The sequence below is a fragment of the Motacilla alba genome, chromosome 1A, assembly GCF_015832195.1.
Source record: "Motacilla alba alba isolate MOTALB_02 chromosome 1A, Motacilla_alba_V1.0_pri, whole genome shotgun sequence".
Classification (NCBI taxonomy): Eukaryota; Metazoa; Chordata; class Aves; order Passeriformes; family Motacillidae; genus Motacilla; species Motacilla alba.
In genome coordinates, this window is record NC_052031.1 from 42709576 (window position 1) to 42853754 (window position 144179).

At 39.2% G+C, this 144179-nt stretch overlaps 1 protein-coding gene and 2 long non-coding RNA genes across 4 annotated transcripts; 2 read left to right on the top strand and 1 right to left on the bottom strand.

Annotated features, from left to right (window-relative positions):
- Positions 1–9599: 9599 nt before the first annotated feature.
- DCN (decorin) lies at positions 9600–48474 on the bottom strand. Of its 2 annotated transcripts, XM_038154441.1 has the most exons (9): positions 48321–48474; positions 47857–47902; positions 43995–44230; positions 28539–28651; positions 18632–18845; positions 18326–18439; positions 17053–17146; positions 12196–12334; positions 10921–11115 (listed from the first exon to the last, which is right to left on the bottom strand). In XM_038154441.1, exons 3-9 carry the CDS (start codon positions 44200–44202, stop codon positions 10921–10923), a joined length of 1077 nt encoding a protein of 358 aa, XP_038010369.1. In that variant the 5' UTR covers positions 44203–44230; positions 47857–47902; positions 48321–48474. The 2 variants fall into 2 exon arrangements, with proteins under 2 accessions (XP_038010370.1, XP_038010369.1); XM_038154442.1 differs by lacking the exon at positions 47857–47902 and having other exon boundaries at positions 9600–11115; positions 48321–48450.
- LOC119708267 lies at positions 48475–57650 on the top strand. The gene is made up of 3 exons (XR_005259014.1): positions 48475–48547; positions 53282–53466; positions 54820–57650. It is a non-coding gene; the product is annotated as an uncharacterized LOC119708267 (long non-coding RNA).
- A 35870-nt stretch (positions 57651–93520) lies between these two features.
- Positions 93521–124631, top strand: LOC119708343. Its single transcript, XR_005259057.1, has 4 exons — positions 93521–93641; positions 112949–113073; positions 123228–123322; positions 124425–124631. It is a non-coding gene; the product is annotated as an uncharacterized LOC119708343 (long non-coding RNA).
- Positions 124632–144179: the final 19548 nt, after the last annotated feature.

Consider the following 144179-nt stretch of genomic DNA (forward strand, 5'->3'; position numbering starts at 1 on the left):
AAATTGTGCCCTTGGAGCTCCAGTCCAGGAAATAAACAGTCTCCTAAGTAACAGCCTCACTTTGTGTAAACTGTCTGAATAGTATTCCCCAACAATTTTCTCCACAGTCTTCTCTTAGCTGTGTATTCAGCAGAATATCTGCAATGAAATGTCACAAAAATAGAGCCAATCAAAATGGGATGTACAAGACTGGAAGCAGTCATGACCCACAGGTATTTTCCATTTGCTTACCAACTCTAAAAATCACAATAGTAAAAAAGCTAAAATAAGCAATTCTCTGAAAGGTCAAATAAAAACTTACAAGGCAGTTCTCTGATGCCATTAGACCATCACCTGAGGCCTCACTGATCAGTTTTCTTTTTTTCGGTCCAGCAAAGCTTTTCATATATAACCGTATCAGTTTTATACATTGGAAAGGAGAGAAACTGTTTGAGACAGTGTCATTTTGTGTCACAGGTGTTCATAAACTTGTTTTGAATGGACACAAACGTGCTTAAGGTCTAAGTTGATCTCCATCCAACTCAAGAATGGCCCAGCTGCACTTTTTCCCTCATCCTGCAATATTTTAAGGAGAATACAGCATTTCCCTATTAATCTAGTTCACCTCCCATAGATTTCAGACTTTTACTTAGACTAACTCTTTTTTCTTCATCTTGTATTTTTTTTTTGGACTTCAGCAAGCACCTAGTTATTGTATTTGGATAATTCAGCATCTGTATATTTTAATAAATGTGTGTCTGTTTGTTAAATTGTAAACTGAATTGGACCAAAAACTGGAATCAACGTCTGGCCCTTTAGCTTCCCAGTAGACATTTTAATGCTTCCATAATATTTTAATTTTTTATATATATAATATGCAAATACATAAATACATTATGCTACGAAACAGAACAGCATTTTGAAAGATGCTGCATATTTGGAATAGTGATAGAAAGCTAACTCAGAGGGAATGCCTTCCTTCTCTCTTCTCTACTGGGTTGCAATGGCTTCTGGGTTGTGGAAAGTAAAGTACTGCAGTCAAACACTGTAACTCTTCCCAAGTCTCAGTCAGATTAGAATGCCATATTATCAGCTGTTCAAAGATATAAAAAACCCAGAGATAAACTGCCATGAAGGATTGCAGAAAGCATTACAGATGACTAAGAGAAAGTAAGGAAAGCATTCAGGTAACAGGCAGGTTGACAGCATTTTCAATATTTCTGTAGATAAATGAAAAATATTAACACTACAAAACCAATTTTTATAAGTTGTATAAAAGGAAAATTATGACTTCTCTCTTTTTTAGGCTTTACCTACACTAGTAAATCACATAATGTCCCTGACAATGGCAAGTTATACAGTATTAGTGTATCAGAGTGGGTTTTTTCATGATTCCAACCTGAACTAAACAATTCCTAGCCAGAGTTTGGGACTTATCACTCTCAACAGAGAGCTTAAATTAAGCCACTGTGTTTCATGAGGCAAGAAAGCCTTACAACAGAGATGAGACTAAGTCATGTTCCAGGCTTTCAAAATGGCATGATTTCACTTAATAACATAAATGTAGCTTTAGACTACTTTAGACTAAAATATTATAGCCTAAGCCATCAATAGGAAAGTAAACATTCAGGTCCTAAGGTTTGCTGATATGCCCTGATCCACAATTTGAATTTTATTAGATTATAATTTAATGATTTCCATCATTTTCTCAGTGTGTGTTTGCATGTGTGTACTTGTATTTATATACACTTTTGCCTTACACTGAGGTTCTGAAGAAGATACTATGGACTATTTTTAATTTTCATAGGAGAAACAAATATGCTTGAGAAACAAGATCTGATTCCAAGATTTAGCAGAGGAATAATATTTAAGTGGAAAAGCTGGTTTCACATAGAACTGCTGACACAAACTTAGCTACAGCAGTACTGGTGAGCAACACTATAATTTAGATTTTCTTACCTCATAGACAGCATCTAGATAGACACAGGTTATATGACTGAGTAGTCATTGACACATATCACACCACAGTTGTGGTATGGCAAACCCATTGCTCCTATTCAATTTCATGAAAATAGAATGAGACCTAGGATCACATATTTATAATAACTTCATTCATAAAGGGAAGGGTTTTACACTGTGTTTTACCAGTTAAATCTTTGCCTTTATTATGGACCTTTTTACACAATAATAATTTAATAACCCTGAGAACCATCAGATATGTGTTGTCTCGGCATGGTTATTTTACCAGGGGGCCTACATGAGGGCTGCTCTTTCAAGCAAGTAGGAAATAGATGTGCAGGTGATGGCCCTCAACATTTCTATTCAAAGCTTGTTGAAAGGAAGAAGCTGTTTGCTTTACCAATTAGCAGAAAATCCTTCTGAAAGCCACTGCTAATGACTTGTCACATACATCAAAACATTTTTAGAGAAGCACCTTCCAAGGATTTGGAGAACAGGGTTTAGGTTCCTAATTAACTCAGATGATGTAGATTTTACTCCAGCCTCATCAACATTCTCCAGCCACAATGCCTCCACCTATTGTCCACCAGCTGTATTCCAGCTGAATCCCAGTCCTAGCTCTGTTCTAGGCATGCTGTTCCTAGTTTTGTATCTGGCATTATATTATTGAGTTGCAATCTGAGCTTGATCTTAAGCCTGCCCTCTCAGTAGGCGCCTGTTGCTGGATGGCTGCCCACCATGGTTACAGTCACCCAAACAGCTTTGCTGAGCTTCATGGGGTGCTGTGGCCCTGTTACCTCAATCCTGAGACTGCTGCCCTGCCTTGTGTGACTTCTGGCTCCCAGCTTGCCTTCTCCTGCACAGCTGCTCTCTCCTGCTGAAACCCAGCTGTAAGCTCAGGGAAAATATAGAGTTTAAATGTAGCTCTTGGACAATGAGTGGTAGAAATCTAGGTAGACAGAGGCTGTGGAAGAGATAGTCATGGCAGCAAGAGCCCACTGGTGTATTCAGGGCCCTGATATTGTATTTGGAATCACAGAATGGTTTGGTTTAGAGGGGACCTTTAGAGATCATGTAGTCCAAACTCCTTCCATGAGGCCAGTTTGCCCAAAACCCAATCCCACCTGGCCTTGAATGTTGCCAGTGAGGAGACAGCCACAGGTTCTCTGAGCAATCTGTTCCAATGTTTCACCGGCTTTAATTTAAAGAAAATCTTTTTCATGTCCAACCTAATTCTACCATCTTTCAGCTTAAAATCATTGCACATTATCCTGTCACTACAGGCCGTGGTAAAAAGCCTCTGTCTTTCTTATAAGCCTTCTTTATATAGTGAACGGCTGCAGTAATATCACTCCTTAGTCTTTTTTTCCCCCAGAACAATTCCAACTCTCTCAGAGTTTCTTTGCAGCAGAGGTGCCCCAGCACTCTGACCCTTCTTGTGGCTCTCCTCTAATCTCAATTCATCAGCTCTTTCCTGTGCCGAGGACCCCAGCACTGTATGCACAACTGCAGGTAGGTTGTTCAGGAACGTGGAGAAGAGGAGCAGAATCAGCTCCCTGGATTCCCTGATGGCCACGCTGCTTTTCATGCAGCACAGGATATGTTTTGCTTTCTAGGCCACAAGTGCACATTGCTGGTTCCTATCCAATTATTTGTCCACCAGCATCCCAAAATCCTTCTTTGCAGGACTGGTCTCAGACTATTCATCACCCAGACTGCACCAATGCTGGGATTGCTTTGATCCTCATGAGGTTCACATGTGTTCATGTACTACGTGCTCTCATACCAGCCCAGAAGCTGTCCATCAGGTAACCAAGGGGCTAGAAAGCTCTTTTATCTCAACTTCCTCACTTGAAAGGTGAGGGAGGGCAGAGCTGGGCTAGAGGCATCCTCAGCTTCCTCCTCTGTAGGACAGAGCTTTGGTAAATGTCTTCTTCAATTTACATTAATGCTATTTCTTTCCCAGCTCTGCAGAATAAGCTAAAATCCTTGTGCTGTTGCATTTTTTTCATAGTGTGAGACCATTTCCACTGTCTAGGGTGTAGGAAACATGTTAGAATCCTGTGTGTCAGAATTCTAACAAGGCAGTTCAAAGGGAATATTGCCACTTCATTGTAATTTAGTCCGTTGACAGCAGTAAAGAGCTAATATATTTAAGTTTTTCCATAACAATCCAATTATCTCTATCTGTTAAAGAGCAATTCTTACAGTCTTCTCTATCTCTCTGTAATCTACACATGCAGAGGCTTCCATGTATAAAAAAGATTGGCGTGTCTTTAAAGAATTTGGTGCTGAAAATGAGCAGCAAAGGATAGAAATCTAAAATATAGCCAAAAGGCTAATCTTTTTGCTTCATTTTCTTGATGGCATGATGGAATATTAAGTCACTGTAGGTTTGGGATCTCTCAATCACTCTCTGTTGGCCAACACTTCAAAGTCAGTGCTTTGTTTCAAGAATTCATTGCAATTCATCCATGTTTTCGTTCCATTATAGAATGATGTGTATGGACAAACCTCTGAAGGTTTATTCTCAGAAGGGAATATGAAATGCTTTTGAAGCATTTCAATTGTCCAAAGTTTCTAGCATAGGCAAGCAGTAGTTAGAATTATTCTGTCTTTCATGTTGAGATTATTTTATGCATCTTGAAATTTCCTTTTTTTCTGCACTCTGGAATTTGGTTTATTCTCTACAAGCTTTTGATTCCTGCAAAGATTCAATACCTTGAAATTAAAAGATTAAGGGATTCAGCATCAGAATGCTACATGATTAGCTTTAATTGGTTCTGAGTTTTTCCTGTTGAAAGAGCTTTCTAACATGTGCTTAGTAGCAGACACATGGTCCCTATTTTCCATGACTTTAGGGATTTGAGCACTTTCAAAAATTGCTCTGTAGAGCAGGACTAGCCCAATTAATCTCAATTAAAGTCTTCATCTGGAAACAATAATGTAACTTGTATAAACTTGTAGTTTCAAAAATAGCAACAAAATTCTTAAAGCTTTTTTATTCAAATATAATATATGCTTTAATACACTAGCTGAAAATGAATAAAAGGCGTAAGTATGATTTATCACAAAACATTTCAATGCTGGTTAGACAATAACATAAAGAGTTGGAAAAATTAAAAATTTTGCTTGATTTCATGTTAAATATGAATGTAAAAAGTTTCATAAATTGTAATCATTTGTACAGAATCACAATTGGAAGGGACCTTGGGAGTTGCCAAGGCAACTTAGAGCAGGTTGCACAGGAACTTGTCTAGGTAGATTTTGAATGTGTCCAGAGAGGGAAACCCTACCACCTCACCGGGTCACCAGTTCCAGTGTTCTGCCACCCTCAGTGTAAAGAAGTTTTTCCTCATGTTAAAAGGAAACTTCTGCTGGTTTAATTTTTGGCCACTGCTCCTCTCCCTGTCACTGGGGATGACTGAAAATAGTCTGGCACCATCCTTTTGACACCCACCTTTGAGATATTTTCAGGTGTTGGTGAGATCCCCTCTGAGTCTTCTCCTCTCCAGACTAAACAGGCCCAGGACCCCCCGTTTCTCCTTATAAGAGGGATGCTCCAGTCCCTTAATCACCTTTGTAGCCCACCACTGGACCTTCTCCAGTAGGTCCTTTTCTTTCTTGTCCTGAGAAGCCCAGAACTGTACACAGAACCAGGACTGGCCTCACCAGGCCTGAGCAGAGGGGCAGGATCATCTCCCTCAGCCTGCTGGTCACAGTCTTCCCAATGCACCCCAGGATATCACTGACCCTCCTGGCCACAAGGGTGCTGCTCATGGTCAGCTTGTCACCCACCAGGACTCCCAGGCCCATCCCTGCAGAGCTGTTCTCTAGCAGGTCAGCCCCTAGTCTGTGCTGGCACTTTGAGCTATTCCTCCCCATATCCAGGACCCTGGATTTGCCCTTGTTGAGTCTCATTGGTTTCTCTCTGCCCAATTCTCCAGTCTATCAAGGTCTCACTGACTGGCAGCTGAGCAGCCAACAACCCCCCCTCCCCTGTTTTGTATCATCAGTGAAATTTCTGAGGGCACCTTCTATCTTTTCATCCAGGGAATACCCAGAATAAAGCAGTACATATTCTACTGTCCATTCTGCCAAAAGCTAGGACCAACATAATCTATGAATTATTATTTGTGCATCTAAACAAAATATAATGCCATTTATGACTAGAAATCATAATTTTCAAGTATTCACCTTCTCTCCTTCTGAGAGTGAGCCAAAGGAACTACCTGGGACATTTTCTGGCATGAAAAATTCCTGGTTTGAGGTGTTTTGGCCAGTTCGGGATTTTTTTGTTTTAAAACAGCTTTTTGTATTTAAAGAGTTGATGTCTGGTTTTGGTTTTTTGTTTTGTTTTTTTTTTTTTTTTTTTTTTCTTTTTTGTTGTTTTTGGTTTTGTTTACCTTTAAAACTGATGCCCATCTGTATTTTTTCAGCTCCTCTGAGTGAAACTATTAGAGCTATTTGTGTGGGTAAGTGTTGGCAGATGCAAGGCCTACAATTATTGCTGCTTTTCAAAAGCTTCTTCACTGTGTTTGATGCTGCAGAAATACATGTGGATATAGAAACAAAACCATCACTGCTTCTTATCACACTGTTATAATTTTGGTATTAGTTTTCTGCTATAGTCTAAAAAGATGTGTGAAATATATAAATAAATATATACTTAGAACAATAAAATTTCTCATAGTTTTTTTCCCCCATTCTTTCTCCTGCAGATTTAAGTCCAATTCCAGCAGGCAGTAACAGGGCATTAACATTCTTCTGGTCTGTTGACTTAAGACACCCACATAGAGGTAATCTCCAAAGCTTTCAAGCAGCATAATGTACACACTGAGAAGGAAAACTGCCTGACAAAGCAGTTATGAAGAAACCACTTCTTTAAAACGCAGAAAGGAAAGTGTGGTGTTTAACAGGCAGGGTAAACAGCCTTCGGTAGTGCCTGTATCCAGACTGATCCTCTTATGCACTTATGGCACAGTAACAGCCCTGAACTTCCAGAGCAGGAAGCAGGGCAGGAGGCCAAAGGCTGGTTTGTGTCACTTAAAATGCAGCCATTGATGAGTCTAGCTGTTTGAGTGTTTGTGTTGAGTGTAATCCAAACAGCTAAACAGCTTTTGTGCCTTTTCAGGACATCCACAGAAACTTTGTTCTTTTGCAGATGGAGCTGCTGGAGCATTGTTAAGATAATATTTTATACTAAAAATTATCAACTATTTTTAATTTCACAATTTCATTTTGAAGATGAGGCAGTTAATATTGAACCTCTGTCTCACAGCCCATATTTCCCCTTCAGTGCTCTGCAAATTTTCACTAACATGTCTCTTTAATTTATTTTCCTTTTTCCTGAATGAACTACTTTCAGCTAAATTAGGGCAACTCCTCAGAAAAAAAACCAACCAGAAAACACAGATGTAGGCAAGTCTTCGAAGCAAAACTGACTTCAGAGCAATGTGTGCATACAGAGAGAATGAGCAAAAACCCATCCTTGTTCAAAGCGAACATATTTGATTGTGAGCATACAAAAAGATTGATTGTGGGTGTACAAAAAGACTATTGATTTCACAGATCTTCACCTTTGACTTAATAAAAAGAGAAAACCAAAACAACAGAGTCTGTGAATTCGAGAACCCTCTTCTCATAAAGCTTCAGAAACCTTTTACCCTCTGATTTTCTCTAGTTAACAGTAACTTTGTTACTGTCCCTCAGTGACACTAGATGGCACTTCAGAGTAGTGGTGGGAACAGAAAGTCTGTAATCTTTTTTAATTGTTTTGCATATGATATTAGAAATACATTAAGTTCATGCTTGCTTTGAGCAGACACAATTTTTCAGCTTTTTCCTATTTTTTAGACATGACTGAGTGTGAGGTAGAAAATGTTCTCTGCTTTCAAAAATAGCTAACATAAGCAGAAATAGATTATAACAAAGAAGTTCACTAGCAGCTCAAAAAAACCCCAAAAAACAAACAAAAAAACCCCACCCAACCCCCCATACCCCCCCCCAAAAAGCCCCCAAAACCAAATTATGGGCCAAAGACCTTGTGCTTAGATAATTTTAGAAACAGTTTGTGGAAGCCATTGAAAAAATGTATGGTCTTGGAAATGAGAGCAACACACTGATGCCAAGGATTTAAGAGTTGGTCCTTTCCTGGAAATGAAATTAGATTTAGTGTCATTTATACATCAGCAATTGAGTATATGATAACTGTCCATAACCTGGCGCACTGTAGGAGAAACCAGACTAAAGATGGCCACACCCTTGTTGGCAGTAAGGGATAAGATGCTTTAGACTACACCAGAAAACAAGGGTATTAATTATTCTTTATGTGCTTTGAGTCCAACAGTTGTGACCATTTACTGTCTTCATAGTTTACGAAGAAGTTGAGGATGCACTGCAGGGCCCAAAGGCTTTCTACTTTATTTCTCGTATTTCTTTCTACCCAATTGTTTATAGATTGTTTGTGTTTGTTCTTTATTTTTTTCCTTTTTTCTTTCCTTGTTTTGTTTTTAAGTGGAAGAACCATCTGTTCTTTATTTATATGAAAAGCAGTTTTAAAAGTATTGAGCTTCCCGCTGCTTTGAAGTCTCTGCAGAGGTTGTGCATGGATAGAATCCCATCAGTCAAATATTGGTGTGGCTGCACAACTTATGGAAAACCAACAGTGTGTTTACCTTTCAAATTTGTCATGATCTTGCTTAGGTTTCTTGTTACAGGATTTGCTTATTTGTTTCATTGGGAAAGACTGGGAATCAGGAAAGTCCTGCTATCTTCGCAGCCTTTGGTTGTTAGAAGAGAATGGATTTTGTGAGAAATAACTGATGCTTTAGCAGCAAGCAGCAAGCTTGATTTGGGACATGTCATGGGTATTACAGAGGAGGACCAGACTCAGATATTTTCTTCTGGACTTGTTGAAGTTTGTTCTAATTTGAAAGAAAAGCCTTAGTATGTGAGATGCTAAAACTATGGATGGAGAAATGCAGAGTTTGTGCATATGTTTACATGATGCTTTATGTAATTGTTATGATTTTTTGTGTCAATCTCTTTCTGTAACTATGTAAATACAAACTCTATGGAGTTTTTTTTTTTTTCAGGCTAAGACAATGCCTTTGTTCTCTCTTGAAATGCCAGTGCTTAGTTTTCTGCATGAAGTGTCTGTCTGCACAATAGTCGATATCCAACCAAGAACCAAAGAAAAAAAAAAAAAAACATAACTGATGATTTTTCTGGAGTGTTTTCCCTCCTGTGACAGAAAGATATCATACTGTTTGTTTTATTTATAAATAACTCTCTGAAAATGTGAAATCCAGAAGAAAAACAGATAGAAGGAGGAGAAATCATTGGCTACTATATGAAGAAGATAGCTCAGAAGAGTGCAAACATGCTTTTTCTGTGTAGTGGTTGTAGTGAGTCATAATTGTTTCCAATTATTTACTACTGAATAAATGGCAGCTATAAAAAGACTATATTTGTTTGCTCCTGAAAAAATATCTACGAGAGTTAGGCATGAAAAAGTTCCTTGAAGCAAAAGAATTTCACACAACTTATTCTTACTTTAGCTATCACCATGCCAAAGATGTTCAATTTTCAAGACTTATTTAAAGTTCTGACACACTTATGTTATTCTATCAAAAAGAAGAAAGACAAACACTTTGGAGTTTGCCTGTATTACATTATTCTTTAATATAAATGACATATAAGTTTTACAAATTAGAGAGATTGACTTTGGAGTATTAAGAGTCTGCAGAAGATTCTTTTCAGGTGATGTTTTTATTGAGTATATATTTAGCTTTGAAGATTGACAGTAGATATGTGCAGCCTACCTTTGATGTGCTTGCTACCCGCTGGTGTGGGTTGAAGAATCCCAATTTACAGAGGGCTCCAAATCACTCTAAATAGATACATCTACAAATGATGTCCCAACAATGTCCACAATAGCAGTTTTTTCACTTTATATATTTCTATAATTATGGTTTTGCTTCTATAGTCTAAATTCCACAAATTTGTCAGACAGAGGAGCCTGCATATCTCTACTTCACAATTAATTCCTTTTTTTTTTTGAAAACCAAAACCAGTAAAGGATGCTGATAAATGTACAATGAAGAACAAGTGAAAAGTAAACTGCTATGGTTTTTTGTTTAGATAAATACATGGATTGATAACAATTACTAAACCCTTATACCATACTCTGCAAGGCAGTACAGTCATCAAAACTGCCCTTGTGACTAAGGTGAGAAGGATTTGCTCTAGAGAATTTAGTCATCGAGCTCCAGATACAGGTTACAAGTTTTTTACTGCAGACTACTCAATATTTTATTCATTAGGATGATGTTAGGCTAATTCTGAATAGCATTGCTCTAGAAGAATGGCAAACTTTAAAGAACTATGTGTACAATACAAATTTATTTTATTTTTTTCAAAAATAATGACATTAGCAACAACTTTATTTGCCTCTGCTAAATAGATACATTCAGAATTATCTTATAGTGGATATTTTTAAACCTCCAGGGCTTGAAATAAATTTAAAGGAGGTAACTCTTACCTTCTCAAGTCTCAAGATGATTTGAGAGTCTTTTTTCCCCTCTGCTATTTTTCTCTTTGTGTGGCTATAAAAATAACCTCAATCGCTGTCTTTTTTTTTTCTTTTAATAAATCATAACTTGACAAATATTTACTCCGAATTTCATATACAGTGGAATCTGAAAACTGTAGCATTCAGCAAACTGAAAAATGCCACAGAAAGCATGCTGGAAAAGAAGGCTGAAATAAGTCAGTTTAAAGCACAGTGGGCAATTCTTATTGATGGTATGCTCGCTCTTGTACATCTGTAATGACTCATTTATTCTACATCAATGGATCATCTCCACTTTAAAGTGAAGTTTCTGGCATTTGGCGTTAATTGTTAGCAATGGTTTTTTGAACAGGCCGATAAGGACAGACACTTTAGCTGGAACACAACCGAACCCCATCTTTAGACATCTATTTGTAATTTCCAATCTGTACTGCGGAGCGTTCATGGATACACCGGAAAGCAGAGGGCTGGATTTCCCAGTACTGCACGGGGTTGCTGAAGAGGCTCACACCAGAATAGCTGGCCTTTTTGGTGTTGTAGCCAAGAGGACAGAAGTCGTTGATACCAATGGAAGCAATTTTGTTGTTATGAAGATAGACCACCTGAAAACCATACAAGTACTGAGGTGAGGAAATTGAGCTATCATGGCAAACAAGAGGAATTATTTCATATTAAATGCTTCATATGCGTTTTTGGCAAATATGTCTTCTTTCCAAACACATCTTTGACTCTGTTTACCTTTTGAAATACCTAGCATACACCCAATTGACATAATTTCTATAGAAAGTGCACAAAATGTACAAGGCAATCTAATAATGTTACTGTCAGCTGGTGGTACTGCAACCAAAAGTGGAGCCAAAGATGTGAAATTATGAGTACAGCACTGTGGCTCCAGAGCATGCGCTGCATACCGAGATGGTATTTGATGCTAATTGGTTTCTCTCCAGCTCTAATATTTTCATTCTCATGAGTGCAGCTATACAGGACTCAGAGCCAAAGTAACCACTAATGACAATTTAAAGTAGCTGATGAATATTATTTTGCTCCAGATTTACCACTTCTGGAGAATTTTTCCAAGCAACATGCAGAGGGTAATTTACATTTGGGAGTCTTCATTCTTTGGGAGCGTTCTTTCCTGTAAAATCTTAGTCTGGGTGAAGACAGATTTAAATTGCTCCCAAGAGGCAATATTTCTAGATATCCGGCCAAAAGGACCTCAAAAATACTAGTGATGTAAAATGCCTATTTTGTCTATTTGCCCTCCTGATGGCAATTTTTTGTGAGATAAGAAAGGAAAGTTTATTGGGAAAGGTTGCAAAACGTAACTTAGTAGAAATGAAACAAAAAAAAATCAACAGAAGAAATTATCTTATAAATTATTTTTTGAGTCAAGAGGAAACCTAAGTACAAAAATAATCCCATCTTTTTTTGTGGCCCTTCAGACATACAAAGACAATGAATCTTCACCTCCAGATCTATACACTTCCATAACCATTTCCACAAAAAAATTTGAATAAGAGTCTTCCTGTTGTATTCAACATTTCCTTCATAATTCAAGTGTTTATGAAGCCTGCATCAAGTTAAAAATACTGTGCACATTTCTGTTCAAGGCTGAATAAACACACAAATACCAGTAGGAATCTTTCAACTATTGCTCTCTGAGACAGTATGGTAAACTTTACCTGTATGTATTTGTGATCACCCAGTCCACTGGGTACTCTAACAAGTTCATTGTTGTTCAAGTGGAGCTCCCTCAGATGAGGTACATTGTTAAGAGAGCCATTCTCAACTGAAGAAATACTGTTGAAACTGAGACCCAGTCTGAAAAAGTAAAAAAAAAAAAAAAAAACCAAACAAAAAAAGTGTTAAACTTGCCCACATAATTATCTATCGGGTTGATTGCTTCTCTACACTGCGCAGTTGCAGAGCAGACCTGGCTAATTTTAAGACTTGTATGTTTGTATGTTAGCTTGGTAGAGCTAGGTTAAATAAAAAAATATACATAAGTTTGACATGTGATGCAAAAAATCACAGTTGTCATTGTATCATTCAACTTGTGCTTACAATACTGTATCCTGTGATGAGCTCTATGACTAATCCTGGTGTAGACACCCCACTGAGCACATCCATAGGCACCAATTTTTCTTTAGAAGCTGAAACACTGAAAAAGTGATACTTGTAACTTTAGGAGCACTGTCTGAAGCTTTTTATCAAACTACATAACTCATGTTCCCAGAATGGTTAAGCTTAAAACTCCACCACATCCTTCTAAGATAGTTAAGTAGTTCGAGCCGTGTTCCATGCTAGAAACAGAAGCTCTGTCATGCTTCATGATTCCTTTAGTAGGACACAAAGTGGGACTTAAACATTTCTCCCAAGTTCCAATCCAGAGTTTTCATCACAAAATCATCCTTTCTGCTTTACACATCCACATACTAGGTTTATAGCACAATTTAAGTTCAATTTGGACAAGCTGTTTCTATCTGTGTTTTTCTGTGTTGATAGAATTTTGGTTTGCAATTATTAATCTACAGAAATTTTTCAAGAGACTGCCATAATTTACAGTACTCTGTGTTGCAGTAAGGAAACCAGTGACAATACTTCAGGAGTTGTCATCATCAGGTGTATTGTAATTATAGAAAATTATTTCTATAAAGGCTAAACTTAGCTCATCTATTTTACTCTGGTTTTCTTAAAGTATTTTTTTTTTTAATATTAAGGCAGAAAATGCTCTGAGACTTCTTAATAGCTTAGTCAATAAGATAATTATTACAGGTAATAAGAAACCTCATGTTAAAATAATTTGCTATGGAAGAGTACTTTTAAAGAAAGCTTTCTTCACAGTTATCTAATAACCTGTAATTCTTTGTGGCTTGTAGAAGTTTCAGAAGTCAGGGCCTGAAACTAAAACAAAATCACAGGACTGAAAATCCGTGCTTGATCTTTATGGCTGAGAGGTTTCCTAGTATTAATTAGTATTACATATAATGCAAATAGTCTTATCCTACTAATTTGAATACGGCAATGCTATCAAACTATTGAATGACAAAGGAGACTTTAATGAGAGCTCCCACTTACATCAACATGAATTTACTTCACTTAGAAATCAATCCACAGTGTCCCATCTCCTGGCTAGAATTTGATAATGAAGAATTTTCATTAAAAGTTATTAGAATGAACTTTCTCTTGAATAGGGTATACCAAGATTTAGGAAAGCTTAGGGAATTGGATCCTACATAGAAATTCAGTCTGAAGTTCTACAGAATGCTTGCAATGAACTTCAGTGATGGGTACTCATAGTGAATGTCTTTGAAAAGATTGGAAAAAAAAACTCCATGTTTTGTCAGAGGGCTGTAAATTCTTGTTTGACACATATTTAAATATGTGCTCTCTACATATGCAGATGTGTCTACAAGCAGATGTGTCAAACCTGGGAGACCAGTACTAAGAAAACCAGTTCTGACTCTCATATTAGTCTATTGAAGAAAAATGGTCCCTTTGCACAGTCTTTTAGGGAAAGAAAGAAATTACAGGAGTCTGTGGTGAAGTGGACCTAAATCCCAGAAGGAATGAAATTATATGTATTTACATCTCCTCTAAATGTCTTACAAAAACTCTCAGTCACTTGGGGCTATGCTTACAGATGAAGTAAGTCAATATTATTGTGCAAACCAGAGAGTGATTTGGAAAGAATATGGTCTCCATTGCCCTTCCCATAGGAAAAGAAAGGAAGAATTTGAAAAATCATTCTTGCTTCATACATTTGATATATTACTTCCTTTTTCATTAGTGAATAAGTAACATTTTCCCAGCGTTTCAGTAAATCTCATCCAAGTGTTCTAAATCATTGAAGAGCAACATCAAAAACATATCTCAAAATTGAAGAAACTCTCAAATAGTTTTTCACCTTTTTCTCCAACATCCCTGCTGAATCATTTCCACTATGTTTTTGAAAGAAACTTCATGATGCTCAACACCATTATTATCATTATGGTTTTAGCATTAGGGTTGGAAAAGACCTCTGAGATCACCAAGTCCAAACGTCAATGCAACCCCACCACATTCACCCCTAAGCCATGTCCCCAGGTGCCACGTCCACATGCCTTTTGAACATTTCCAGGGAAGCCGATTCTACCACTTCCCTGGGCAGCCTGTTGAAGTGCCTGACTACCCTTTCATTAAATAAATTTTTCCTAATATCTAATCTAAAACTCCCTTTGTTTGGTTCAATTTTCACTGAATGGAGCTAGACCATTTCAGTAAGTTTTATTAGAATACAGACGTTGGTAATACCAGATGTGTAGTAATGTGAATGTCCTCTTGGAACTCATTCCTGCATGTAATCAGCAAAGTCTTGGTTGGGTTTACTTTCAGAAGATTATTGGTTTTTCACTGAATCACTCAATGAAGGCTTTTGAAAGACTTAGAAGTAATTTTACGAGGGAAACAAGCAAACAGAAAGGACATATATTGCACATGTACTAGAATGCAAGAAAACTCAAAAGAGAATGAACAACAGACATACACCAAGCTCTTGCATGAAACATTTTACAGCTTAAAACTCCTTAACACAGCCAGAAAAATTACTTGTTTCTCAAAGTTTATCTGTGCTTTAGGGCAGCTATTAGACTGTCAAGCTTGAGTAAGCATGAACAAGGTTGTCTGACCCTGTCCTAATCTCTCTGAAAACTTAGACAAGTAAATAAAAGCTGGGGGGTTTTATGGTGGGCTGGGGCTCTTACACAGCTCCCTTCTTTCCTTATCTGTCTGTTTTGTTTTGCGCAATGTGCTCCTTGTTCTCCAATCTTTGTTCTTTCTTACTTCTCACCTTTGCAAAAGAACATCTCTGACTATGCTTAGGTTACCTGCTTAAGCACAGGGCAGAGAGTGCTTTAAAACATGGAGCCTGCTCTGAGCAGCTCCACATTTCCACATTTCCATGATCAACAGAGTATCTTGTTGTTCCATACAGTACACACAATAGAAGCAGCCCAAGCTTAGATATTTTTAAGACTCCATTGACATTTGCTGTTTAAAACTTTATGTCTCAAGGCAAACTTCCAACAATGTTGTCCATGTAATGCTGCCTCTGGTGTTTTCCAAGTGTGAATGAGAAAAACAGAAAGACAGTGTCATCTGCAGGACAGCTCACATGTCCCACAATCCCCACCTCCAGTAATGTAAATTACTCTCTACCTGAGTAGTTATCATCTTGTTTTGGTTTTGGAAGTTTTCTTCATAATTTCTCCAAAGCATGTTATAATCTATTCTAAACCTCTGTAACAAAAAATAACTGCTCCATAGTTCTCTAATCCATAGTTATAGTGTTTTTATTTTTTCATTAAAATCTAGGACAGATTTTTTTTTTTTTGAGTCTGTGATAAAATGTTAACATAAAACATAAGATGAAATGTCCTAATTTATAAGATCTGGAAATCTGTTCTAAGCTTTAGATCTTGGAATTTTCAAATTCCAAATAAGTATTAGGTTACTATATACTTCATTGAGCTGCTGTCCAAGCAACTATAAATAGTTGTAAACTGAACTCCTGTTACTCAGTAATCTTTCACTGATTTCTGTTTTCTACCCTCATTATGACAAGCAGAATGATGAAGATGAAAATCTATTAATCCAGTAATTTGGTTAAAAGTCTGATTATCAGTCTTTTTAAAACCATTTTCATAGTAATTTTTAAAATATTAAATTATAAAAATTACTTGTTGTAAAGGACTATTTTTCCTTGCTACATGTTTTTTGATGTGAATGAATTCACAAATCATTCTGTATAAGGGCTTTTTTGGGAATTGTCCTTTTTATTTTCCTACACTTAGAGAAACTTATTCAACAACATAGTCACAGACCAGCAGAGTAAAGTTGCTCTGACAGTAACAATTTTTCAATTAAATTTTATATTTTATTTTTCTTAATCATGTTCCTGGACTCATTGCAGACTTGCCTTTCTTGAGAAACAAAGGAACCACTGTTGAAAGAAGTTTTGGTTCCCATGTACTTTTTCCTCATTTTCCAGGCAAACTGCATGAGCATTGCTGTGTTCCAAGAAAACTGCATGAACCAAAGATGGACATGAAATGAAAGAAACATGATACAATTTAAAAAGTCTAATTGTTCTTGTTTGTTTGTTTGGTGTTTTTGGGGTTTTTTTTTGGTTTTGTTTTGTTCTGGGCTTTTGGGGGTTTTTTTCTTTGTTGTGTGTGTGTGTGTGTGTGTGTGTGTGTGTGTGTGTGTGTTTTGTTCTTTTTTCTTTTCTTTTTGTTTTTTGCTTTTTGTAAATCAAATAAACAGTTATCCTGAGCATATAGCACTCATAATTGAAAACAGATGAAAAGTTTTGTCAGGAAAATAAAAAAGTGTTTGTACTCTTCAATCAGTACACAAATCCTTAGAAGCCTTTCCTGCTAAGTTATAATTATTTCAATGATTCTAATACTCATGAAGGCCAGACTTATGTTTTATAATTGTGTGTGTGGTGATTGCAATTTCAACTAATATTTTATGTGAAAATAGAAATTAATTCTTACTTTGCCAAGTTGGTGAGTCCAGAGAGACTTTCAGCATCAATTTTGCTGATTTTGTTGCCATCAAGGTGAAGTTCAGTAAGGGATGGAGGAAGGCCTGAAAGAGAGAACACCATCAAATTACTTTTGATTAAACTGGATTATTATATTTAAAAAAAATACTTGTACCATAACAAGGCTCTTTTACAGTTGACAAAATATTTTTCTAAACATGCCCATGAACTATTCACTAAATGAAACAAAGGACTTTCACAATCAGGGAAACTGAAAACAGATAGTAACAATTTATTTAGCATGAAAAAAGACTAAGCTCCTAGTGTCATTCTAAAACAGTTAACTCTTGAAAAATACCCAGATTGAATTCTTCTAATTTATTAATTCTACCCTTCATGATTATGTAAATGGGATGTATAAAGATCTCTCATTTCAGCCGAACTATCCATATACATAAATGTGCAAACATGTGTCACCTAGATGTTTAACAAAAAACAGCAGTAGAAAATGCAGCTGTAAGTATGAGGGAAAATAATTTTAATGCCATTTTAATTAGGGTGCATACTAGCTTCCAAATTCTGTTTGTCAGGGGAAAAAAGAGGAAACACATTTTACCTATCTGAGATCCCTCAAAAGAACATCCAAAACAGGAAATATGGGAAGAAAAAAAAATAAAAATCATTATTATCTCTCAAAAAGTTTTCAGCCATTTCAAAATAATCTGTTGACTGAAGTATGAATAAATTGAATATAATTTCCTCTGTATTGGAATAATTTTGTTTGTTTGTTTTGTTTTTAATAAATTACAATGAAATTGTTCTTATTTTGTAAGAATTTGCAGTTAAGTACTTTGAAAAATAGCAAAGGTTTCTGTTTTGTTATAGGGACAGTATTTTTGGCTTCAAACCCGCAGACTTGTGGAGGGCTGATTTTATGCTTGAACAACTTCAGCTAATTCTGCATGAGTTTACAGTTGTGTAATGTTGGTCGGGCTCAATAACCAGGCTCGGAGGCTGAAAGCATTCTAACATTCTTCCATTTTATATTTCAGCTATGAGACAAGAAAAGCAAAATAACATAAAATGACATTTCACAGTGAACCTCTCATGAAGCTTCTTGTAACCAAAAGCCAAAATTTTCCAAACTAATAAAAGTCATCTGATTTAAAAACAGATACTTTAAGGACAGACTCAAAAAGCTTCCATAATATTTTTTTCCAACTGAGTAGAAGTTACCACATTATACCTGTGCAAATCTCTGAAATACTAATGGAATTTCTTACCCTTTGGGATGCTTGTGATGTTGGTGTCTGCAATACGGATGTAGGAGAGCCTCTTCATCCCCTGGAAAGCTCCGTTCTCAATGCCTGAGCTCTTGATTGGATTGGTGCCTAGTTCTGCCAACAGAAAAAAACATGGTTGTGAGCTGTGCTGCAGTGGAGGTTCATATATTCTTCAGGTCAAAGCTAATTTGGAGGTACAATTTATTGGGGCATTTGTTGCCTTTCTACTATAATCACTGATCAAACTACAAATAGCATCTTGAAAAAACACTCAGTTGTGTTTGTTATAACTTCTCATGCTCATACCTAAGACAATCACTTGATTCAGTCCATTAAAGACAGCTTTCCTCAACTTGGAGATCTCATTCTCATGAGCCCGTATCTCCTGGAGAGACTTCGGCATGTTTTCTGGGAGTTCCTTCAGGTTGTTCTTGGACAGGTAAAGTCTTTCCAGTTTCTTCAGAGGAGCAAAAGCTAATGGGCTTATTTTGCTGATTTTGTTGTTGACAAGGATCAATGCCTGTGGAGTAATAATCGAGATCTCAGATGATCACAAGGAAATTATTTTGTGGTAAAACATTAAAATACTATTGTTATTATTATTATTGTTGTTGTTGTTGTTGTTGTAATTTTCTAGTGCCTTTTGAGGTCTTCGGATGGCAAATTTAGTGAGCTGAAGAAAATGCAATGCAGTACTAAAAAAAAAAAGATCATAAACTTCTGAAACTGTGAAAGATAAGTCCTACAGAACAAATGCAAGAATTACTTCATTGCTGAGACTGCAATGCAGCTTCTGTTAGCATCCATCATTTATGTTCAAGAATAAGTACAATCATTCCATTTGAAAGCTGTGAAGAACAGGACAGTCACAAAAAGAAAATGTAATTTTTGTTTGGGTATTTTTTTCCTGATTTTGTTTATTCTAAATATACTGTTATACATTACCCATCATCACACAACCCTTCTAACCAGTTTCTCCTGAACAGGAAATTCTATTACTCAATAGAGTGAAGGCATAGCCCAGCTTAATAAAAATATGCATATCTTCACCTCATTCCTCTTAGTCTTATAAAACAGTACTTACTAAATTTCTGAGTAATAACAACCTTTTTTTTTTTGGTTGGTTGGTTTTTATTTTTTTGGCTTTGTTTTTGTTTTTTCAGAGATGTAAACTATCTTTTTGGTAAGCAAAACTTTGTATGGAAGGGGAACAATCTGAAGCATCAGGCTCCAAGTCCTGCCATTGGGAATCACGGACCATACTTACTTTTCCTTCCCTCCCTGTCGGTACCTAATCCAGTTCTCACAACTGTGATAATCTAGACTCAGGGTAACTCAAAGATTCTCTCTCTATGCAGCCAGGGGAGAAAGACCTCCATGAAAGCACTGTTATCTGTAACAGTTATTCTCTGCATACCTCTGAAATTTTTCTGAATCTCACAGATTAATTAACTGTGACACAAAAAGGGAGAAGGTGTCATGACTGTCAGGACATAACACAGTAATGGAGAGTATTTCAGATATAGACACTTGAATGACTCATCATTCCATCTGCTTGCTATCTACTTATCAGATTTACAGTGCTGCATGTTTATGCAGTAGATTATGTAGAATGGGCCATATAAATATTGATATAAAATCTACTTATATTTATTAATCAGGCATCTTTTTTCACCACCTCCATTGTGCTAGTTTCAGAAACAGAAGACAAAAATTGTTGTAAATACTATAGTGAACATCAGAGCATTTTCATACACTTTCAATATTTTCAGAATTACACTTTAGTTTCCACGAGGAAAATGGAGTGTCTGACGTATTCTATAATCAGTTAAGTATTAAAACAGTGACAAGACTATCAGCCTCTGTGACAGCACCTCTTCATCACGGAAACTGGAAAGAGAAGTGGGCAGATGAAACTGGTGATGTGTTTTTCCCCTGATGGACTCCTCTTGCAGATCACCCTGAGCAAAGCCAGCAGTGTGTACTGGACATGGTTTCATTGAGTGCACGTAAAGCTGAACATAGCTGGTTTCAATTTTGTATGCTAGCTAGAAATAGCTCATATTCAAGAGGAGGTAGAAGAGGTCACCCACAGTTCAGCAGAATATTTTCCTAACAATAAGCCCATCCCAAAATAAATATGTTGTTCAGTGGAGGCCCTGCCACCGACTCTCTTTTATTTGGCCTGTATGATAAAATCTGACATGAGAACACATGGATACACATTGGGAGTGGTTTTCTGATTCATGATTGCCAGAATTGTGATACACATGTAGATTCTGCCCATAGTGAAATTCAGCTACCTGTAGACTATTCAGACATGGCAAACAATCCAGTTATTTAAAAGTGGTACAGTTGGAATTATGCAGATTAGTGTCTTACATTGTTTTTATTTCAATAATCAAATGTGCTACTGCTAATTACATTGTTCTTTATTTTTATTAATTTCACCACCTATTTTTTTCATGGATCCCTAAGTCAACACTCAATGAGTTTGGGCTCATGTTAGGAGTATTTGAAATTTTTATCCTGTATCTTGTTTTGTACTGATTAACCATTAGTTTCAGCTAAAAGTCTGCCTTTTTTGGATTTCTTTTAACTATGTTATCTTTTAAATAAAAAAAAATTAATTGGGCAACAGTAATCACAGCTGATGACTTGGTGTCAAATATTTCTTGATGGAAATCAAGGCAGATATACATTCGGCTAGGCACTGTAAATATTCTCTGAGTAGTTGATTGTTATATCTCTTCAGAGTGTAACTGATACCCCTGACCAAAGCCAGAAGTTATCTAGGTGCCTAGGATTATGCTTTTCCAATGCTTTCTCCTGAATATGTTAATGTTATCTTAGGGAAACACACAGACTTTTTTTTCACTCAAACACTCAAGGAGTCCCACACTTAGAAATTATGGTATTCTATCAAAAGTATGTTAAAAGCTAATTTCACAGTGGGAACATGTGTTTGGTGGTATAAGGTAGGAAAGTAACACAAGTCAGAATTTACAACTTTTTCTGTACCAGAATATTATTTCCCACTTAGACCCCTCTCTGCAAGTCCCTGCTCCCAGTATTTTAAACCTGCATTATTTTTCCATTGTTGCACAGCTGTAAAGAAGGAAAAATAAACCCACACACTGCAGTTTGTAAGAGACGTTTTACTGTCTCCCAGAGCAACAACAAATGATGAGGATAACACACAGTATAGCACCTGGCAAGCCATAGCCCTGGATTCCTTTCCCACTTCACAATGCCTCTATTATAACCCTTACTTAAAGAACTAAGTTATTAGCCTTGCAGCAATGCTGTTTACTTTCCTCAGAATGTGTCCCGTATGGTTTGCATGTAACAAAAGCTAAACCAAACCAAAATAAAATAAAATTTAAAACTCAAGGGATTTAGAGGTCAATGAAAACAGGAACTAGGGGACAAAAACCAAGGGAGAACATCTGCAGGCAGTGTTACAGAGGAATGGATCTTAGGCAAAAACAGGTCACAGGACCAGCTATCCAGAATAAAGCCCAGATGGCACAATGAGACATTACATTCAGAGTGTTAAAGGTCATGAAATTTTTGTACAGGGGAAGAAACTCTTGGAGAGAAAAATAAGGGTCATCCTGAAAGTGCTCAAGAGTGCTGGAGCCCTAGGTTACAGATATCACTTGCAATGCTGCTGGTGTGAAATAATTTGGCAGAAATTACATCCTAGAACAAAAGTCACAGGAACTGATGCCCTTATTTGAAAAGCTACCTTCTTCTACACTTTCCCTTTTAGTGGAGGAAAAGGGATATTTCATTTAGAATAAATATATACCCTAAACCCTAACTTCCTCTGCCCAAAAAAATTGAAGCATATGAATTCACATAATGAATTCACAGTAAAAAAGACTGAGCAAACAAATGCACAGCTTTCAACATGACCTGGTATGGGTGCAAAAATATATGGCCTTGAGTAAAAAAAAAAAAAAAAAAGACAAGAAAGAAAGAAAAAAATAAAGAGGCAAAAATACATCAAGTATTAATACATCAGTTTGTTAGGCTTACACGTTTCATAGCAATTTCCCATGGATAAGAGAAAATTCAACTTCTACCCTCATTTTCCTGACATAAAGCTTTTTTGCTTTGTTATAGTATAGCATGTAAAATGCACAGTAAACATTGACTCAGTTATAATATTGCACCACCTTATCATGACCAGAAGTTTAAGTGGCATTCAGAGAGGAAAAAACATTAAACTATGCTCCAAAGATGACTTTCTCTTTTAGTGAAACACCTCTGATATTTCTGTAGTCAGGAGAAAAAATAAAAACTACTGTATGACAGGAATAGATGCTGGCTACATTGAAGTCAGTGGGAGTCTGGCCATTTAGCTCCCTCTGACCTGGTTTCTACATCAAATATTTATTCCCAACACAAAAAGGAGGATTCACAATTCAGGAAAATTTTGGAACCCTTGTTGGCAGGTTTTTGTCAAAATACACCCTGACAAACTGCAGAGGCAGCGTGTGGCAAGTCAGATCGGAATTAGCATGGGGTTGTTCTGCTTGTGGTTACTAAAACTCCCAAAATTTGCCCTGTCTAGGGGTGGGGAACAGGGAATTAAATTTTCTGGTGTAATTTCATTATATGAGAATCTCAGGAGACTGTTCTGAGGGGTTTCGATCCCCATTCATCTTAATTTAGTATAGTTAGAAGTGAGAGCCTTGCCAAAACCAGAATTAAAATGGAAAATTACCGGCAACCTTTCATCAGCCATATTACATAGTGATACACCTGTTTTGCCAGCTGGGCATGGAACTCTTATCTAACATCAATTCTTTACTGATGCATGCATCCTTCAGGGTTTAAACTGAAAAGTCAATCCCTGACCCAATGGAATTTCTTTAATTTCCTGGGTTATGTATTACATTATTACCTGTTTTTTATTACAGTTCTGCTAGGAACAGTAATATCATAAGAACTTTAACCTCAGGAGCCAGGCATCCCAATAAAAATAATAATAAAATGCATCCCTTTTGTTTACCTTACATTTTCAATTAAGTCATACTTATAATCTGAACATAGAGGAAGGCTTTTTTCAATATTATTAAGGATGTATGTATATTTATGGAAAAAATAAATTTAAAAAATATAAAAAACAAACAAAATGAGAACAAAAACAAACAAACAAACAAACTCCCTCAAAACCAGTGCTTGACATTCTTCTCTTATCATCCAAACCTAGGATCAAGAGGAAATAGCTAAGAAAAGCAAGGAAAAAGGGATGAAATGGAAGCAATAGGGATGAATGAATTGTGGAGGAAGGAGATGTGAAGGCACTGAAGAAGCAGCCTGTCAGTACAAACAACAGAAGCCTGTGGAAAGCACTTTGATCATGGGCACAGGACTGTGTTGAATAATCTCACGAAGCAAAGGAGCCTGCTGCAGACCTAGTTTGCCTGGCCTTTGAGCTCTCACTAGTACCTCTCATGCAACATGACTTGCACAAATAATGAGGAAACAGGTGGCTCTGCATTTTCCTTTTTCTTTCAAGCCTGTCCTTGTCTATTATGGCAAGAAATTTTGGTAATTCATTAAATTTATTACAATTGATCTGATTTTTTAATTGTTATATTCTATAAAAATGTCCTTTTTTTCATTAGCCCAGAATGCTGATTCTGCCCAGAATTTTGAGGACCTCAAAATATTTTGTCCTGTTTTTTTTCCTCACACGAAAAAATATTTACCCATTGTACAAGAAAAATGTTTTCTGTGCATGTGGTCTGTTTTATACTTGTTTCTGTGGAAAATCTTTCTGTTTCTTAAGCACAATGCAAAGGTGAGTATGAGGAAATGAAAATTCTCTAAGGGACTGCTGTATTTCAGAAAAATTAACTTTTTGTTCCCCACTCTGAATATTTTTTAGAAACCTAAAGCTACCCCTCAGTCCTGCCACTGATGATACTAGGAACTGGGTTCAGAGGTGGACTCTGGACAGAGATTTCTGTCTTTGTTTTTTCATAGTAGGATGGTGATTACTGATTCTTCTTTCTGTGATTTACAGAGACTAGGTGTTTACTTCTTTTTATGCCTGGGAAAAGGGAACTGAAGCTGCAATGAGTCGTCAGAAGATTGGATTATTTAATTCATATTTTTTTATTTCAGGGGGTTTTCTGTATCGCTGAAAGATCTTATTAGATTTTTCTTCAGGTTTGTTTTGTTTTGTTTGGGTGTTTTGGGGTTTTCAGTTTGTTTGGTTTTGTTTGGGTTTTTTGTTTTTTTTTAAAAAAAAGGATGGCATGAAGTTTTCTACCGCCATACATTATTTTTCCAGTTGCTGTTGTTACTACAAAGAGAGTTTCAGTTTCTCTGCCTGCACATTTAGTGTTGATAATCCTTTAGTGTGTATATGGTCCATAGCTTTAAGTTTCAAGTTTAAATCTTTTATCTCTTAGATCTTTTCCTTCAGTTTAAAAAAAGTTTGGTTTAGCATTTTTGTATGTACAGCCATGGCTTTGAACAGTTCTGCTAGCTTCAATTAGGTAATGTTCCATTTGATTTCAGGCCAATAGATAGTTTCACTATACTAGCAGTCTGCCAATTGAAAAATTCTTGTTGGAGAAGCATGCAGTCACTATTCTGTTGTTTGTCCTGTTCTTATAGTGATCTAACACAGAGCAGTTTCTTTCACCTCTTTTTCCAGGTGCAGGCATTCTTCTGGTTTGCTTTGGCTTTGCCACACAGCCTGCAACTCCATGTGCTGTTTGTGTAGGCTCCTCCTTTACTCTGCATGAGAGCTTACTCATGCAGTATTTTGGATTCTTTATTGCGTCCATGGGGTCAAAGTACTGAACTCCATCCAGAAATGTCAGTCTGCCTGGAAAATTCTGACTGTTTCATAGAAATAGAGACTTTTTTTCCTGGCTTTTCCAATAGCTTTCCTGTCTGACTTTTTTGCCACAGGTCTAAGTCATAAGCAAGTTTTTTTTTTTACATAATATCAGACAGTTTTCTGAAAACGTGAAACTCAGTCCTCAGCCTGTAAAAAGGAGTCTTTAATTTTTCCCCCATTCTCTCAATCCCTGCGCTAAAAAACAAAACCAAAACCAACCAACCAAACACTCTTTCATTTTCAAATAGAGTGAATTCTCACTGAGTTTTAATAGTACAACATTAATAGTTTAGCTATTTTTTTCCTGGATAATTTAAAGCTATGAAAATATCAAGTGCACTGTAACTGTTGACTCTGATGTTTCTTGGCAGAAATCTATTATTTACAGGTAAATATTCCTTTAGCTGTGTCCTCTTCTAATTGCTTGCCATATTTCCGCAGCTGCAAATTTTTGCTGTGGTTGGGAAATCTACTTAGGAAAATTTTCAATACTAAGAATATTTCAGGAGGTTCTAACTTCTCTTTCATCTCCTGTGCTGTGTACACCAGTGATGTGTAATATAAGCAGTTACATTGATACTGAAAGAGAAGCCATGAACAAGTTAGAGGTAAATCCTTTATTTTATGGCTACTTATTCTGGGTTTTCGTAGCAGTCGAACCTTAGGTTTGACCCAACTTGTTTATGAAAATCACTTCTAAAACTAATACACTTGTGGCTGGTGACAACTATAAGTATTAGGAAGATATTTTAATGGAAGATATTTTAATTATTTAAAAGTAACAAACTGTATAAGCTGCTCATTTTTTTCAAGACCCATGAAAATTGGAGTTTAAGGAATTGTTCCCTTAAGTGATCATTCATGCAAGAGGTTAAGTCCAATTTCTAATTTTAGATTTTGGAACAATATTACTGTCAATTCTTGTAAATCTTCTTGTTTTAGGAGAGTAACAGAAAGTTTAGTAAAGACTAAAAAATTTTTGAACATCACACTGTCAAATGTGACATTAACCCAAGCCATTGTTCTCTGGAAATAAGATTAAAAAAGAACATACATTTTCTATATGTACCTCACACACTCGTATATCTTCAAAATAAATGAGATAATAGAGCTCTGTAAACAACAATGCTTTGGAATTTTACTTTCCAAAAACAATACTCCCTCTGAAAAATATTTAATTGAAAGCTGGGGAATGGGAATAATTCCCAGATATTACACAGGAATATTCCTGCTGAGAGCAAAGATGGTGCCTAGTTACATAAATATACTGCATGACTAAATTATTTTTTTGGGGAGGAGATCATAGAATCATAGAATGGTTTGGGTTGGAAGGGGATCTTGAGAGAATCATTATTTGTTCTTGAGTAAATCCAGGAAAACTGCAGTTTTGAAGGTTACTTGTCAAACTTTTGCTAATGTATGATTTCCAGTGATCCCTAAGCATGTACTGGATACTTTTGTGAGTAAGCCAAACAAATAACTTCTTCCCTTAGGAGTCACTTATTTAATTCACTATTAAATTGTATATGTTGTAAAAAAAAAAAAATAAAAAAAAAAAAAAAAGAGAGAGAAAAAAGAAAAAACAAAACAAAACAAAATAAAGAAAACCTCTTAGAGTTAACTTCAATGAGATAAAATAAGTCCACAACAGCATAGCTCACAGCCGGTTGTGTACTTGAGACCTGGACCAAATGCAAAGTGGGTAGAGTCACTGGGAGCAGTGATTTTCATCTGCAATACCATGCTCTGACTCATTTAATACAGTGTCATGATGAAGGATTGCCAAAAGATTCATTTCACTGATAAGAATTTTGTCTCTTTTAGCACCTCATAGATAATCTTCACTGAAAACACAGACTTCTTTCCAAGGTGGAAGAAAACCAAAACAAATGGGCAGGAATTACAGTGTCAAATCTGTCCTGTAGCCAAATGAATTGGAAAAAAAATCTGGGGAACAAATTATCTCATTCTTAAACCTAGACTACTGAAACGTGATGTGGAAGAACATGTTTTATTGTCTTTAGACGTTATCTATGGAAGTAGATCAACTATAGACACCTATGCTAAAATTAGATTACATGAACCTCATGATTCACTCATGCAGATCCCTTCACTATGGACAGTCTGGCATTCATTTTTTAAAATTATCTTCTTGATGTTGCATTTAAACAAATATTTAATATGGACTTTGGAAGAAATTAAAAGAGGTAAAATTTTATAGGTTTTTTCCAAGTATGAGTTGTTGAATATAGATTCTTGTTTGAAACAGAGATTCTTTGGGTGATGATATTGACACCAGTTATGGATAAAAAATTGGGAGTTGGCTTCTTGTTTGTGAAAGGAATAGAATAGAATAGAATAGAATAGAATAGAATAGAATAGAAAAGAAATAGGCTGTAAAGAGCCAGGCAAGAAAAGCCAAATAAGATATTGTTTATAATAATAAAGGATCAAATGGAGGAATACACAGAATAAAATGAGTTGTTGAAAGCCTAGAAAGAAATATTTTCAGCTGTATGCCAGAATTAGGATATTTCAAAGAGAGAAAATAAATAGCCTTTTTCTGCTCTGTAAAAAAAAAAAATTTCAACAAAATTTAGGCAAAAGTATGAGATGTGTATTTTAAAATGCTGATAAAAATTATAGACAGGGAGGAGGACCTCAGACAGGGGAAAAAAAAAAATAGAAACAGAGAGGAAGGTAGCTGTCTGATGGAAACTTGGAAAAGAAGAGGTGAACCAGAAAAAAAAAATAGTCACAGAAACCAGGAAGGAAAATATTTCAGCAAAGAGGAAACCAGACAGAAGTGTTGGAAGAGACTGGCAGGTAAAGAAGGATGAGGATGGAGCTTTGCTAGGAGAAGGTTACTGCAAAAACACAATTTCATTGTAGTGCCGGGGGCAGAAGAGTAATTTGGAAAGATTCTTGAATTAAAATTAGTACAGAATGTCTGCTGACAAACGTGGCACATAGAAATCTCTGTGAGCTCAGAGGCAGGAGGAGAAAGAGTACAGTAAGAAGTGAGGGAGGTGGCAGGGCTGAGCCAAGTAACTGTGCCAAAGAGACTGAGACCATAAATAAATATGTGAGAGGAGCCATGATGGAGATCAGGGGACTGAATGGACAGGAGACAGGTACAAAGAGCTGAAAAGAGGTGAGAAACTTCTGTAGTTTGGCAAGAAAGCTTGCAGGAGAGAAATAGGGATAGAAATGAATAGTCTGGGCTGGTGGAGGAAGATCACAAATTATTTAATGAGTTTTCCTTAAACAATGCATTACCAGGCCAAAACCACATTTTCTACCCATTTTTGGTGGTAAATACCAATTCATGTCCACACTTACATGAAGATTCTTCAGGTTCTTGAAATCTCCTTCTTTAATTTCAGTGATTTTGTTGTTCTGTAAGTCCAACAGTGTTGTGTCTGGGGGAAGGTCTTTTGGCACCTTTTCCAGACCTAGTGACAGTGAAAAGAACAATTAACTTTGAAAGAAACTTTAAATAAGGGACAGTGTCTTTCATAGTAGCATTTTTCTTTCAGTAAACACCATTTCTAGACCTAATTTCCTGAAGCAGCTTATGAAGACTTATTTGAAAGTGTTTCTGTCTCCAGGCAGTCAAAGAGAGTTTTATTTTGCTAAGTTGAACCCACATTTATTTATTCACATTCCCATTATGCCTTTTCTGAGAAAATATCTGAGGTATGGCTTGAAGCAAAGGATTTAGTTTGGGGAAATAATTTCTAACATGTTTTATTCCACTGAATTGTGTGAATAGAAAATCCTTTTGGACAGAGATATAGTATTTATTATTTTCACTGGGTGTTAGCTTTTCTAGACAGAGAACCTTTCCTGCCTTTAAAAGGTACAAGGCTTTTTGAAGGAAGTATGATAGCTAATTATAATAATTTCCAGAAAAAAATACAGTTTGATTGACAGTAACTGAGTAAATTGCAGTAAAGTCCACCTTAAAAAAACCCCAAACTACCAATGCACCTCCCCCCTTGTCTTTGAACTGAAGCTATGTCCAAGTTTTCTGGAGAACAAATCTCTTGGTTTCATTACAACTGCCAAAAGAACATCAGACAGTTTGAATTAAAGACTCTCTTTGGGACTATTTTCTGAATAGCTGATATGTAAGTCTGATGAAGTCATGGAAATGAAATTATTTAGTGTTAAATAACACTTGCTTTACCCAGCTTTCCTTTCCTACTGTGACTTGGACTAAAACAAAGCTTTTTACAGTCATTCTGATTTACCACAAAATTAAAATGTTCTTTCCTAACTAGCTTTTTTTTTTTTTTTTTAATAACAGAATGTGAAATGATAAATGAATAGTTGGTAGGAAAAAATTTCTAGACACTAATAAAGTCTCTATATGGGCATGTATCAGAAGTAGACTTGTCTGGGTAAAATTGTCTTTTTACCAGAAGGTTTTAACTTGTATTCCTGAAGCTGTATTTGAACTCTTCTGGGAAAGATTTCTCTGCAAGTATTTCCAGTGTCTCCCCAGAATGATGGTGAACTGCACAATATTCTTCTCAGAGGAAAGATATATACCTAGATATGTTATTTTTTAAACCTGTGTACTAATCCCAAGCATGGCATTGCAAACCCAGTGAGATATGCTTCCCTGAAACAAGCTGCCTTGCCCACCATGGCTGTTGGGATTCCATGCCTGGAGATGCTCCAAAGTTGTCCGGATAGAGCCCCAAGCAAGCCCCTAAGCAGGGGGGTGGCCTAGATGGTCTCAAGAGCTGATGCCCAAGTTCAACAATTCTGTGATTCTGTGATACTTACTGCTCATCAAAAATGTGTTCTCACACACAGAATGTTGGTTTCTATGCCAAAATCTTGCTGTGTGTAGCAAAACTCCTGTTTCAATCCTTTCTTAGAATATATGTGTGTATATGTAAAGAGAAAAGTATGGTAAGATAAAAAAATATTAAAATATTTGGATCAGATTTTTATTAAAACTGAGTGCAATAAAAATTTACCTGTCTGAGTTTTAATTACGCCAAATTCAAGTTTTAAAAAGCAGAACCATGTGGCCTGGGATGAACTATTAAAAGCTTCATAAACTGACACCAGCCAAAACTCACATCTCATCCTGTTTACCTTACTGATGTTCAGTGCACAAATATTTGACACAGATTAAGATTGTTCATATTACTAAAATAACTTTTCCTCATTTAGGCATGGACTTTGTTCTTACTTCAACAGTTGCAAAACCCTCATTACTTCCAGAAGTGTAGTACTAGAGTTCCAAATATATAAGAATATGATACTGTATAATTTGCATGTTGGTTGTCTTTGGACAGTTTCTGTCTTCAGTGAACAGGACTGATGTCAGCAACTAAAAAATTCTTTGTCAAAAAACCCTGCTTTTTCAAGACCATGATTTTGTTATAACTTCCTACAGTCTAGCAACTTCTCTAGTGTTTTTCACATATTAAAAAAAAAAAAACAAACTAAAAAATCTGAAGGGTTTAATTGCTTATATTCAAAGTAGCATTAATATGTTCTGGTTGTCAGTGGGCTTGTATTAGTAGGCTGGTACCTCTACTTAGTGTTATGCAGATAATAGGATGCAAGAGCTATACAGCCATGCTTTATGGGATGCCCTTGGAACATACTTTGTAAGAGCACTTGGGGAACACTTGGCTTGTCACTGAAGGGATAATTTGCCAGAGACTAATCTTCACACACTACTTGCAGCTGTAGTTTTCAGTTTCTAAAAGCTTAAGTGTTATTCATTAATATGGTAGAACTGATAATTTCTCAGAGCAATAAAGTTAGACTTTTAATGTTTCGTATTATAAAGATAAGACAAATTTGATAATCATAAATCTATTTCTGAAAATTATTTATTACATCACTTTCCTGTCTTGTACTAGAAGCTAGAAGGATGTACAATACAATAATTAGCTCTGCATGCAGAGTATAATTGCCATCACTTGAAGAATTGACCTTTTTTTATTACCTATCCCACATATATTGCAATGCATTTCCTGAAGCTGTTTTTAAAAATGTTTTCAAAACCAGACATAGACATTATATTTCTTTCTTTTTTTTTTTTTTTTTTAATTGACTTGTGTGGATTTTGAAGAGCAAAGTGTGGAATTAGTACAGGGTGCACACCAGCTGCTAAGGAGACCTTGCATTATCAGTGAAAGCAATTGAATGCATCCTCCAGGTGAAACCTACATCATCTAAAGCTCTCCAGTGGAGGAAGAGTTTATAAAAGGGTGAACCTGAACACTGACCTGCAAAATCAGCATTTAAATAATTTGGGACTAAACTGCATTTGAGGTATAAACCAGATCCACATCTACCTTGGCTTGTGCTTCAGCCTGCAGTTCCAGGTTGCTGTATAAATTGATGAACCTCCAGAGAGATACATGTAGGAGGAGCATTGGTGTACTGCAAACTCATCCCTGTGCTGCACGCTCCCAGCTCTGAGAGGAAAGCTTCAAACCTTTCTGGTCAACAGGAGCCAGTTCAGGTGAATGGGGGAGCCTGAACTGACGTGACAGCGTGGCAGAGTATAAATCGAATGGAGAAAATTGTAATCCCCCTGGAAGTTCAGACGGCTCCTGGGATAGAATTATCATGCTCCGGAAAGATTTTTTTGGTTCTTCTGTCTGGGAGACCGAAGTTTAGAGGGGAATTGTGGGCTGTCCTTATTACTCATTTCTGAGAGACTCAGGAGATGCCCATGTACTTCTGAAGCCATATTGTACAGTGTGATCACACACCCACCTACAAATGACTTCTGGTGAAATTTATGAAATGACAAGCAAAATGAAAACTGGAGCCAGAAAATATCAATTGAGTTTCCTCTCTATCATTTGAAGAACAGTATACACAGATATTCCAGCTCTTGGCTGTGATGTTTTCACACCTTAAAACTTGCTTCTTGAAAACTCAAATGAAAATCTCAAATAGCAGTCTGAGTTTTTAGGCCAATACTCAGGGTGACACAGTTTGGTATTCAACTCCCTGGAAGAATTTCAGGTTTCTAGTTCCTAAAATTTACTTATAACTGATTAAAAATGTAGATTCATTGCCTTTCCAATGTTACATTGAAAATACATATATACATATATATATATATGTATTTTATACATATAAAATACATATGTCTTCTTTTAAATTTTGGTTGAATAAAACTAAGTCATTTATTATTAAAATTGATAAATAATTTTTTAAAAAATAAATTTATTCACAAATAAGATGAAATTATATAGCTCCACCCTTCCAAAATTCTTTTTTACATTGAGATTAAGAGCTTAAAAATTCTGGAAATAAAACATATTGAATTAACTAGGTCAAGTATCTTAGTCAAAATACCCTTTTGATTTGCACTAAATATTTCTTTGGGAGAAATAATTACTTCCTTACAGAAGCTTAACAGCCATCAGTTCCTGTAGCCCAGCTCATATCTCTAATGTCCCTTATGAACTTTTATAAGCAGAAATTTCCTACTGTTCTGCATTATCAACCTGGAGCAAACCATTATTCCCACCAGTATACATTAATGTGGGAAAAAAAAGTATGCCCATGAAAATATATGAAGAACAGAATAAGCCAGAGAACTACAAAATTGCAAAAAAAATGTGTAAGGAAGTTTGAATATTTCCTTTTCTTAGGATAAGATGAGCTTTTATTATTCAGAATTCATAATGACAGAATTTGTACACTTCCTTGCTACCCAAGAGATTTTTGAGATAACATGAACTATCAAAATTTATTCAATAAAATCCAGAATAATTGGATTGTAAACCAATTTCTTTCTCACACAAGAAAGACTCATCCACAGTCACCTTTGGTGGGGAGATGTTACATGGACCAGGAATCCCTGCTTTGTGGGAGGTTGGAGAAGGTAACTTTGCAGAAATCAAGCTTTTGTCATCATTTCTTAAACAAATGGCAGTGTCTGGCTGTTTAGCTGTGATAGCTTCACCTCCTGGAGAGGATAGAAGGCTGGTGGATCTGGAGATTTTTATGAGATGGGAAATTAGGCAGAGAAGGGCCAAGAGTGGTATAATTCACCACTTGTCTGGTCCCTGTGAGAGAATCAAACAGTGGCTAGCCATCTCCTGTGTAGTACTACTGCACCAGCCCAACTAGCACATGCTGCTCTTTAGCCAGCCAAACAGGTGTAGGAGGTGCAGCAAGAATTTGGAAATAGTGTGAGGATGTTATGAGTTTTGGTGTACACAGCAGGCTTTATTATTTCTGCAGCTGAAGGAATAACCTGCCCAGCTACAGGAGCTGAGATCAAGTGGCCATGGAATCTTTTAAACCACAAAGGGAGAATTTTGAACCCTCCTGTCGATGCAGAGGTTTCAGTCCGCTGCTCCAGCTTCTCGGCAGCGACAGCCACAAGTTAGTCTGCATCTTGGCATGGAGCCACATTTCTGCTGAAGCCATACGACTGTGCAAAAAAGGAATGCAAGATTTATGGGGCCAGCAAGGGAGACCAAGCAAGGAGAAGTCTGAGTCTGCAGCCCAGAGATGAGGACGCTTTCCTGACAATTGCATCTTTCCCACACTGAGACCACAAAGTCTAAGTAACAAATATGTGAACAGTGACAGTGATAAACAATTTTTACAATTTTGTGGTTTAATTTTTTTGGTGTCTTTAGGGTATTTTGGGAGCTTTTTCCTCCACCTATCCATTTTACAAGCAGCAGGGATGGGGCTTATTCCTCTGAATAAACCTTTGCTTTCCCAGCTGGAGAGCACGGGCCAAAAGGCAGAGAGACATCTGAAGGCTGTAGCTCGGATACATGTGTTACTACATTGCAACACTTAGGATTATTATCACAGGGGCCATAAAATGGGGCTCGTTTCAAGACTCTCTCAGTTTCCTCCAACAGCTGCTGCCAGCTGAGGAATTTGGACTGAGCTCTGTGTAATTCCCAGCTGTGATCATCAGTGGCTGCACTCCCAGTGGAGGCAGCCTCTCCAGCAGCTGCCCAGGCTGTCTCTGCACTCTGCTGTGTGCTCTCCTTGCTCCTAGCCCAGCTCTGCTGCATCCCACTGATGGGCAGCAATCCTCCCAGGGGTGAATGACCTTAGCAATGCCCTGAGTGGACGCTGGGGCAAATGAGGCAAAAGGCAAGTTTACAGAGTCAGGATACTTAGTCATGGAAAAATAACTGGATCCAAGGTCTGCTTTCTGGAAGCATGGCAAGGAACTGCTTTGAATGCTTTGACTTAGAAAAGTTTACTGATACTTTCCCAGGCTATGTGCTACAGTATTTACTGGAAATTTGTTCTCTATTGTGTGGGATTTGCAAATAGGAGTAATTTCATTATTTGCATCCATGAAATAAGAAACAATTGTCCTTTTCTACAGACAAGTATCCATGGCCTCATTCTCTCTCCCACTTTCAAACTAAAAGTTTCTTCTCTACTTTCTCCAGTCTTGCTATTAAATCAGCAGTAATATTTTTTTTTTCTAACGGATATAAAAAACCACTATGGAATGCATAAGGTTCTCTAAAATGTATCTTGAAGATGATTTACAACCATTTTTTAGATATTTTTCCTGTTCCGTAGTCTGAAAGGCTCATAAGATCCATTTTAGGCTTATTTTTATCACAGATTATTGGTTTTGTATATGCCTGTCCCTTCCCATAGGAAAGAACAGGAAAACAAACTCCACTCCCTGCTGAGATGGCCCCTCACAAGGGTAGACCTACTGACCTGTTACTACATGGAGTATTTTCCCCCCACACATATATAACATTGCTTCCCAGAACAGAGGGGAAAACACAGAAAAATGGAAACAAATTCACACACACTGCAATCAAATGCTTAGTTCTCCAGTATGATAGTGCTAATAATTATAAAAGCCCTAGCAAAGGTATAAAAGTAAATGTATGGCTTTCTCTGCTCTTTTCCACCTCCACCCACTCTGAGTAGTGAAGACATATTTCAAAGCATAACGAATATTGCAAGCCACAGCTGTTATGAATTATTTTTCAGTGCTAGTCACATTTTTGGTTCAGATAGAGTTATTATCCTGGCTCCAAAAGTTAATACCTAAGAGTAATGATACATTTTTGAAGCTAAAATTTATGCAACTTCTACTTCTGACTTTTAATTACAATGGTCTCAAATGTATATGCCTTCTGAAGAACACTAGCATTTTAGATAGGCAGAAAAATATTCTGAAATAATCCTTAGACTTCAGGGATTAAGACATTAAATGAAATAAAAATCAAATATTATGAGTTTTCTAGTTAACTCCCAGAATCATCAGCTTTCTATTTCCCACTGCTGTGGTTTCAGACATAAAACATCCTATCAGAGAGCAGCAACTGACCCGTGTGATTCACGCAATCTGCCAGCACCGTGTGTATAATGGCTTTACTCAAAGTGGTTGCAACGCAGATGTGCTATCTACGAGTACTCACGCAGTACGGTGAAACATTTATTCCTTCAGCAGTCAAAAGAGAGCATTTCAGTGACTCAGAAAAGCGAGCATTTTATAGAAAATTATGTTTTGAACGACCCTTTGGAGTAATGCAATTTGATGTTTACTTCTGCTGCAGTTTAAGTTAGCAACAGGCAACAGACAACAATTTGAGGATAGTTCCCTCAATTTTTACTTTGGGATTTACCAGAATTGGCTCTAACATAATGTCATAAAGAATCATTTGGGGGAGGTCTTCTCTGGTTTCAAGTAAACTTACCCCTTCCTGTTCTGACCACATGGTCATTACACAGCCCTAGTTTATAACCTGAGGGCAGAGATATGTTCCTGGTTATTTCAGGTACTTCTAAACATAACACAGCCATTTTTCATAAATGTTTTTGAATTGTTGTCAACCTTCTCGCGTGCAAACGTAAAATGGAAGAAGCTGCCGTGGACATGTCTGAACACAATGAATAACAAACAAATTTTGGAAGAGAATTCCTTGACTGAACCCGGATATCTACAGACCTGCTAATTCCTTCTTTCTACTAAAGGGTGTTATATATACCCTTGTAACTATTAGACATATCTGCTTTGTAACTTCTTTTATTTGGTCAGAAATTTAGTTATAGAGCTTCCCCAGAGCTTCTGTAACTCAACCAGTCATCTCCAGCCCAGAAGATGTAAACTCTCTGCCACAGAGTAAAAGAATAAAGAAGAGAGGTAAATTTTATCCCCTAATCCTTAAAACATTAAGATTTTAATTCAATTCTTTGCCTTTGCTCCTATATCTCTTAGGTAGAGATATTCAGTGACAAGTTTGATTATTGCACCACAAAGGACACTTTTCTTCCCTGTCGTCCTAAAATATTAATTAATTGACAAACTCTTTAGTTTCTGAGCTCCACTCTGGAGCAGTAGAAGGGAGAACATGTACTCTAGCATAGAAATTGAAAGCATCCTAGGCTTTCACATTTTAGGTGGTAGAGGGGGCGCAAGCAGAAATTGGTTCTGGGATGTCTTATAGCACATTTCTGATGAGCTAATGTTGTATTACAGGACCAGACTGTAGCCCCATTTACACTTGAACATGTTTTAAAAGCTGTGACATTTATATAATAATTTGTCCATTTGTTTTTGGTTTTTTTTTTTTGCCATTAAGTCCTTAAAGTTGCCATTAGGTGGGCAGAAGTGGTCTCTTGTTTTCACTGCTATTTGTAAAATATAATTATTACATTCTGTTTCTTATTGAAATTAAAACTGTAAGCATCCTCTCCTTAACAGATTTTTGTAGAAACCAAAAACACTCCAAGTATGTCCCAGGTAACAAACAAAAAGATGGTATGGGATTCTCTCTTGGATGCTCCTTCATATGAGTATGCATGCAGAGAGTACATAAATCCTTTAAATACTGCTTTTCCCCTTTTTTGATTCCTATTGACTGCATATGAGGTTTGCAGTACAGTTGCCTATAAAGCAAATGCAACCTTACTAAAATCAGGGTTATTTGTAGAAAGCTGTTTGAGTCTCATAATTGGCTCCATAAGTTGAAAACTACAATACAAATTCCATCTTTTATTTTTTTTCCTCCCAAAAAACCCTTGCAGGCATGGTTCTTGGTTTTGAGATCCCTGTATTTTGGTGTTTATTTTTTCCACCTCTATCTTTGCAGAGAAGCCCAGTAGCAAGTTCTACTCTTTTATTCAGCCTGGAGAAGAGGAGACTGAGGGCAGATCTCATTGCAATTTACAACTTCCTCACGATGGGAAGAGGAGGGGCAGGCACTGATTGCTTTTCTGTGGTGATCAGTGACAGGACCCGAGGGAATGGCCTGAGGTTGTGTTAGGAGAAGTTTAGACTGGGTATTGAAAAAAGGTTCTTCACACAGAAGGTGTTTGGGCACTGGCACAGGCCCCACAGGGAAGGGGTCACAGCACCAAGCCTGACAGAGCTCAAGAATAACTTGGCAACACTCTCAGGCACATGGTGTGAATCTTGGGGCTGTTCTGTGCAGGGCCAGGATCTTGACTTTGGTGATCCTGATGAGTCCTTTCTGACTCAAAATATCCTGTGATTCTGTGATTATCTATCCCCTTTGCTTTCATAATGTACAGGACAACAGTGTTCTGTGTGAGCAGATTAAATACAATACAGCCAAAGAGACATAAAATTGCAGCATTTGTCAATATTTTTTTTTCAGGGCAGACATGGAAACCAGGATGAATAAATGTAAAAAATGACAATATAGATTGAAGAATACAGTTTTTGATTTGAACTTTAGGAAAAGACTAAAATATATTCAGAAAAAATATTTTATTTTCCTGTAACCTGATTATCTTCTTTTGGACCACTTCCTTTTAATCAAAGATTCAGGGCATGTGTAAAGCAAAATACAGACCACTGAGTTCAATTTTTATAAGGCTGGGACACTCCAATCTGGGTTTGAAACTGGTGTTTTGAAAATCTGCTTAAAATTAGATTTACAAAATACCATGGTAACTGGACTGTGTGAACAGAGTTTTTCTGGAGAGCTGAGTGCTGATGCCAGAAGTTTCTTGCTGTTATCATTGGTTATCATTCACACAGGATCCGATTTCCTAGATCTCCTCCCTGGTGCTATGGGTTCTCAGCGAACACTGGGAAGGAGCTTTTGGACTCTATCTCTTCCTTGGCTGGGAACCCTCCACAATTAAATACCAGAGGCTTTTTGTTGTGAAAACACAGGTATTTTTAAAATAGCTATATCTCTTACCAAGTAACACTCCCTACAAATATGTTAAGAACATAGCACACATACCAGTCACACCTGTTAGTCCATAACGCTAGGTCATGTAAGGAATGATTATTTAGCATGTTTTAAACATTATAATCTAATCACCTATAATAATTTTAATTTACTCACATTTTACTAGCTATCTATTAGCTATTTATTATTGCATTGGGAGATTTTAGAAATGAACAATTGTGGCAGAGCAAGCCAGAAAACAGTCACTTCTTGTATCACTTAGACTTGGCCATCTGCATTTTGATTCCTGCCACCAGGCTTTCATAAATGGCATTTCCAAGTCTGAAGCAAGTAAACAAATCTAAAAAAAAACTTAGACCAAAAAGAAAACATACAAAGCTGGTCACTGTTACCTTGGAGTAAGCAATAAATAAAGAAGGGATGTACTTAAAGTGGTTTAATTTTCATCTAGGACCATGTTTATCAGCTGAAACGGGAACATCAGTAATTCAGGTGGTCATGCAAGAAGGCCTGTCTTTTACTGCCACACTGGCAAAGGATAAGAGCTTTTTGTTAATATAAAGTAGTCTATATCCAGGCCAATATTTTTTTTTCTTGACAATTTTTCAAGAGTGTTTTCTAATTATTGGGTTCTTCATTTAATAATTTTTCGGAATGTACTGAGCACAGGGCTTTAATTTGTGTTTTTTAACTTCCAGAGTGACCCCAAAATTGTATCAAAGCAGAGTATATACAAAAAACATTAATAATCCATGCCAAATTTATCACAAAACAAAGATGGCAACATGGGTTTACTTTTCCTTGTCTTAATTTTAAAAAACATAACTTCATTAATCTGAAAGTAAGTTGTATAACCTCCAGTGGTCATTGCCCTGTTTTGGCAGTTTGGTTCTCCAAGAGGGATGTTTCCATCACTGACATCCACTTTAGACAGGATGAACCCCTGCATGGGCAGCCTAACTCACCCCATGTCTGTGAAAGGAAAGCAGACCTCTCTTAGGTTCTTAATATCCTGTGATAATTGGTATAGATCCTCCAGTCTGACCTCCAACACGTCAAGAGTGTTCCAATTCACCCAGTCAGCATGTGGAATGCCCAGTGGCTTGTGCTGACAGCCTAAGTTATGTTGGGCTAAAGAATGTCAGTTTTAAGGCAAGGCTCTTGTGATGTAGATGCTATTCTCAGTATAAATTACAGAATACTTTCCCAGATATCATGGTTCCTTTTTTAATAATAATAACTTGGTAAATGATCCAGTTCTATGATGCCAGGGGATTTCATGAGAGTATCAGCTTCTATTAAACATAAAAGGAGTAAGACTTTAATTTTAATTGTAAGAAGAACAAAAAAACACATAAAAATGAAATAACTTGTCCTAAAGGCTCATCAGTGACAATGTAAATTCACAAAAAAAAAAAAAAAATTAAAATTTTATTTGTTAATGCCTGGACACTCAAGGAACTGTGCTTTCTTTTATTGTGTTTTTACTAACCTATAGGATTTTGAGCTGAACGTTTAGCTTTAAATATTATGTTTCAAACCATGGTATATTGCAAAGGAGATTATTTCCTTTATAGTGAAAAATGAGTTTCTCACATGGAGTCAAAATCAGAAAAACGGGTGTTCAGATATTTCTGGAAGATTTCATACAGCGAGATAAATTATCTTTTGCCAACAAATAAATCGCCATGTTACAATGGTTCAAGTGTTGAAGAGCCATCAGTTCATATATTGAGACACTCTATTTGTTCAGATAAACTGCCCCATGCTACCAGATAATAATTATTGATAATACTTTACATATCTGTGAGCCTTTCATGTCCTGATCTCAAAGTGCTTTTCAAACACACCCTCCAGCATCCATGCTGATCTCCAAAGTACTCTTCTTTATATAAGCTGGAGAAACCCTGCATTTCTGAGCTGTGGGCAAAGTTTGAATTTTAGGAGTAATACTGCTTGAACTTTGTTTGCTGACATGTCTCTCTCCCACACCTTTAGGAAACCAGAAAATGTCCATGGATGCTCCCAGGACACAGGTGGAGAGATCCCCCACTATGTCTTGTTACTCTCCAAGGAGGGCAATCTCATTGCATCCTGTATAGAGACACTACTCATTTAGAAGGGGCTGCCAAACTTATCTGAAGGTGAAAGAAAGCTCTGACCACCACCTCTGAGTGTGCTTGTGAAGCGTTCTGCATCTGCTGCAGGAATGAGTAATCTCACATGCATCCTCCTGCCTACCAGGGCGCTCTGGGATGAACTCTACTTGAGACTCCCTTTGGGAGGATGAGACTTTAAATGGAACTGTTAATCCTTGCTAGGGTTTCTGAGAGGCGTGTTTGCCTGCCCAGCTGACTGCACATCTTCCCTGTACATATTACTTTAGAACAGGAAAAGTGGCCTCTGAGCAGCTCCATCAGTTACTCCCCACCTGTACTGTGCTCTGATGGAGGATGTCTGTGATTTCTATGGAAAGCCTGGATATAGCACAGCAATGCCTCATACTGAAGCATGATCAAAAAGTGAACCTGTGGCTCCCTTTTAACAACAGGAGGTAGATTAATAAAAGGCAGCACTCTTATAAAGATAGCACAGTGGCTTTCCTTGATAAGATCCTTGAGCCTGTTTGCAAGGTATTACATCTCATGAAATGTACGCAATGGGGTTCTGCTTTTGATCCATCAGTAACCAAAACTTAGAGAGAATTCTTTTTCAGGATGTAAGAAGGCAGCATTATCTTTCTTGTCAACTCAACTCTTGTCTGGGAAGCAAAATAAATTAATTTGTAGGTGTGTGTTTAGGAAGATGTGCTGAAGTTTAAGACTAGCAATGCAAAAATTCAGCTGACAAGAGTGTAATTGGACTACTGGGCATTTTTGTTCACTGTTTTTATTGAACTTGGATTTTATTTTTTTTGTTGTTCCCATCCAGTGCTCAAAAGAAAAGGGGCAAACCTGATCTCTGGACTCTGGATTCAATAGTTCTCATGTGGTTTATTCACATAATCCTGTGTCAGATGGTTGGTTTTTTCCTTATGAAGTAAGAATCTAGAAATAGCAAATGCCCATTTAGGTACAAAAGAAACAGGCTGAGGAAGAGGAAACGTCTCCATATGTTGCCCGTGTTAGGGTCCTCCAGCTGCCTTGCTTGACATGTCCCCTGCACCCATGGGCTCATGGCTGTAAACGCTCCTTCCATGCCAGAGAGTGAGTAGGGGAAACAATCCTGATTCAGCTTTCCTTTGCAAGAATTTATTTCGGAAGTCTTAATATGTCCTTGTGAGGACCCTTGTTATTGCCTGAAATTCTTCTTCAACTAGTACACATGGGACTAGATGACTAAATTTGATAATTTTGGAGGACAGAATTAGCTAACTTGGTTGGGTTGGAAAAGCCCAGAGCTGAAGGGAGAGGCAGGCCAGGAGCACAGGTTAATAAGGAGGCAGAACTGTCACTGCTAGTTTCTTGCCTTCTGTGTGCAAATTGAGCTCCTGATCCCTGAAACACGAGTGTCCTTCATCCCACAGCTCAGGAGCACACGAGGTCACCTCCACAGCTTGCAGCAAAAGGCTAGCAACTGCCTTTTCTCAAGTCAGTAGGTAAATTCGACTTTGCCTGGGTGTGTCACACAGGAGAGAATTCAGAAGAGTAGAGGGCAGGTTTGCCTGTGAGCAGGTGACACACAGCTCTCCTGACCCAGCTTGCAGGGCAGCCAGCAGACCTGTGTCTTCACGAGCCTCCCAGCTGGACCGTGTCCCATCAGGGACTGTGACAAAGATGAGTGAAACTTAATGCCAAGGCTGGCACTGCTTGATAACTATTTCCTTGAGCTCTGCCAGGGAAATATTATTTATTTATTTTTCAGGGCTGCATATTTTGAGCCCAGGGAGATCTCTATTCCTTCGTACCCAAAGGCTGGACGCTATCAGCCCAGCTGATCCAAAAGCACAATCTTTTCATTACATCATATGCAGCATGTGGGTTTAAAGAAAGCTCAAAATATATCTGTTTCTTTTCACCCCACTTGAAATTATCAGAGAAACACTGACCTGGGGCATTAATTGCTGTATTTCTGAGTCTCCTTGTCAGTATGGGACTCTACTAACCCAGAAGTATCTTATGCAATGTGTGTGTGAAGAAGTGCATGACCACAGGAGCAATTACAGGAGCAAAGGGTCCCTGTGTGAATGTCTCTACTTTTTCACCAAGTGAAAGCTCATTACATTCTGCAGAAGTGAAGCAGGCTGAGAACAAGTTCTCTAAATAACTTAAATTCCACCAGCATTACTAAGTGTAACAACAATAAAACCTAAGACTTTCATGGCATGTGGGGCAACCTCCTCCCCACTCCCCACTCCATGCTTGCTCTATCTGGCACATAAATGGTAAAAAAAAAAACAAACATCTTTCAAGAGGGACAATACTATGGAAGATTTCTGAAAGTATGGCTAGGTTAGCCCCCTCTGTTTTGTGCAGCTTGGCTTGCATTGTTCACTGAGTCTTTGCCAATCATTTCCGTTGCATAATTACGTGGCTCAGTTTAATAAATTCACAGAAGTTTCTAGGGGTGTAGCTAATGTTTCCCCTCCTTTCTGTAATTAAACAACCCTCAACACAATGAGACACAGGTTCTAGTTGGTGGATTTGTGCCATGATTTAGAGTAATTATCAAAGCCTACATCACAACAAGAAAATAGAAACACCCAGCTACACATTTAAAGAGCTAGGAGGACTAAAAAAAAAAAAAAAAAAAAAGCTCTATAAAATCATGAGAAGTTATTTGTCTGTTTTCTTGTGAGCAAAACCAACTCTAATTGATTTGCTGCACTGTACACTAACTAAGACTGAATTATACCGGTTTAAACTAAGAGCAGTCTCACTGAAGTCAACTTCATTACAAGAGACTTTCTGCATGGAAAAGCCAAGTGATGGCAGACATGGCTTCATATCCTGCTACTCTGACTGTTCACACAAGCCCCTCCCTTACAGAAGGGAGTAAAAAAAGTTTGTGAGAAATGTTCTCATGGTTTCAGCTTATATAGTGGCTCAGAAAGATATTTAATAAGGAATTCCATGCTGTGTTCATTATTTTGGTGTGTTTCCAAGCTCTCTTTACTCCAAAGAGCTGGTTCCAGGATATATGAGTCAGTTGCTTATTTCATGCTGATATATTCCTATGGAAATGGGATGACTTCTATGTTGAGGTACTAGACAGTATGATTAAAGGTGTTGGACCTTGGACCACACAATTTAGAACCTTTTAAAATATTTTGATCCCCACATCTGACCTCACCGCATTTATTTAAGATTAATCTGAAGGAATACTTTGAAAAGTTATTTTCTCTGCAAGAGAAATCTGTGGCATTTCAAAGAACAAACGAAATGTACACATTCAAAATATACATTTAAAAAAAGCAGCATTCTCCATGGGCACAACAAATGCCTATCTTGCCAGGGCTTTGTGGCCTACTTTGTATAGTAAATTCTGGCTAACTGCAGCTGTAGCATATTTCTTTGAAAAAAGCCAGTTAGGGAGTGACAGTCCATGGCAGCCTCACCATCCCAGCCCCTAGCTTGGGACTAGAATGTGAGCACAGAGCCTCTGGAGATGCTCTTGGGCTTACCTAGGTCAGAGCACTGCACCACGCGAAGATGGCACTGGCAGCGGAAGGGGCACACCGGTCCAAAGCCGGATATGACGGGATCATCTGTTGGAGCCATGTCAGCTGAGCCCTCATCCTCCAGCATAAAGTCAAAGAGGCCCTGCTGGTGGAACGGCTTGGCCAAGCATGCTGGCAGCAGGAGCACAAAGAGCAGAGCCAGCCTCCTCATGGCTTAGTTCATCGACGCCCGGCAGAACCTAGGATTCAGAGCAGCGGATTAACAAAAGTAGCAGTTTCCCATAGCTGCACAGTTCCTCCTGAAGGAGGTCCAGAACATCCACCAATTGCATAACTGTTCCTTTCAAAAAAAGAAAACTGAATTGTAAAAATAGGACAGTTATGTGAGAGGAGTCTGGTAACTGCTTGTCAATAGGCCTTTTTTTTTTTCTTCAGAGCAGTTTGAAGGCAACTGTAAACACATCTCTTTGCATATTTAAAGTAATATTTTTTAGGAACAGGCAGCACTGTCAACTTGGTTATGCAGAAGAGTCAAAGCAATAAGCCACATTTTCCATGTGCCTGTTTTCTGCCAACGTAACAGTCTATTTGATTTCATTAGCATTTATTTCATAGCAATGGGTTTGACCCTGGGGACAAACCTGAGGTTCCCAAACTCACTGTAATTCAGTATTTCATGTCTTGAGAAATATATTTAAGTGTTGGCTTGCTGTGTGTTTTAAATTATAGCCTAGTAAAACTGACTGAGAAAGAGTAGTAGGGTTTAGTGACAGGGTGGAAAGTGAGGGGAAGATCTTTAGTTGTTTAAATGCACTATACTTCTTTCCTAGTTCAAACAGCACAATAAAATGGAATACACTGTTGTGTTATATTGAATATTCTTGGCTTTCTTTCTAAATTTTGACATACACCCTGAGAATCCTCTGTTTTGCACTGCACAAGCATTTGAATTGATACTTGCAGCATTGTGCGCACATTTTCTAGTAGGACTTCAGGGCTTCATTCTGCAGACTTTCATGGTCAGGAGCAACTTTATACAAGTAAGTATTGCCATAGATATTAACAAGAAAAGCTGCTTAAATACATGTTCTCAGGACTTAGGCCTAGATGCATTTCAACACACTCTAGCTGGTGCTACCTGTCTTGTTGTGCATTAAGGAGAAATTGCAAAACTCTTTGCAGGTTTTGTATCAAGGCTGTAAAGACCAGCTAATTTTCTGAATATTATTTTATTTTACTGTGTATTTTAGATAATAGAGTTCAAACCTTACTAATTTTAATTGATTTAAGAAACCCACAGGAAAAAAACCAAAAAACAACAACAAAAAACCCAAAACTCCAAAACCATCAAAACCAAATCTGCCTTCAAATTGCCAAGTGACACAAAGTGACACAAAGTGACACAAAGGCAAACTTGTCATTTATATAGAAGCTTTTTCTTAAAATGGATGGCATAGTCCTAAATACAGATGGTGCTCTTTATTTAATAAAAGCAAAAATGTCCACTTGAATCTTCAGGTCAATATCTTAGAAACACCTTGCCTGGGTGCTAGCTGGGATTATTTCCTTTTCTAGAAGAAGCTATCTAACAGCTTGAGGTGTGGTAGAGCATTTTTAAGCTCAATATTCATTATTGGATAAGAAAACTGGGAGAGGCAGAAGAGGAGGACTGTCTCCCTCTCTAATTTGACATATGGAACCTACCAGGTAGATGACAAGAATGAACAGATGATATTACATGAGAGTAATTAACTGAAGCTTCCTTTTCTAACATACTACAACCAGGTACTCTAAAAGGAATGGTTAGTGTTGAGAAAAAAGCTGAATATATGAAAAAGCCATGAGATTGGATTTAGATACAATTTATATTGTGTCTGAGTTCATTTTCCTTTATGAATTTCTACCTACAGGTGCCAATAATACAGTTCTCCAGAAACCTTTAGGTCTGTTTCTTGAGAAGATGATTAGGTTGCCTTATAAAATATGCTGGTGTCTTAAAATCATAGCCTGTATTCCTGTGATCTACCTGACAGGAAGACATGCATCTACTATCTTCAGACACCCCAAAGACTTCAAAGTGAAATCACATGGAGTAAAACACTGCTTATGTTGTCTCTTTCAGGGACATATTTGTTTTCTTGGGCACGAAAGTACTTCTGTTCCAGGAACATTACTTACTTACTTACATTCCTTACTGCATGTACTGAGGGGGATCACACACCCCAACATCAGGTGGAGAGTTTTTAGTATGTCCTGTCAGCCAGTGCTGTGTAAACTCATGACATGTAGCAGGGGCAGGCTGTGTCCCCATGTGGATAATCCTCCTGTGCTTCCACCTGCCCTGGCTCCCCACTGACACTGGGGCTGTGTCCCTTGTCCCTTTCCCTCCAACACCCCTGCCAGTGCAGGCAGTGCAGGGACGTGTCAGGATGTCACAGCAAAGTGCTGTAAATGGATGGCAGTGAGCTGTTACCAGGGTTTCATCTAAAACACAATTTTTGAAAGAGTAATCATCATGTATAAATTATTGTAAAATAAAAATGCAATTTATTAATAATCTCAGATGAGAACAAAAATTTGCTAAACCATCACCATTCATCACAATAAGCTGCCTTGTGAAAATGACCAATAAAACATTACCCCAGTGCAAATTAATTTTCAGAGTATATAGTAACAACAATAAAAATTGGGAATGCTGCACACTAATCCTTGAATGGCAGTGGAAGTCAGGACCTTTAAAATCCTTCCTCAGTCTTTTTTAATGTATTAATATGTTTTAAAAACATTTAAAAATATTTAAAACTTCTTTATTCCCTCTCAGGGTCACTGCTGAAGTACCACCCATCCCAAGAATGCACAATCAGGATCTTATCCTGAGTATAATTACTACCATTCAGAAAAACCAAAAAAGAAAAAAAAAATGCAAAGGCACTTTGGAAGTGTCTTCACACTTTGCTTCTTATTCACATTAATATTGATGACTTCATTTATCTCAGTTAAACCCTGTAGCAGGCCTTTCCTTTGGTCCCTGTTTTGTAAAAACTTTAATGAAATCAGAAGGAGCTGGCTATAAAGGAAAACTGTAAGACAACGAAGGATATCAAGTATATAATCTGAGGATACAGCAGAGAAAACAACAGACACTAGCTACATATTAATCAGGATATAGGAACATATATCTTCAGGCATATATGCATTCATTCTGCAGACACATATATCTGTTCCTATTGTTTGCATGTGTAATTGAACATAAACAAAAGAAAAGATGTACACAAAACTGAACTACCAAGAAATGTTTACACTTCACTTACAAAAAAAAGTAGAGAGGACAAAAAATCTGAATTCTGTGACACAATATTTATGTCTGCAGGATATAACTGTTTAAAATTCCTTTAAATATGTGTTTACAATGAAGAAGAGTTTTCCACAAGCAGAGGAAACTATACCATAGGCTTGGCCACATTTCGTTTTAAAATACCACTGAAAATATGCTCCATCAGTTCACGTCACCACTGTATTGGTGGTCTTCTTGTCAGTTTACCTTAAGGTTAAATTATTAGTTCACCTACTGTCAAAAAGCTCTCAAAATTTCAAAAAGACAAGCTAAACAATATTTTCCAGTTTCAAAAAATTCCCCTCCATTTTATATTTTGCCCATTTTGTGCAATAAAGTCTATATATGCAAATATAGGAGTTGGAAGTTTTAGACAATAAAACTCTGTTAACAGGAGTTTAAACTCTATGAATTTTCTTTTCTACTCTTTCATTCATAAGAACCTTCTTTAATCATGATTCCCTTGTTTGTACCCTGTAACATAGCACTTTCTAACATTACAAAGGCACACACAGAGCCCGTTTAACTTACTACTACGTTTTTTTTCCTCCGAAATTGAAATTATATTCATCAGTGTCTGAAAAATATATGAAGAAACACAGGAGAAAGGAATCACAGAGTGCAGTTTAAAGCAGAAATGTAAGCATACACGCATTTTTTACACTCTCTATATCACCGATTCTAAACACTGGGTTGCAGAGAATATACTGCTGTAAAAGTTTACAGCAAAGAAAAAGAAAGGACTATAGCAGTGCTTATACAAATCAAAACAAGAGTCAGAAGAGTCAAATAAACAGTAGGAAATCTGCACAGTCTTTGAGAATGTATTCTCATGTTTCCAAGAAACAAAAGTGCTGCATAGAAAACTTAACATTACTAAACATTTAGAAGGATTTTTAACTTGCTTCTTTAAAAGTTCGAATACTTCTTGTCATAGACTTGCCCGAAGTTTTATTAGTGCAGCATAGTTCAGGAGAATTACTAAAAAACCATACCTTTTAATCCAGGGATTTGCAACAGGAGCTCTCAAAGCTGAGATGTAATTAAACTAAATATTCAACCCAGGCAGAAGGCTTTGCAGGTGTGGAAAGGAGGAGGGGGTAAATTCAGCTCAGTGACTGTCACTTGGTGGAAAACCCTCCTGCTTCTATTCCATAGCACAGTTAAAAAATGTTTCTCTCAATGAACACAATCCAGGCTGACACCCACATTAGATCATATGGTAATGATATGTCTCCTGTATTGCAGCCAGAAACTTTATCAGCTCTTTTGCTTTCTTTTCCTCCTTTTTCCTTTTCATTTGCTTTATTTCTCTTTCATCTGTTTACAATCCCAAACTACTTGCACATTATAAGACAGATTCTTAGCTGTAATTCATCCTGCTTACTTTATTTATGTCCTTACAGCATATATTTAGGAAAGTTTTCTTGGTTTTAACTATGGGGGGGTTTTACGACTCATTAATGAAAAAAATGTTTAGCCTTCCCTCTTGTTCATAGTATTTGGAAATCAAGGAAATTATATAAAATTAATCTTTGAGTCAGGCAAACTAGAGATTAATATCAGAATAAAAGTGTTGGCTTTTAGTAAAACTATTTAAACAGATATCAACCTGCCTTTGCTTATGGTATAATCATTGTCAAAATAAGTAGTATATAGTTTAATATGTTATTATCTTGTCTAATAATAGAGTTTGTAAGCATTTTTTCAAATGACAGCATGGTTTTGATATATATGAAAATCATGTTTTCATTAGTAAAATGATTCTAACATTTGTGGTTAGAGCTGCTTTATATAAACTGCTTTTTTTTTTTTTTTTTTTTTTTTCACTGCCTTCTCACCAGGACAGCAAAACAGAGGGGAAATTAGCTTTAACTGTTTGGGTTTTGTGTTGGTGGTTTTTTGTGTGTTTTAATTTTTTTAGTGGGTTGGTTTTTTTGGTTAGTTAGGGTTTTTTTAAGAGACAGAAGAGATTTTTTTTAAAAAACATGGGAGGAAAAAGGCATCTGACTTATTGTTTAGATTTATATTTTATTTCAGTAATTTCTGGTTTTATGCATTTATGCAAATGTCACTGGAAGCCAAAATGCAATTTCTTTATTCCTATATAATTTTGAAAGTCTAGTGAACTGAAATGAGAGAAAATACAGCAATTGCTATTTATTTAGTAATCCAAACACATTGTGAACATGTGTAGCCTCACTGTGCTGTTAGCTGTCCTATCTAAATACTGAAGGCTTGTGTCTCTGTGTTTTGACTTGCATCCTTTTTATTTCTGCCCCTAGGCAAAGACCAGGTGCAAATCTGAAATTAAAGCCTGTAAAATGATGCTTAAAAGAAGTCAGAATTTTTTAGAAACATAATAGACTCTTGAAAATTTAGTTCTCCTTTTCATTTAAATTCAAGAAGAGCTCTTATAATAGATCTTAAAATTGTTCTTTGGTGGAAGAAAGCATGGTAGAATAATTGTCTGTTAGTTTTGGTCTCTGTAGAACAAAGGTGTAATCAGACATCTTACATTACAGATTCCTTATATAGCTCACTCTAAAAGTTAAGGATCAGTTATTCACCCCTAGTCCTTAAGCTGACTTCTTTTCCCTGCCTCTCCACTGGATTCAGGACTGCTAATGGTTTTTGTTGTGACATTTTCCTACATATGATTAGTGGTGTTCCAAGCTTTCATGCTTACAACAAAGCCTTATCTTCGTCCAGAAGTGTCGCCATGAGGCTTGCTGAGATCTTGGCTGCATCTTAGTAATGTCAGTTATTTGAACCTTGGTCACCAGCTGCATCTGGTGTTTAAAAACATTTCAAAGCAAGATTTTGATGAGGAACAGGTCAGGGTAAACTTGTTGTCAGTTTGCTTCACAAAACCCATTCATATCCTTTTGCAGCAAAGCCTTAATACATTTGCTCTGATATCTGTCATGGGGTTGAAAGGTGTTGTAATTTAATGCCTCAGTAATTTATTTGGAGGCAGAGCAAGGATGAACAGCCATCTCTCCTTCTCCTTGTCTTAGACATTATTAGGATTCAAACCAAAATATGAAGATATAGGCAGGAACAGGTGGAGCACAGGGGGTCTGCTGGATGGACTGGGGGCTCTGTTTTCTTTCATGAAGTCCATTCCAAGAAGTTCAGAGGGGAAAAGGTGTTATGAGCTTTAGGAACAATGAAAACATTTATGCTACCTGTTGATACCCAGAAGTAGAAGAGTTGTGCGTTAGGTGTCCAGCCCTTACCAAAATGGGAAGTGGAGTTAGGTGGACTAGAGGAACTGAATGGGAGAGGACTTATGACACTGACTATGGATATAATATCCTATTAATTGTTTTGAATCAAGGAATCACAGAATCGTTTAAGGTGGAGAAGACCTCCAAGGTCATTGAGACTAAACTTTGACTGATCATCACCTTGTCAATTAGACCATGGCCCTAAGTGACAAGTCCAATCTTTTCTTGAACATCTCCAGGGATAATGAGTCCATCACCTTGCTGGGCAGCCCATTCCCATGCCTAACCACCATTTCCATGAATAAATTCTTCCTGATATACAACCTGAATATGCCCTGATGCAGCTTGAGGCTATTTCCTCTTATCCCACAGCAGGTTGCCTGGGAGAAGAGACCAACACTCACCTGGCTAGATCCTCCCATCAGTTTGTTGTAGAGAGTGATAAGGTCATCCCTGAGCCTCCATTTCTCCAGGTTAAACAATTCCAGCTCCCTCAGCTGCTCCTCTTAGGACTTACTCTCTAGATCCCTCGCCAGCTTCGTTGCCCTTCTCTGCACATAGAATATTTTCATGCTTTCATGGGAATGTGGATCCTTTCTGATACAAGCATTCCTTTAATCCCACTCTTTGCCCCCTGCTGTGTCACACAGAAGATAAACAACCGTAAAAAAACTAACAACCAAAGAACAATATTAAGTGATTATGTAATTTTATGGCCCTTGACCATACACAGGGCCTAGTGTCAATCAGCTGTCCTTCTCAGTCTGACCTAGTTTGCTACTGCTTAGTCAATATAAAAAATCATCATTAGAACAGTCTTGGTTTCTATGTGATTTTATTACTTCAATTTAACAAACTTTTAGGGCTACATGCTGCTCCAAATACTGATTCCCAGAAAGTTACAGGCAATTGCATGTTAATGTTATTTATATAACAATATTTTTATTAAATTTTGATGGATAGCATCTGCTTCATTTGCTCTTAGCTTATTTTGTGGACCTTTCAAAGGGCATTGGTGGGAAAGAAGGCAGGAAGCCCGCCTGCTGGTGAGTGCTTTACCTGGGTCCAGTGAAAGTCTCTGCAGGAAAGAGATGAACATTGCCCTGTAAGGAGAAAGCATTTCCTGGGGAAATTGCTCCTGGAGCATGGGGCTGAGCTGGAAAAGAGGCATGTCCAGCAGGCATTCAGAGCTGCCAGAACAGGCTGAAGACTCCTCAGAAGAACTGACAAAATCTGTCCCTGGGTGTGGAAGGAAAGGTTTTTTTAAGGGAGTCTGGGAAAAAAATGGGTAATATTTATTGCAATCCAGAAAGCTCCTGGAGTGAAACCAAAGCAGGAGGACAGGATCTGTTCTGCAGGTCCAGGGTGTCCTGTGTCCCAAAGATACAGATTCTTACTAATTCTAAGTTTTCACTAGAGAAAAAGGCATTTTCTTGGGTTGCCTTCTAATAAATCCCAGCTTTGATGATCAAAGACTGGTTAGCATTGTTGTGGTTGTTGTGGTAAAGAAGGGCAGGCAAGTCTGCCTCAAAGTCCTCATAAAACAGAGAGCTAAGTGCCAGTCCCCATCAGGTAAGTGCCAATCCCCATCAGGAAGGGATGAAAACAGATCTCCTGCTTGGCTGCCTCATGGGAACCCTCTCCACCTCCTTGGTATCTCACACCTGGGCTTTTATGAACAGCTTCCTAGCATTTCATCTTCCACATTCACTAGGTACTACAGACTCTCTTCTTTCTACACTAGGCATAATAATTTCTTCCCATTAAGTGTAATAAACTGTTCTTCACAGTTAGCAGTGGAGTTCCTTTACTAAAAATGTGAGTAAATATGCACCCCGGCTTAGTAAACACTGATCCAGGTAAATATTGACCCAGTCACTGCCTAACAAGGTAGTTAAAGAGAAGAAATGTAATTTCTGGATATTCTGAGTATGAAAGTTTCCTTCAGTGCTCTGTGACCTCAGAAATTATCAGCCTGAACTCCTTATATTTCCACAGATCAAAAGGGCTAATGTATCAGACTTTGGATGTGTGCTACCAGTAATGTTTTATTTATGCTTCTGTGAAAAGCAATACTTGTACAACTGTTTGAACAAAATGCAGTCAAACTTCAAAAGACAGAGCTCTCTCTCTTTGGAGGACTAGTGTAATCATATGCTTCACTTTGGTCTCTTTTCTTTGGAAAGACATATCTGTTCCTAAACTTGACACTGGCTTTCATTTCCCCTGGCTTTTCTATACTCTTCTGAATTAAATAATGTTGTCCAGGTCTTTCTAGTAGCTGTTGAAGTTAACCACGTATTGATGTAGCCTTACTGCTCACTATGATTTCAAACACTCTGAACTTAACTTCTACCTATGAGGAGGAAACATTTCCTGCCTAATCCTCATGTTTTTGTAGTGTAGATGTACATTTTCAGATTGATCTTACCTCTCTCCCTCAAAAAGGCAGGAAATAGGTAAAACTAGACTTTGTATGAGTCCTACCAGCTCCTAGCTGTGCTACAAGCAAAGAATGAGGGAAAAGTAAAAGTGATTGCAGACTAAAGATCCCACAACTTCACTTTGACCTTACTACTTCACCTTTAATTAAAGAAATTGAAAATGCAGGCAAAAATATTTGCTCACACAGACATTGATAGACAGATATCAGTACTCAGGTGCTCCATTTGCTGTGCTTCAGTGACAGACAGCGTTACATTTTGTTCCTGCCTGGTTTCTAGGTGACCATCAGCAGCCTTCTGTCCTCCGGAAAATTTCTTGTATGAAAGAGTGTGCTGACATCAGCAATGGTTCCAGGAGTCTACAAGTCCCTGAGAAAGACACTTTCCCAGAAAAGAGTATCATTTTGGGAGTGTGGGCTGTGAAAAAGGAAGTGATGACTGAAGAGGAGCGAGGATTACTCTAGGTAATAGGAGATTAATTTCCTTTCCAGTGAGCAGCTTTTTCATCAGATTTTGGCCTTTCTTTATATTTTGCAGTATCTTGAGTTGCAGTCCAACTTTTTCTAAGGTTCAGATGAAAACTACAAACCTTAATTCTCATTTTGACGGCCCTTAGATCATGCTCTGGATAAGCTTCATCATCCCAGCTGAATTACACAATGCCCTAGAAAAGGATGACAGTAATTCATGCAAATGTTGTAACTGTATTCCTTGCATGTACTCTTTTAGTCATGGGTTATGAACCAGCATTCGAAATGAGGCACATCCTGTGCAGCTCTGAACAGCCTATTCCCAGATTATGAAAAACATGTGAATACAAGGGTCAGCCTGGATTTCCAATTTAGTCATCACTGAGAGTAAACTTGTTCAGGGGGAGCTAGTCACTGCTTTACTGATGAAAGTCCAGAAAAAGGAGTGGAATAGAAAAAAAAAAAGACATTTACATAAGGCTTTGTGTCTTTTTCTCTGTATTAAAATGCTCATTTTTTTGGCAATCTGTTGAGGAAAAAAATTCTAACTTCAGCTAAACATACAAAATGGTGACTTTGAAAATATAAGCAATGTCATCACAAAACGGACCAGTTTTGTATCTACTGCATGTTGTCATAAAAGAGGAAAGAAAGGTGAAATAGTAGTTCATAAAATAATGCAGTAGAAGCTTTCAAATTGATTTTTACAATATAAAGACTTAAAAATAAAAGTCTTGGGTATTTTGGGAAGAGTCTTTAAAATATCCATTGTATTACCTTAAGCAATTGAAGAATCATTCACTTTAACTTGCCTTAACCACATATGAGCTTTTCTTTGACTACTATTTAAAGTATATATATATATATATATATATATATATATATAACTTTTATTCTTGCAAATAAGCTCTTCAAAGGATTGTGCTGGCTAAAAAGTTGTGCTGATGTTCCTCAACAGAAATTTTCCATAGCCAACCTGGATAAAACATAGTGAGGTTTACTAGATGAAATAGTTTAATTCTACAAGGAAAAACTTTAAATGTGATGGCAATTCCTTCAGTTACTGAATTACAGCTGAATGCTAATTGGTAATCAGAAAAAAAATTAAGGCTATCCTTTTTCTAGACCATTTTCTACATTACTCATTGTTCTATTTCCTTCTTTACAATTTGTTTCTCAGTTCCCTTCAGGAATATTATATTCCAAAAACACCAGCTACATTTTCATTTAGAGGATAGCACACATGCGTGCTCCAGCTGAATAAAAGTTAATACACTCTTGTCATGAATATTCTTGTTTTGCATTTATTTGTCTCACTTTTGGTCTTTTGGTTGGTTTGTTTTTTAGATCTGCATATGTAATGGATGAATTTATGAGCATGCTGGGACACAGCTCCAGAAGACACAAATCATACCATTCTTACTGAAATTGCAACATCCCGTGTTTCATGCCATTTCAGAACCTAGCCACTGATTTTCTTGACTTATCTTCATCTATCAAAATATATGAGGAACACAAACTCTTAAAGGTCAAAGTAAAGGTTTGTAAAAGTGACTAACAGTTTTTTGAAATACCTCTGAAAAATTTTGATTTTCAAAGAGACTTTCAAAGTGCAGTTTCTGAAAATCAGGTGTTGCATAATGCACTGGAGGATGGACACAGAAAATAGCTAGACATCCACACCATCTATAACAGCTGTTGAAAAGATCGGTGTATTGTACCAATTAGAAAATGCATACTAAATTTAAGGAACAACATATTGTGCTTTAATTGTGAAAATTACATAGGATGTTTCAAAATGAATGTATCAGCTTTTTAATGGAAGATTGAAAGCTTGCCTCTGAAGAAGCCACATGTGCCTGCAAGGAAAAAATCTATTCAGGGACTGTTCTCCACTTAAAAAACAAAACCCACTCCAAACTAGATCTTGAGACTTGGATGGGTTAGAAGAGTTATTTCTCAAAATGTTGTTCACTGTGCTCCTGCACACTGTATCTCCTTCAAAAAATTTGAATCAGCTTCACAAGAGGAAATGCCTATCTTTCAGTCACAATTAGAAAATTCATCTCTCTGAGGAGTTCAGGCTGTATCTAACCCACTTTCAGCCTGCAATGCCATTCATTCTGGTGTCAATTTAAAATGAGAAAGAGTTGACAAAAGAAACAATGGAATTAAGTCAGAGAAAAACAATTATTATACAAATTATTAGAAGTGAGAATAGCAGGTTTTAAAAAGTCATCCAAGAAAATGCTACTAGCTTGAAAACTCTGTAGAACCTTTTAGGCCTCACAAAATCCTTATTTTTGTGGCTTTAGTTTGTGTGGTTGGTTGTTTTTTTCCCAGAAGTCCCATTATGGCTATAGGTTAGGTCATATTTTAGCCTGAAGGACACCTGATATTTAGTGTGAAATGCCTAACTAGGAATCACCATCTATTTGTCAAGGAAATATCCAGGATGGAAGCATATATAGTTTAGAATGCCTCCATTTTTGCAACGCTCCCTTCCTTCCTGTGTCCCAAAGATGTTGCTTTCCCCCGGCTTTAACAGAATAAACATCTGCATTATGGACTGCAGCAGGCTGGCAGGGACAAGCTAGGGTTACTTAGGTTTAGGATTACTTTAATACATCTTTATTTTGTTTTGTGGCTTTGAAGTGCTAAACCTGAGGCAACTGGGATCTGTTCTCCACTTTGTTATTTATAACTGTTCCCAGGACACACATGAGACAGCGTTGCCAGCCTGAGAGGCCCAAAGACCTGATTTGTCTGTTGAGCCTGGGTATCCGCCTACAATGACAACAAAACGTTGCTCTGTGTGTAGATCTCAATGTCACCCCTTGTCACCATGGTACACAGCCTCATTTCTGAATATGTTGACTCCCATCCACAAATGTTGCTGGTCAGCCATTTTATATGAATTTAGTACAGAGTTATGGAGCTGGCACCGTCTACTGAAATTGTCCCTTTTTCCTGCAAGTCTCCCCACGGCCTCTCCATTTTCATGTTCATTGAAACAGTTTGGTGCTATTTTCCAAATCAAGCAGCTTCTTTGTATGGTTTATTTTTCAAATAGTGAACTCGTAATTTCTTACAGTATGTTTCAGATTAAAGGAGAACAATATTAGTGATGCCAAAAAAGTATGAAATGTAATTGTCAAATACACTGGAGACAGCAAAATGGCTTTTGTAGTTCTTAAGAGTATTTGAATCTTGAAAGAAGGTTCAGGCTGGTTTAGATTAAAATTTTTAATGTCTTTTCTTAAAAGGTAAATCTTAGTATATTTTATATCTAAAAACCAAAGCCATAATATGACCTTTTATTTGTAATAAAAGATCAGCGGCTGTAGATGATGAAAATTCACATTGCTGTATTTCAGGTAAGAACCTTTTAAAAATAACACTAGATATCTTTCATCAATGAAAAAGAGAGTCAAATTATAGCTTTGTGATTAAGTTTTGTACAATATTTACCAGTCTGAGAATTCCTGGGCCTATGCTGAAAAATGTGAATTTTACCTTTTACATACTCTAATTTTTAACCAAGACATAAGGGTATATTTTCATCTTGTATGGTTAAGATAAGATGTGCATTTAGGCATTTGCCAGTTTGTAGACTAAATGAGAAGGAACTGTGTTTTGGTGGTGAGGATAGATAAGCCTTGTGTTGGGTGCTAAGTGGGATGATAAAAAATATTGTGCTGACCCTATGACTCCTGTGACTATGAACTCTTGACTTAGGGAGCTGGCAATTTAATAGTAAATTAGTACAAAATGTGACTTAATTAAATATGGCATTTCTAGACATTCAGAGTACCTTACCCTCTTTTTTTCCCTAGTTTCATTTTGTTTGCATAAAGCTGGTGAACAGAAGTGACTGATGTGGCGTGTGCAATGGCTTTACCAATCTCTGACCCACTGCATCCCCTTTTCCCAGACTTTCCAGGCTTATCTTAAGTGTAAAAGCTTGATTTTAGTTTAGATTTACTGCTTACTGAATTTTGGATTTTTGTGTTAGATTTTCAGAAGTCCAAGACCCATAAATACTTGATTACATAAGATACAGAACTCTGTGCATCCGTTTCTTCTTTCCATTCTTTGCTCTTGGAGAACAATGTACTCCATATAGGCAGTAACTGGGCAAAAAGATATTTTCTATCACCATGAAAAATGGTTTTACATCAGCATGTATTTTGATTTAGAAACTGTAGAATTAAACTATTTTATCTGAATATAATTTTGTTTGTCTTTATAATAATCCATCTATTTGAAGGCAAAAGGACACAATATCATCAGAGAGGAAATCTGATTTTCCAAATTGTGTGTTGAAAAAGTACAATAATATTTAATAGAATCAAAATTGATGTTGTATAATATTTTTAAAACAACCAACACAACCAAATGTAAAATCATTGAAAAATTCCTTTCTTACTACAGACCACTTTTCTACATCCTGTTCCATGTAAAAATTCTGTGGAAAGAATTTCATTCAATACTTGGTTCTCCTGGATTCTTAGTAACTCTTGTACAAGCACATTTATTTTATTCCTGTCTAACTAGTTACTCAGCTCTACTGATGGCTAGCAAAGTTTTCTCAATATCTCTCAAACATGAGTATCTTCTGCAAATTAAGCCAATTACACTTTGTTCTACTTTCTGTGAGACATCTCATGACAGTCTTCTTCATTGCAACATTTTGTGTACTTGAAGCGTCATCACTTCCTTCTTGTTTTCCAAACTATTAATTCTCTAACTATTTTGCTTGCTACACTTTTCAGCCAAATGTTCTGATTTTTCATTTATTCTTTTATTTATGATTTTTAAGGTGTCTTCCAATCCATACCATTTATGATTCTCCCACAGATTCTCCTAATTAAATCTTAAAATGGGGTACTGGAAGACTGCTCCAAAGTCTCCACAGGCACTTCAGTAAACACTAGCAGAACCCAGCAAATCAGTTCTGATCAGATTTGAGCCAAACTCCATTGTGTGTGTCTTGGAGGAAGAGGAAGTGATCAGCAGCAAAAATATACATATGGTGGGGAGGTTATTTCTGAGCACTTTTGCATTTAACAGCAAATGAATGACACTGGACATCCACTTCAAATGTCTGGAGTAGGAGATTTTTCTGAGACTTCACAAAAAATAAATCATATACAAAGATTGCTGTCTCCTTGATGGATTGCAGGTTTGGCTTTCTTCAGTTTGTCTGGTGTAAAAATTGCAGAATAAAATTTAATATAAGGCTATGTCCAACCTATTATAACTGGGTTTACAGCAGTAATTTAAATTGAACTGATTCTGGTTTTTTAGCCTGACAGAGATTATTTGTAAATGCTTAATGGGAAGCACATATTATTTCAGAGAAATCTTGTGATTTGTTTAATTTGGTAAAGAAAGATATTCCTATCTGTTAACGCATCTGAAGTTTAAAATTCTGGAGTAAATTTGCAATGCCACAGAGCCTGAATTTTCCTTTTCATTGGTACAATGAAAACGTGGATGCAGATTTTATAGCAATCCATTTCACATGAACCAGTTACTGGGGGAACATATTAATGCTGAGACACACAATTCTGTGATTTTTAGGCATGAAAGAATAGCCAGGCAACTTTAAAATTTCATCCCAACAGGACTGTAGAATCATGTAAAGACATCAAAGGGTTTTTTCTGGCATTGAGGAGACTCTTTGCAATCCAGATATTTACTTGTGAAAACCCTTCTTGGAGGGTGAAAATGGAAAAGGCAAAGTAGTTGTGTTCATTATATTTTGTAGTAAATGTCACATTTTGTAGTAAATGTAAGGCAGTTTAGTAAGCAAAAATACGTATGCCTTGAAAAGTTTCTGTTTTAACACACAGTGCTATGAATAATGAGTGGTACCTAGGAATAAGCATCTCTTTTGAAAAAAAAAATACATCATGCAGATAACTGAATGGAAATAAATTAAAATATTAACTATACTAAAGGAGGAAATCAGAAGATAAGACAGAAGAGGGGGAAGGAGAGTGCTAGATGGAGAAAGATTAAAATCCTAGCTACACCTATTGCTCACCAGACTGAATCACTTAAAGTTTTCCTCCCCTGAAACATATATTCTTCTGATATCTTCTCCCATTAGTCACCAATGAGACTTTATTAATATGTACAATTGAACATTCCCACAGGGTAATTCTTCTTTCTACTTTCTCTCATACTGACAAATTTCTCTGGTCACTCCTAGAAAAAGTAACCCATATTGTTACAAGGCAAATTCTGTGTTCTAAGTTTCTTAATTAAAAAGTGGACTTCCTAAAAATCTCTAAATAACAGATAACTGACAGAGTGGAATGAACACTGGAATAATACCATTAAGTGCTAGACTCCTTTCAAGACTGCATGTGGTACAGAGGCCACTAAAAGTAACTTGTCTGCTCTCTGACCTTGGCTGGACATCTCAGCGGGCTGCCTTGTCGTAGTTTTTGGGTTTCTCAGAGTAAGATAAGAAGAGTAAGAGGCTGTCAGAGGCACGTTGGAAAGCTTCTGTAGCTTATGTAGGGTGGGCCCCCAAGGGAAGCAGAAGTGTCATGGACATTCATAAATTAGCAAGCAAATCTGTTTACTAGATAGGCATTGCATGGTTTTTTTGTTTTTTGGTTTTTTTAAAGGCTTTTTCCTCAAATATTTATTTCACAAATTTAATTTGGTTTATTTAACAAATAATTCTGCTCTTTGGAGTAAGTAATACAAAGGGATTTTTTTTTCCAAGCTCATCCAGTTCTGCACATAATTTAAAAGAAAACATTTTTTTTCCACATGCCACAGGAAGTTCAAAATGCTTATTTAAAAGAAGGCAATGAACGCTTCCCAAAATGATGTAAAAGTAAAATAAATACTATGCTCAGTCACATATTGTTCAGACAGACACAAAACAGATTATATGAGAGGCTGGGAGAAAACACCCTGCATTAATAGGCTGAGAAATTAAAATAGTTTGAATAGTATTATTATAGTCCATTTGCTCATATTACTATAGCACATTTGCTCAAGGCTATTTTCATTATTCTCCAGATACACGTCTTTTGCCCTATGGCAGAGCACTGAAACACTTTTTTCCTCACAAATAGTTTGGAAGGAAAATTTTTGTCTGCGTGTGATATTCTGAGTAAGAAATACAGTAATAGATAGATTTTTTTGCAACTTCTTTTTATTAAAGACAAATTACAATAGGAGACTTAAAAACACAATTCCCAAAATAAGTGTCAATGATCAGAAATAATCATTTTCCTCCAGACCCAAACCCCTTAACCACATTTTTCTTGTATTTTAAAGAATTCTCTTCACAAACTTTTGTGTGAGTGCTTAAATTTAAAGGATGTAGCAAACTTCTTCATCTTATTGCATACAAGAGATTTTCTTCCTTTATTCCAGTTGGTTTTGGATAGGACAATAAATAAATAGGTCAGTTTTGCACATCAGCTCAGTTGTGATTATTCAGTGGGACATATGGGAAAATTCAGTCCTTCTGAAATGAGACCACACATCTGGATATAAGCCTATATTTTGGGAATTGTATTAGAAAATTTAAACTACTATGAAACCACATATGAATAAAATGTTAGCAGCAGAGTGAGCAGATATTTCATGTACTGAAAAAGGGTCGGCTTGCATACATTCAATAAAGATTTGTATTTTTATTTCTGCAGAGCATGTTTAGAAAGAAGGACCATTAATTTCACTAATATGGATTTAGCCCAGATTCCATGTTTCTCCACTAATAAATAAGACACCATTTCACATCTCCCAGCTACAGTATCTAGCACATTATCCTTCCTTAGCCTGACATTCTTCATGTAGGGAATACCTTTGAAATAGCATGTAATACACTGCTGTGTGTTCATGATGGTGAGTTTTATGTTATTCCCATGGGCAGAGTACCAAGCATTTATGATGAAAACATGTTTAGTAAATTATCCAGAGAGAATGCACAGGATTCTTGGCAGCATTACTCTTTTGCTTATTGCTTTTCAGTGTACTAGGAGTACTTCTAAATACCAAGTAGGAAAAGTTTTTATGCTAGAAAACATTTCTGCCACCTAAAAATTGAACCAATAGAAAGTTTAAGGCTGTAAACTTTGTTGGGTTTTAACTACAAGTGTTTCTTCTCAGATATTTATCTAGTTATATGAAAACAAGGCTTATTTGTCGTTTCAGTTCTCTAGGAGCTATAGTACAAATCTTAATATTAGACTTATATATATTTAAGTGTCATTTAAAAGGCTGATTTTTATGTTCCATACTTGGGACCTTTTAGAAATATGTACTTTGCATTTAGCAGCACCCATGGAAATACAAGGATATTGACAAAGGCAGTAACTAGAAAACAGCAAAAGTCACTAAACTTGAGTAACATTCTTGGCATATGACTTGTCTTTCAAAGATGGATCATTTCTGCTTTTGAATTGTTCTCTCTCAGTGATTTTAAAATATATTGATGGTTGCAATTTCTGCGGAAGGTAGCATTCAGATGTTGATTTGAATCAACTTCAATGTGTATATAAGTTCAGTAAAAACAAACACTGAAAAAAATGAAAATAATTTACAACATGTTTGAATATTTGAAAATATTTTGCCCCTGTATCCACCTAAATGTAGTGATAACTCAGAATTCAGTCTTGGTTAAATACCTTTTCATTCCCATAGGTGTGTGAAATTTCCAGCTCATGTTTTTTCAGACAGAGATTTCAATAGACAGGTGCTGAATCTTAGGAACAACTTTACATTTTCTAAATATGCTTACAGCTGTTTGAGATTTTGGATGTGATTCATGGAGACAGGCAACCCCTAGAATCCCACAGATAAATTATTGCTTGCATTAGTCTGAGTTAAAATTATACCTTACAAGATAGTCATAAATATTAGTCAATCCACTCACTGTAAATATTAGGTAACATACTGGTTTTGACATGCACATTCATATTTCTTGATCCACCTTGTAGATATGCCCAAGTGTGGACACAAAATGAAATTGAGATTATTAGCAGGGAATTATTTTCTTCCTCTAAACATAACCCACATATTATTAGATATATTGTCTGAAATCTTAGCCCAGTACTGGTTTGCTCATTACTGAACAAGCCTGCTGAACCATATCTGTTCATATCTCAAAATTAGGGCATTTTTCTGGGGCTTGCTGATGATTTCCTAGCAGCTGAGCACCCAGCTGAATGGATGGTTTCTCTTTATTTTACTTAAAAGCCATTGAATCATTCTTCAGATTGCTGTGACCACATCATTGTAAGTTTAAAAAAATAAAAGGCTGCAAACTATTAATGATTTCATGAAATATATATGGTTTACCTGCTGATAAATGTTAGAGACAGTAAGATGCCTGTTTTAACACCTTTAGCACTGCAAATATGCTACCTTATAAACATCCTTTGGAAGTGTTTTGCTGCTAATTCTACTGGGCCTTCATGAACATCATTTGTAAACAGACAAAAAAACAAAGTGTTCGAGTTACTAAAAAAGTGTTAGGGCTTGATAATTAAAATCATATTAGCATATTAGCATTATATGCTTCCTTAAAATTAATTAATGAACAGACAGCTGACAAGCTAAGAGTAAAGATAAAAAATTTGGAATGATTAACAGAAAGAAAATGAAATGTAGTTTTATGAATCTCAGCTACAGAAAGTCATAAAATACTACTTGTGCTATGACAGTTACTTAAATATTTAGTAGATTAAACCAAATTATGCATAGGACATTATGACTACAAGTATAACTGCAGTCAGGAAACTGTATAACTAGGAAAAAAAATGAATTTAAATTGAATCCAGAAGCATGGAGATGTCCTATTGTCCTTTTTTTCCAGTGGGGGACTGTTGTTTCATATGTGAATATCAGCAGGGAACCTTGGCCTCTCCATGGGTGTAGGAGTCTGCCTCAACTTGTCAGTTTTAGGCCAGTTGCCAAAGTGTGCTTTTCATCATTAACGACGAACACTTTTCCTACTGATTAGTGATTTGGAGTTCCGTCACTAATCAAAAATTTTCTGATTCCGCCTTTTCCAATGTGTACACAGACAGCTTTCCATTGTTTTGTGTTGCTATGAAAATGGGACAACTTAAATTGTCAACTACAATAGACAAAAGGAAAAGAGAAATTAGACATGAAAAAATTCAAATCAAAATAGGAAGAGGAGTGAAAGTTACTTCAATTTCATATTATCACAGTGGTTTGTGTTGGAAGACACCTTTAACAGGATCTCATTTCAAGTCCCCTGCCATGGGCAGGGACACCTTCCATTAGACTGACTTGCTCAAAGTCTCATCTAACCTGGCTTTGAAGACTTCCAGGAATGGGGCAGCCACAGCTCCTCTGATTAACCTGTTCCATTGTCTCATCACCCTCACAGCAAAGAATTTCTTCCCAATATCTAGGAAGCTAGTCTTTTCCAGTTTGAAGCCACTCCTTCTTGTCATGTCACTACATGCTATTGTAAATAGTCCCTCTCCCCCTTCCTTGTGGTCTCCCTTCGAGTATTTGGAGACCACAATAAGGTCACCATAAGCCTTCTCTTCTTCAGGCTCAAAAATCACAATTCTCTCAGCTTCTCCTCATAGGAGTGGTGTGCCATCCCTCTCATCATCTTGGTGGCCTCCTCTGGACTTGTTCCTACATGTCGATGTCCCTGTGCTGGGATCCCCGAGCTGGATGCAGCCCTGCAGGTGGGGTCTCACAGGAGCAGAGCAGAGGGGCAGAGTCCCCTCCCTCCTCTGCTGGCCACGCTGCTTTGGATGCAGCCCAGGACACGTTTGGCTCTCTGGGCTGTGAGTGCCATTGCTGGGTCATGTCCAGCCTCTCATCCACCTGCACCCCCAAGTCCTTCTCAGCAGGGCTGCTCGCCATCTGTCCATCCCTCAGCTTGTGTTGATACCAGGGGCTGCCCCAGGTGCAGCACCTTGCACTCAGTCTTATTAACTGATTCCAATACAGATCCCTGTGGGACAACACTTATCACTGATGTCCATCTCTCTGAGCCACTGATTGCTACCCTCTGGGTACAGCTATCCATCTACTTTCTTATCCCTCTAAGAGGCCACTCATAAAATCCATTGCCCTCCAATTTAGAGGGAGGGATATTGGGGGGGGGGATGATGTCAAAGACTTTAGAGAAATACAGATAAAGGGCATTCTCATCCTCTCACTTGCCCACTGTTGGAGTCACTCAATCACAGAATATCACTGGATTGGTCAGACAGGACTTGCCCTTGGGGAAGCTGTGCTGGCTATATTGAATCACTTTCTGGAAGCTGAGAAGAGTACAAATGAATACTGCCTCTTTAAGACCACCATTTTTCCTTGTTTCAGGTAAGGTGAAGCATTTATAGTGGTTAGTGTAGTGAAACAGTTCTTGGTGTTGTGCTGAGTTCCAAATGAGTACAGTGATCAGAGGTTCAAATTCTTCCTTATCTAGCAAGGAGTTAAGATAATAGTACTATCCAAACACAAGAGGCTAAGTTTGGGCCTCAAAAGGAAACTGAAGCTGCATTCCTGTGGGAAAAAAACACCAACCAATCAAACTTATTAAAATACTTCTGTCACAGCAAAAGTGCCTCTTTCAGAGTAAGTCCAAGGGCATTTTTGAGCCTATAGGAGAAAGGGAATGCCAGCAGCAGTGAGAGCCAGTCTACAAGCCTCCTAATGCATCATTTTGAAGAGCCAGCTTTAGTTTCCTTCCCCGATATTTCAGATTTCACATCTAATTTCACAACTCTTCCTTTTTTTATTTTCAGGGAAAAAACAGTATTTTGTTAAAAAACTATCTGAACTGAGGACATAATGGAAGCTTTAATTATGAATGTTCTGCCTGTTTTTAGTATGAAATATAAAGGCATTTTGTGCCTCAATAACATGAGTGCCATATACATAGTTCTGAATGCCTCAGATATCAGAGCATGTCTGATATATTGTCTGAGCATGTTTAATTTGAAGAGCATATGTAAAAACATTCTCTAAGGACTAATATCTTATCTTTGGGCAAAAAGGTAATTTAAAATGAAACTTTCAGCTAATTCCTGCATATTAGTAGTAGTCAGATCTCAAGAGATTCAGTACATATGAAGGCAGAAAGTCCAATAAAAACAGCAAAATAGGCACAAGATCTTTGTAAACCCAGTATTATCCAAAGCCAAAGGAAAAGTATACTGCTCTCATTACTTATGCAGCATTGCAACTCTTAAAAAAGCAAAACAGTACTGTGGTTTAAATGCTGCACTATCATCAAACAGCTGGGTTTGCAGGGTTTTTTACACTGGAGATAAAGAGGGAAGTATCTGCTGCTTGTTTTTAGGAACTCCCTCTTTTCTGCTGTTTGCCTGTGAATAGTTGCTAAACTGCATGTTCTCCAAAGGAATGAGGTTTTTGGTTGAAAGCCATTGAAAAATAAAGTCATGGTTGATATTTCAAGTGAAAATACAAAAAAAAAAAAACCAAAAAACCAAAAAATCCAAAAACAAAAAAGACCCTAAACTTTGTACAAAGGCAAAAAAAAAAAAAAAAAAAAAAAAAAAAAAAAAAAAAAAAAAAGATAAATTAGGAATTCCTATTCAATTGGCCTAAAGCTAGCAAAATTTATTCTCCTGAAGCCTGAATTTGAGCTCACTGTACTGTAGAACTTTTTCTAAGGGGCAATTGTGGTAGAAGGGATGAAATCACTGACACACAAACAGATTGTTTACCCTCCAACCAATCCAAGAACCATGTTACTGTGACATAAAGAGGAGGAGGAAGGAAAGTAGAAGGGGTAAGATGAGGTAGCTGCCATGTGGAAGAGTGTCACCCTCCAGGAGTGTGAAGAAATTATGAGCAGTGTTAGTGGAGAAGTGGTCCTCTAAAGACACCAGAAGCCCTCTGGTGCATTATGCTAAGCCTCACAGACCCATACTCAAAAATTGTATAAAACTTGGATAGTTGTTAGACGGTAACAAACAAGAATTTTCAAGGTGCTAAGCTCTTGATGCTACCACTTGGCTTCACAAGGCTTGTGGATGGTACATGGTTAAGTGAGAAGTTGCACCACACTAAGAAAAAAGCAGATGTGTCTGAAAAAAAAATTATAAAAAAAAATTAAAAATCCCCTCTAAAAATGCTGTCTACTTCCATACATACCAGTATGGAAATGGTTACAAGAGATATGCTTGAAGAACATTTGCCACATAAAAAATTTTGCATTTCAGTGCCAGAGATCTTTACTCTGTCTTTAAAACCCCATGAAAATATTTCCAAACAATGGTGCAGAGGAGTGTACAGGAAAAACAGAGGAGAGAAAATGGGGAAAATATTCCCAAACAGAGACACAAGCACACATTATTTCACTTCTTGAATTTTTAATAAATCAAAACTTTTTATACTACTAAATACCGTTTTCCTGTCCTGTCAGCTAGAAGTGCCATTCTTGCTAAGTAGATTGTAGGAGTGGGATATAAGTTTGCTCTACAGTATTCTGTCTTCTTGTATTTACTAACCCGTTTGATTACTTTCTTAACATGTTCTACCAAAACCAGTTCTCTAAAATCACTAGTTTTAGCTTCAAATATTAGTTTAAAATGCAAATGTTTTAAAAAACTTCCCAATCTACTTGTACTGCCTTTCAGTCAGAAGGGGAATTTTGAAATATATTTCAAAGTATCCAAAAATGAACTTTTTCATAAGAATTAAGTAAAGAAAATATGAGGACACATATTATTGTTTCTATAACTAATAAAATACTAGAATTTCTTTCTCTCTCTTTCTTCTTTTTTTTTTTTGTCTCTTCAAAGCATTTTGCCACTCATAAGGATAGTAGCCACACATATCTGAAGAGATTTGAGCAAAGCTGCATGATATAAACTGCATAATTTCTACAATGCTCTTGCATCCTAAACTAATTATTCCCATTTGTATTATTTCTGAGTACATTTTTACCATGGTATCATTTTTTCCACTTGTGTAGCTGTGTGACTACAGAGACAGAAGTAACAGGCCCATTGCTTACACCATTAAATCACATTATAATAATCATATTTTAAAATGTTCTGTGAACTATCTTTGCAAGCAGTACAGTAAAGGAAAAAGATGCCATTTCAATTCCTACTTCTAATCTCAATACTAATGTATTAAATCAATGTGATAGTACCACTGATCTTGGGGTGTTCCTGCACAGCACCAGGAGTTGGAAGACCCTGATGGGCCCCAACTCAGCTATTCTATGACTGCATGATTCTCTCAAATATACCAGGCACCCCAACTGTACCCTGTTATAGCAGTGGAGCACTGCACTGCTTTTCCCATGTAACTTTGCAACAGAGGCACTGTGTGACAGGTTGCCAGCCAATGAGCCCTATAAAATCCCAACAGCATTTCCTGGCTCTTTTGCTGAATATAACCCTCGCTTGAAAACTGAGAAGATCACTCTAGTGTTCTGTAGGAGTGAAGTCATCACCAAACCCAGGTTTCCATGGTTAAAAAATATTTACAGTTCATTTGCCTATATTCAAATACATACATAAACTTCTTCCCAACCAGAAAGAGATTCTGAAGTAATTTATAACTTTTTGCACTAACTCCCAGAAACTGCAAAAACACATCTATTAAGAGAAGGGAAATGGTGCAAAGTGAACTTCCACATTAAGAAATATACTTGGAAAATAGTATTTTCTATTATTTCATCACATCTAACTGCACTGGCCATCCAATAAGACATCCAAGATGATTCTGGAACTGAGAAAAATAAAATAATAAAAAAAAGGATGGATTTGATGGATTTCTTGTTATTGATTCCTATGTGTTAACAATGGAGAATGACTACACATTAACACTGACCTAGGAGGCAGCTCTGGAAGAACCACAGTCGCAGTGCTGCTAAAAGCATCTGCTCTAAACAGACAACATAGACTCCTGAATGGTTTGAAAACACAAACATTACCCCTGGAGTGGCAGCAGATCTCAGACTGGTGATAGTGTCAGAGAGAGTGGCAATACTTGGGAGGAAAACACTAAATAAAAGCAAAGATAAGAAGAAAGGAGACATTGAAAGAAACAGGGGATAATGAAACAGTGTCAGAGGAGAGGCAGCTGTGGCTCAGATGGAGGTGAATTAATGGTAGTTACAGGTCCAAATATCCCCTAGGTTGGAATGTCTCCAATCCTCACAGGACCTCCTTGGGCTACATCTGGAGCTGCCCTTGTAGCTGAAGTCTCTGGCTAGATATTGTCTCTGAATTACACTCTGGAGGATGTGTAGGAAAGGAAGAAGATAACCTGAATTTTAGGTTTCCTAACCTAAAATAAGGAAGGATGTGTAGGAAAGGAAGAAGATAACCTGAATTTTAGGTTTCCCCATGTTTTGCATGGTTCCAGGGTCAGAATGATACTTGGGAGTTCAAGAGTTAACAGCTGGGCCCTGTCATATCCCTTCTCCTCCAGGACAGCTGCCCATGTCATCTGGTAGAAATGTGGTTTATACCTCACACAAAGTCTCTCTCTCACCACACAGTCACTACAAGGCCTGTTTATGCACTGTTGTAGCATATTCCCTCCTTTGCATTTTTCTGTTCCCACCCATTTATTCATAACAGATGACATCGTTGCAGGACAAATGTATGCTGAAGGTGTTTTCAGCCTTTGTAAAAGCTCTAAAACATGTGCAGAAAGTCCATTATTAGCCTAGGTTTGTAGAAAGCCCTCCCTCCCTCTTTTATTGTTTCCTTTTGGTATCCTTCCATACAGTAAAGTCTACATACATATAACCCAAATATTTAGGACCACAAGCTCTCACATGCAATCCATGCTTGCTCATTTTCTTTACAGAGAGTAAGGCTGTGATTAGACATGAAATAACTGTAGATAATAAATCTGCTCCCAAGAACTGAGTAATCTTATTACAAGAGGGAAATGATGGTTTACTCATCAACATGTGGAGTGCCTTAAAAGTGCTGTAATAGCCAAACTAATGTAGAGAGGCAGGGTAAGTCTGCTTGAAGAAAAGAAGGAACCTCTGGTAATGTTTTACATATGTAGAGACTTAATGTTAGAAAGAAGAATAATGTATCTTATATTCACCCTCAAAAATAGGCTAACTATAAAAATTGGGATGTGAGGCCTGCACAAGAGTTTCCCATTAAAATAGCAGGTTTGTTTGATGTTCTTAATAGAGGCAAGAACATACATTGTATGTTGTGGAAAGGAGATATGAATTTTCTTGGAAGTGCATTCTCTTTCTGCTTGGAAAACCTCTGGGTGAGGTGTCAGTCTGGTGTTACGTGAAATGCAAAATTTACTTCCAAAAGGGTGTTCTTTTGAGCTAGCTGTGGGTGTGCTAGTCTAATTCCTTGGGACAAAAGGAAATTTATGTGATTTTCCAGAGAGACAATCAATTTTTCTGCTGAGCTCTTTTCTTCTTTGCATGATTCAATACAACGCCTATAATGAGAGCTGTTTCCACTGGGATGGAGGCTGTAATATCATTTGAACAGAACCTGTAATTGTTGACACTCAGCATGGTTTTAAGAACATTGATTGCCAAACTAGAATGCTTAATTGTCACATTTTTTCTCTCTTCATCTGTGAAATGTGTGGGCAATTTTTTAATTCACACAATGAAATCTGAACAAAAATCAGGCCCTAAGCAGCCCTTTGTGCTTTTTTGCTGCTTTTTTTTTAAAACAACTGGCTGTGGAGGAGTGTGCTTTCAGGGGTCAAAGGTGATATTCATTCATCAACAGCTCAGGAACTGAAATGAAGTTTTTTATTGGAAAATAAAACACCATGAACTTCTCTCTCTCAGAGCTAAATTAAATGTTGGCTTTATACCTGTCAGTCTACATCTTTCATTCAGTAATCACAAAGATGTTCTGAGACCTGCTACTGTTTGAGCTAGTTTATAAGTCTTGAATATTTGTATTGTTCTTCATTCTGGCAAATGGAAGAAACCCTTGAGCTCCTTCCCAGAAAAAGATGACTGGCATCCTCAAAGCCAGAGCTCCAGATGTGTGCAGAGGTTGAGTAACACTGGGAAAATCCTCTCCACAAACTGATGAGAGTATAGAACTGGGTGTTTTTTGGATTGAAACTGGCTACTTTGTCAGAATGAGAAAGAAATTCAAAATATAGGCTCTACCATTTGCAAAAATCAGTTTAATTTCATGAATTTTCAAGACAAATATGAAGCCTTTGTTCCTCTGTAGCAAAGAGCAAAATTCTGAATTACTTTTAGTACTGAAAGATATTGCCTTTATGTTTGATAAAAATACATATTAAAAGATAAAAATAGTGTAGCAGTGGTAAGGCAAGTACCAAAGAAAAATAATGACCAGAAAAATGAATTAACGGTTTCAGCAAATTGAGATCAAACTAAGAATTGATCAAGGCAGTATTTTAATAGCTTTCCATTAAGCAAAGGATCAGGGACACTTGAAACTAGGGAAGTAGACAAGACAATGTCACTACCATGGCAGTTCTGGAGCTTGCCAATAAGTTCCAGAGGAAGCAGAAAAAAGCAACTTGAGGGACAGAAGGAAGAAGAAGTTTCATCTCATGATGTAGAGTAGCTGGTTGAGCTAATACTGTACTGAGACTGCTTACAGCACCCTGATGAATGCAAAAATAGTTCAAAAATTTGGAAGGTGTTTTATTTAGTGATTTTTAAGAGCATGCTGAACCAGTACAGAGTACAGAAGGATATGTTGGCAATCACAAGTATGAACTCTCTTGTTTATGGAATAGAAAAATATGCTATAAATAAATGTCTGAGAAGCCCTGGTGCTTACTGCTTCAATGCTTGAACTGGTCTGGGAAATAAATAAATAAATATCGCCACTCTTTTCCAAGCTGGTGGGTAGAATGCTCTCACAATGTTTCCAGTATTTTATGCCTATGTCTTGGTCATAGACCACAAGTAAAACTTTTCCATGAGCATTTTGGAATTTCCACTTCTGCACAAAAATTGGGAAATGCAGTCATCATTAGCATAGGAGGGAAAAAATGGAGTTTCAAGGAACTTCTACCAAACTCCTCCACCACAAAATTGTTTGAGACTTTATTTTGTTTTCACAGAGTGTGTGTCTCCTATGGCACTCCTTAATTTGTTATTGTGAATACAAGAGCACAGAACCATCCATAATGGTACAAACCTGAGTACTTCAACCCACATAGGATCTATAGCATTCATGAAAAGAAAGTGTCTGGGGCTGTTCCACAGACGTCCCACAGGACCTCAGAAAGTGAAGTAATGGTGGAATGATCAAAGTGGAGTCTTTGTGGGGAGCGGAGGACAGCATGTGAGAAAGATGGGACAGCTACAGTGATTGAGCAGGAACAGGGAAGGTCTTTGTTTTGTCTGACATCAGAGATACTGTTGGGAGCTTTGGTCGGACAGCCAGGGGATGAAGAGAGGTCATTCTCCTCTTGCTTGCTTCTTCCCATTTGGTTGGCTGTACCCAGCTCCCCACTGTGCATGGACAGTCCAGAGGAAGAACTGGCCTCTGTGAGCACCACAGGACTGCAAGGCAGCTGCTTCCTGCTCTTGGCACACCTACAGCAAGCTTCACCCACACCACATACCATGGGCAGCCGAGCTACTGAGTGCTGCAGGCACTCCCTCTTGAGACCATCCTGGCTGCTCTGAGTATCACGGCCTCCATGGCTTCCTCCCTTTCTCTTCTGGTCAGGTGGTATGATATCTTCAGTGTCAGGTGGTATGATATCTTCAGTGTCAGGTGGTATGATATCTTCCAGCACTGGCAGGTTTCAGGGGCTGTCCCTGTACTACTTTCCTGAGACAACATCATAGAAGCAGGTGGTTGGAAGGTGCCTCAAGATGGCAGATGTTCAGCTCATCCTTGTGTTTGAAGGCAGCTTCAAGCATACCTACACTGAGGTGAGATATCTGTGCATTTGAATGAACATAGCTGTTTAAAGGGATTCTGCAATTTCTCTAAGTAACCATACACGTCCTCAATTAATGACGAATCTAAATCTGTCTTGTTTCAAAATAAGCCACTTTCTGCACATCTATTCCCTGTCATCCAGGAAGGTAATCAGTCACTGTTTTCCTTGTAGTGGTCTTGGCATACCTGTTATCATTTGCTTTTTCAACTTTTTATTTCCAGACTAAACAAATCTCAGCTTTTCCACATAAGTCTTATTTTCTGACTGTCTGTTTAATAGAAGATCACAGACCAGCTTAGAGGCTTAACTTTGAAATCCAGGACTAAGCTTCTATTATCTGCATACTGAAAATAACAAGGTAATATAAGACATTGCAAGACCAGTGACAGAAATTTCAGAAGGGAATTTCATATCTTGGTAGCATCTAAAAAGTTACGTGCAAAGGGATTTAGTGCTCTGAATAGTTTCAAACAGGTAAGTGGTGAAGATACCAGGGAACTTTGGAACCATCATGTTTACAATTGTGAAAAATAATCTCTTCTCACAGATTCCTTTCTCTGTCTAGAGCTCTCCAGACAATTACAACTGCATGAAGTAAGGGAAACTTATGTCTGAAAGCTGAAAAGATGCATGATCTCATAGGTTCCTACTCAATCTGTCTCAATGTTTCACATATTACAGGAAGTCTCTTGCTCAGCCTTTACAAGAGATAGATACTTCACACTTTGTGGCACAATTGCACTTATTGCTTCACCAAGGGTGACGTTTGTCATTGATCCAGCAACTACTGTCAGCAGTTAGTTGTACTGGCCTTGTAGAGCATTTACTGTTTCATAGTTCCAATCAGGATGTGTAATTTTGCCCATTGGAGATCACCTTTCACCCATTTTTTTGATCTTGATCTTGCCTAGAAACCATGAGCAGCAAATGGCAAGTGTGTCCATTTTGGCAAGAGTAGTTTCTCCCAGGTTGTAACCACCTTCCACCGCCATTTATTCGGTGCTTCTTCAGGGGTCTGCGTGCTAATCTAATGTTTCTCTTTCTAAGGCAACATGGCTGCTCTTGGGATACCTAACTACCTCTACTCCTTCCAGTATACCTTTTACCATGACAAGGGGTTAAGGTAATAGGGAAACGCCTACATTTCTTAATTTCTAGCAAGGTTTTTTGAGATAAATCACAAATATGTAGATAGAGTATAGTATAGAATAAACAGTAGCTATAGCAAATTAAAGCTCGGAAGAGAAGAGTAATTGGGGGCTGCCACATTTCTCTTCAGTCCTGATATACAGGTCTCTGAGCTAAGAATTGTAGTCAAAATGTGCTGGATCCACTTACTATGCTCATTTTACAATATCAGCTGACGTTGCATCCCGATCACAGGAGAGACGATTGGCACGTGCGCCAGGAGTGGCCGTGCCCCACCTCTGCCACCGGCAGGCAGGATCTTGGTTCAGCTACTGGCTGGGGTCCTGGACCGCCAGGAGCAGACAATAAACATGCACCCATGTCGAAGGATTCAGGGTAAAGGAAAAGGAAGGACCCTTTGCTTGCTTCTTCGAGCTGCTTTATTTCTTTCCCGTGCTGGAGTGGTGCCGGGGCAGCACCTCATGGGATTGGCAGCGCAGCACGAGTGTTATTCTTTCCCATGGTGGGAGCAGCGCCGAAGCAAAGCAAGTGATGCAACATTTCACGGGCGGCAGCAGCAGTGCCGCGTAGACAGCGGCACGCAGACAGAGCCACGCAGGCAGCGGCAGCAGGGGAGCTGATGCCACACTGTGTGGGTGTTCTTGCCGAGGCTGCAAACCGCTCCGCTGTACCTTGAGGTGCTGGCAGGGCATGGGAGCCAGCGGCTCGAAGAGGTGGCAGTGGCAAAGAGCAGCAGACAGAGAAAAACAGTGGCTTTTATGGAGGGGGTGGAATCCTGGGAAAAGACCGTCAAACGAATCAATGGCTGGATAGGAGGGGTCTGGGGGGAAAAAATGTAAACATAACCTGGAGCAGGAAAGTCACATACCAATGGCAAAAAGGAAATATCATAACTGACAGGGAATTTTCTGGATAAAGGGGTGTAACAAATTATGACAGACAAGCTACAGGGGCAGGATTTTTGAGAATAGACAGGGGAAAATCTGGAATTATCATAACTGCCACAGGGAGAAAGGCGGTAAACAACTTTAGACAGAGACTAAACATATTATCTTCAGATGCCCACTGCTACAGGCAGGGAGAGACCAAACATCTTCAAACCCCTCTGCCACAATGAGTTTTTGCAGAGTGAATCTGATGATTTCAGTACAGTGATAATGAGCACAGTTGCTCACCTAGGAAGCAGATATAAAGACGGTCCAGAGCTTTTCAGATCCACGTATGTGTATTGCACAGTTGCTTAGAAACATACCCGAGACATTTGGATGTATGGCAGCCTGGATGGAGTTTCTGGCTGAGAGCAACCACATCTCATCTGGCCGCATTATCAAACAGCTGTTCACCTGATAGAAAATCTGTACAACCCATACAAACACTTCCAGAAGTTTCATTTTTGAAAAATTCATATTGTAGGGAAAATGCAAATATATGGTCCCTCTCCTTCTTCATCTTTCCTTCCCTCCCAACAAGTTACCTGTATTTTGCCCCCCTCTCCTTCCTTTGCTCTATCTCTCCTTGAACAATTTACTCTGCCAAAGCCAGCTAGCACATAACAAGAGATTGTTTTGTTCAGCATCCTCTGTCACAGAAGATGCTAGAAATAACACAGGTTTTGAATTTTTCCTCAATTGTGGAGCTGTCATTCAAGCAGGTCATGTCTAGGACATCACTGCAGCTTTTTCAGTCAGTTTTCTTTTGTTTTATCTGATCCATGCACCCCCAAGGACTTTCTCTGCTCACAACACATCATCTAGGCCACCAGCATTCTTCCAGTTGTCCATGCCTTACCTTTAAATGACCTCCTTTTCTAATGATTAAATCCATATGATCTTTCTCGCTTTGTTTCTTACCTAGCCCAATTTCTGACAAAACTGGAGACAGGAGGAGGGCACTGTTGACCCTTGACCAGTTTCTGTAACCCAGAACACATCTGGGAAGGAAGAGCAGAGTGATCTCTGGTCCCAGCCACATCTGACATTCAACTACCTCCCTCACTTGCTTCCTTCCTCCTTCTGCTGTCCTGAATTCCCAGCCCCCTCCTTTACCCTTTAGCTGCTCCCTGACTTTTAATTCCTTTCATTGTTCTCTGTCTCTGTGCAGTTCCTACTTCTTTCCCAAAGTTGCTGGATATTCATCCAACACTTCCCTTCCAGCACGCACATCTTGCACTTTCTTTTCACAACCAGTTAGCTGAAAGACTCTGATAACATTTCTTCCATGCACATATAATCCCCTTCAGCAGAGTTGCATTTAAGTGAAACGCCTGCAGAGGTTTCTCAAATTTCAGTCAAGAGCAAGGTTCAGATTTACATTGCTTGGGTGTGACATGGAATCAGCAACCAAAGTATGTTCCCTTGAGCAACTAAGTTCATATAACCCCTGGCTTGTGGGCAGATACTTGCTGGGATATTCTGCCTGCCAGTGCTCGCTTTGATTCATGTGGTGCCTTACAGCTAAGCATAACTCTCTGCAAAGACTAATCTCTTTCCCTTTTTTCTTCCTTTTTTTTTTCTTTTCTTTTTCAAATTTAAAAAAAAAAAAAAATGCTTTCCTGGTCCTGTTTTTCATGGACGCAGCAGCTTTGCAGTGAGCATATAGGAGATCCTGGGATAGGAGAAAGGCTTTGCTCTAAAGGCAGTTACATAGAGATTCCCATGAAGACACAGCAACAGGTTTCATGGTATTTTATTCAGAAAGTTGTATCATACGAAATTTTTGCTTATTGAACCAGGTCTGGACCACAAAACCAATCTTGCATCATGAGAAATTCTAGACAAGACCAGAAAGATTTTATGGTTCCACATTTAAAAAAAAAAACAACCCAACTTGCAGACGTAAGGAGTTCTCCACCTTAGTTACAACAAAACTGGCAATGTACTATAATAAAGCACTTGAGGGCTCTGGCAGTCAAAAAGCAGAAACATAAATGCAGTTCTGCTCTTCTAACATAAGCACTATAAAAACAGTTCTACTGTAAGGGGTAAAAGAGCTTTAGATCAGAGCATCTTTGATTAAGAAGTCTTAGACCACATCAGACTACCCTATTGTCTCATAACAACTACTTTCAAAACACTCACATGAACTGGTTATGCCAAGTAGGACACTTTAGGATGATCTGCCACTATCACTGCCTTCCCTTTGTGATCTGGGATTGGGAAGACTGGCTTCAAGAGAGCCCTCTCTCCTTCTTCTTAATGACTCACAGATGACTTTGCTGGCATTTCCTGCAGTTCCTCCCAGAAGAAGTTTACAAAGTGTTTAGGGTTCAATTATTGCTGAATCAGTGCATCTTCATTCAACAGAAAAAGAGAAATGCACTTCCATTATATCTTGCACTGAGGTTAATTAAAAACAGCTCTTCAGCTGATTGCAGCCTTCTTGCCAGTTGTATTTTGTCATGTTTTGCAGTGATATCTGAAAGCAGTGGTTCTGCTTGTGTGTTTGTACACATATATATGTATTCTGGGGCCTCATTCCCTTATGCCCTATAATTCACCCAGCCATCCATACCAAGGACAACATATCCAGCCATCTTCGCGCAGCAGATGTGATCTCATTTTTAAAAGAGCCAGGAAAACCTTGCTGCAAAGTAGCAGGTCCTGATGTTCTTATTTCACAGTTGTGGAACCTCAACTACCTTCAGAAAGTCAACTCCAATATTATATAGAGTATTCTTGAATACTTCCTGGTACATGGCAATCCAGAAATAAAATCAAAAAACCAAAACTTTCACCACATATCTTTTTCAGGGCTATATTCAGAGACTTTTTTTCAGAAATATCAAGCTTCCACAGAGCTGTGGTAGCTTTTTTCAGAGGTCCTGCATAAGAATCAAAACCCCTGCTTGCACAGTTCCCCCACTGCCTTCTATCTGGTTTCCTTGATTATTGTTGGATATTTGAAAATGTCTGCTGAAACTCCAATTACAACTGCAGTAAACATTAAAGACTCCTGCAGTTAAATTGCTCACATAGCACTGATTTTGGTTTGATTTTGTTTTTAATATGAAAACAACAAACATTCCACAGCCAATTATACATACCTAAATGTAGTTCAAAGCAGAAAAAGACCCTGATCACCAGTGCTATTTGACTCCCTCTAAGCAGTCAAATCACAGAACTACAGATGCAGATAAAGAAAGGCTACCAGAAATCCACAAAAATGTTGAAAACAAATGCTTGGCCAGCCTGTCTGTCTAGTATCTGCCTATAGTTCATGTCATAAAGGCTGCTGCTTGTTGTTTCTCCAGAAACATAGGGGACAGTAGTGTGAGTCACTTAAAATGCACACCCTCCCTTCAAAGACAACCCCACTGATTTTTGTCCTGAGAGGTGTGGATTAGCCCCTGTTTAACAGTGGAAAAAATCTTCCACCATCCAAGCTCATATGATGAAAGGTATGAAGAGCATTAAGGGAGTGGTTTCAAGAATGAAACTGCAAAAGATCAAAAGGACACCGTTTGGATTTGTCTTTAGTTGGGGCTTGACTTGGATTCTGCTAACAAAGAACCTCTTTGATCTAGAATCTTTTACTACTGCAGAGAATAAATGCAAGGAAGAAAATATTAATTTCAATTTTTTTCTCTGTTCCACTCCCCTGCCCCAGGAAAGTGAACAATACAGATTGTGATGTAGTTCTGGAAGTGAAGATGTGTACTGTATGTCCAAGTTCCTTTTTAACCTGTATTTCTAGAAACCAGCCACAAAAGTTATAAAAAGTCAAAAAAAAAAAAACCCAAAAAAACCCCCTAGGTTTGGGCTCATGCTAAAATGAAAGACTGATTCTCTAGAAATCCCTGAGGCATAGCAAACTGTGCCAAGTGTAATTTTACATCCTTGCTGATTGTCCTCTTTCTCCAGTGCAGTCATTCATTTGCTCTATCACATGTTCCAAATTGTAAGAACAGTATAAATAACATTTATCAGAGCACTTCTGGCCTGTGACTGTCAATGACTATTTGGGCTTCTCTGGATGTTTTCTATTTTCAGAAAGGAACTGAACTGTTATGCCTCTAATTGCAGAGATCATTACTGTGTCATTCATACTTCATTTTTCTGCTTATGCAGAACTACCTGGAACATTTGGGTTTTGTTTTTGTTTTTGTTTTCTTTTGGTCAGGGATGGCTTACTGGCCAGTAAATCTAAATAGGAGCCACCTGATTTTCCATGGATTTGAGCAACACAAACTTGTATTTGAAGCTTTGAATGGGATAGGGCTGAGGCAGTTCCTCTACTCCACCCACTTTATAAGTATGATTTATTAGTAATTTTTTCCAGTAAAGCTTCCACTACAGATCAGAAGGTATCCTGGTTTAGTTTCAGAAGTTCCAAGAAATTTAATCCAGACCCTTTAGCCTAGGTGAGACAGAAGTCAGCTTGCTCTAAAAACAGAGTAGCAGATGCATGATGCTTCCACCATGGCCTCAAAGTCATTATATTTTAAATTTAAAAAAAAGAGAAAAAAACCCCAGCTTTTACGATAAAGTCATACAGGCTTTCTTCTCATACTTGGAATGAGCTGGATAAAAATCCAAAGAACTTTATTTTTTTACATTTGGAAGCCCCAGTTGTTCTAAAAAACATCTCACAATCTTCTGTCCAAATTCTTATTTACTCCTCTGCTGTCATTTCCATGATAGCTCTTACTCTTCAATAAAGTGTGATCTTTTCAGGATTAAAACTCGTGGCCCGAAGACTCTCATGAAGTGAGTCTTTTGAGTGAGGATCCTTGGTGTCATGTAATCTCATATTCAGATACAAAGTAGCAAATAAGCAAAGGAAGAAGGAAATGTTATGTTTTTAAGGTGTAACAGGGGAATAAATAACATGTGGTTTCACTATGTCTGCTGTAGTGCTTGGATCAGCTGCTCCCAGAGTAGGAGAACAACATTAAGGGCAGCTCCCAGAGCAGGTAACAAGATGAAAGGGCACATGGGAGAGAAAACATACAGAAACTTCCATTTTTAAAACCATGACTGGGAGGGAGGAGTCTTGACAAAGATTTGATTTAATTCTAATTCACTCCATTTTGGTCCAGACTGGCCAATGTTAGTACTCAATTTTCTTCTTATTGTGGTTCTGACAGCCACAGACTCCCTCTGTAAATGCCAAACAGGAACTGTGATGTAACTAATAAAGTCTGAGTTTTCATTCTTTCCATGCTGTTTATATAGTGGACTTTTGAATAAATTCAATTTAAAATAAAGCTCCATGGATTGATCTTGGCAGTTAATCACAGGATGTGAGCAAGAAGGAAGCTTCTACTTCACATTTCTTTAGTTGCTGACTCCTATTTCCTAAAAACTGTTAATCTACTACTGCCAGTGTTATGAAGCAGAACTCTGAAAAAAAAAATCTCTGTGCAAATTTGGGGGAAATGGGTTTCTTTTCTTCACCATGATATTGAGAGACTCACTGTACATAAGAGAAAACCTGAAGTCTCTCCAAAGTTACAAGGAGCTCTGCAAAACAATTTACAATGATATTAACCTATGGAATTCTTTCTGGCAGCAGTTTCTATGAAGGACGCCGAACAAAGAGAAAGGAAACATAGAGAACTTGGGGCAAGTTTTACTCAGTCATATTTGAGTTTAGACTTGCAGATTTTTGTGCTTTTCCAAATAGAGTTTGATGGCATCACTAATGTGCAGCATAACAGGAGACAGAGACCAGCTGTGCTTTGAGAGTTAATCTCATAAACTGCTTCCAGAGAAGGTCACATTCAGAACCCTGAGGGCTTCCAATCTGTTCAGACTTGAAAGGTATGTCAAGGAGGAATTGACTTTAAACCATCCAATTTTAGCATGCAGTTGGGCCCCAGCACATAGCAAACCACCAGAGGTCTTGAATTTCACCTCCCCAGGAGGATATATGTAATAACCAGAGATACACAACATTTGGTGATTTATTTGACACAGTACCTCCTGTGACCTTTAAGATAAAAAGGTGCATTTCCTCTCACAACAGTTGTATTGCTTGCAGTGCAACACTGAGTACAGCATGTAGGGCTGTTGACTCCCATGCTCTGTGAGTGTTTTAAGGCAGAATGTCCCTAAAACTGCTGCGCAAAAGTTTACATAGCTTCCAAATACTTATTAAAATAAAGGGAAGGGAAGGGAAGGGAAGGGAAGGGAAGGGAAGGGAAGGGAAGGGAAGGGAAGGGAAGGGAAGGGAAGGGAAGGGAAGGGAAGGGAAGGGAAGGGAAGGGAAGGGAAGGGAAATTGAAAGTTCATTTGAATATTATTAGTGTATTGTAAAAGACCAGCTGTCAATCCAAATCTAGGATCATTTTACTCAATAAAGACATATGTAGAAATTCTAGGAGGTTTCATCCAGTCCCTCTTTTTACTTGCTTTTAAATTGGTTAGAATTTTAGTAATGGCCACTTAGTAACCAAGGTGAAATATCCAGAAACTTCAGTAAAGTTCATTCTTTCTAAGGTCTTATTAACAGCCAATCCATCTCATTTAAAGCAGAGGTAAACTATTAGTAAAAAGATACTTCTCCGTGAATCAAAACGAGACACCATTTCACAAGGACTGAGAAAAATCTGACTTCTATCACAGAGTATGGAATATGACCGGGGAACTCTCCCAGCAAAACCCACTGTTCTGAATGAATGTATTCTATCCTTTTTAACACCTGAGTTGCCTCAAAACAGAACAAGAAACTTCATGTGGGGAGCTTGAAAATTTCGTCATATGCATCATTTCTTTTCACAAAGATGCAGAGACCTCGTTCACAAGTCACACAAGTTACAATGCTAAGGGGAAAGGACTTTCATTTCATCTAACTTCCTTTACCTATAAGTGAAGCATCCAAAGTAATCAGATATGTGGGCAAGCTTTCTAGTGCATGGAGAGGGTTAGGCTGTTATAGGAAGTGATTCACCCTACATCACCATCAGACCTATATTATGATTCAATGACCATGTTGCTGTGCAATTTCTTTCCACAGGCCACAGAAGGAGCCTAAAGGGATAGCTGAGGTTGGATATCTAAGACACATAAACCACATCCCCGAAGTACTGGAAACCCTTTAAAGTCTGTCCTTCCCACCATCTTGGCATCCCATCCACCATGGCAGCTTTAAGCTGTGAGGAATAGTCACTATTTTAACATCAATACCTTGCATCCAGGTCTCCCTCCCATTCACATGCTGATTTTTCCACATACTGTACCCATTTAGTGACAAGAATATCCTTATAAAAGGAAGGCAGTAATTATACCAATCACCTGTCAAGGATTTCCACCCTTTACATATATATAGCTGGGGTATACAGTATAGCTAGGGTAAGGACATTAACTGAATTAGTATTTTTACTTAGGGGACAGTGTGAGGCTGCTGCTTCAGAAACATTTTTCTGTGAAGTTAATTTATACTTGTCTATCATCAGAAAGTGAAACTCCATGGCATGTTTCTTCTTAAAACTTTCCAGAATATGAAAATACAGTATTTCAAGCCTGTGTTTTATGGTACTCATTTTAATGAAGACAGATTCATCTGTCAAGTACTCTTCCAGAATCCTGAAGCCTGCTTTGGTATTGGTCTTTGCTTTATCTTAAGACATTTTAAAAATGTCCTAAACCATCCTGAACTTTATAGAAATTGCAGTTTTTATTGTTGTCATTCATGGCAACACACTGGGATTTTGACTTTTCCTCTGTTTCCATGAAAATAACATGTTCAAAATGCTGCCACTTAATTTCTTTCTTTCAAACTTACTTTCTGTAACTCAACTAACTTTCTGTATTTCAAAATTTGCAAGCTCAGAAATACAACTGAATGGAACTGCATTTCTTGAGGTTTTATAATGGCTCCAAGACTTCATATATTTTCTCTTTATGCTAAAGAGCAATAGGAGAAATCACTACATCCCAAAATAGTCACATTCTCTAGAGCTGAGGCTGTCACTTCTCATTTGACAAACATAAGTTCAAAGATCACTTGGGACTTGCCTTGGGACTAGAACAAAGCTCTTGCATTGCAATGTGTGCTCTAACCACCAGGCAACTGGGTGTGTGTGGGAGATCTCTCCGCTTTTCTCTTTCACACTTAATTAGCAATTCTATCCTGAACATAAAAAGGCTTTCTTACATTTTGTTTAAATAGCACATACCTGTGGAAAGACTCAGTGACAGCGAACAGATATTTTCTGACCAGAAAAAATACCTTGTTTGTCAAAGAGGTTGTCAGCTATACTAGGACAAGGAAAGTTAAGGCCACTTTTCAAATTAGCTGGGTGTGCTATTAGGATTAAGCATTTGATATATCAGCTCATACTCTAACGGGTCCCCTCATGCTCTCCTTGCAAAATTCCATTTGGGATCCCTAAAAGTAGAATTTGAAATGATCATCACAGTTTTCAAGAACTGCCAGCTTTCATGATGTTAATCTAAACTTGTAACACTTGATGGTCTCTGGGAAGTTTCAGTTCTGCAAGTTTCATATGGAAGTTCACTTGTGGCATCATCTATGAATTGTATGCTATCTCTTAAGGTAAGTTTTGGACATGTTGAAGAAAAAAAGTCAACATAAATTATCACTGAGGGTTACTATGAAAACAAAAACCCCAGAAGATAGCATGGACTTTACACCTACATTTACCATTCTTTTCTTCTTTTTGAAGACCACAAATATTGGCAATTCCAGGGGGTAGGAGGAGGGGAGAGGGATTTAGCAGACTTTTAACAAAGGCCTTTGGGTACATTTTGTTAATAATAGAGCATTTCACAATATTTATGAAATCTAGACAAGGAAGTTTGAAAGTTTGAGGTAGATGTCATTCAATCCTCTGCGCTATTCTTCTTATTCAATGAGAACTTTCTTCACCCTTTGACTTCTTCTGTCATAACCCCTTGTGTATCCGTGTCTAATGCAACAGTGGATAGGATGCCAAGGGTAAGAAGGAGCAGCTTTATATTTGTACTTGTCTATATCTCACCAGACTCAGAGATGTCTGAGAATTTATTAACAATTATCCAAACCCAGGACCTAACAGCTTGCCTGAGACACTAGAGAGTTTCTGGTTAAGGTTACATGAAAGTACTTCTTCAATATAATTCTGTATCTATTTTTGTTATGGAAATTCCAAAAACATTGCTGTCATGGCAGTCTACCCATACAGTGCTGGTTTGAGTTTCTCGTGAGAAGACCAAATTCATAAATCTCAAACCCAGCAAATTGGTTTTTTTCCTCCTGTGTTTGTCTTTTTTGCCCATTGTATGTTTACTATTTTCTTTTCCTGGACACTTGTCTGACATTGTGATAAACACAGAACAGCATTTAAGTTATGAAGGAATTAAATAATAAATACCTTCTCATTGTCTTGGTGTCAGAAACTTCACAGTAAGTCTGAAAGGTTGTACTGGACAGATGAAAGAGAGTTTGGTGGAACAGCATACACTGTAATTTGCTATTGCTCTACACAGTGCCATAAAATACATATTATAAAGTATTTTGTAATACTTTGGGCTTGGGACAAGTGATATCTAACCACAATCTACAGAGCTGCTCTAGAAACTAGAGCTCTGTGCAGTTAGAGAGCCCACAGTTTTATAATACACTACTTAGATTCTTGGGATCAAAAGGTAGAGAAAAGTACAGGGATAAAATAAGAAGATTATTTACTTTAAATAAACAGGTAAAGCAAGGACAAACAACGCTTCTTTTTCACTGCATTAAGCTGTTCAGTGTTTGTCCAGATGCTTTGGATTGATGTTCCTTATTGACTCCTGTCAAACTGTTATCAAAGCACTTTCCTGCTGTGACTATTTTCTTTTCCTTTTCCCCAAGCTAAAATAAGGATATGTGGTATCTCTACTCTGTTGGTGGGCACCAAGATGAGATTGGTGAGATCAGCTGTCAGGCACTAAAAGCAGCAGCAGTGAGGCAGCTGGGAGAAAGGTGCTATTCCTTTAAGCTTTGAAAATATGTATTCAGACCTAATGGTTTTTGGCACCAGATATTCTTGTATGAGCCTCCTAGGAAGCGCCTAAAGGCCAGGGTGGACAAACTCCATGAAGAAATGGAAGCAAGTTACAGAAGAGGGTAGTAGTATTGCTATTGAATGGGTCTTGGACCATGCTAATCACCTTCAACTGGTTTTTAAAGTGGAAGGAGAGAAAGAAATTTAAATTAACTTGGTTTTTACTTAATAAAATTTGCATATAATAATTTTTTTTTTCCCCCCAGGTTTTTTAGATTGCTTTATCAAAGCATCTTTCTAATCTGTTTTCCCCCATCCTGTGTCAGGAGTCCCTGCAAACTGCTTTATGTTTGTCCACAGGAAGACACAAGGAAAGAAGGTAGCTGTGGGCGTGGGGTCTCCTTTCTTCAGCTTTGAGACGTTCTGCACTGCCAAGATCCTGACTGTCTTATTTCATTAATGAAAAGTTACAGTATCACAGTAGGGACAGAATTCTGACAGTGAAATTATTTGGAAGAAGAAAAATTATAGCCCTGTACAGAAAGGAAAGGAAAGGAAAGGAAAGGAAAGGAAAGGAAAGGAAAGGAAAGGAAAGGAAAGGAAAGGAAAGGAAAGGAAAGGAAAGGAAAGGAAAGGAAAGGAAAGGAAAGGAAAGGAAAGGAAAGGAAAGGAAAGGAAAGGAAAGGAAAGGAAAGGAAAGGAAAGGAAAGGAAAGGAAAGGAAAGGACAACCAAACAAACAGGCTTCTTCCACCATGCTCAGAGTATCTGATGGAAAAAAAGAGCAAAGGCTGTTACAGCAAGGCTAAAGGGTCCAAGTGGGTTAGCAGTTGTTGAACAGGGAAGTTTATAACATGGCACTTTGCAGGAAAAGTACCAAGTAAAGGAAAAATATGAAACAGAGAAGAAGAAGGATGAGACAGGAAATATACTCCTGCAGTCTCACAAAAGGCAATAGTCCAGGTTCACCAGAGAACCCTCTGCAAAGTGCTACTATGAGCAGTCACAACTTTGGGGAGACACCCTATATGTCATCATGCCCCTACCCACATACCTGACCCCACAGCCTGTTTGTGATGCAGATGGGATGCCCTACAAACCAGCCTGAAAGAAGCACTAGGACGCTCTGTGCATGGGCTGCTCTGAGCCGTGGGCTCCATGGCTCCAGACACTGCAGAGGAGCTGCTCCCTGAAATCCCCTGAGCTGAACAGACAGAGCTGGGAAACTCAGTAACCCCAGCACTTCTGAACTTGTCAGCACAGTTTATATAACCATGAGCCATCAGCTCTTTTGCTTCAAATACTGCCTCAATTTACGTGGCATAGCAGCAATATGGCTTTGATGGAGAAAAATGTGAAGGAATGCGTTCCCTGGGGAGTAATGCAATACACAGACAATGTAAGAAGGAGGCTGTGCTGCTGAATGATGCACATTTCCATCCAGAACATTTTCATTAGTCTTGGAACAAAATTAAAGTTTCCACTCTCATTTACTGAAGGTTAATCCAGATTTCCATGAGATATGTCCAGATACAGATGTAATCTCTTTAATGAAATGCTCTGCCCATTCATTTCTTCAGCTTTTTTTTTTCTCCTGCATTGAAGATACTACAGACATATGGAAAAGAATGAAAAAGAAAAAAACACATGCAATCAGAAAAACTTCAGACTAAGAGATAAAATTCCTTTCAGTTACAAAGTCAGTACAGGACTGGCTAATGTTTAGATATTAAAAGGGAAATGAAAATTGTAATTAAAAATTACATGACCGTATTACAACATTATTTTAAATTCCCATTTTTCAACCTTTTTTCAATTTTCTAATTAAAAAGTATATTTTTTCTCTTAACATACTATCCTTTAGGTCTTAAAATAATAAAAAAGTTATTTGCTACAATCCCATTTCCTAGAGTAGCAGCTGACGTTATGCAGCTTGTATTTTTACTGTCTGTAACTCAGGAAATCCACCGTTGAGTACTTGAAAAATTCCTAATTTCACATCACTCCTTTTATTTCTGAATTTGCTAAGTTCTTTCCATCAGTCTTCCTTTGCATCTCTTTGATCCCATGCTCATTCCCTCAAAACAGTATGTCTCAGGCAACATCTCAACTGAATTACCACTGGTAAAAACCGATGTTTAAAATCCACCTATCACCTGCATAAATTTTTCCCCCTCCTTAAATGCCTGTTAAGATTCCTGAGGCTCCAATACAGCTGATTATTCTTTCTCAGACTTCCTGATTCAGAGACTGAAATATTTAGGTCTTCAATAACTTTCTTAAACCCTCCTTATTCTCATCAGACATCCTATGTCTTATGACATACATTCCATTTCACTGACTTCATCTGATGGCATTTCCAATTTGTGGAATATTATTCTTTGCCTCTTGACATTTTCAATGTTTTCATTAGCTGTTCTGGATTTGGTGTTCTTCTTTCATGATATAATACTCAACATGCCAGCAGCATTTATCTCTCCCCAGTCAAACAGAGCTCAGGAATAAACCAGCAGGGTCACTCCAGAATTTAGCACCTCTGCTGGTAAGTGTAGATCAGCATCAGAGAAAGAGAGAAAATATTTCAAGGGAAGTCTGACTAACTCTAAGAAAGAATAGGTTCTCAACCCTTGACAAACCACCAGTTTGCATGCTGTTTGAATACAATCCCACAAGCAATCTGAAAAAACACAGTTAATGACTTTTGAACTTACTGCCTCAAATCCAGAAAATATGTAGAGAATGAAACTCATCAGGGGTATTATAGCTCCTACAGCAACTTTGGAAAGGTTCTTCTGCTTATGTTTTGCAACCCACAAGCTCCTGTTATACCTGTTGTTATTAAAGGCATAACTGAGATGTCAGCTGACCTAAGCATAGGGGTGATCAGACAACCAGAGCACTGAGTGTCTGTGACTGATCTTTTCTCCCCTGAAATCAATGGTATCTTTGCCATTAACTGCAGGAGACAGAGAATCAGCTCCTTATGACAGAGAAAGTGATGACTTACTTGGAAATTAATTTCCAGGTAAAGATGAGGATAACACTGGTATCTACAGGTGTTTCTTGTTGTCTACAAACTGGGTGTGGAGGGTAAGCAGGGAAGATCATGTGGGCTCCATTCCTTACCAAAATCTCATATCCTGTTCTTCATTAAACAGAAGGACTTCTTGATGCTGCTAAAAGGACACTTTGCTATTTATAGCTTTTTTTTCCCCCACATATTCTCCATTTTCTCCCCACTCATGTATTGCTAGCTTCCAAAGGAAGGAATATAAGGCAGCTAATGAACTAATAATATTCTTCTGCATCAAGGTATCCCAAAATCCCAACCGCTCTCCATTTCTTCTCCACATATTTTACATCTCATTCTGTAGTTTCTGCATCTATGAGCTAAATCTATGAGTTTTGTGTCATTTATGAATCAGAACACAAGCTGGCTCTAACACTTTAAACATGATGTTTGATTATCACACTGTAGAGGAATAGTCTTAAATTCTCTGCCTTCATACATGTCTTTTTTCTTCAGTGTTATACTTTAAAAGAGGCTGATCAAAAGATTTCATCCATAATTTTCACATTATATATACATAATGTCTAGGCGGATTAGTTTTTCAAAATAAAAAAATAGAGGACCTGAGAGAAGGATTCTTTATTCCTTTTACTCACTGGGAGCACAAAATGGCCTCAGCATTCTTGCATTGCAGACAAAAATGTGGACAAAATGTGCTTATTGTGAAACTTTCCATCAATTTTAAACAAATGTCAGGTTGTATTATTACCAACAATTTATATTCCTATTACTTCACAACTTCTCTGTGTTAACTTGACAGACAACATTAAAAAAGCCAACCTATTTGTCAACATTAACAGTTTGCCTTATCTGTTCTTTTTCCCATTTGGATTTCTTCTCTTTTTGGAAACTGATCAACTTCTGACTCAGAAGTTTCCCCAGATTTTCAGATAATTGACCTTAGGGTTTAATCAGGACTGAAAGCAGAAGCAGGTGGGAAGAATCCACAATTCTGTTTACAAGGACACGTTTCCAGAAACCTCGCTCGAACTTGGTGGAAACATAGCTTTAATTTTCCTTCTATAAATGACAGATTAAGTGAGGCTGCCATAAAATACTCTGCTTCAAACATTTGACTGCATGGTCTAGTAGCCAGTAGAGGCCGGTTGAGGTTCTGACAGTAATGCGAGTTTCTGTAACAGTTTTTGCCTTTGAATCTATATCATAAACCCAAGGGGCTGAAGCCAAAAGGAGGTCATCTTCAAACAGTCCCTTGCACCATGCAATGATATGAGGTCCTGGAGATGGTCTCCCTGCTTGCCAGCAGAACTCTCATGATCAAAAAATAGCAAGAATGGCTGATATGAAAACAACAGTAATCCAGATATTCAAAATTCAGCATAGGCAGAGCTTTTCCATAGACTTTGGTCTAAGAGCAGGAAAGACAATGTAAGAGTTTGTATCATTTGAAAAGAAAGTTATTATAGTCCTAGCTAGTTATCTTTTCTTTACTGTTTACACCAGAAACACATATTAGAGAATAATTTTCATTGACTTCAGTATGATAAACAAAATTTCCAAGTTTAAAGTAATGGATAACTAACTGGAAAGGTGGCTATGGCTGAGTTAGAAAAAAAAAAACACATTGTACTTAGAAAGTACAGAGGGCCTATCAAAAGACTTGAGGGTAAACTTTGGGCAGTCAAAAGGCCTTAAATGTTTGCCTCTAGACTGGAGTTTTAAAGTTATCCAGCTGTTCTTTGTGCATCTACTTAAAACACAAAAATACACAAGATCTGGGAAAATGAAACAAAAAGTTCAGTCACTGCAATATCTACATAAACTATTACTTTAAATAGTCTGAAGTATTTTCTTGTATTGGTATATTTTTATATGTTATATCACCCCTACAAAATATTTCTCCCAGGACTATTTACAGAATATCAGATAAAAACATTATGAAAATAACTGAAATATGTTCCAAACAGTGGTAGAGATGCCAAAGCAGAACAGAGTTCTTCCAACACACTTATATTAGAATTTCTTAAATATCACTGGCTAGTCACTAGTGTTGTGAGGCATTCCTGTGTGGCTCAGTGGGATTATTGTTGAATTAAGCATCATAAAGAAACCAAAAGGTGTTTTGAACACCAAAAATTAACAGAAAACACCAGTAGACACAAATTAGAGAAAACCAAACTAAAAAAATTCCCCACCTTTAAAATGTCTTTTATTCCTAGCTAGAATAAAAGCCTGTACCCTTGTAGACCAAAATATTTGGCTTTATAGGTGTTTTCCATTTGCCCAAAGAACTGCCAGAGGAATGGGTAATGACGAGCTAATTTTTCACTTCATTAGCCCAACTGGGATCAAAGAATCCTTTTGTGGTTTTCTGAGACATGAAAAAGAGGTAACTATGAAAGCTAACTCCTAACTTTCCGCTATTTTTACAGTTGCTTTTTCTTGTTTTCATTTCTCAAATATGTGCAACTATGTAGGCGATGAAAATAAAATAACTTTGGTACTTTTACAATCAGAAAAAAAAAATCTGTATTTTCCTGTTTTCAAAGTACTTGAAAAGGTAGAGGAAAATACTGAGCATGAGAATTTTATATTTTTGTTGTTGCTGTTGTTGCTGTCACTATTATGGTTTGCCAGACAGTGAGGTAGGTCTGTGTCACTTCAGGACTAGCAGAAGGACTTTAAAACTTGGAAGATAGATTTTTTTTCAACACAAAAATTAACTTTTCCTTTTAAAAAAAAACAGAAAAGAGAATACAGAAATAGAAGAACATAAATCCTTTTTCTTTGTCCATCCACTCTTTCCTTTCATGGCAAGCATTTTGCTCAAGACCTCAGTATCAGCAACTAGGGGACCACCAGTGGTACAATCAATTTTACAGTCTTTTTGAGTCCTTAATAAAGTCTAACGAAAAGCCTAAGCATAACCTGATCCTTCTTTGTGTGCCTACTTCCATAGATGTTTTAATTTAATAATTTTTGTCTTTATATACAGTTTTTTTACCAATTTCTGTGTGATCTGTTTTGTCCTAGCCTTTTAATTCAATTCATAAAATACACAAGAAAGTAACACTGAAATAGCTGCACAGCAGCCTACAGTCTCTTTTTAGGGGACACTGCACACACTAATAATCTAGTCCCCTGTGCAAGGGAACTCTGTACTTAGGTGGTTATTCAGGCACAGCCTATCTGGTAGGAGAAAGTAGATGGAATAGCAGAGATGATGAAAAATTAAATTAATGCTTCTCAGGCCATTAGTACCTAATACTATGCTTAAGCAAAGTAATCCTAGAGAGGCCTACATCTCTTGTAAGGAATGCTGAAAGCTGGGACATCATAGTTGTAGCAAAAGAAATGAAATTTGCCTTTTTTTTTCTTTTTTTTTTCTTTTTTTTACTCTGCATTGAGCAGAAGAGCACTGAGCATTAAAGAGGAGCTGGGATAGGCTGTGCAGAAGTGCCTCTGCACAGGAAAAATGAGCACAACTGCTCAGGGGACAGGGACATTGTCTGAAAGGCTTCTTCCCCTTTCACTTGTTGCTTTATAGCTTCCTCCCTTAAGGAATGACAGTGAATGGAAGAAATTTATGAATTCACAACTTTAGCTTGGAATAAGGTAAAATAAGATTATTTCTTTTGTAAATATAAACTGCAAGTATGTAAGACTGCTCTCTCTATATATACATATATATGCTGAGATATCCGATGCATATTCTGTTTGGGTGAAAGACTTGCCCAGGTTTTTGTCTGAAGACCATGAATATCCTGAACTGCTCTTTTTTCAAATTTACATTTTAAATTTACCTTTTGTAATGAAGCAAAATTATTTCAGTGCACCTTGAACAATGGAAGCACTATTGTTACCTCCTTTATCCACTGGAAAAAATATCAAGGACCATAAAGAGCTTTGCATAAGCACTTTGCTATTTTATCTTGTCTATGCTTGAACCAACTCAAAAGTTAGGTACTTTCTCTCCACATTATCCTTTGGAGATTAATAATTTATACCCACAGACTCAAAGTATAATTTATCCTAAAGTTTCTCACTGTTTGCCTTTTTTTTAACCTTGCATCAGCCTTCTCACCAGTAATATATGCACCATCTCGAACTATTTGGAAACCAAAAGAGTATCTTTAATGAGTACAGATAAAAACCTCACAGGAGATGAGTGGTTCTCACCACTCCCGCCCTCCTCTTGGATATGTTCAGTCCCTGTGCACATTATGGCTTGGTTTATTAGGCTGTAGATATGGGATTGAAGCAGTTTTCACTCTTTTTGGCATGGATTTATTTTACATCAGCAACTAGACATTAATTGCATTAGACAACTAGAGACCAAGTCTGGGTGGTGGGATTGGGTGTAATTGGGTGTATAAAGCCATAGTTCAAGACCTTACTCTGTCTGTTTGGGCAAGCCTGTTTTACCACATACCTGCCAAATACTACAACGACCTCCACCCCACAACCACTGGCAATTTTAGGATAAATATCTCTCTCTCCACTCTCTCCTCCCTCCCTCCCTCCCTCCCTCTCTCTCTCTCTCTCTCTCTCTCTCTCTCTCTCTCATTCTCTCTCTCTCTCTGTTTCTCTGTTTCCTGTTTCACATTACTTTTATTAGAAATGCCATCCAATCAAAAAGCATATTCCTTTTTTTCCCAATACAAATCCACTTCCCAGAAGATTTTACCAGTGCAATGATAATAACAGTATTATAGTTGTTAATAATAATAAAAACAGTAATAATAATAACAAAAATAACCATAACATTAATAAGTTTTAAAAACCCCAAATAACCAAATCAACCACTGTCAAGATAGGTTAGGAGCTTTTCAATTGCCATTAATGGTAAGAAAGTCAAGGCTTATTTTTAACTGAAGCTTTTATTGAAGCAAGCAATTCTTTTTTTTTCAACCAAGATGGGAGTGTCTGGAATGTTACTTTTTATTTTTAAAATAAGCCATTATTTTCACCATCAGCACTCAGATAGGAGCCACACTGATTGCAATACTAGTGGTTGAAAGGTCTGAGCATTTTTGTGGCTTGTTGAATAAATATTCAGTAATTCAATTTTGGTGTTCTCAAATTTATGGAATGTGATATTTGGAAGAGTATAAGAATGAAAAATCATTCCATTCCAAGAAACAAATGCTTTCAATCTTATAACACTGGATGGAAGAAGGGCTTTTTGGAGTTTTTTCACATAGGAGGACAAGAACAATTAAAGTCTGTGCAATACTTAACAGTAGATAAAAGTGTGCTCACTGATCAAAAGATTTGGTTTCTTTTAGAGATGCCAATCATACTTAGCTCATCAATACTCATTGTTGGTGTACAAGAGTAGCATTCAGTCCTGATACTGTAAAATGCTTTCTGAGAGTGACTCAAGTGAAACAAGCTTACAAAGTTCCTAATTTGATTTTAATTTTAGTCAGGCAAGGGACAAGGTGGTTTCCAGCCTGACAGTCTCTGCTCAGTGCCTCCCATTCATACTGGAGACAGGCAAAAGTCCAGTCCCAGGAACTAACTCAATACTACAGCATTCATTTTCTATGCAAACTCTCCACAGACAAACAAAAGATCTTTTCAAAAATAAAATAAAATACAATATTAAAAAAAAGGGCAACATTCAGCCAGAGTTCAGTATACAGTTTATGCTGTGGACTCTTCTTTATTTTCTGTTACTAGGTTTGTGTCACGAGGAATCACCTCTGTTGCTCCACCTATTGCCAAATGGGACACATTCACAAGGAAGCCACATTTGAAGTAAACAACATCTGGGAGCACTGCATACAGTAACTGCTCTGGTCACAGGCAGAGTTTCTCTGCTTGGATGATAGCTGTCATCTGAGTGCCAAGAACGCCTGTAGCTGGAAAACTGTCATATTGCCAAAAAACAGGGTGACTAACATTCTAGGATCCAGGAAGGATCCAAGACCCTTGAGACCCTATAAACCCTGAAAACTACTATTTCTGGAATACTGTCCATAGCATTTGTATCTTTAATTACATGTCACTTTTAGAGGTTTTAGTTCAGCCTAAACTGAATAAAACTGATGGTCCAAAGGAAAACCAAAAAAGACTGGATGGATCCGCCACAGTACCTGGATCTGCTAGAGGAACCTTGAGTACTGCCTGCAGTTGTGGTGCCCACAAGGTAAGAAGGACATGGAACTCTTGGAGCAAGTCCAGAGGAGGGCCACAAAAGTGATCAGAGGGCTGGAGCACCTCCCCTGTGATGACAGCCTGAGGAAGTCAGGGCTGTTCAGCCTGGAGAAAAGCTTGCGTGGAGACCTCATGGCAACCTTCCAGTGTCTGAAGGAAGCCTACAGGGAAGCCTGGGAGGGACTCTCATCAGGAACTGTGGTGATGAGACAAGGAGTAATGGGTACAAACTGAAAAAGGGGAAATTAGGCTACATATCTGGAAATAATTCTTTACTGAGAGGGTGTTGGGATATAGAATAGGCTGCTCACTGAAGCTGTGGATGCCCCAGCCTGGCAGTGTTCAAGGCCAGGCTGGATAAGACCTTGAGCAATCTGATCTAATGAGAGGTGTCTCTGCCCATGGCAGGTGGAGGAGGGACTGGATGATCTTTGAGGTCCATTCCAGCCCTTAAACATTCTATGTTTCTATGGTCATTGAGTTGGCCCTTTGGTGGCACTGTTTCTTCTCCATGCAGCCACACCTGTAAGTGTTTCTTGCTACATCCAAAGAACAATCAGGCTTTGCAGCCATTCCTGAACCTTCAGAGCATTCATCTTATATTGTTCTATGGCATATATTCATGTTCTGTTTTTGTAACTTTTTTTCTGGTGCCAACAAGAAGCAAGGGAAGAAGTAGAAGAAATTTGAGAGGAGCCAGATTTGCACATGCACACAAAAAATAAAATTAAAAAAAAATGGAGAAAGGATGGAGGGGGAAAAGGAAACAAAAAGTAGAAATCAACAGGAAGACCATACTTTCAACCAAAAGCAGCAGGAAAGACAATTAATGGCAATTAAATGTTCAGTGGGGTTTTCACCACTGCTCTCCTGCACAACATTCAGATCTGTTTGGAGCCTGGAATGGCAGGAGAGATCCAGGGGGGTTACACCCACCCTGCCATGCACCAGGCCCCACTGACATGGCACTGGATGCCCTCTCCTGATCCATGGCAAGATGTTAGAGCAGTCCCAGGAGCCACACATTCTCTTGTCTAGCCACAAGCAAGCAGTGAGCACTCTCTCTCCTCTTCCTGTCCCCATAAGAAGATCAAGGGTGCAGCACTGCTAAGAGAAGATTAGAGAGCTTTTAAATTGCATCTAACACCATTTCTTTCATCCTTAGATAAAGCTGTGCCATGTAAATATTAAGCTGTGAAGACTTAAAAAGATGAAGGTCTTTAACTGTCATTTTTTATTTTTTAAAAAATTATATAAATTCTATGCAGAGGAAGAGTCCCCTACACAGCAACCCAAGTCAATGGCTTTCTATTTCAGTACAAGAACTGACAATAAAGTAAGTATCTGCTTATTATACAGTCCAGATAGAGGCTACTGGCAAATAAGAAGTTAAACAAACTCAGAAATCAATAAGATCAGTTATTTAAAAACCCAAACATTCAGATGGTGTGTTGATTTCTATATTGAAATAATTCCAAATAAAATGAAATGAAATAAAAGCCTGGTTTTGTGTGTGGTAGAGATGAAAGGTTTTTGGAAGGATTTTTCTGCAGGAAACATAGAGAAGCAACCTAGCCAGATGCACAGTTGATGTAATTATGGTCTTATGCAGAATTTCTATGCAAAACTTCCCCCCCAGGTTCTTAGAGGAAGAATATTAACCTGGCAGAAGATAAATCTGGCAGCTGGTCAATCACTAGCATAGAGATGTGTGAGCAGAGAAAATTATGGGTGGAGAAAGACAAGATGGGAGAAGGCAGGGAGGGATTTAGTAGTTTATGATTGTTAAACAAATTGGATTTCAGAATGAGGGCATGACAGTGTGGATGGGTGCTATATGGAATTTATTGATTACTGAGGCAAACACCAGAGAAGGGAAAAAAAACTTCATAAATTAATCTCAAAACCATTTCCAGAATTACAATATGTTTTTTGTTTAATTGCTGTCTTCCTTCTCAGTTTTGTAATTTGTTTTCTTTCCTTAACTTTAAAATAGACAATGACAACCAGTGTTCTCAAAGTGTAACCAATATTTTAAGATTTAACCTAGGAATGGTGCTGGTATGTACCTAAACACATTTACTGGATTAATCTCCATGAAAAGATTATATTACAGGGGCATGGGGAGAGAGAAAGGGAGGAATATCCATTCATACATGGAGATTCTGGTGGGGAATCATCTCTTTCCAAAGAAAATCTTCAAAGTTAGCACACATTCAAGTTACAGTCATTAACACATATATTCATAAACAAACCAGGTATTCCTGAGATGTCCAGCCCCCTCAGCCCTCCAGACAAAAAAAATAAAACTTGCAGAATTTTATGCACAGGTTGCACAAAATGAGACGTTCCCCTTCATTTGAAAAGTTTCTCTATTTGTACGAGGCAGCTGCTCTGGGCATAAGGGCTGTGCATGGCCTTGCAGCACTGTGAAACTAACATGGGAGGAAAGCCTGTGCCTCCCTCCCTCTGTGGCTGGTTTCACAGAGCCAGCCTGGTAGAAAATAATGTGCTAGAGGTAATCACCACAATTATTACTGTAGTAGAAACAGTAACCATGATGTGGTTTACTGCCATTCCATCAAAATGTCAAGAATCAGAATTGCATGGCTCTGTGGGGTAAACAGTATCTGTGGCCATCATAGCCTTTATACAGGGGCTTCCTTTGTTCCTTCTATTTTAACAGAAAAGCTCTGAAAGCAAAGCTCCTCTGGCACTCCAGTTATGCGTGTGAGTACGTGTGCTAATGTGCATGGAACAAAAGGGTGGAGAGGAGCTCTGGGCTGTAGTTACTACTTGGAGTATATCTGCTTTTTACTTAGTAACCTTCTGCTGCTTCCAAGAACAGCTCGATAAATCACGCCTCTTCCACTGAAACTGCAGGCACTCACCACTGTACGTCTTCAGCAGGGATCCAGATGTAAGCAATTAGGCCACGCTGGGCTATTCTGCTGCCTCCCCTATACGAGACATGTCTAAATAAGAAAAATCCAGCTCATTCTTAAAAACATGCACAGTTCTTCCCAGACATGCAGTGGTTAGCCCACGCTGGCAGATCCAGTGAGCACTTTCCAAAGTCATGGTCTAAATAGATGTCTAGACAATGCCCCGACTGCATGTTGGGACAAGGTCCTATTGTCCACCACACCTCACTTCCCTCTTGCTTTCCTGACATGAAGAGCTCCAGCTCTGAGGCACAGGGAGGTTGGATCAGATGACCCACCATCCTCCCTTCTAACCAGACCCATTCTGTAATTCTGTGAAGCATAATGTAACCTAGGGGTCAGGGACAGCTATTTGGTCTGGGTCCTCCAAGAACTGTGTTCAGGACTGCTCTCAGTCCTCCTGGGACATGAGGTTTGCCAGGCACCTCAGAGGATGCTGTCATTTCCACTTTCTGTCTGCTCTGTGATGAAATTCCAGCAAAAAAAGAACAGCTAGGGAAAACTGGTATGCTGGACAGAAAGGTTTAGGCGTTCAGAAATGTCTAAACAAATGGCAACAAGCCACTTGGGTTGCATTTCATTTCCTCAAGAGATTTCAGACTGTTCTGAATACAATAAACAACTGCCACTGGGGAAGGCAGACATATTTTTCTTTTCTCTTGAGGTATTGTAGATGTTATTCTATGTTCTGTGGTGGAAAAAAATGTTTCTTGAAGCAACTGGAAGGTTCCCATCAGTGAGACACAGAGAGAAAAGCTCTAAGCAAGCTATTTGATTGCTCTTTTAAAAGCTGCCAGAGGTGGATGGCATTACAGGGAGACACTGCAGGAAGGCTTTATGACATTAAAAATAACAGTCCAGCCCTCTTTCAACTGTAACACTGGATTAGGTACTAGTTGGTTACTACGATAGCTCAAATGTTGTTTAGTCTTGAAATACTTGACAAGTCCATTGGACTGGGCTGCACTGACCCCAAGAGATGACTATGGTAAAAACATTCCCGTCATCCTACATTTCTGTCCCTAGAATTATTTTTTCAGTTTGTAGACAGATATTGAACTATGAAAGGTATAAAGTTGTCTATCATAAAGAGGGTTTTTGCAAGGAAGTTTAGCACTCTCCAACTTTTATTCAAGCTGTGAAAAAATTCCTGAGAAACCACTGGGAAGAAAGGAGCATCCACTCACTGGGTGGTACAGCTCATGACTGCTCAGTATTGGTGGGGTAGGGGAGAACAGCAACCATTTAAATGGATATAATGCCTTCAGTATTCTGGAAAAGCTGTATTTAAGCACTAAAAATGTCATACTCCAAAGAGTAAACTAAAAAAAAAAAAAGTTGTTCCTTTACTTCCCATCATCTCTTCTGCACAGAGTCTGACACACACTAATGTCCTAAATATTTCTGGAGTTCAGACATCTTATATATAATTATATATATATGTGTGTGTGTGTGTATATATATATGTATATATATATATACACACACACATAATCATACTTTTTTGCTAGATTGTCAAATGCAGGAAAGCATTTAATTGTCTGGCCTTTGAAGGTTGGAGTCCCATGAACAGCGAAGAGCTATGGAAGTTTGGTTTTGCCGGCAGACTAATGTGCCACCTGTCAGAAAGCCCTTTCCATTTGGTGAAGATTCCGGGTTGATATGGGCAAGCAGAAATGTTGAGTGCTGCAGGGAGAACTCTCTGCGTTTCAGTTCCCCCACAGGAATGTCTGGGGCTGTTCCTCAGGAAACATCCTCCTCTAATCCTGCAGGCAGCCAAGGAAGCAGGAAACATCTCCTGATGGCCAGCACACCCTTAAGAAATGTTCATCTGCAGGTCTGGCTGTATTTGTTCACTACTTGACTGTGACAAAAAAAAAAAAAAAAAAAAGGCTTCTTGGTAATGGCAGATTTCCCTTACAACACCCTTTCCTTCTCTAGACTCCTCTCAGTCTGTCTCAGCATGCCTCCCCACCAGGCTACTCAGCAACCCCAGCAATATTTGTTCTTCTCATTCTCTATCTGGTCTTTCCTTCTTTTTATCTTATGCCTTTTACAGATAAAGATAAGACTGCTATCCAGGGAGGCATAAGCAAATAGCATCTCCTCAATTTCCCTTTCTTGAATTTCCCTTTCTTGAGACTTCTATCCAGGGAGGCATAAGCAAAGAGCTTCTACTTAACTTCCCTTTCCTGAGAAAGTGCAAGTTAGTGATGCTGAGCTTAGAGGGCAAGAAATGCAGGCAGGCTCACACTTTAACTACCACAAGCAAACAGCGTTTTTGCATAGGCAGCAGTAAGGGATGACTTTTCAAACCTCCTTATACTAAGATCATGGCCAAAAGCGGTATGAGGGTGTATTTTCTCTGACTGTTTCAGAGGACATTGAATCAGAGAGAGATGGACCACATGACTCCATGGATATGGAGCACCTACAACATAACACAGCAATGCTATCCCCACATGTTCTAATCTTTGGACTTTCCCAACATTCATCAGGTGACCAGATTTTACCTTCCTGTGCCACACAGCACACCTTTCAAAAAGTTCTCCTTCTCATCAGCTATTTCTAGGTCTGGTTCTTTTGTCTTTGGGTTTCTAATTTCACTTAACTTCCCAGCTACCCAGAGTTTCACCTCACAGTGGTCTCTGAGATGGGTTCACCAGTTTCTCATCACAATCACTCACTTTCACACAGCCAGTCCTTCTCCCTAACTGACAGTCATTTGGAGATATAGGAATATTTGAACCCAAACTTTCGGAGCAAGCTCTGCCAAAAATTTTCATTAAGATAAACATGACCGCCCTTCAGATTCTGCTAACAGCTGTTACAAGAGAACAGACTTCCTCATGCAGCATGAGAGGACAAACTTGTATTTCAACTCCTCTGGCAGATGAGCGAAATAGGGGTTTGATATGTTCTGGAGGATTTGTTGCTGGTTTGTTTTGTTTTCTTTTTAATTTCAGATGCAAACTAATGACTAAAGTGGTAGTTTACAAGCTCTCCAAAGCTGAATGTATGGAACATTTCTCAGAAGGAGTGTATAAAAAAAGCATCATATTTATCTCATGAAGTTATAAACGTAGGCAGTAATTATCAGGAGCCTTCCTCTGTCATTCCATGCACAATTCTTTCCAGTCTCTGCTACATGGTATATTAACAATCCCTTTCTATCCAAAGCAGTGGTAAGGCATGCTTCAAAACAGTGCATTTTTTAAGGCTTTGTGTGACCTTTTCATTCTGTTGGCCTTTCCAGAAAAGGATGATGAATACAGTCTAGCTTGTTTGAAAGTTGCAAGTGGTCAACAATGTTTCTGTGGCATGTGGTGACTACAAAGCCTACTATAAAATACATGGAAGAATGTTTATATGAGAAGTTACAGCGCTGGTAAAACTGGACAGCTGTACCTCTGAAGAAGCCATCTGCAAAGCCACAGCAGGGGAAAAAACCACACGTTGGATCCAGTTAAAAGCTTTCTGAGCCTGCCTTGAGACCCTAACTGCAAGAGTAGGTGTGTACCAATACTTTTAATTTTTGACCTGACTCCTGGACTGCTAGCCTGGACACCAAGCAGCTGAGCAGAGCGCTGGGGATGTGGCAATGGGGAGGGCTGGCACAGCTTCCTGCCCAGAGACCCTCAGAACCAGCACGTGGTGACTTCTCCCAGTGCCCATGGTGCAGCAGCCTCTGCGCTGGGGACAGGCTGCTCCTGGTCACCAGCCCCCCCCGGCTGCCTGACCCCCACTTGTCCACTGAAATAGATGCTACAGCAGGCTGGGAAACACTGGCATTCCTTGGGACACCATAGCTGTGCAGCCTTAGGTTTTAAGCAAGCATTTCCTCCTCTTTTGATCAGCATCCATGTTCTCCCGTCCTCCTCTATGTCTCCTTTCAAGATCTGTTTTTATTTAACCTTGAAATGCAAGGGGAGTAATCTAGGTGAAAAAAACTCCAAAACGAAAAACACAACAAAGGACCCCCTCCCTATTCCGTCTTCAGACACTTCTGCAGCTGCAAACCGGAGTGCATTTTTTTCCATTCAAAGCCACAAACCGGCCTGAATTTGCTAAAATGCTGGGTGAACATTGTGTGTGAACATGTTCACATGAAACAAAGTTCACATGAAACAAAGTGCACATGAAACCTTCAGCGCGCCTGTGAACTTTCCTGCAGCTCAAAAAATTCAGAGCTGGTCTGTCTGTTTTCCCTCCGGAGCCCCCCAAATTTGCTGCCAGTGCTGCCAGTGTGGTTGTGAGCCCCAACATCGCCCCTTCGTGGCTGGAGCTGTCCTTCCTGTGGCTGGGCCAGGGGCCCCCTCCAGCTGCTCTCTCGCACACTGAAACTGAAAAGCACTGGCATGTTTACAGAAAGGGGTGGGCTCCCCCTGTCATCCCACCCTCTCCCCTTAAATTCCAGTCTGAGCAGGTCAGACTAAACAGGCTGTGTGTCCTCCAAAACAGACTTCGCCTACACCACCCTGCATCCAAGCCTTAGTCCTGAGTGGTCAGGAACTGCAGCTGATCACACAACGCTTTTATGACATTTTATCAGCTTTCATTTTGATCTCTGAAAATCAAGGTTCTGCTTATGCCTGAGACTACTTTCTCTTGCAGGCAACATGGTATAGAAGCCCCAGTGCAGATGTGTGTGGGGCAAGAGCAGTGACAGAGCAGGGCAAAAGCTCCTGCAGCACACCATTGCACCTCCTTACACTCCTGACAGGACCGTGCCGTACATTAGACCACTTAAAGAGTTGCTTTATTCTGCTTTTTGCAGCAGGCAAGAATACTCGGCACACAGTCACCTTCCAGCCTCAGCGTGACTGTCTCCCAGTCCCTTCCTGAAGACTGCTAGAAGTGTGGACAAGAGCCATTTTCCCCACTCACCCCTGCCTAGGATCCCATTTTCCCTTCCTCTATCCCAGTGTCGATTGCCAAGGAACACCACCAGCCAGAGTGGCAGAAACACAGAGCATTCAGTGACTTGTTCAGGGTTCCATTTCTCCATTGAAAACTCTCCTCCTCCCTCCCTCACCCCCCGCATTCCCCACTCTCCCAAGAAGCTCATGGCTCCTTTATCGGAATCAGTCAGGGCAAACTGCTGGATGACACAAACCAGACGGCCAGCATCCGCTGCAGACTGGGACAAAAGATGGAAGCGAAAGATAATAATGGAGCACAGCTGGCTGATAAGCATGTTTAAATTTTGCAGAGATTAGCTGTGAGAACAGGAAGGAGTTCTTTCTCTCCCTTCTGTTTGTTTAGCTTTCTGTAACTGTTTATTTTTAGGATGAAAAACATGCCCATGCAAACTTATCAAGCAAGTTAAAGCGAGGCAGAGGGAGAAATTTGTCTCATTAGAAACATGAAAGCCCCGTCACAGCCAAAAGTAAACAGGACTCTCCATTTTGAGAGCCACGTCAGCCGGCGGAGCGCTCGCAGCGCGGCTCCCGGCTGTCCCCAGCAGCAGCGGCGGCCAGCGCAGCGCAGCACAGCGGAGCGGAGCGGAGCGCTCGGCCCCTGGGTCCGCCTGGCTCCCCTGGCTCCACCACAGGGCGCGGCAGGGAGCAGGGCTGCACAGGCGCCTCCTCACTCGCTGAGGGGATGGATACGGCTGAGCTGGCGGGTTTCACAGCTCCACTCACACGGCGAAACCTTTCCCTTATTTATCTGGGCTGTCGGAGTGTGAGCTCTAAGCACAGGCTATTCAGCAGCAAGCCTCTCCCAAAGTCTGTGAGTGAACGCCTGTGCCTGGCTTCCACAGATGTAAAAACAAGCTCTGGAAAATAAGGCTTTTTGTAAGGGAAACCAGCAAACAAAACACATTTGAAGGAAGAGTTGCAGTTTAAGGGGCAGGATGAAATGTAAGTTTTCCTCATGTATTTCACGCAGGGGAGAAGCAGGTTGCCACCAGGCTCTAAACTGTAATCATAAAATAGGGTGTTTCACTGCCCTTCCTCCCCTGCCTGTCCTAAATCTGAACCTGCCTCTGCTCAGTTTCCACACAGGCAAACCTGCAGCCCATTCTCTGGATCCCCACTGGTGTGAAAACTGCGGGATCACATCAGTGGTATTATAACATCTCACTTCTCCCTCCTCTCTGACTGACAGCACACACAGGAGGTCCTGCATAACACGCTTGTACAAAGATTAGGCCAGTAACTCTATCCGAGCTTCCTGTTCGCACCTGGTAATGCTATGAATGAAAAAGAGGCCACAGGGTCAGCTGTACTCAGAGTATTTCATGCCCCCCTGGAGAAGCAAAGCTGTGGTAGAGCTGGGTTTCCTAGAGCTGAGCATCCCAGGATGCTGCCAGGGAGCCCGAGGTGTGGCATTGTATGTCATCACCCTTTGCTGGAACAGCTCAAGCTTGGGCAATCATCACACTGTGTGAAAAGATTTTGGTCCAGGTCTGCAGGACTATTCCTTCACTGGTCCCAAGAGGCTGAGACAAAAACAGAACCCCCAGGAGGTTAGTTCTGGGATGCACCACTCTTACCCTACCTTTAAAGTGGTACCAGCATGAAATGGAGACCAAAACCAAGCCGTTGAGGTCACGAGCATGAGCATGTTCTGTCAACAGTCATTTTCACTGGGGAAAAGTTTTTCTGTTTTTCAGAACATATTAAGAGACCATTGCACTAATATGTGGACAAAAAGAAAAGTACAAGTGATAGAAACAATGTGCTTCTTGTGTTCTAAGCGCTGTGGCTTGTTCATGTGAGCCCATCCTTTTGGACAGCTACATGGGTTTGTTTGCAAGACTGGCAGTGCAGAGGTAGAGAAACCAGCTGTGCTCATAAAGCTTGTTAGTTGTGTTGAAGCCTGACAATCCCCACGACTCAGCTGAACACTGACCTGCTGCTTCCCTCATTGTTCCCCTTGCTGTTATCACTGCAAGAATTTTTGTTTCAAAAACATTAATGAAAAAAAAACTTTTTTTTTTTTCTGATTAAAAAAACCCTCCAAACCCTCCAGAAGTGGATTAATAGCTCTGAAAAGCTCTGTGGTTTGCTCCAGGAGTCCCTTCAACACTGTGATACAAAGTGATATGAGTCCCAGAGGCACTGCAGCCTCCAGAGGGCTGTGCTGCGCAGGCTTCACCAGCAGCCGTGTGTCTGGGTGGGAAGGCTGGGTGGGGATCCCTGGGGTGTCCCAGTGGTAATGCACAGGGGGCCAGTGGTGGTCTGGCTAATGCCAGCACTCCCCCAGCAGTGCACAACTCCCTGGACACTGCCAGCACAGCAGAATTGCAGCATGCAATTCTTCTCTGCCTTTGATTACAAATTGATGATTTATTTCAATAGGTAAAGCAACTGAAGCCTCCTGGGTAATTATATTTAGCAGTAAAACAGTGTTTGCCCTGAAAAGCTTCCTATCTAATTATACCTATTATTCCAAAATATTGCAAAGCAATTTTTTGCTGTCTGGGTTCATAAATGACAAGTATTTTAATAGTCACCTGAAGTACATATCAAAGATTCAAAATGTCAAAAGGAATTTCAGGTGCTTCGTAAATGCCTATTTTCTGTAAAATCATGCTTTCATGACAGCTCATGTAAGACAGAAATGCTCATGTAAGACAGAAAACTCATTTAGAATTTGATTTATTACCATGAGTGCACTGTATACATAATCTGAAGGCCTGCATTTTCCCAGTGTGTGTTTTTGCATTTCTACATTTAAAAAGATAAAACAGGATGAATCAAACCACCATACTGGTGGTTCTTGAGTGCTTTGTTGCAGTGGCTGTGTCAGAACCCAGAATATATTCATTCACTAGCATGGACTGAACTTTTTCTTTTCTAGTAGTGGGGATGGGATGGAAGGAGCATATTTGTGGTGCCAAAGGTGAAGGATAGGCACTGATGCAGGGAAAAAAGCTTAGCTTAAATCAAGAAAAGCACCAACATGGCTGCTGTGAGACCTGCTTTGTTGCCTTCATGCAATGTGTACTTCCACATAGGAGAAACAGCAGTAGGAGCAGTAATACTCTGCACCCCAAAATGTGGGAAACAAATAACTGGACTGGCCAGATAATGAGGTACAATGACTAATAATTGTGGGGTTTTTCACTGTTTTTAAATAGGTCACCTTTTTCCTCTCTGACTCTGAATCGAATTTTCCTCTGTGCTGACTGCCAAGCATGTGACTCCTCCATGCTGTAAAAAAGAAAGCAGCAGCAGGCCCTTGGGGTATAGAGATATTACAGCAGCCACGCAACACATTTCTGCATTCAGAAAAGCTTTAGCATTGGGTCAGGCAACAGCTACTAAGCAAGGACATATGAATTTTTTTTCATCTTGTCAGAAGAAAATGTGGAACTGATAAGAAACACCTGTGGACATGCAAAGCCATCTCAGAACCCAGGGTCTGTTTAGATGATAAAGAGATAAAATCTGAAGGCATGTATTGCAAGGGAAGATAATCTTTATCAGAATGTCTATTTTGAAAAAAAAAAAAAGAAAGAAGTGGTACGTTTCAGGTAATTGGCTTTCTCTGAAAAGAAAGGTCCTTGAGGATCATAAGGCAACATTGGTGCAATATGTAAAACTGTATGAGCTGCATGGATGCTGTTCACTCATTTTTCTTCATGGAAACATGATGCCGTTTAGATTTTATTTGCATCTTGTAAATATTTCCTTAGAACCCCAGCAGGTCACTGGAAAGCATAAAAGCACACATTACCAGCTGAACATATGTAACCAGAGTTTTCTCTTTGCTTGCAACTCAGCCTGTTCCATGTGCTCTGATTTAAAGCCCTGTAATACACTTACCACATAAGAATTCTGTTTAGCTACATTTAACATTTTTGAGGGAAGGTTTGTCAGATCATTTGTTTTACTTAATGCATACGTATTTTCATGCCTTTGTCCTGCTTGGTGTGAAATAAGCATTTTTTAAAGGAAGTCGATCTCGGTATTTCTTTTCATAATTTGGAAAAGATGCAGTATTTAAACACTGAGAAATGTGCTGTGCAGTGTGGATTTAATGGAAACATTGCCACAATTCTACGCTTATGTTGTGGCATTAAATCAGTCAGAAGACAGAGGCAAACTGCCAGTGTGTGCAATGCCCAGAGGAGGAGGCAGTTCCAGTAATAATTTTAGAGACTGTAAAGTGACTCTAAAATGGAAATATCAGCAGCAGCTCTAGGAGGGCTCAGCTGCACAAGGTGCACAAGCGCATGCCCAATTTTAAACACACAAGTAGCTCCAAAATCAATGAGACCACCCACAGGTTTACAATTCTTTGAAGAACTGAGCCCTTAATTGCTCAGTAACTGCTGCAAAGAGACGTCAAGTTTCCTTTGTTTTACTTATTATTAAAAAGAGCTTTGCCAGCATAAAATACTGGAGGAGCCCAACCCAAACCAAATGGATGAAGTGAGGAGCCAAAGCAGCCTTGCAGAAGGGCTGCTTTTTGCTACAATTCTCCTGTTTCAGCTCAGGATGAGTTGCTCTTCCTGCTGTGGTCCACACTCAGCAACACTTTAGGCAGGACCCCAAATTACAGCTGCATTCACCTTTGGATGATGAGCAATTGACAAATTCAGAAGGTTTGGTGATAATTTTCTTTGTACACAAAGTCCTACTCAACAAGCCTCTGTTAGAAAAGAGTATTATTTCTGCAAAAAATCTTTTTAAGACCTCCTTGGGATGCCAAGCTTCTTTGTCTGCCAGGACATTTCTACAGCTTCACAAACTCTGTTACATGTGAGGCACAAGAATTTTAACAAGCTGATCCTTTTGCAGAGTACGAGGCAGGGAAGTGTTAATATCTCTGCTCTGCAGAGACAGCCGATCGGCAAAGGGTAAGAAACCTCAGCTGCAGAAAATCCGGAAAGCTAAGCTAGCTTTATTGGAGCTCTGCTGATTTATACCAGCTGAACATATGGCCTCGGAAGATTAAGTAGTCTGTGTGAGAAATCTGTGGCACATCTGGGACACTCCAGGGCCTGAGTCACAAGATCATCCTTCCTGCCCATAGCAATTGCAAACATGCCTCTACTATGCAGGAGCCTCTGCAAACTTTTTTGTTAACCTCCTGGCAAAGCAATAATGAAATTGTTTGAATGACTGAGCCCAGGGAAATTTGGGGTTAGCTTATGCTATTAACAAAGCCACTTTTTCTGATTACTTTGTGCATTACACTATTCTATACAGGTAAGCCAAAACTATATAAAATATTAGATTATTGTACTTGCAGTCATATTCTGAACAGAGACATAGCAGAAGGAATTTTCAGTCCAACACGGAGGAAGAGTCTGTCAAAATCTCACAGAATGGGGTCTGGTTTTCCTTTTTGCCTCAATCCTTTGCCATGCTGGATATGCATAGCTGAAGATGAATGCATCACTGCAGAGATGTTTCCCTGTCTATGCTTTTTTACCATCAAGGGGTTTATGTCAGGTAATGCCATACACATATTTCCCTCACTATCTTTTGCCCAGGCGATAGGGAATTCCTGGAAATACAAAAGATCTAAATAAAGTCACATATATATTTAATAGGCTACTAAAGCATGATCATTTTCTATCTGGGACAGCTATTTTAGCCACAGCAATATTTTGTTAACTATTGCTCCAGGACAGAAAAAAAAATTAAAATCTTATTCAAATAGGTTATAAAAAATAATAATTAAAAAAAATTGGAGCAAAGTCTGCACACTTTGGGGGTGGGACAAAAGTGAAGCTGTTAACCTGCAGGCTCTGATTGATGTTTGGGCTCCTGTGCTACTCCAGGCTTAGCTTCAAAATGATACAATGTAAACTATTCACAACCTTCATGTTACACAGCTAATTTCAGATAATGGTACAGGTGAGAAAGTTAGTGGCACCCCTCGGTCAAAAGAAACAGAACAATAAAATGAAAACTCATTTAGAGTTTGATTTATTGCCACAATAATTAGTCACATGTTTCCTATGAGGGGATCACTATTGCAAATGACATGCAACAGCCACTGAAGAATAAGCAATGCTGCACAGCATTTGTAATTACCAAGGGGAAAACTGGAATTGAACTGTATTTAAACAAATACCAAAAAAAAAAAAAAAAAAAAAAAAGGAGAGAAAAAATAAAGAAAAAAAACAAGCAAATACACACCCGAGTCTGGAAAATTAATGAAAAATGTAATCAAATTACTCCAGAAGTTAAGAAACACAAAAGCACTTCACCAGTTTTCAGAAATACGTGACACACAGCAAAACTTTTAGAGGGTTAATAACGTTCTGTGAGCTATATCTATCCTAAGCTTGCAAGTATTTATTTTAGAAGGGTTTATTTTTTGACAGACTTTGTTAGGCTAAAAGGGCTAAACATTGTGACCCTCAATAAGGAGGGAAAGAAATGGAGAAAAGTTTGCTTAGCATCCATTTTCCGCCTGTTATTCAACAAGGAAGCAACATCTGTCAGCAGTTTCCCGAGCGCTCTGTGTAACCCAGCACCACCCCCTGCTGTTTGGGAAGGAAGACTCAATTCCCCTTGTCCAACACATTAAAACTCCAGTACCATACAGGCAAAGAGAAAGTATTCATTTAAACATTTGAAGATGAAGAGGACAAAGAAACAACGCAACAAAAGAAAGCAAACTCCCACCACCCATGGCAGTATGTGGGAGCTCCGCCCATTAAAACCACGGGGCAATCCCTCCTCAGAAATGGGGTGAAGAAGCTTAGCTGGTCATGACAGCCATAATGGCTGGCTCTTCTCCTCTCTTAGCAAGGGCTACCCACAAAATTTTTACAGACTTTGGCACTGCATATGACTTGCCTCAAGTGTGCTGCCTGTCTTCCCCCAGATCCTGAAGGTTATTGGAAAAAGAGGCTCTGTTGGCTGCATTTTGGCTCTTCTGGCTCTATGGGAGGCTGCTGAAATTTCCTTTCAGTCATGGTCAACTGAATACAGGCCTCCTAAGTTTATATATGTGGAAAACAGCAAGGTTCAAAGCTTGTGAAAAAGTCCCTCATTCCTTCCAATGCGTGTGATGAAAAAGTGAGCCTGTGTCATTTCCTTTTAAATAGTAATGGACCAAAAATAAAGAAAAATGTAGCTAAGGGTGCCCTAAGAAAGCCAAAAGAAGATATTCAATACCAATCTGCTGCCTGTATGCAAAACTGAAGCTAGAAGTTGTATCAGCTGCACCTGAGAATTTGAGCAGACTCCACACTGCAGGAATAACTGAATTACAACCAATGAGAGCAACTGTGGGGGAGCCACGCTCCATTTGCACTGTTAAATCACAGTCCAAAATATGCTTCTTGCTTGTTTGTTTTTTGTTGGGTTGGTTTTTTGGGTTTTTTGGGGGTTTTTTTGTTGGTTTTTTTTTTTTTCTTTCACCAGCTTTCCCTTTAGACAGGTAAATCTCCAGCTTGGCCTATCTGCATATCTAATTCTTCCCAGGACAAGTGGTCTGTCCTATGTCTTGTGCAGACACGAACGGAGTGTGTTCAAAAGGGCACGTCACTGATTAATGGCAAACAGTGCAATTCTTAACAGACAGGGAAGTGTCCCCCAGCTGCTAATCAGTACTGTCAATGATCTGTGATGTTAAGCATGTGCATTTCTGCAGTACAAGGCTTGTGAAGCTCCAGGGCCTGGCTGTGGTGTCCAAAATTCTCATTTACCCCAAAGAGGAAAGGACTAGGGTGGATGAGGAGTGTGTTTACTGGTTTTTGTTGGGTTTTTATTGATCTTGCCTCGCCCCCAAATGAGAATTTCTTCATGCTTTAATGCTGCTCTTTCTGCACTGTTTCCATTCAGCTCCTAAGCTAAGGTTATGAGGTTTTAGTTTATTTGCATGCCCAGTGCACACCTGGGAGTTGTAGAACTAAGCTTATTATCAGGTTGATGCAGGTTACATTTTTACCCTCTCCTGGTCTGGAATACCTGAGCTGTTGCATGAAGCCCAGTGCAGCCTGACTACCTCAAAATATCCAGACCTTGGAGGCTTCAGTTTGCAATTTCTGCCACCCCTTATTTCCCTGCTCGCTTAAACCATTAAAAGAGCTCAGGGCAATTTAAAAACTAGAGAGGGTTTTGTGTTATTATCATTTTGATTTTGTTTGTTTGATTGATTGATGGAGTAGGGTTAATTTTAATATTTTAATACAAAATTGAAGAAATATACCTTTTGCATGAACAGAGCTGAAGGTACTTGAACTTGGAGCTGGACTAAGTGGGTGGTGCTAGAGCTGGGGGAGCAGGCACACAGGACACTGCCTGCCCCACCTCTGCAGGGGTCAGCCAGAAACCTAGACGAGGCAGAGAAGCCAATATGAGACACATGGGGAGGAGTCCCATTTTCAGCCTTTTTCCTGTGCCTGTCTCTGCAGCAGGGATGCACTGTGAATGTAGTCTGCCACAGCAGCCATTGGAGTTAGGCGGGGAAGGCTGTATATCCACCTGATAGCTGAGATATGGATCAATGAAGGATTGCTTCCCTCAAACGTTGATTCACAAACACCTGAGCCAATGTTCACCTTCACTAACTACAGGGACATCTAGAAAGAGATCAGTTTTTAGGTACTAACCTGTTTCTTTTGGCTGAAAAAGAGCTGAAGGGAATTGCTTTTAAATGTAGGTGCTCATGTGTGTGCTACTGTTCACGTGCCCTGAGGTAGGAGGCTACATCACTACTGGCATCTCAAATGGCTACAGGATCAGAGAGAACATATGGATGTTGAAACTGTCATGTGTGTAAAATGAATATGAAACTAGACACCTAAAAATACATCTGAATTTTAGTACGAGCTAAACAAACGCAGAAGAAGTCTGGAAATATTTCCTAGAATTATCCCTATCCTTCCAGTGGGTTTTTGTAATGGAAAATCTGCAACATAACTTAGAAAATATAGATCACTAAAAAACTCTGATGGAACCCTGAAATGACATAATATATCACTGAATTTATCAGTGACTTTTAATCTGGGTATACTGGGAATTTCCTTCTGCCATGTTTAAGATTTCTTTAAAAAAAGGTCATCTTTTAACTTCAAATATGCAAACTGTCAGTTGCATAACATGGACCATAAACATAGCAGAGTTCTTACTTCACTGAGCAATTAAAAGATCAAGGTGTTTTCAGTTTAGTTAACTCAAGGAGACTGAGTAAAGAGATTTTTTTAAAAGACTATTCCTAAATATTATAAAATAAATCTGGTGTTCTCCTACTCCTTTCCCTGTGACTAACTATATTCATTTAAACTGTTTATTATTGAATCAGCAGAGGTCAAAAGCTAAGACCTATCCATCCTTTCCACCTAGAGGGAATTCCTCTCTGATGTCTCTACATTCTCTCCATCCCCTTTTTAATATATTTTTAATAATAGTGGACTTCCTGAGAGCCTTGCAGGCATCTAAGTGCACATACAACAACACTATCCAGGTTTATCTGGTTATTCACTAACCATGCAAGAGGGAGATGGCTCTCAACATTATGACTGCCAGAGAGAAAGTCCAATGGCATAGAGTGAAAATAAGTATTTAAGAGAAGAAAGATTATAATGTGATCAGAAGTTGGTGATTAATTTCTGATGACTTGTTATGATTTAAATCTAAGGGAAGAGACCTTATAGGCCCTTAAATCTCCCATACTATATAGAGTACACTTTTATTTCAGAGATCAATCCAAGATCTTCTACTTTCAGAAATGCCTCTTGTCTCATTAAATCCTTCTCTTTTTGTCAAGCCTGAGCTCTTTCAGAGATGAGTGCAAATTCTGAGGTACTCCAGTGAGCAAATACTCTGCCAAGTTCAAGTTTTCCAGTTTAATCATGTTACCAAAAGCTTTCTTAATGCCCTTCTCAGTAATTTGATTGTGACTGTGATCAAGCTTTTCTAGCTCTGACAGCTCACTGAAGACATCAGCAGGAATTACTAATGTTTTACTGGATGCTAAATATAATTCCTTTAGGGCAAGGGGGAGAATGGAGGGAATGAATGCTCCTCAGTTGACAGAAGTTCATCATGTGCAAAGATGCTATAGAGCCAAACTCCTCTCTGGGGAACTGTTGGTGGGTTACCCTGCTGCTGGGGAAGCTCAGTGCTGCCAGCCTCCTGTGCTGAGTCAAAGCCAGATCCATCACAGTTCGGGTGCCACAGCTCCACCAGGACACGTCTGCTGGGGTGCTCCTGAGGTTATTGTCAACCTCCTGAAGACACGAGCCTTTGCAAGCCTTCATAGGCTTCTTTCATAGCTCCATGCCTGAGTTGCTTGCTCTTCAGAACCAAAAATCTGGTGACAAATATACCTTCAGAAGACCCAGCTGTATGAAATTTATCCTTTTATTCAAAAGTTATAAATATCTAACACTAAAGGGAATTCCTTCAGGTCATCTGACTGCCTTTTGCCTGAGAACTAAACCACTCTGAAAATAAGATAAGAACAGCGAAACTACCACACTTTTCAGCCAAAGAAGAGTTTAAAAGCACTTTGTGTATAAATTTCTTTCTAATATCTTGTATTAGTTATATTGGTGCAATAATAGCTGAAATAGATTTATTGTAATTTGTAATACTTCTCTGTGTCCGTATTTGAAAGTAAAATTGTTAGTGTTTACAGTTAGAGCACTACTCTTCTGTCCTCAATATCTTTTATAAACTAAGTTCTCTAGGCTTGCATAATTTGTTTTTATCTTGAGCTCCTTCTGAGTGTCTATGATGTGTGCTCTGACACCAGAGCATCCCTCTCTAATGCTTTTTTTTTTGAGCATCTGTTTTCTACACTTTCGCAATTTTTTCAGGAAAGGGTAAAATAATAACTCATGCTTTGATGTATGCTGATGCACAATTTGCTCATTTGGTAATCCCATATATGTGATGAATAACCACAAAGGAACCTTATATTAACGTGCCTCTAATTATTTATATCCTATGACTGAGTCATTATTCGCCTATGACTTTCCAGCATACCTCATCATGTACAGCTACATACTTTATGATAATTATTTTTAAACAGCTGACTCTCCAAATGTAACTAAACAACTTCAGCTGGAGAGCTCAACTGCCAGAGCAGGCACACTGGAGGGCAAGAGTCATCCTCAAAACAGGCTGCGGATCTGATCACCTCATCTTCCTTACAGCGTTATTACTTTTAAAAAAAATTATTATTATTCTGCCCTTTTCTAGATTTCTGCTTCTTTACAGCTTCTTATTTTTACTTTTTGCTAGTTTAGGAGTTTCAATAGACCATACAGCCTTTTATTCTGCATTTTTTGTTAACTCTTCTTTTTTTTACCATTTGCTAGAAGGAATATTAATGATCCTTCTCCTGACACTTTTTGAACAAACACTGCAGCACTCTGGCCTGAGAGAACACTTACCCTTGTTTAATTTGTGACTTATCCTTCTGCCAGCTGGAAGGTTCCTCTGCCTGCCCGTGGAGATGCTGGGAAAGGGCCTGCTGGGCTGTCCCTGGATGTCAGGAGTGATGCTCCCCCCCAACAGACTGGCCTTGATCTCTGCAGGGGACACCTCTGAGGTGAGGCAAAAAACTAAAGATCACCCATCCACCCACAGGTTTTGCCCTTCTGCTCTTTTACAGCAGCTGGCTCAACTGTGAATTTCAAGAATGAATTAGTGCTAATATGTTTCAAAGGCAAAGCTTCATTTTAGAGCTTCTTGTTGAACTTAAGGACCAATTTGAATGTTTTCACTGCAATTTTTTCCTGTTTTCAGGGTTTTCCCTGTTCCTTATCCATTAATTTCTGTTAAGATAAAGACACAAACACTTCTGGACAAAAAGACATGCATACATAAAATCATAAACTACACAGTCCATTAGCATAAAAGTCTGTTGATAAAATGTTTAAATTACATAAATTCAGAAAAATTTGATTGATACTCTTGCTTCTTTTCTGCTTTATATCAATCCTGGGAACCTAGATCTTCTGGTGAAAGAGAATGTAATTTCTTCTTCCATTATAAATGCTTGAGGATATTGAAGCTGTAAGATATATTTTTTGCATTTCAATGTGGGTCTGAATAACCCTGCTCTTTAAAATGTTGTATTTAACCTGCCTTTCAGCATACCACAAAATAATTTCAGTACCTTTAGGTACAAGGCACATGTGACTTCCTGCATCACACAGGGCATACATATTGCTAGGAGAGGTTTAGAATTATCAAAACCTTGTCTGATGAAAAGTGTTAATATATATCTGTTGGAACTGTGCTTTTTAAATAAGGGATTTTTGTCTGTCCACTCCAATAAAGTAGAAAGAATGGAATACTTATGACAGCTAGTTATTTACATCCCTACAATTATAATTAATTCATTTCTGAAATGGTGACATTCTTTCCTATCTCTTTGTTGAACTATTCATCCATTTTCCAATACACAGTACACTAAACCAGCAAGTTTCTCTCAAGAGCAAAATATGTTTTATCTCTTGGTACTTCTGAAAATACTCTTATCCCAGGAATTCAGGTAGAAAATCTAAGCTTGCTTAAACTCACAGTCATTTCTGCAGCTGAGAGGAAGAGAAGTGATTTAACCATAATGACCATTGTCCCTATTGACTCAAGGAAAGTTTCTATCTTTTGCTGAAATGGATATTAAAAAAACAAAAAACTAACAATTACATTGAAAACAAAATGAAAATATGTCTTGCAATATTCCTTTGGTTGTATTCTCACATTCTGTGAGTATAATCTCCCACAGCCTGTCATTTGGACACAGAGGTCACCTGCACCCCCTGTGAGGACTGTTTGCGCTGCCCCCTGCCCCACAGGCAGCAATAAAGGCATCCTGTGGCCTCGAGTGCCTCAGATCACCTTTCCCAAATGGAGAGTTTGCCTGGAAATGTCTCATCCCATTAGTGACTTGGAAGATATTTAAAAGAGAGCTCGAGAAGGGTTAGAGACTTAATAAAGGGGCAGGGCTGATGATGCCACCACCTTTGTAAGAGATAGTTTGACAGTGACTTGATTCCCTGCAAGGCTCATTAATACTTTGTTATTGCAGTGTTGAAGAGACTTTGACAGCAATGAATCTCTGGTACAATATCTGATCTTCCCCTGCCAGGTTCCCTCCAATTCTGATGGACAAGACCCTTTGGTACTTGCCGAAGACCCTGCTGCCTGCAACCACAGGCAGTACCCCAAAGCCCTTCCTGATAAATGTCCCATTTTTCTCTCCTTATGTAAGTTTAACTTTCTTTAGCATGCTCAGCTTCTTCCAATGCCTCCAAGGTCTCCTCTCTGCTTTTACCCAATGCTACTCCAGTAGCATATTCGCAGCTCTCCATTCTCCTGTCTAACTGTGTTTGACCCTTTGCTGAGCACAAGATACAAGATGTGCTGGCAAAAGGAAGTTTTAACTGTACTGGGATCCTGGCAGCCTCGTCCCCTGGTGGGAGCCTTGTCAGAGTTTTTGTGCCTCATCCAGTTGCTGATATTTTTAAAGAAAATTTAAGAACTTGGAATGTTCAAATTTGAATGAACTTGGGCAACGGAACAAGGACATATATGTGACTGTTAGGGAGTAACCTTTATTTCTTTTCTTTTTTAAACTGTGTGAAAGTAGCATGAAAGTAACTTAAAAATAGTGTACGTTATAATTAGTTTATCTAGTACACCATAGCAGAAGTTTTCATCCTTTTAGAAATATCTGAATTTTCCAAGGCAAGATCTCACAAATGAGATTAAAGTAAAATTTTGGATGGCTATAGTAAGTCACATATTTTTAATCTATAATTATTGGATAAAATTAAATTCCTTTAAAGAAAATATTTTTCCCATTAAAAAAAAAATTATGAAGACACAGGATTTCCAACCAAATGCAAAATTAACTGCAAAACTTCAAATTTCCCTACAATGGTTTAATTTTGCAAATTCTCTCCCTTAAATACAACAGAGGTATGGTTAGGCTTTCTCACACACTAGAAGTTATATTGCTTCTAAGGAAACAAATACTATTAAAATAACAGACTATGAATCCCCCCTCACTTTTCAATTAATGAAAATTAATATTTTCATTTACAAGTAAAAGGAATGGTTATTTTGTTAACAAGTGTGAAAATCAGATGGATTTTCAATTATGGTTTTCATTATTTTAATCTAAGATATACATTTCTGGCTGTACAGTAACTGCTTAATGATTACTTGAAATAGGTTTCCTATCACTACATTTTTGTATGGATTGAGGATGGTTTTGCAGTGAAAGCAGAGGCTGAGGAGTCATCCCTGGGTGCTCTGTGAAACCATAAAACTCTAGACTCTTTTAGATTCCAACTATTAACCCAGGATTGCTAGGTCCACAGCTAAACTTTGTCCTTAAGCACCTCATCCAAACATCTTTCAAATAACTTCAGAGATGGTGCCTCAACCACCTCTCTGGGCAGCCCGTTCCAGTGCTTGACAGCCCTTTGGGAGAAGAATTTTTTTCTTCATACGTAATCTAAACCTTGCCTTATTCAGCTTGAGTCTTCTGCTCCTCACTCACGAAGCAATAACTCCACAAATACACATAGGTACCACCTCAAACCCAGAGGTACCAGTAGGGTTGGGTACCGGTGACAAAGCCAAATCAGGAGTCAAAGGCTCCTGATTTCTTTACCCCAAAACCAGAGATATAACCATCATGCTTGCCATTTCTACATCTTAATTCTTTAGTACTTGCAAACTGTTCTGGGATCCCTGACCTGAAGGTCTGTACTAGTGCTTTGACTTCTGAACCATCTCTGCATAGATTGTTATTGAATTAAACAGACAAAAAAATAAAGAACAAAATCTTTATCCATCACACATCTCCACTAACACCTCCCCCCCCAACATTTTATTGATTGACTGAAATATTTAGAAAGCAATTATATGACTACCTTAACAGTTTTGAGTTTAGAGAGGTAAGATTAAAATCCAGCAATCATTTTCTTCCTGAATGCTTGAAATATGAAGGATTGCTTCAAGGCTCTACATTACAATTATTCCACTGCGAATTATTTTTATAATTATTTCCACTCCAACTGTGTGCTGACATTTACATATTATGTTATAGGTTTCAGCATGTTCCCAGCTCTGACTGTGTTTTGCACTGTAGGCTAAATTCTTGTGTTATTACTGGTGTTATTTTTCTAATGTGTCTCTCTGAACTGTCCACATGGAAAACAGTCTGGCCTGATGATATGCTTTGTTGGGATTACAACTGGGGCAATTAATAATGGTCAGTGATCAGAAGCACCTCTCAGCTAGGTTACTTAGTTTAAAATGACAGCATAATTCTTTTGTCTTCTTTGACAAGTCACCTGTCCCTAGAATGGCACAGATCATAATTTTAAAAAGTCTAGAGGAAATAAATACATGTTTTTTTTAATGGCATCATTAAATAAGCACACTTAAATCCCATGTAAATCTGCTCTATTATCTCACATACCAGAACAACATTAAAGTTTACTGAAGTCCCAGATGGGAAAAAAAAAAAAAAAAAAAAAAAAAAAAAAAAAGTGGAATGGTTCCCTGCTAGCCTATGATCCTGGACTACAAAGTTCCTTGGAAACAATTACTCATTGGTACAGACAAGAGTCATTCTATATAAAATACATCTGATCTGCTTTGTCTGTCTGACACTGGAATATCACCATGTCCATTTTCAACAGATTTTAAGTGATGTTTCCTCATTTTTATCAATGATGGCACTCATTTTCACCAACTCCAAATTTATTTAGTAATCAAGCATAAAAGTAGCTTAAAAATAGTAGTTTTTCATACTTAAGGTGATATTCATCTTCAGACAGAGATATTGAACTTTAAGTCTGGATGTGTAAGCACCTGCATGTGAGCTGGAAATATCCTAAACTTTCCTAAAGCTCTCTATCCTAAAGTCTATTTCCAGGAAAGTGGGACTCCACTTTATGTTCCAAGCTTTCCTCATGCACATTTTACAAAAGATGAGTGAAAATGACACAGGCTGATAACATCAATACAGAGGTCAAACAAGTGGTTGATGGTTCTAGGATGAAGTTTTGACTGTCTGGTGTTTCACTAAGGTTGATCACACGTCTGGATTAAGCAATATCTTTCCTCTGGCACCTAAAAAGCTGCTGACTTAAAAGTGGAGGCAGAGCTGCACAGAAGGTCTTAAGTCACTGATGAAGGCTGAAGATGTAAAAATCACCTAGGTAACGTAAGGAAGTTGGGGTAATTAGTGCTTTGAGAGCTTTTGCTCAGGGGCTCTTCTACAGGCTGCAAATTGAGGTAGGAGCACAAAGAGGAGGGCAGGAGCTCACAACCACCAACCACCACAACTGCATCTTGACAAAGGTTCTGCCAGGGATTTTTTTAGCAGAATGCTTACTATAAAGTAAATGAGCAACTTCAGTGCAATTTACATGGACTGAACTACATTGCTAAAAAGGAACTCAGAGAAAAATTATTTCTGACCCAGCACTCCCTTTCTCTCGAGTACTGTGTTTCCTAGGAGACAAGTGGGATGCTAGACATAGATTTTCTGCTGATTTTCCTTGAAACTTAATTTTTGGCTCAGATCAAAATGAAGTTGAATGAATCAGAGATTAGTCAATATGTGTAGTTTGGTGTTCAGATTTCCAGAGCATTCCTTCTAAAAGCAGCCCTTCAGAATTTTGTTTATTTAGATAAAGTGCTAAGGTAGATCATACCCTCACATTTTAAGTCAAACTCCTAAGGCTTGCTAGTTGAAAAAAAGTTGGAAAAATAGTGTGAGCTAAAAATTCTTACTTGATCATTTTTCCTTCTGTCAGGCACCTGTAGCCCAAAATCTGAATAACTTTCCCTGAATATTTAAAATATATTACTGCCCAGCACATGATCACACTCAGAAGGGGAACAGTACCAGATGTACCCTGGCAGTCACTTGTGATACCTAACACTCAATTAGCTGTTGGCACTGCTGGTACCTGAGTCTCTACTTCAGGTCACTGAAAAGGTGTGAGAAGTTGGAATGGTTACAAGCGATGCTGCCTCATTTGACCACCAAAACACTCAAAGCTATCTGCTTGCCAAGATAATAGCATTTCCCATTTCCATCTCACAACTTCCTGTTGTCTTACTATCTGGAAACACAGCTGAAGTACCAGCATTTGTGATGCTGCTCCTCTATGAAAGCAAGCCAAAGATGGACCTGGCAGCCAGAAAATGTCCTACTCCAAAGCACTGGAGTATTGAGTAAAACGAATTTTGCAGCCCATTTATCAGCTAGGGAAATTTATGTCCATGTTCCCAGACTTGATCCAAGTGCCAACAGAGACAGTGAAAAGCAAAGCTTACTGTTCAAAAGTTGTGGCAGAGTTTCCACCTTGCCTGCCAGTAAGATAGTACTGCACTGTAACTAGAGAGTGCTGCAAGATTTTCTGAGTTGTGAAAAAATTCCAAGTTTCCAAAAAGGACATGCCTTTCCTATTACTTGGGGGAACTTTAAAGCTATGCACCTTCTTTAGATTATACCATAGTTTGAAGAAGCATAAATATTATTTTTCTCTGAACTAAGGGGCAATACTTTTCCCACATTTCTTTTTATGAACTTTGCCACAGTCACAGTAAGATGTTCCATTTTCACCAATGTTTTTTTATCTTTCTAGACTATTTCCCCAAGGAATGGAATGCTAACAAACCCCATGTCCATCCCCTTCCACACCTCTGATTTCTAATGCTGTTGTGCAGATGCATTGTTTTTGGACTTTCTGCTGCTCATCTTATATGAACCTCTCCTCCACATACAAAACCTCCCTCCTTTTATGTTTCTTCTCTGCTGCTGACAACTGCACCTTTTCCTTCTTCTCAGACTCTCACATTTCCTATAATCTTTGATCCTGCCTCCTCCAGCCTCTGTGCTACATAAAAGTAGCACACTGAAAAAAAAATCTTCAGACACTGTTAAGGTTTCAGTTTGCTGTGTTGTTTTCTTCACTGACACCCTACAACCTAAATTGCTTATGGATAGACAACTCTGGCTCCCTATATTGTAAATTTGTCCAGCCTAATTTTGACTGTATTGATACCAATGCCCTCCAAACAGCTGAAGCTTTCAAACTTCAATCTCAGGCTGTCAAATGGGCAAGTTTCCCTCCCCACTGACTTTGTGCTCAATTCGTTCTTTCATGATACTCCATGCAATACGTTTAAATTTATTAAACTTGAAGGTCAGCATATTGCAGTCCAGCTGCAGAGTTCATAACTGATTCATTCACATCTCATGCTAGCTCCAAAACTTCTCTTAGTTTCTTATACTATTTTTTTACCTTGTTCTCAGGATGTGCTTAAGGCTCACAGTAAAATCGTGCCTTACCATTTAGTTACAACACACAGATTCATTCTTGCCTTCAGAAGGGATCTCTCTGACAGATGCAAGCCTTCTGCTTTTGCACATCATGAATAGTCTCAAATTACACAGAAAGGATTTAAGACCAATGCTGGGATATAAATCCAAGTCTGCCAGCCTCGAGACTCCAAAACCTTAGCAAGATTTTCTAGCTGAAGTCATCAGCACTCAGACCCAGCTCCCCCACTGATCAGTCCTCAGAGAATAGATTCTTGGCCCTCTGCTTGCTCACTTTCCACTCAGCACTGACTACATCATCCTTGTGGGTCACTCAGGAAAATGAAAATAAATATAGTCCATGGCAACCCCTCCTATATCATTCTGTGTCTGCTTTCTGCATCGCAAATGGTGTGTTATGTGGCCTTCTTGCCACAGCTGTTTTTTCCAGCTCTGAATGCTTTATCACTGCACCTATTCTCCCCCATTAGACTAAAGTTTGTATCCAAATGATAGGTCTCATAATTTTTTTCTGGATTTAGCCTTCCTCAAGAGGCAGCTAAGGATAAATGCACTGCTGACAGAAAGACAGAGACACTCCAATGCAACTATATAGGGATATTTGAGCAGAAGACCACCTGTACTTCACTCTTTCTTACTCACTCTCCTTTTTTTTGAGCCAAGGAGTTGTGCAATCATGCATATCTGTGCAAATACAGCATGCAAAGAGCCCCTAGTTGTCAGTGTCAGCTCGCTCTCTCCTCCTTGTGGTTTTGGCTGCAATGATGTTTGATGATGGGCGGAGTCAGTTTTGGATAGAAGAGCTATGTCACACAACCTTGCATGGAAAGTGTATACTGTCCATGGGCTTTGAACCAGACAGCTGGACACAGGACTGATTTTGCTTTCAGTTCCAAACCTAAAATAATTTTAGAAGTTACACCAGTGACTACAACTAATTTTTCTCAAGTGTGAAGAAGTCACTGACATGATGAAGGAAAAAAACCCAACAGGATGACTCAATGCTAATATGAAAAAATACAGAAATTTATCTAAAAACTCAAGATTATTTTATCTGTTTCTCTTCTGGGACCTGTACCTGTGTATGGAGTAGGGTGTGATGGGGAGTGGTGGGCAGGGCAAGGATGTCAACATGTGAATGATTCTCCTGGGAGGCATCTGTGGAAAGTCAGCAATTTCCCATATGGAAAGTGCTTGAAAATTAGAGCATGGGAAGGTGACTGGTGGCATAAATTGTGCAGAAGTATATTCTTAAATATGCCTGTCCTGGTATTTGTGAGGGCAGACTGGCCTCAAGATCAGTTTGATTCACAGGAACTGGAAGTCTTGTTTTTTGCTTTTATAGAAAAGGCTATATTCTGGAGGTCCAGGGATATTTCTGGCATGTTTATGGAGAAAAAGATTATCCCTAGGACCCCTGCAGAACTGTGACAGGTGAGTCATAAACCACGAGTCTCCAAGATGCAACTGAAGGCACTGTTCTGTTAAGCTGACAAAAAGTGAGTGCTATGTGAGATGAAGAGACTGACACAAGTTCATACTACCATTCCATTGAAATTATTTAAGTGACTCCTCTTCATTCTTGAAGGTCTTAATGGTTTCTCTCCATGTTATCCATCATATTAAATTCATCGGATGCAATATCCTTCCATTGCTGTCTGTTTCTCTTCTGGGACCTGTACCTGTGCATGGAGTGGGGTGTCAATCAGTCATAAATTTTAAAGCAAGCATTTTCAGTTTTCCCTGATCTGATCCTCATCCTTGGGAAAAGCTTCCAGTAATCATATATAAATGAACACCATTCCCCTTTCCCTTCCTCCTAAAAGCCTATTACCTCTGCTTGGCTTGCTGTGTGCTGAGGCCACTATATATCACATTAACAGGTAAAGTCTTAAAGTCTTCTTATTTCTCTTCTACAGATCTGTTTATATGTTTTCCTTGATTAGAAATGCCTTTTTTTTTTTGTGTATGCTGTGCCTAATGTTGTGGACACCTGGTCTTTCATACAACATAGAAACACAAATAATTATAAAGAAATGTGTGAGTGTGCATATGTGAGAGAAGTGGAGCACATTCCCACACACTTCTTGAGTGTAGAGAAGTAAAATCTAAAACCAGTGCAAAATATGGTATTTAAAATACACTTTGGTTTTGGTTTTATCTGTCAGATAAAGAAACTGTCTGGTGTTCAAACATGTTCCATTTGCCCAGGGTCCATCAATGTTTTGCCAACCACAGAATGGAGGATGAAAGATTTTATTTTTTCTCCTTTTTAGCTTTCCAACAATAGAAGATTAACTCAGTTTTTTCCCAAGAAGGTAGCTCATTAAGCTTCCTGACAGTAAAAAATCACTCTGTTAAACGTTGCTCAGCAGCATGCCAGAGCTTCAAAGAGATAGGACTTTCCTTCTTGAAGTGCCCTTAGTCTTAAAGTATGCACTCATAATTAACAAAAAAAAAAAAAAAAAAAAAAAAAAAGAGGACTTTAACACAATGAACTTCTGTGACTTAAGAGTTATCTGGAGCTAAAAATGTAAATCAATTCTATCTATTAGACTTTGCCATCAGTTAAAACAGTACACTCACCGTTGAGAATATAAGTTTGAAGCTTCTTTATTTATCAGGCAAACTACTACATATACCTGCTATGATGATCTTAGAAAGCAATACTCTTACACTAGACTCTCTTCCATATATCAAGCTGAAAGAAGGAAAAATAAACCAAACCAACCAGATAAACTAACAAACAATTATTCCTCAAAAATCCCAAAATCACATCATGAACACAAAACATAAACTCCAGGATGACTAATGAATACATACACAGAAACTCATCTGTTAACAATATCAGCTTACAAAATCAACTGGTTTAATGAATGTGAAAACATGTAGGAGGAATCACACATTGGCAGAGCTATTTAAATTTTTAAAAAGCTTCTGCTTCAAGCAGAGAAGTTTTTGATCTATGATAAAAAAAAATTATATTGGCCATAATATGACTTATTTATATGACTTATTTTGTTAGTAGACCTCAGTGCTGCTGACACATTAATCATCTCTCTTGTACCTATTAGACATGGAACAAAAAAAACAGATCCAAGACTCGGCCCAAACATTGAGAAATTTAGTTTGAGATAAAGACTGCAATTTCACCATTTCTAATTATTTGGTTTGCAGGTTTTGGCTTTAGTTTTTATTAACTGAACCAAGAAGTTCTGATTTCACCAAAGTCTCTGTCAAAGTCTAAGCATGTCCTTGAGTAGTGATGAAAGACAACTAAGCTAGTTCATTCTGCCATCCCTTTCAGCCTTTTGCTTAATCTCATGGATTCTCATTTAATTTTTTTCTTCATTTATTTTGTTTTCATCTCCTTTTTACCACAGGAGAAGATTTATGGATGTCTTACAGAGCTATATTTACTTTTTTGGTATAACCTTTGTACTGACATACTGAAGCTTCCCTGAAGCACTGAATTCAGGTATGAATCATTATGAATGATATAAGGAGCCACTGCAACAAAGCCTTCCCTTTCTCTTTTTTCCCACCAACTCACCAGTACAAATGGCACCTAAAAAATCCTAACAAATAATTTCTTTTTTGTTGTTGTTGTTGTTTACTCTTTGCCAAATGTCAAGTCATGACCATGTATCACACCTGCTGTAGTAACAACAACCTGAATCTGTAGGGCAGAAACTTCAGAAAATAAGTCAAATATGTGTAATAAAGATTATACTGCCTTTTTTTTTTTTTTTTTTGTCTGGCAAATACATTTACAAGGTCTTTTTTTCTTATAACCCTTCTATGTACTTTTGTTCAATGAGACTATCTCAGTCCACAATAGCTTCAGCTTCGCCCAGGATAATTACTGTGAAACCATTAATGCAAGTACAGTCCCCTTTTAAAAATGCCCATGGTAGAGGTGCCTTGAGCAGCACATAATGTTCTATGTGCTTTAAGGTAAAGTCATCAAGCAAGCAATGAGTTCCACTATGTCTTGGCTTATGGAGCCAGTTGTAAAGAAAAGAGAGGGAGCTGGTGCTGGTGTCTCCCTGGACGGAGATCCCGCTGGTTTCCCTGCCAGTGCCTTGATCCCGACAGTTACAGCACACCACAGGTGCACAAAAACACAGCCAGTGTCTGGAGCCATTTCAGCTTTTAGCATTACTGCATCAATCACAGGACCCTTGGAAATATGAAGATGTCATTAAAATACATCAACTTATATCCAACTCCAACAAAGAATGTGAAATCTTCTTTATATCAATGGCACATAATGAATTGAACATGCCTAGTACAGGCAGATGGAAAATTAATGAATAATGTGTACATATTTTTAGGGTGGTCTTGAAGTCTCTCCAACATAAGAAGGAACTTCCCAGGAATGAACTGGAACTTATTTTTTTTCTCCTTTGTGGATAGCATAGCCAGGCAATAGAGTAATGCACAAATTTCCATCAAATTTAAACTATTCTTACTTCAGCTTTCTTTGTTCATTTCTCTTCTAAATTTGCGGGCAATATTTCAGTGATTATGAGTTTGGGTTTTATTTCTATTTATTTTATTTTTACTTCGTTCTACAGACTGACTTTAAAGAATTGCTGCACTGCACGTCTAAGACTCCTGCATGAAACAAGTGCCTGTGAAATCCTTAGGCATGAAAATCAAGGTCAGAATCACTGATCCAGTAGAAAATTTTGTTTTGAATAGGTTTTTTTTCTTCTACTGCTTTCCAGTAATAAAACACTTTACAGAATACAAGTAAAACACAGTCAGTATAGAAACTAAGTACTCTGTATAACAATTTAAACACAGAAAATTTTGATCTATGTGCAAGTTTAAAATACCTGAAAAAATAAATTCTTTTGGATGTCATAAACATTATGTTTGCCACATCCCAAAAGATGATTCCCATCTTTACCTGAGTGATTTAACTTTAATACACTCTAAGAATCAGAAATGGAATTAAAAAATATATTGTCTGGATTCAAGTCCTCTTATATTTCATAGAATAGCATTCTATATTTACTTTTCAACTGAAGGATCATGTTTTCTCCTCCAATTGAAAGAATATTAAACTTTGCTTATGCCACACAATTTGTTTCAGTTTCTGTACACAAGGCACGGTCTCCTTCACATTATTCCAGACCAAATGCAGCAGTTACTCCATGGCAAAACTGCACAAATCAAAGAAACTACAAGAAACTGATTGCTCTGTGGGGAGCCCAGAACAGGGGAAAGGAAAACAGGGCCTCAAGTAAATGTTGTTTGCTGAAGTGAATCATCTAAAAGAAGGCTATGTCATGCATGGGCATGGGGATGGCCAGTAAAACAGGTGATATTTGAGACTAACAGAGAAATCTTTACTTTTTTTTTTTTACTTTTTTGGAGTTTATTAATTAAACTTGATCATAAGTTCATTATGATCATTCATAATTAATTTAGATAACTCAAAATTTTTGGCTACAAAATAACATGGTTATGCTGAAATGATTAATGAGTCTAAATTACAAATAGAATGTTCTTCCATCTGTAAGAAAATTAAGGTATCTGTGCATTTTGTGGTTTAGAGGTGAGAAAAAATTTTGAGGAAGATGTTCTTTCCAGCCAAAAAAGGTTGAAAATATTTTAATTGTGACTGTATGAAGTTAATAACCATAGGACCTGCTTACAAATACTTCTATGTGGCTGAAATATTTCTGCTTGATTTTAAGGTGTGGCATCAACATCTATTTGACTATCCAGAGATACTCCATCAGATAGGACATAAAACCAGTGGAGTTAAAGAAAATTTACACTGGGGCAGCTGAAAAATACAACGTCGTCCTTGATGCTGTGATTTGGCATGAAATGATGAAACAAACACCCTGTAACTTCATACTTGGATGGTGTAATTAAAGCTGGCACTACCATCTAGTGGGCAGAGAAAGAATTGAAGAGTACAAATACAAATAGCCAGAATCCTCAGAACCCAAGCATTATATTGAGATTTAGGAAACATAATGACAGTAGATGGCACTTTTAAGGTTGTAAGTTCTATAGCTATTTTCACATTACTGTGAAAAAAATATGTAATGGAATGCATGCAGGAAAAACTTCAAGGAATCTGGTACAAATTTTTCATTACCAGTGATGTATTTCAGCTAAAGATGACTGCTCTAGAGCTTCTTTCTCATAATTGTGTTATAGTCCTTTAACTCTGTTGGTTTTGGGCTCTCCCATAAATCTGTACATATTCATTTAACTTTAAATTAGATCCTTCTTCTCTTTCTTTTCCAAAATAAGCATCATAGTTCTTTTTGACTCACTGTTATTTAATGTAGCTCAAGAAGAAGCACAACAGATTTCAATTTTCCTTCCAAATTTATACATGACTTTTTTTCTCTTTTATCATCTCCTGGTTTAGCTACTTTAGATTGCCTCACTTTCAAGAGTTTTCCAGCTCTTGGTTAGGTATCATATATTAGTCTTAAAAACTACTGAATACTTACAGTATGAACTGCTCAGTGCACTTGGTATTGCAAAATCAGAGGGTAAAATTCTATTTACAATTCTTTATCTCAACCTTTATGTGATTTTGAGTAACAAATTTATGGAGTATTCTTTTCTTGCCTGAAAACTGATGAATCCTTTTGTCTCTTCTGAGACACCAGAATTAAATTTTGATAAAAAATCTTCACAAGATAGTGTAAATTTTCAGCGACTTCTGATTTTTTTCCTTTGTGTCATGGTTCAAGCCCAAGCAAAAACCAAGCCCCAGCAGCCATTCACTCATTCCCCACCAGCAGGATTGAGGAGACAACTGGAAGAGTAAGAGTTAGAAAATCCAGGAGTTGAGATAAAGACATTTGAATAGGGAAAAGCAAAAGTCATGCACAAGCAAACCAAGGAATTAATCCACTGTTTCCCATGGGCACGCAAATGTTTACCACCTCCAGAAGAGCAGGGCTCCATCACACATTGTGGGGACTTGGAAAGACAAAGGCCATCACTCCAAATGTCTCCCTGTCCCTTCCTCCTTCTTGTTTCCAGCTCTATATCCTGAGCATGATGCCATGTGCTATAGAATATCCCTCTGGTCAGCTGGGGTAACCTGTCCTGGCTGTGTCTCCTCCCAACCCACCAGGCACTCACAAGGTCCTTGCCAGCAAGACAATATGAATAGCAGAAAAGGCCTTGGCTCTGAGTAAACACTGCTCAGAAATAACAAAAACCTCTCTATGCTGTCAACACTGTGTTCAGCACAAATCCAAAACACAGCCTCATACTAGCCAATGTGAAAAAAATTAACTTTACTCCAGCCAAGACCAGGACACCTTGTAAAAGACACATTTACATAGAAATCACTACATAAAAATAACATTCTTCAACAACTAGGGCTAGTAACTGATAACTAGTTCTTCACTTGGGATGGTGTCACACAAGCAAGGATAAGCGCAGTATTACATGAATGTTTCTGTTTCTGAGGCTAGTATTCTTCTCTGATCTTTAACTTCTATCTTGCTGAGAGAAAAATTGCAGTTGCTTCTAGTTATCTCATTGCACAGGATGATTTACAAGTGAAGAGTATGAGCAAAAGTCACCCAGAGAGCCCTTCTCCATTTGTTGTTGGCCTGAGGAACCTGAGACGACTAGGTGTTCCTGGGTATTTACAACCAGCTGGGAGTGTCTGAGGATGTCTAAGAGAGGCAAAGTTTCAACAGGTTTATCTAAACTTCTCGGGGCAAATTCTTAGCTCATGTTCATTGTCATCTGCTCATCTCAGACAGAGCTAGGTCAATTTACAAGGTCTATATATCCTCCTTTCTGCTCCCTCATACAACTGATGCAGTGAGTTATCACTAATGAGAATATAGCTTATATTCCTGGCACTTAGGGGACTTTTCTTCACAGTTGTGAAACAGGAGTCAGCTATGAGCAAAAGTACAGAGAAGTGATACGAGTAAAAATTATTTGGAAGGGTGCTACTGCAGATGTTACTGAAACAACTGTAAACATCTGTACAGCTGCTATCAGACAGTATTTGAATCTGGTGGCACTGGCAAGAAGGTGGCAGATAGTGTTTGTCCTAGAAACATCTCACAAACTACTCACTCCTTTTCCTGAAACTCAGTTTTAACTATCAAACTCTACAGAAATTTAATAAAATACAAAAGCAACCAGTGGTGACTTTCTTGTGTTGAAGCACAAAATTTGAGGTAGGGTAGGTTCTACAGGCTTCAACTTTTGGAGAGGCTAGAAGTCAATCAATAAATACTAGTTTTAGTCTCAGAGATTTCTCCATGTAAAAGGTAATACAATCCTTTAGAGACAGACCATTTCACGTGTCATTTATTAATTATCCTACAATATCCCAATATTCTGGTCATAACCCGACATTTACCACCTTGTAGTGTATTCAGGACTTTAAAACTTTATGGTTCTTTGTGGTTTGTTGTTCTGTTTGCTTCAGGGGAGAGCAAGGGTGACATCCAGTGGTGTATTCAGCATTCTGTGCAGATGGACTAAGCCTTCAGTGACGTGAGATCTCTTTGAGGCCTTAAAGACAAAAAATGTTACCTATTATAGCCTGGATCAACATGATACTGCATGGTTTTCCACACAGGTCCCAGACTAAACCTTTTATAAATAATTTCCATTTTTCCATACATCTTATTAGGGAATTAGGAAGCAAAGAGCTTCTACTCTACTACTTCTTAGTAAACAATAGGACACCAAAGGATATTCTGTAAACTATCTTTTGCTCAGAATATATTTAATTATGAAATAATAATAAAAAATTCCTCTCCAAATTCAGCAGCTTCCATGGGGTGGATAGTCAAGCCAGAAACATCACTAATCAATGTTATCTGTGGATATGCCATGAATATTTTCATGTCTTCCCCTCCCCAGATTTACAACAGGGAAACAGTCAGAACAGCTCACTATTTCTTTGGTTTCTTCGCTTTTCTGCTGGTTTCAAGGATATTATGTAGAGCATGAAGAAGGCAGTATCATTTCAGCTTAAATCACTGAATTAAATCTTCCAAGCCGTATATTACAGAAGGCTACTGGGTCAGTCACTCCACATTCACAGAGCTGCTAGAACTCGGGCCACTTTACTGACCAGAGCTAGGCAGTCAACATATTTCTATACATTCTTGTTACCCTCCTATTAAGATTAAAAAAAAAAAAAAGTGACTTTTAATTATCAAACTGGTTTTGAAGAATTGAAGAATTTACTGTGATGTAACATTAGAGAGAGTTTTAAAAAAAGAAGTGCATAGCTTTGGAAATAAATTGGAGAAAATGGGAGAAAAAAAGAAATAAATTTATCTGCTCATTCTAACATTTCTGTTTATGACCCCAGTTCAGTTATGTCAGAATAACATTTTCTATGACAAATGGACTGACACCATCTATCTTTAATGTACTCAGAGGTTAATGAATTCATAAAGATTTGACAGGAGGTATATTCATTCACTAATCATCTGTATTGCATTCACTTTATCAAAATGTCTTTTCTGGTCATATGACATCGTGATACAACTTCTGATGTCAGGGTTAACAAAACAAATTTTAGTAGTGTCTGTAAAACCAAACCTCTAATTAAAAAAGTGATTATGCATGCATCTTCAGGTACCATCTCTGCATTATAGAAAAGTATTATGATTCAGAACAACAAAACTACCTCTGTGTCAAAAAAAAGCCCTGATTTGGGCAGGTAGGATCCCAATAAAGTGAGGAGAATCCAGAGAATGAAGTAACATTTTTATTAAATCAGCTGATGCTGTTAGAAGTAGATGAACTCATGAACTCATGACTTTAGACTAAACTCAGTGTAAAGACTGAGGCATCCTATAAACAGCACCAGAAAATGCCATGGGCTGAGTGGGGATGTGACTGCACTATACATGTTCAGTTGTATTGTTTGAGTTTCTTCTCTGAGAGAAGGTGTTACCTGCAGCTGACAGGATGTGCTGGCCTCAAGATGATGAGTTTGAGTACTGACCTTGATCTACGTATGTCACACAAAGCCAAGGTGGAGGCAGGAGTGTGCCTCCTCTTTTGCACAGTGAATCTCTGGTTAGTCCAGCAGGAGGGACACCTGAGCTATGCTCCTTTTTGGTGTCTGTGGACACTTGAAAGTCCATCTCAAAGGCCCCAAGTGGCTACTCCAGCAAAAATGATACTCTGAGTTACAAGAGAGAAACAAGGCTCCTGCCTCTGCTCTCACAAGTGTCTGAGTATTTCACATTTAGTGTTCAATAGACCTTGTGCAGGAGTCAAGCCACCCCCATCCCTTTCCCCAGGCCACAGAGGCATGCTTTCTCTGCCCTAATAATTACTTAATTACTGCCGCATGAAAAAGTTTCAACAGATGGTCTGGAGCTGGAAAAATTCTATTCCTGCAGGCCAAGGATTCAACAAAATTTGGACCCACACTCCAGTGAGCCCTCTAGCAGCTGAGCCTATGGAGCTGGCAGTAAGCCCTGACAAATTATATACTTTGTGGGCGTTTCCTCTCAGTGCCCAAGAAGACCCTAGATAAAGGAGCACAGGGACATGGGCAGCAGAGAAGAAAGCACTTTAAGGATATAAGTTTTAGAAACATATGACTGAGGCAGATAAGAGGTCCCTTTCTCGATCTACCTGGAAACAGTTAAGGAGTGGGCATATTTGTACCTTAAATCCAATTGCCAACATTTAGGATAACTCTTTTTTCTACCAATAAATAGGTAACGTTCACATCACATCTAATCCTATCATTACAGTTTTTTCTCCCACATTCCCCTAGCCTTCCCCACAGTTTTGCCCTTAATCACTCACAGTCTTGCTGCTCCTCCTCTGAGTCCTGGGTCTACAGCAATACTCTGCACTGGGGAATGATGCTGTTCTCTGATCTATTTTTTTTCTTTTCCTTTTTTTCTTTCTTTTTTTTTTTTTTAACATTACTATCTAAACAAAGAAGGATGCCAATTAAAAGATTCTAAACCGAGATGCCATTGTGATCAGCTGCTTCAAGCAGCTGTATAAATCATGCCAAGGAACGTCACCCAGCCCTTTCCACAGAGAAATGCATGGGCCAGAGATGGGCATATCACAGAGCACAGATCAATCTTCAGCAGCAACATGGGAATTCCTCAGGAGGGTGGAGGGTCTGACAGGACAAACAAGGCTGTGGGAGGGCAGCCCAAGCTGCCAGAATAATACTGTGTGGCAGATCAAAGAGCAACATTTATTTTAGGACTGGCAGATATCTGAAGGAAACATCACAGATTTCAAAAAAAAAAAAATTGTCTTAGATTATAGTAACCATATCAAGAAAGATCAAGGGCCTATTGTACATTTTAAGTACATTTTAATTGGGCTGTGATCGGAGGAAAGACAAGAGAAAAGGGCTCGATACAAATTCCTGCTGGAAACACCTGTCAGCATATTTTGTCTCTGTTGGTGTCATCAAAGTTAAACAAGATATAAGTGAATGCAACTCAATATCATCACGAAAGCAGTGCATAACTGCTACCCACTGAATTTATGTAATATATCCAAGGATAAAGCAGCTTATTTTTAGTTGACCATGTGTTGCAAACAAATCTAGAAACTGAGACTGAAATATGATAATACAGCATTACCCTGAAAAGAAAAACGCAGCAACAAAATATAAGCAAACACATAGTAAGTAATGAGAAAAAAAAATCAGATTGACTACTCACAGCAAAAAACCTTGATGGATTCAAAGCAAGGAAGAGTTAAGAAGAAAATAATTTATTAAAACTAGCTTTATATGCTGTGCTTGTATTTTTACAGATCATTAAAGAAGCACTTAGAGTGACTTCATGCTATACCACCTTGAGAGGTTCACATCAAGTAGTATTGCTTTATGTTTTTTCTTTTTTTCTCCAAACCATTTTATTTCTGACTCCTTACATATGCTTTCACCATCCAGCCAGGGATAAAGGTGAGGGATACTGCAAAACTTGTCCAAAGCTCTGCACTTGGGCTGACTGAGCTCAATTGCATTTTGGGTCAACTTAGAAAGATGTAGTGTTTGATTTTTCCCACTGATTTGTTGAAAACAAAATTTTTCAGTCCACAACATGAAAATGTAGTGCTAAAATGTCCCACCTGCCTCTGTAGCAGGTGTGTACCTGGATTCTCCAGCATACTCTGCTACAGCCCTTCCCAGAGCTAAAATACGTGGGTGGGATATTTGGCTCCATCAAAGAGACTTCTGCAAATGCCACTTCCACAAGAGGTGAGAAGATTCACAACCAGCAGAGGGCAAGCACTTTGCTGCAGTGGGAAGGAAGAGCAGCCCCAGGTTATTTTTTCTGATCTGTGCTGCTTCACAAGCTTTTGGTAGATGTTGCTCTGTGTTTCACTGCATAACATAATTTAAAGCACAATGTTTGCGGCAGGTCTCTGGGCTGAAGCAAAGACAGCTACCAAAGCCTGCTTTGTCCTGTGAGGTCTGGCCAGAAGGTGGGGACCAGAAGCAAGGCTGTGCCACCTCCTCCCTGGTCCTCATCACCCCATCCATCTCTGGGCTCCTGCAGAGGCCCATTGGTGAAAAGGCCATTGGACACAGTAAGGAGGGACTGCATAGAAAACCACATCACACTGAAAGGCTCATCTTCAAAAAAAAAACCTTTTTCCACAGGAGGCAATTAAAAGAAAGAAAGCTTTCAGGGTGTATTATCAGTTCAAACATTTGAGTTAATAAGAATCTCAGTTTTAGTTGTTGTTTCTATGCAAAGATCATTTTCCAAATAACCTTAATTTAATGAAAGATAAACCATGCTTGTACAACTAAATAAAACAGAACAGACACTTTGGACTCAATAAATGCTCTGACAATAACAACAAAATAAAAAAGTTGAGAAAGGAACTTAAGAATCATTGAAACTTTTTCAAAGAAAGAAAACAAATCTGAGAGGGTCAGCCTGAAATATTTAAAATCTAAAGTAATCAACTGAAGCGTGCTTTTTCACACTATAGATTTCACATCTTTTTACATCCTGCTCAGAGCTACCTGCATAAGTAATGAGTGCATTAATTAGCTAGAGATAAATAATCACTGCTATATATATATTAATTTTATGTAAATTGTCTGTAGCATATAGCTTGACTCATGTCTTTGATCTGCTGATAATCTTCAAGTGTGGATTCCAGCAGGCCAAATATTTTTTTATCTCTGCTGGGAGTACTTTTGGCAACTTTTCCATCAGTAGGAAATGAGCTGGAAAACTCTGGTGAAACATCAAAGCAACAGCTTAAGGTGATCTTTCATTTCATGAATTTCAGACTGTCTCTGCTGTTTAACAACATACTGAGTTCTTGCTCCCTAACACACTTTTCAAAACTGCAAATAAGATAACTTTATAAAAATCATACATGAGAATCATGTGAGAGATCCTGTTACTTTGGAATACAGGGCATTTTTTAAATAATAGAGTTAATATGAGATATTAAAGCCTAAAGTGCTGTATTTTATTAGTGCATTCATTTGTACAAACAAATGGACTTTAAATTCTTTTATGCCTGAGTCATATTTGCTAGGCTGGGAGGTGCATTGTTCATTTATTTGACTGATTTCTGCTTTTCCACCCAATTTTGTTATAAATATCTATTCTTCTCCATCCCCCATTCTATGATACAGAATTTATGAGCTCTAGTACTGCCCTCAGGTACGTATCACATGTATTCAATAAATTAGGGACAAAGTGAAGCCTGCTGTAACTCATACTAGGAAGAGGGGCAATCTAGCTAAAAATCCAAAGGGCAAAGAAGCAATCTTTTCCAGGGGCTAAATTCTAAGGAAAGAAAAGACACAAGTGGATATAATTAGAGGGAGAATGAAAAGAAGTCTCAGTAGTCATCTCTTCAAAAATATCATAATAGGTCATCTGGACTCAGAGATAAATGATGTGCAGAGAGCATTTAACTCTGACTGCTCTTGAAGCAACTGATCCAGTTATTAATTGTCCAGTCATTAACTAGGGCTGTGCAAATGGCTTAACAAGTCAAGCAAGGTCAGGATAAATTTGACTTCTTGAACATTATTTGCAATTAAATTTCTCTTATTTTTAGTGTAATCATTATTCTTAAAACAGTCTATGTCCTTCTCAGAAGGCACTTCACAGAAAAAATGCTATGGAAAGTCACTGAAAAGAAGAAGAAGGAAAAAAACCCAAACCCACAACATTTATATAATTACTGCTCCAATTCTGGGCTAAATACCTACAAAGAAACATGATAGGCTTGGAACCACTTGGTCACCATAATGTATACTTCCATGGTAAGAGAAAGTAGAAACAAAAAAGCTATAAAAGCAGCCAGTTACACAAAGAAATTGTATCAATATGAACTGTTTCAATGTTTGTTCACTTGGTGATGGTTATCTTGAAGAAAAAACAAGGAGACGATGACGCTCTGAGAGGCATTTATTTTTCCAAAGCGCTGGAAGAACATGGGATCTATTGACCTGGAACAGCAGCAAGAACAAAAAAACACGGCCAATGACAGTGCCTCTGGCAGCAGTTAAAAGCTGATGTTTCAGGGAAGGGGGAGACCAGGAGACAGCACACACAAATAAGCTTGCCAGAGCCACAGCACAAACCAGTTAAGGGCACACATTTGGGTTTCATCTCAGATGCTGCCTTGCTTTACAGCTGCTTCTGCCGTATAATACAGCACGGTGTCTCTAACCTTCATTTAACTGTGTGCCCTACTTCTGCCTAGAGCCATCTACAGACAGAGGAAGGATTTGCCCAGAGATGAGTTTACCTTGTTCTCAGTTCATAAATGGCTGCATCAAAGCAATAAAGAGCGGGGAGATGAGCAAGGCAGGTTAACTATGCTCTGATTAAAAGAATCATTGGCAAGGAAGAAAGAAAGGGCAGAGACAAATCAGGCACAAAGGCAGAATCTGCTTCTGCACCCACCAAGTGAAGAATAGAGCGGGTATGTCACAGACACTACATCTGTAGGTATTTGTGGGAACCCAGGACACCCCTCTGGGTGCCCTGGATGGCCAGAGCCGCTGGCAGGGGGCTCTGAGACACTGGCATGCTGGCAGGGGGCTCTGAGACCCTGGCGTGCAGCCAAAGACACGTGGGGTTTGGATCTTAGCCCATGGAGCAAATTACCAACTCTGTATGAAGAATTACAAGCCACACACACAAGTTTAGGTATTGTAGTAGAAGTAATCACGAAGCGAAAGGAAGGATTTTTGAGTGCTGTACAGGGGGGTTTTAAGCCTTGTACGCAGGGGTCCAAGTTTTGTACATGGGGGAAAGGAGATCTAAGATGGAGGAATTTGGGGTGTGCCCTGTCCTCTTTCTTTCTCCTTCCTAGCCTCCATGTCTTTGGTGATGTTGGCACTCACAGATTGGTTTAGAGTAGAAAGTCACCATTCAATATAGATAGTAGGCATTGGGGAAAAAGTGTAAACATGTAACACGTAATATATGATATAAAAGATGGCACCAGCCCCCTGGGAGGGCAGTGTGCCTTTGTCTGATCTACTGAACAGGCCACAGCAGTTCAGGAGAAGAATCTTTTAGATAACCAACAATAAACAACCTTGAGACCGGACAACAGAGGACTACTGAGTCTTTCTTTGAAGGCACGGGTTGGAGGAGAGACTTTTCCATCTTTCGGGGTCACCCCAATCTGGGGGTGAGATCCCACAACTGGCACCCAACGTGCGGCACGAGACCCCGGCACCTGGCATCCCTTAGGTCAGCCGGCTGAAGCAAAGAGACAAAACCATCAGACGACCTCCAACCCCAGTCTGGGAAGAAGGCACACTCCCTGAAGCTCCACAGAGAGGGAGCAGAGAGCCTGAGACAAAATATCCTGACCTCCACCAAGACAAATTGTCTCGAGAGCAGCCTGGAGAGGAGGAATACCAGAAACGCGTGACTGGGATTCCCCACCTGAAAACTGCTGGACAGGGACCAGGACCATCTCCAGACCAACCTCGTGCTGATTCAGCTTTTGGTGAGAACAATCAAAATTAAGAACATGGGGGAAGCTTATTCCCAGGAACAACTCAGGGAGATTAATGGACACCTTTATCATTTAGCAACAGGAAAAGAAATAAAGGCCTTGGAATTTTTGGCTCCAGAGAGAGTAATGCTGGAGGCAATTTCGTGGAGTGCCGCGGGGGCTACCTGTCATCAGCAGGCAGCAGAAATTACTCCCACCAGTCAGGGGAGAGGGATGCCTTCTTGCCATCCGCAAGAGAGGGAATCGTCTAGCCATCCGCAGACAGGGTTTACTCTTATAAAATTAGGAGGAACAGAAATAACTCTCAACAAAAAGGTGGGGGGGGAATCGTTATCACCTTCAGTACCTACAGGGTCCCCAGGCACACCTCTTCCAGTCGCAGGGAAGCGCGGCTTGGAGGACTGGGATTTCGCCTTCTTTGTGGTTTGTTCCGCAGAATCACAGAGACCAATGCAAAGGGTCGCCACAGAGGTGACGGCAGGATGGGGGGCAGAGAAAATCACAGGACCGGAGAAGGAGCTGCTTTTCAGCGGCTGGCACAGAACCCATGCTGAAGTGGCGCCGGTCAGCCAGCAGCCCGGGGGGCCCGCACAGGCGGCCGTGGGGGTTGCAGAGGCTGGCGGGGAGGCCACAGAGGCAGCAGGGGCAGGTGCGGCAGCGGTGGCAGCTGCAGCAGCAGCTGCAGCGGCGGCACGCGCATGCGTGGTGCCGGTGGCAGCGGCAGCAGCGGCGGTGGGAAGCACAGATGTGGCGGTTGCATGTTCCGAGGGTCCCGTGACGCGCGCCATGGCGAGAGCCCGCGCAGCCGCAGGCACAGGGGGACCGCTCCCACACTGCAACAGCGGTGCTGGCAAGGCAGCCAGCTGAGGCAGAACAGAGAACCACGGCAGATGCTCGTCCAGGAACAGCAGCGCCAGTACGCACGCGCGTGTCAGAGAAGCGAAACCCTGAAACCAGGTCGGGGAAGGGCACCTCTCATGTTGCAGACGCAAAATAGGAACAGACGGGGCGGGAATCGCACGGTCGGGTTGTGGACGTTGGCACGGAGCCAGGGGAGTGACAGAAAAAATTCTCCGCTCAGAACAGGAACAGGTGCAAATGCTACTCGTCATGCCTAAAGAACCATTACAGATAGTTCTATTGAATTGGCAGCAGACTTAAAGAAGTGAAGGACTCTAGATACCACTGGATGGAGAAATGGGCCTGGAACATGACCTGAAGTCTATGGCTGGGTATGGTCAATAACTTACACTCGCTGACTCAGGTGAGAACTGACACTAAGGGCAGGTTAGTGAGCACTTGGATGTGAGCGGTGGTTGGAAATGGATGAGAGTAGTCCTCATCTTTACATCAGGTCACCACCATGACTGTACTGTAGATGCTTCTGAACTCACTCCCAGTCCTGAAGGCAGCACACACTGTCCCACTCTCACAAACTTGGAGAATAAGAAGCTGACCATCAGCTATGTAGCCAGACCTGTTGGCTTTGTATCAGAGATGGGGATTGAATGTGGATGTCTGGATTTCCTTCAAAGAGCTGCTTCTCAGCAGCAGTTCAGATGCAGCACAGAGGAGAGGAAATTAGCTTCTATTTCTATTACCAAAATGAATGCTTCCAGAATATCAACTTCTTCTTTTAATAAATGCTTATCAGTAATGCTTCCATCATTTAAGACTGCACAAAAGAAGGGATACCCAGAAAAAAAATCCTGAAACTTGTGGTCAGCAGCAAATTCAAATACCAACCTCCTCCTAAGCCTATACTAACAACTTCAAAAGAACCCCACACCATATTCCCTCTCTTCTTCCAATGCTATGATACAGCAATTAATAAGGTCTCATGGTGAGCAGCAGTGGCTCACGACTAGGAACAACTGGGAGGCACTGCCTTGTCAGTTCACCAGAGGTTCCATTACTGTTGTGGTGTGTCATTTTTATTGTATATTATTTAAAGTTGGTATGTTCTGTTCACCCCTGTTCACCCCTGTTATATGGTTCTGCCCTGGTTCTCCCCTCCCCATCAGTTCATGCCAATCCCCTTATCTCCACCCCCATTGTCCTAATTTGCGCTAATTCAGTACTGTAACCCCTCCCCAGTCCCCTATCCATCACTCAGCAGCCCCTCCCCTTCTTCCAGAATCTTCTACTGTCTCCGTCCACTGATTGCATTAGGAGCCGAGGTCCCGCCCCCAGTTTAAATGTATTTGTTACCCCAGCAGTCACTCCTCTGTATCCCCACACCCCCTTGTTTCCCGACTGGAGCTTGGTCCAGCTCCACCCCTGTTCTCCTCCCCCTTTATAAACCAGTGTAACCCCTCCCTCTGGGTCTTCGCCTGGCTGGTTCTCCTGGAGTTCCATAAACCCGGACTTTTGCCCCTGGACGGAGTCCCTCTTTTCTTCACTTTGCCGCCGCTGCCTCTAGATATTCCAGCTAGGCGCCCTCTGGACACTGCAGTGCATCCGGAGAGTGCCCCACAGTGCTGGCTGTGTCGGGGCTAGCCGCCGTCGATCCTGCTCCTCCAGCCGGGAGCAGAAGGACACAGCGCAGGAACTTGGCGCCCAACATGAGGCTCGAGGCCATCCCCGGACCCCGCGTCTGGAATTTAGCAGAGGACCTGAGGAGTTTTGTCTCTCGTCGCCTGTGCTTGGATTCCTCAGCCGTCAAGCTACCCCTCTTCGTTGAGCAGACCCTGTTTTAAGGGTGGCGCTCCAAGAGGGGAGGGAAGGGTAGCTCCTCCAACACCTGAGGAGTTGTTCCCTGGCAAGGACCACTTTCCTGGATTTTTGTCCCCCCCCGCGCCAGACAAGGGTGAGTACCCCCTTTGAGCCGTCTTGGAGAAGGTCCCCCTCCCCCTGACTTTCTGGTTTTGCCCAGGATTAGCTAGGGTCAGGACCAGTTGCCGGAAGCTTTTTAGTTGCGCCTTTTCATTTTTATCTGGGAAGTGGATTTTGTGGGGTTTCAGATATGGGTGTTAAATTGTCTGTTCCCCAGAAAAAGGTTTATTTCCAAGTTGTGGGTATCCTTGGGGGAGGGAATGTTGAAATTGTTAAAAGGGAGTTTAAAAAGTTAGTCATCTGGTTCTTCACCCAATTTCCCGAAATCAATCCAGAAAATGTTCATGAAATACAATTCTGGAATAAAGTTGGGAGTAAATTAGCTCAATTAAGCTCAGCAGGGGGATCTTCAACAGCAAAATTAATTTATTGGAGTTTTCAAATTTTATCGGCTCTAAAATCACAGCGTAAACTGAGGGAGCAACCACCTGCTGCTGCTTCAGGCTCTCGTTTGCCCTGTCCCTCTGCCCCGATCCTCTTTCCACCCCTTCTTTCCATCAAAAAAGAGGGATATTGAGGGGAGCAGCCCGCCCCAACACGGCGCTGGTTTCTTGACATCTCCCGGGCTCTCCTCAAGTCCCTAAATCCCCCCGCTCCAGAACTCCTGGCCAGACTCCTGGAGATCTTTCCCTGTCCCATCTGTACCCCTCCCCAAAGTCCCCGGTTTTGCACTCCAAAGTTAGGTTTGTAACTCCAGACCCCAGTCATTTTCAAAATGGCTCCTATTGAGCTCAAAATGGTGGAAGCCACATGGCTTTTCCCGCCACTTTTCCTTCTTCTTCTCATAATCCCTTTCGGAAGTCCCCCAACCCCTTCACCCCGCCACGTCGTCCTCCCCCGAACCCCTCCCCTTCCTTTGTTGACCCTCCTCCTTTACCCCCGCCCATTCCTCCTCCCCCTTCCCAAGACCCACCTCCTTGCCACACCCCTAAGGTGGAGCCTGTGACATCACTGGCTCCACCCAGTTTCCCATGCATGACTCCTCCCCTCCCAGTGCCAGTTCTCATGCCCCACCTCCTGGTTCCCACGCTCCGGGCTCCGGGGGGAGGGAGGGTCGGGAGACCAGAACACTGGGCCTGCCCCCAATATCACTGCAGCACCAGTTACATACCACCCTGAGGGAGAGGGGAGGCTCCGAGCACAGTGGACCCCATTCCCCAACTCCACAATTAAGGAGTTGTGCAAAGCCCAAAGGGAATTCTCCAGGGAGAGTGAATACTTACAGGGGATCCTGAGGGCCACTTCATTAGAATCAGATGTTACCCCTGCTGATCTGCTGGCGATTTTTTCCTGCCTCCTCAACTCCACTGAGTTTCTTGTGTGGGAGGAGGCATGGAAAAAAGAAATTCAGGAAATTCTCCCACAATTCTGGGAGAGTAACCAAACTGGCACAGACCTTAAGGGTGGAGTGCTTAGCACCGACCACCTGTGTGGACAGGGGAATTGGGCAGATGGGGCAACTCAAGCTAGGCTTGTCCCCAGGGAGTCCTTGAAACAAAGCACAAAAGTGGCAGAGAAAGCCTTCCTCTCTCTGTGGCCAGTCACCCCGGTTCAATCCTCTTCTAGAATATTTCAGTCATCAGATGAACCTTTTATATCATTTGTTGAGCGACTTCGCAGTGCCATTGAGTTGCAGGTCCAAAGCGAAGGTGCCCGAGCTGATCTTTTGCTCAAGATGGCGGCCACCAATGCCAACATCACATGCAAAGCAGCTATCCTCAGCCTTCCTTTGGAACCTCCTCCAACACTGCAACTCATGTTGGAACTGTGTACCCGAAAGGTTCCCATTGTCATCGAAGAAGATACCAGACCACGATCAGCATTGCACAAGGTGTCCATCGTTGACTCCAACACCGAAGTCGATGCCGTGATGACGGACCAATGGCCATGCACTCCAAACATCACACGACCTCTACCAATGCATGGTCAATGCCACCTTTGCGGGGAACTGGACCATTGGATGCCTGACTGCCCTTTGCGGCAGGCATTTTATGATTTCTGCAGGAAGCAAGCATCTTCACAAGGGGACAAACCATTTAAAAAAAACTAGGGCTCAAGCGCAGTCCCTCCCTGCACAAGGACACAAATGTGGCGGGCGTAGTTACATCAAGGGGAGAGGGATTGGGGGGGGAATCCCACTCTAGTTGCCCGATTTTACCGGACAGGACAATACTACCAATGCAGACACTACCACTCCTAACCACTTCCTCTACAGTCTTGCCTTTCAGGTTGCAACTGGTCGAGCCACTCCATCTTAAGGACTCCCAGTGTCGCCTCGTGATGGTGGCTCCAAGCTCCCCAGGTACTTGGGAGTCGAATCAGAAGTAAGTGCGTTGTCGTCAGAAACACAAAATTCACTCCCAAGGAAATTCACATCATCCCGGGATTGCTGCCAGCAGACATGAACAAATTTGCTGTAGGTTTGTTCTGTCTCCGTTCACCAGTGTTTCTACCAAAGGGCCAAGTCATCGCCCAGGCCATACCGGTAACACAATCTGAATTTAACCAGTGTGAAAACTCAGGTAAACATCACAATCAAGGTCACGTTTCACATGCTTGTTGGTTGCAGGTACTGGGGCAGGATAAACCACGACTCACCTGTCATATGAGCAGAGGTAACCAAACAACCACAGTGGACGGACTCCTCGATACAGGAGCAGATGTGACAATCATCCCATTTCAGGAATGGCCGTCACAATGGGAATTGCAAAACGCGGCTGGACACGTACAAGGTATAGGGGGTGTTCAATTAGCTAAGCAATCAAAAAGCATCGTACAAATTAAGGGGCCGGATGGACAATTGGCATCGATCCGTCCATTCGTTTTGGATTACGCAGAACCCCTATGGGGGAGAGATGTTTTGGCCCAGTGGGGAGCCAAAGTTGACCTTCCAAAGGCTCCCCAGGTTTTTCAGACAGCGGTCACTAAAGAGCGCTCTACCCAAAAATTGACTTGGAAAACAAATTTGCCTATCTGGGTAGAACAGTGGCCGCTCAATAAACAAAAGTTAAAGGTGCTCAAGGAGCTCGTTGAAGAGCAGCTGAGAAAGGGTAACACTGTGGAGACCACGAGTCCGTGGAACTCCCCTGTCTTTGTGATTCAAAAAGCAAACAAAGACAAATGGTGGCTCCTTCATGACCTCCGACAAATTAATAACGTAATTGAAGATACGGGCACTCTCCAACCAGGGATGCCGTCCCCAGCGATGCTCCCCCAAAATTGGAATTTAGCCGTTATTGATATTAAGGATTGCTTCTTCCAAATTCCCCTACACCCTGACGATGCCCTGCGTTTCGCCTTCTCAGTGCCCACCATCAACCGAGAAGCCCCAAGGAAGAGATACCATTGGAAAGTTCTTCCCCAAGGGATGAAAAACAGTCCCGTCATCTGCCAACGGTACGTCTCTTCCTTGCTGTCTCCCGTACGAGCGGCAGCAAAAAATACTGTTATCTTACATTATATCGATGACATCTTAGTTTGTGCTCCGGACGACAACACACTTACCCACGTGCTTGACCTGACAATCACTGCGTTGACTACTTGAGGGTTCGAGCTCCAGGAAAATAAAATTCAAAGGATGCCGCCCTGGAAGTATCTCGGCCTCGAAACTGAGAAGCGGACCATTGTTCCGCAAAAATTGGCTATCAAAAATAACATCAAAACCTTAGCGGACGTCCATCAACTGTGTGGGTCCTTAAATTGGGTGAGACCTTGGCTGGGAATTCCAACGGAAGATCTAGCCCCCCTTTTCAAACTTTTGAAAGGGAGAGAGGAGCTTAGTTCTCCTAGGATCCTTACCCAAGAGGCTCAAACTGCACTGAAAAGGGTCCAGGAGACAATTTCCACCAGGCAAGCACACCGATACCATCCTAGCCTGCCCTTTAACTTTATCATATTAGGTAGACTGCCACATCCCCACGGGATGATTTTTCAATGGGACCAAGCTGTGAAAACAAAGGGCCAGGGCTCGAGGGACCCCCTCTTAATCATAGAGTGGGTGTTCCTCAGCCACCACAGGTCCAAAAGAATGACCAAGCCACAGGAGCTGATGGCTGAGCTCATCTGGAAGACTTGCCTCCGGATCAGGGAGTTGGCGGAATGCGATTTTACATGCATTCATCTACCAATTCAATTAGGCATGGGCCAAATTACAAAAGCCATGCTAGAGCAGCTGCTTCAGGAAAACAAAGCCCTGCAATTTGCTCTAGACTCCTACACTGGTCAAATTTCTATTCATCGGCTGGCCCATAAATTGTTCAATCAGGATGGCGAATTACAAATTTCCTTAAAAACAATTCAGAGCAGGAAGCCATTGAAAGCCCTGACAGTGTTTACAGATGCGTCCGGAGCATCCCACAACTCAGTCACGACTTGGAAGGATCCTCAGACTCAGCTGTGGGAGGCGGGCGTTGTTGAGGTGGAAGGATCACCTCAAATAGCTGAGTTGGCCTCAGTCGTCAGAGCCTTTGAGAGGTTTTCTGAGCCCTTTAATTTGGTCACCGATTCTTCTTATGTCACAGGAGTAGTAGCTAGAGCAGAAAATGCTATTTTACAGGAGGTTTCTAACACAGCACTCTTCCAGTTGCTCTCAAAATTGGTTACCTTAGTCTCCCACCGGGAACAACCTTTCTATGTTATGCATGTGAGGTCGCATACCGACCTTCCAGGGTTCACTGCGGAGGCAATCGGTGAGCCGATGCCCTAGCTGCACCTGTTGAAATGGCCCCATTCCCTGACGTCTTCCAACAGGCAAAGATCAGCCATCAACTTTTCCATCAAAACACGCCTGGCTTGGTCCGATAGTTCCATCTAACCAGAGACCAAGTCAAGGCAATTGTGGCCACATGTCCCCAGTGCCAGTCATTCCAACTTCCATCTATTAGCGCTGGTGCCAATCACCACGGGTTGAACAGTTGTGAAGTGTGGCAGATGGATGTTACACACATCCCAAGCTTTGGCAGGCTTCGGTTTGTGCATGTTTCCATGGATACCTTTTCTGATGCCGTTTATGGCTCCACCCACACAGGGGAGAAGGCAGCAGACATCAAGAGACACCTCAGGATGGCCTTCTCTGTTTTGGGTATTCCAAAGGAAATCAAGACTGATAATGGGCCGGGGTACAAGTCCAAGGAATTCAGGACTTTCCTGCAGCAGTGGGGAGTAGGACACAAAACTGGCATCCCCTATTCCCCAACAAGCCAAGCCGTGGTGGAGAGGGCCCACCAGAGCCTGAAAAAAATCCTTCAGCGACAACAGGGGGTGACGAAGGTGGAGTCCCCTCAGATTCAGCTCTCAAGGGCGCTTTTTACACTTAATTTTCTAAATTGTACCTTTGAGAGTCTGAACCCATCCATTACAAGGCATTTCCAGCAACATCAGGACCTGCAGCGGAAGGCAAGGCCACCCGTGCTGATTAAAGACCCAGAAACCTGGAAAGTCGAGGGCCCATTTGACCTGGTAACGTGGGGAAGAGGATACACTTGCGTATCCACCCCCACAGGGTTGAA

Coding starts and splice junctions, on each gene's coding strand:
- DCN (XM_038154442.1), bottom strand. CDS start 44,202: ATGAGGAGGCTGGCTCTGCTCTTTGTGCTCCTGCTGCCAGCATGCTTG. Junction 18,846..28,538: donor AGAACCTGAAGAATCTTCAT/GTAAGTGTGGAC, acceptor ATTACTCCACAG/GCATTGATCCTTGTCAACAA. Junction 18,440..18,631: donor GAATCAAGTGATTGTCTTAG/GTATGAGCATGA, acceptor TTCTGTTGGCAG/AACTAGGCACCAATCCAATC.